The 144,179-nt window shown below is 45.8% G+C and overlaps 1 protein-coding gene across 4 annotated transcripts; it reads left to right on the forward strand.

Moving 5' to 3' along the window:
* The first annotated feature begins 5,312 nt into the window (after window positions 1–5,312).
* Window positions 5,313–74,949, forward strand: KANK4 (KN motif and ankyrin repeat domains 4). 4 transcript variants are annotated; one of them, XM_073789037.1, is made up of 11 exons: window positions 5,313–5,578; window positions 34,632–34,875; window positions 40,345–40,432; window positions 46,689–48,596; window positions 49,905–50,016; window positions 53,000–53,218; window positions 54,692–54,779; window positions 56,868–57,087; window positions 63,817–63,959; window positions 67,418–67,618; window positions 73,059–74,949. In XM_073789037.1, exons 3-11 carry the CDS (start codon window positions 40,417–40,419, stop codon window positions 73,161–73,163), a joined length of 3,012 nt encoding a protein of 1,003 aa, XP_073645138.1. In that variant the 5' UTR covers window positions 5,313–5,578; window positions 34,632–34,875; window positions 40,345–40,416; the 3' UTR covers window positions 73,164–74,949. The 4 variants fall into 4 exon arrangements, with proteins under 4 accessions (XP_073645138.1, XP_019774793.2, XP_073645145.1 ...); XM_019919234.3 differs by having other exon boundaries at window positions 34,632–34,871; XM_073789044.1 differs by lacking the exon at window positions 46,689–48,596 and having other exon boundaries at window positions 5,324–5,578.
* The last annotated feature ends 69,230 nt before the right edge of the window (window positions 74,950–144,179 follow it).

Here is a 144,179-nt window from a genome sequence, read left to right on the forward strand (position 1 = left end):
CACCATTGATTAACCAGTCATGTAGAAGAGCCATCTTGGACGTTCCATCTCAGATGAGCTTTAGATGACGCAACCCCAGCCAGCATCTGCCCAGCTAAGCCAGCCGACCCTCACCTTCATAAGAGGGAAAAAAATGACTGCTGTTTGTGTCAATAAGTTTTTTTTTTTTGGCTGCATCATGAGGCATGTGGGATCTTAGTTCCCCCCCCCAGGGATGGAACCCGTGCCCCCTGCAGTGGAAGCGTGGAGTCCTAACCACTGGACTGCCAGGGAATTCCCATTGTGTCAATAAGTTTTGATGAACAAAAGTTCTTAATTTTAATGCATTCCAAGTTTATCAATACTTTTCTTTAGGTTTAGTGCCTTGTTTAAGACCTATTGGCCTCCTTCTAGGACATGAGTCTTCTCTATGTTATATTCTGGAAGCTTATTGATTATCTTTCACACTTTAATCTACATTAGCTGAATGATTTTTGTGTATGATATAATGTAGTGGGGACATATTCCTTTTGAATTTAATGATAATAGTAACTTTTTTGAATTTAAAATTAAGCGTGGTATAAAACACCAACATAGTAGTAATTTAACCTCACAAGTAAGCAAGAGAAAACTTGACATCTCCATAATTATTTTACCCATCTGCTAACCTATCACTCCCCAAATAGGTCTGAAGACAATGGAGAATTAGTTACTTATTCATTCATAAAACATTTATTGAGAGATTTACATTTATGTGTGCCAGATTCTGAACTAGATGCTGAAAATAGGCCTCTCTTCATGTAATTACAATCTTGTGGGAGAATGGGCAATAACACGTAATTTAGATTATGCTGAGTGTTACGAGAAAAGCAGAGATGCTACTGGAGACCAGGAACTCCTAACTTAGTCCAGGGGGAGGTTGGGGTACATCAGAGAGATTCCTCACAGAAGTGATGCTTGAGATTCATGGGATGAATATTAATTATCTAGACAAAGAATTGGAGGGATGAAAATTCCAGGCAGAAGAAAACACAGCATGTGCAGAGAACTCCAGGTAGGGAATAATCCAGCATGTTAGAGATACTAAAGGAGTCTCACGTGGCTAGAGAAGTGAGGGTGAGGTGGACACAAAATGAAGCTGGAGAGGTAGGAAGGGGCTAGACTTGTAAGCCTTCTTAAAGGAATCCAGGTTTTATCCCAGGAGCAATGGGATGCCTTTCAGAGGGTTTAAGCAGGGGAGGGGCATGATCACATTTGTGTTTTTTGAAGATCACTAAGGCTGCCTTGTAATACAAGGTAGATGTTAGGCTGCAGGCCTGCAAGGTAGCCGTTACTCCACAGACCTGCAAACCTTGTAAGAGTCCAGCTGCGAGGCCGAAGAAAGGGCCTGGAGACAACGACAGAGACATTAAGTATATATTGGATAGTGACTCTTACAAGTCCAAAGCGAAGTCCTGGAGTGACACCTCACCATGTACAGCAGACAGTGGCAGGACCTAGCAGCAGTCTTCTAGAGGGGAGAGGGTGGAATCTACCAGTTATAGGGGGTATTGACGTCAGGTTGGCTCATCAATTACCAGGGAAACCAGCAGCTGGGGTGGAGGCCAAGCGCCATAGGCCGTTACTGATTAAGCCCTATGATTAAGAGGATTGAATAGTCGTGTGAGTAGGGTGTAGGTGAAGCAGGGACTGGACAGCAGGGGATGTACAGAGAGCAAGACAACAGCCATCTTGAGGGCCCTGACCATACAGTAGAACATGAGCAGTGTCTGACACAGGCTTCAAAATGCCACGGTGGTCCCCAGGATGGAGAAATCCCATTGTTGGGGCAACAGGAAGGCCTTTATGGAGAAGGTACAGTTGCATGGCAGAATTATTTGGACATGAGAAGACAGAGTGTGTGTGTGTGTGTGCGTGCGTGTGTGTATGTGTGTGTGTGCGCATGTGCATGTGCGTGTTGGGAGACAGAGGAGAAAGAGTCCAGGTATAGGCAGTGGCCTGCGCTCAGTCATAAGCTAGGTAAGTGTGGGACATGTTTGGAGAATGGTTAAGTGTCCAGTCTGGCTGGAGGATAATGGGGGATAAACCTGGAGGGATAGGTAGCGGATATGAAGGGCCCCAGAAGGCGTACATGGATACCTATATGCACAGCCATTCCTCATAACGTGTGGATTCTGTGTTTGCAAATTCACTTACTTTGCTAAAATTTATCTGTAACCCCAAATCAATACTTGCAGCAAGTTTGTAGTCATTTGTGGATATGTGCAAAATTTTTACCAAAATTTTGAGTCAACTTGTGTGCACCTTCCCAGCTGAGGTTGCAAGGTGACCCTCTGCTTTCGTATTTCAGCCTCTTGCTGTAAACAAACGTCCTTTTTGTGGTCTATTTGGTGGCACTCTTTTGCATGTTCACACTTTTTGCAGGTGATTTCACTGTTTAAGGCAGCCCCAAAGCATACTGCTGAAGTGCTACCAGCGTTCCTAAGCACAAGAAGGCTGTTTTTTGGAGAAAATACGTGTGTTGGATAACCTTTGTTCAGGTGTGAGTTATGGCACGGTTGGCCATTAGTTCAATGTTACTGAAACAATGATACATATTAAAAATATAATGTGTGTGTATATATATATATATTTTTCTTTAAACAAAAACATAAAACAAATCTATGTATTGATCAGTTGATGAAAATGTGCCAAAAGGCTTATAGGAACCTAATCCTGTATTTTCCCTGGGAGCAATGGTTCAATATTAGCAATTTCAGTGTTTGCTGCCGCTTTATAAAACTTCCTGCAATAATGAGCATTGACTGTACCTATGCACACATTTGCCCCCTGGGAGCCAGTTATTAAACACTACCAACACACCATTGACTGGTGTGTCCTTCCTTGAAGCAGGATCTGAGTAACCCATCTCCACATTGGCTGTAATTTCTAGGCCCCCAGTTAGAGAAGATTCAGTCTTTGGAGTCACCAAGACCTGTGTTTGAACCCACCTCCCCAGTTTACTAGCTGTGCACCTGCAGGCAAGTGACACTGTGCCTCCCCATCCTTGAAAGGAGAATAAGAGCCATTTCACAGTTTTTATTGTCCCAATGAGATCATGTATGTAAGATCCTCAACCCAGTGCCTGGCACATACATGGCAGACGGTGAATACCTGTTAATCCTCCTACACTCTCCCCCAAATTCCAGGAAAAGGTGGAGGCAAGGAGGCACTGCGTTCTCTGTCTGCTGCTCAGTTCCTTGATTATGCAGCTCCAGGCTCCAGAAGTGTGATGCAGTCATTCTAAATTGGATTATCAGACTCACTCTGTCTGAAAGGCCCAGGCTGAGTCTTGCAGTGGAGATGCCCAAACCTGAGATTCTAGAAGACCTGCTGTCTGCAAAGGGTTCTCTCTTCTCAGGACCGCCCAAGGGTCCACTTTCCAGTCTAATTCTTGTTGCTTTCCTGTCATGACAGGAAAAATAGGCAATGCTCTAGCCCATGTCTCGGTGTCCATGGATTCTGGTTTTGTGAGGGGCAAGGGGGTGGGTGTATTTGCTTAGTTTGTTTTTCATCCTGTTTCTCAATACACTCATCTGAGATTCAGAAGCCCCGGCTGCCCCAATTCAGACCTTGTTTTCTCTGACTCAGCTTTACCCTCAAGACACAGCTTCACCTCTGAGTCATCAGGCTGAGCTTTCGAGGACAGCAGTCGGGCACTCCCACTCCAGCCTCCCAGGAAAGGTGCTCTGTCTCCACACCCCAGTGCCAGCCCCATGCCTAACTTGGCTCACAATGCCTAGAAACCAAGAAACACAATCTTAATGAGATCAGAGGATGCAGAGAGAAAAGGCTTCAGGATCAGGAATCAGAATGCCTAGCTTTCAGTTCCAGCTCTAGCAATTACCTTGTGCAACGTTGAGCTAGTGAGGGAAACCTCCTGAACAGGGGTGTCCTCTTCCATAAAATGGAAATCGTAATCCATGCTGGGTCCATCCTGTAGGGGCAATGGGAGGCCCAAATGAAATAGTGTGAAGTACCCAAAACTCAAGGGCACAAACCCCTGCTCCATGGGCTGGATCTGTTCCATAAACTAATTTCGTTTGGCTTGAACAATATTGACTTATATATCAAGTGCTTAGCATTTTAAAAATGAGTTGTCAACAAATTGGGAAACTTCACTTGGAGATCTGGATTTACAGCTTCTCTTGAAAACTGGATCGATCTGGTCATATTGTTGCCCTGAATGGCGAAATTTGGCGAGAGCTGGGTAGCAGCAGCCCCTTCACTTGGGCAGGAGCCTGGAGCTGCCCTCAAGTGCACCACAGTCCCCACTGCTCCCTATTATTCCCAATACTGAGGCCAAAACTCTGCGCCATTTATTGTGGCTCTAGGGCCATTGATTTGCTTCTAGTGGTGCCCTAGAGGAAGTAACTCATTATAACAACCATGTTTCCATCAAAATGGGAAAAAGAAAGTCTCCGAAGTGTCCCTTGCCCCAAATTATCTCCCCTCTTCACAGTTTCAGTGTTAAAAATGAAATCCCTTTGGTTAGGTTTTACCTGGCACCAATGGACCCTCTGAAAGGTGCGCATAGTGGGTCAGAGCTGGGGTCTGGAGTCCTGCAGGTTCCATACATTCTACCCCTCCCATGCCTGTTTGTCCCCATCTGTAAAATGGGGCGGTACCAGCTCTTTGCTCCTAAGTTTATTGTGCACTTTATTGTGCACGGTGTGGCACGCAGTGAGCAGGTCATTCAAGGTTAGTGACTGAAATGCAAATATTGTGAACTGATAAAAGGCGTCGTGGGAGATGAAAGTGTGAAGTGACTTAGTGGGGCTAAAGCAATGGTGGGAAGCAAAAAAGCAAAAGGAAAAGGAAATGACTTAGGAGAGAGGAAAAGGTCGGTTACATCCGTCCCTACCCTGCATCCACCTCCGCAATGAAAAAATCCCTGGGGCGATGTACATCCCCTCACTGCACTCGGACTCCGTTACCCAGACTGGGTTCTAGTCCTGGCTTGGGCAAATCATTACCTTGTGTGATGATGTCTTCCCATCCGTAAGAGGATAGAAATGCCTCAACAGTTAGTTACTGTTGTAGTAAGGATGAACTAAAGTAAATGCATATGAAGGCACTTTGGAAATCTGAAAAGCGCTCTACACAGGTTAGGAGTTTGCTTTCTTCAAAAAGTTTTTCCTCCAAACTCCATCCAAAAGCTTTTTGAGTTTATCAAGTCTAAGACCCTCCCCTCGGTTTCGCAATGCCGCCCCTTCCTACACACCAAAGCCCGCGCCGCGTCAGGAGTCTTTTTTTCCCCTGGCGAAGGCGGGGACTCGGGTGGTGTTGGCAGCCGGCGACGCCGGGCGCAGCTTCGGCCGCCCGCGCCTGGCCAGTCCCGCAGCGGCCGCGGTGGGTGTGCCCGGCTGGGTGTGCGCCCCGGGCTCAGGCCGAGCCCGCCGGCGAGAGGGCGCCCGAGGCGGTGCGCGCCCCGGACGACGAGGGTGCGCCAGCCTGGTGGAGCGCGCCTGGGACGGGGACTGTGCTCCCGGAGGCTGCGTGCGCCCTGAAGTCCGAGGCACAGCCGGCGCCTCCCGCCGGCCTCCCGCGGCTCGCCGAGGTAAGGCGCTCCGCCACCCTGGCCCTTCCCGCACCGGCCCGGCGCGACCCGGGTCTTGGCCCCGGCGCTCGGCCCCTTTCCTTGCCTCCGCCACCCGCCTCGCCCCCTCCCCGCGCCGCATCCCCGGCTCCCCTAAAGCAGAGGCTGCGGCAGCCTGGGCCGACTTGGCGCCCCCTGCCCCCCACCGGGGTCCGAGCCCGCGCGGGGAGGGGGCTGCCCAAGGGCGGGCGCCACTCGCCTTCCGCCCCACCCGCTCCCCGCGCCCTAGTGCCGGGGACGGAGGATATTGGGGAGCGGGGAGGCCGCGTTGTCCTTGCGGCTCGGATGGTGCAGCCCCCGCCCAGCGCCTCCGAGCCCAGAGCCTCCGAGCCCGGCGCTGCGGTCCGGGATGCAGCTTTTGGGACTGGGGCACCCACTGAGCCGCCGGCTCCCAGGACTACCAGGAATCGAGCTCCTAGTCTCCCTTCTTCCGCAAAAGCCGGCCCCCGATTCCTACTCGGGTACCCCTCGGCCCCTGGCTGAACTTTCCAGCGCTCCTGTTGGACCACGACCTTGGGTGGAGGCAAGGGGGCCTCTAGGGGGGCCGGATGTGCTGGCCGCCGCCCCTGCCGAGGGCGCTTTTGCTGAGCACGCAGGCCACTGGTGAGATTCCCTCCCTGTCATCTCTCCCTTAAGGTCAAACTTTTGACCCCAAGTACTTTGTCCCTGCAGAGTGGCCAGTTACTTAGCATGGGATTTGGAAAGTCGAGCCCCATGGCCCCTACACCAGGTCTGCATTTGCACTTGCCCTGAGCATCTGCCAGGACTGCAGGAACCAGTGGTTTTGGTTCCCAGGCGCCCTAGGGTTCGGGCTTGGAGGGCCGGGAGGAGGTATTTTCCAGGAGAAGGAGATGGAGGCTCCTCCTCCTTTCTGAGGATGACCCAGTGAAGCCTGGGCAAAGTCCTATTGACCAAGTAGGGTTAGGGGAGGACCAGATGCAGCCGGTGACCCGGTTGAGGCTTGGGGAGAAAGCATCCTGAACACGGTTCCCAAGGACTTGCCTGGGTAAACCAAATGTGGGTTCCCTTAGAGCCTTTCAAAACAGGACACAGGAGAACACAGAGCTACATTTGGAATAAAGGCAGAGTTCACTCTGATATTGCCTTTTCAAGTCCAACCCTCCTGCCCATGTCCAAACCTCCTCCTCACTGGACCGTAATGTGAGTTGAGTTATGGGGAATGTTAATGGGCAGTGAGAATGGGGAATGGCTCAGGGTCCACACCAGACTTTCATTCAATCAACAAATACTTGCTCTGCGCCAGGCACCAGGCAAGGGAGTGGGATACAGATATGAACCAAACTGGCACTGTCTGGCCTCATGGAGCTTGCAGTCTAGTGGCCAAGACCGACTTGAATCAACTCACTCAAATAAATATAGAATTACAAACAGTGCTGAATTGCTTGAAAGGAAAGGATAAGGCACTATGAGAATCTGTGATACATACAGTAGTCGCTTAGTCGGAAGGCTGATAAGAAGTAACTAGTTCAATAGGGCAGAAAGAGTCTTCTTGGCAGAAGGAACGGCATGTGAGAGGGCCCTGAGGCAAGTAGCAGAGTCCTTTGGAGGGACTGAAAGACTGTTTACCAAGTGATGACCAGGGGCCCAAATGGGCATGTGCCTTACTTCTGCATCCCATCACCTGGACCAATCAGTACCTTCCTTTCTCATCCATAATCACGGGCAGTTGGAGTCCCCCTGGCTGGGAGAGAAGAAGGAGAGACTAACATGCCGGTGCGGGACTCACCCGCCCCATGCACGCACTTACTACCGGCAACTTTGCAGACAGCCCATGCCCACTCAGGGTGCTAAGAGGCAGCAGTTCTTTCCTCCAGTTGTTCCCTGTTGCCCACTGTGTTCATGACTGACCAAGGCTTCTGCCAGAAATCAGAAAGATTCATGCTGGGCGTGGTGGTTCACCCTAGGCTTTTAAAACTAGAATGAACTCATTGCCTACAACGGAATATTTTTTAGGGTGGCTTGCATGGCATTTCCTAATCTGGGCCCTGCTTGCCTTTCCAGCCTCATTTCTGGCTTCTTCCCCCCGCTGCCCCCAGTGAGCATCTCCTATATTCTACTCACAATTGCCCTTCAGGAAGTTCCTGGAACACTTGCTGCCTTTGCACATGCTGCCCTTTCTCTAAAATACACTTCCTCCTTGTTCACCCAGTGAATGCGCGCTCAGCTTTCAACATCAACATTTAACGTAAGGTTCCCCCACGACCCCGAAGGCCTTTCCTGACCAGAGAGTCAAATGCTCCCTCTTTGTTTCCGAAGCTCCCCTGACAGGCTTCTATCACAGCGAGCATAAAATGCACCTGAGCTTCGTAAAGGCAGGACTCTCCTATCATGTACCTAACACAGAGAAGGACATAGAAGGTGCTCAGTAAATGCTTACTAGACTAGAAAACCATCTAGTCTACTATTTTTTAACTTTTTTATGGGGGGGGAGTGTTACGTATATCTTTGAGATTCTGATGAAAATTATGGATACTCTCTTCCAAATGCATATAACCTAAAATAGTTTGCATACAATGTCACATGATTCACAGCCCTCCTCTTCCCCCATTGACCCCACTTTCTAGAACTTTGGACTTTAATTTTATAGGAAACAGAGGCCCAGTGAGGTGCAGTAACTGCCCAATAACCCCTGCAACACACAGACACACCCTCTCCCCACCCCAGCTCCTGACTCTCAGGCCAGGGCTCCTTCCAGCTCTCTCTGCTTCTAGTCAAACAGCCTCTTTCTGTCCCTCGCACTTTGTGAAGGCTGCTGCTCGTGGCTGGAAGATGGATATCTTGGTTTTGCTTCAGTTCAGTAGCAGCCTAAGGTGTGACAGGGAGACAAATTTTGTTATGGGCAGAGTTGACAATTAGGAAGACAGATGGGCCATCTCCCTGGCCTGTTCACTGCCCCTTGCCTGCAATGTTATTACATCTGTTTTAGCTGGAGGACGGTCACGTGTGCCTCACAGTTGTCTTGTGGGCCCTGGATTGAGCCATGTGGGCTAGGTTTGGAAACGCTCTGGATGGGACCCTTGAGGTCAGGGGCCTAGCTCTCGGTCTTGTCAAAGTCTTCCTCCCCGTAGAGCAGGCTATGGGAAGGCATGGAGAGAATGGGGTTCTCGCTCGCCGCTCCTGGAGCTCTTGCGTGCCTGCCTCCAGCTTTCTGCAACGAGACGCGTGCTTCAGGCAGCTGGGCCCACGCAGTGCCCAGCTTATCTGCAGATCAGGATCTTCAATGATACAGTAATTCACTCATTCATCAAAACTGCATCGTGTCTCTTCTTTGTGCCAGGCACTCTGCTGATTCCAGTTGATAAGGAAGGGTCGTGGAGTGTGAGCCAGAGATAGACGGTTTTGCTCTGTGGAGCGTGGGGAAAGAGGTAACCTTTACTTCTAAGTCAACCCATTCCTCGGATGGTGTGCTAGGGAGGACAGTTAGGGCAGCTAAGAATGTGCTCAGTTTTAAAACTCTGATCTCACGCAAGTTATGGCATCTTTGCGGGGGACTAAATTTTCCTAACTGTAAAATGGGTTTGATAACCATCTTTTCTTGCTTATCTCTGGGCAGCTGTGCGGATACAGTTATCACATTTCACATGGCAGATCCATTCACTTCAGTATGTGAAGCAGGAGCAGTACAATATAATAACAGGGTCCGTGTGTGTCAAACCCTGGCACATTTCATGCGTGCAGTAATCCTAGAGATAGTTACGATCATAATCTCGGATGTACAGATGACAAAAATGAGGCTCAGAGAGGTTAAGTGATTTGCCTGGGGATATGGAACTAATAAATGATAAAACTGGGATTGACAGAGCTCTCTGTCTCTGGGGGTCAGACAGCTGGCCACTTGGTGCTATTCTGTAGTAGACTATGTGGGAAGAGGCCCGGGCTTGGAAGCCAGGGCATCACGGGATTGGAGCCTAGATCTACTGCTAACTAGCTGTGTGATTAACAGCTGGACTGCTAACCTCTCTGTGCTTCAGAATGCTAATCTTCCAGACCCAGAGTTTAGACTAAGAGGCTTCTAATAGACCTTTCTGTGAAGTTTCCAGTCTACATGGATAATATTTCAAAGTAGGATTAAAGGAAAGAAGAGGGGCCCTTCCAATAAAAATAGGCTTGTCGCAGTTTCCCTGATAAAATAAATGCTGCCCTAAGATCTCAAGTAGATGGTTAATGTGATATGCAGGCAGTTATAGATTGGTGGTGTCTGAAGAAGCTGGCTGAAGTTTCCTTCTCCAAGGGAAAGAAGTCTGTTTTCAAAAGGAACGCTTCACTGTCTTGTCGGGGCTCTGGGGCCTGGGCCTTGCCCCTCACTTAACTTTCTGGGGACACAGGCATTGTGGAAGAAGACACAAACCCTGATTCCCTCCCCCCTTCCGATATTTTCTCCAAAGTAAGTAAAATTTATTGGCTGGAGATGTTTGTTGCTCTGACGGCAAGGGACAGCGGGGAGAGAAATATGGCTTTGGGAAGAATTTGCTCCAGCCTTCGGTGCTGGTTCTCCTCCACAGCCTGGTTTCTGCCCAGAAGCCAGAGATGCTGGCTCTCAGTGAAATCAATTTTGATTTTCATAGCAGGGCACCAGACATCAGGGCTGAGTGTTTCCAAGTGCTGTGTTCATCGGCTGGTCCTTACCACCCCACTCCCATCCGCCTTGAAAAATGTAGCCATCCTACAGTTGGGGAAAGGTTTAAAAGACAAGGAACGTCAAGTTGGGTAGCGGCTGAGTAGAGCCTAGTATGATCATGGTCTACACTTCTTAGGTGCGATACCAAGTGTGTAGCAGGGGGCCACTTCATTAGTAATTGGTTAAGTGTTTTAAGAGATCGTTTCATGTATCATTTGTATGATTTTTTTTTTTTTTTTTCTGGTACGCGGGCCTCTCACTGTTGTGGCCTCTCCCGCTGCAGAGCACAGGCTCCGGACGCGCAGGCTCAGCGGCAATGGCTCATGGGCCCAGCCACTCTGCGGCATGTGGGATCTTCCCAGACCGGGGCACGAACCCGTGTCCCCTGCATCGGCAGGCGGACTCTCAACCACTGCGCCACCAGGGAAGCCCCATTTGTATGATTTTTAAATAAATAAATAATAAAGGCCATCACTCCTCTCTTCCTCAAAGAAGGATTACTAGCCCTGTGGGCCGGGGCAAATGATTCATGTTGACCGAAGAAGTTCAGGTTCCTCACCTGTACATGCTGTTGGTAATACTGACTCAGGGTTCTTCTGATACAGAAAACAGAGACTCCCTTAAGCTGGCTCTAATGAAGCGAGTGAGGAGCTATAAAATGCAGTATTGATATCTAAGCAGAGGCCTGGAAGGAGGCCAGGCGTCCTTGAGGTGTCAGGGAGAGCGTTCTGAGTCCGAGGATATTCCACCGGTGCAAGTGGTCACTGGTCTTCACGCTGAGTACCATTGGCTCAACTCAGCACCTGTGCCCGCGCCCCCCGCCTTCCCCGCCACCTCACTGTACTATCACACTCTCCTTTGTTTCTGAGTTCAAGTTCCAGAGAGGATCCTATTGTCTGAGCTTGGTTCTCTAGAAGCTGAGGTGTTCTCTCCAGGTCAGTCTCTGGTCAGCTTTGGCTAACCAGATAGGAGGGGAGGCCAGAGGAGGGTCATATGTGCAGAACTTGACCTTCTTAGGCAGGAAGGGCTGAGGGTGGAGATTCCTTGAGAAAGAGATGAAAGTGAGCTGGAATTCAGGACTCTGCTCAGTACAGGTGCTTACTGAGTTATGAAGGATCAAACAGAGATTCTTAACTTGGGGGTTAACAGCCCCAGGGGGCTCATAGGTAGAATTCAGAGGAGTCTGTGAACTTGGGTGGGGAAAATAATAACATCTTTATTTAGCATTTTCTTCGATTATGAATGTAGGCAACAAACCACAGTGTATTTGCAGTATCTGTGACATTGTCACCAGTAGAAATCACAGATATTTTCATATCAAATTTCAGTTGCTGCATATATCTGGAACATGATTTATGCCCATCACAGCTTTGAAATTACAGCAGTTAGTATACCTGCTGCTAGAGCTTATTATTTAATGCATTAATAAGGAACATATACTACTATATTACACACTCATTTGAAAAAGTAATAATTATATTTCAATGTAATTGGTTTTCTTTGTAGTCAAGCTATGTATTTTATTTTATATATTTTAAAACGTTCTGAGAAAGGGTCCATAGACTTAATCAGTCTGCTAAAGAGGTCCATGGCACAAAAAGGGTTAAGACCCCCCCCGAAAGTCAGTGAGCTTTAGTTCCCAATTTCCCACCGTCCCTCGCCCTAATCTTTCATATACCCATCTATCTCTGTCCAAGACAGAGATACTGCAAGACATTCCTGAGCAGTAGTAAATTTCATTTAATAGTTTGGCAAATTTGCAAAAGCACATAATTTGTAGTTTGGGTAGAAGGTTTTAATATATATCGAGAAGTAAATTTACAAATTACGGGCACACATGGGCAACTGGTTCGGTAACTCCTATCGGCCTGCAAACCCATCAGCTTCTGCGTTGATTGCCAATCCCATGTGAACCAGTCCATCGAAACAGCCACAGAATAGGCAGTTATGTTCTTGAGAGGTTAAGGAGCTTGTGTAGATTACATGATGAATCACTTGATCAAATGCAAGCTAGAATCCTAGGAGGGAAGAGAACCACAGGGAAAAATAGCTTTGAAGTGGGTTCTGAAATGGTGGGAATGAAAAGGAGGCTGAACGGAGGAGGGAGGGAGTCAGTGAGGATGTGGGGGAACTGGCCAGATGTTGATTTTGAGGAGGATGCCTGGAGAGATGAGAGCCCCCCCGGAGCAGCATTAGAATAGTGGTTGGTTTTTTGCTATCTTTTGTTGAATTCTTACCATGTGCCAGACACTAGGCCAAGCCCTTTAAATATAGCGGTGATATAATCTTTACCGAGTACCCAATGAGGGATAATTGCTATCATTCCCATTGTACTGGTGAGTAAAGTGAGGCTCCAAGAGGTTAAATACTTGCTCTAGGTCACAGAGGTATTAAATGGTGCAGCCAGGGGCTCAGCCCAGACCTGCCTGATCCCAGAACCCCGTGCTCTTAAAAACCACGATAGGCAACCACAGGAGAGTCTGTCTAGAAAAACTATGGCTGCCAATTTGTTTTGGTAAGAAAGTGCTTACTATCCATTCCTGTCTTCCCCACCCTTCTCTCCAGCCTTTCTGCCTGTTCTCACACCTCCTTCCTTCCCCTCTCCACCCTGAATCCACTCATAGGCACACATGCTGCAGGAGTGAGGACAGGATAAAAATTAAGAGCGAAAGCTGTGGGGTCAGGCAGGATGGGGTCCTAACTCCGGCTCTGTCACCTGGCTCTGACCATGCCCATTACCTCCAGAGGTAATGACGCGCCCTTCCTAAATTTGCATGTCCTCTCTCTAGTGCTTTGTTTTGGATAAGTGCCTCCACTCTTTGCTTACAGAGAGTCATCGTCCCCATCTTCTTCACACACATGGGCTGCTCTGGGAGGGCTTCCCTGAACCCCCCGCAAACCTGGCCCGTGGGCAGCAGGCATCACTCCTCTTAGTGGAGGATTCATGAGCGTTACTCTGGAGGCTGTCCTCTCTTGGGTATAAGCTCCCGTCCTTATCCCCCGTGCTTGGGGCAGCATCTGGCGTGGAGTGCTTTTCAGTAGAGCCTTGATAAAAGCCAATGAACAGTGTCCTTTCAGGCCCCCATTGCCCATCCTTGGCACCCATTCTGGGTCCCATCACCTAGAGTTTGTCTCTAGGAAACCTCACTGGTTACCTAGACACGGGCGCCTGCTCCAGTCTCACAGATGAGTATACTGAGGATAGGTGGCAGGTCCTGGTGGCCTGGGAGTAGGTAACTGAGCTGGAACGGGAACCCAGGCCTCTTGCACCAGCACACTGCCTGGTCCTGACACTAATGCTGGGAGTGCCTCTTCCACACTGGTAAGCAGGCTGATACTTTTGCATGAGGGGACATACGTGGAGCACCTGGAATCACGTGCTTCTGCAGTTGCTCGCTTGCTCCACTCTTGTGTCTGCCTCGGGGCTAGCCTTCTGACCCACTCTTCTCTCTCATTTTAACCCCATGCCCTGGGCTTTGCCAGCTGCTGAATGGAGCCCTGTGTTAGCCGGGCCCGTGGGTGGCCACCTTCGGGTGATGCCCGGTGGTGCCAGAGGTTCTTGCCCTAAGAACTCTGCCCACAGGCAGAGCCGAGGCCTGAAATTCCTGGCATTAGAGTCATTTCATTCCTTTGGATTACTTTGTCTTCTCCAGAGAGCTATTGTTAAAATGCAAATATGTTACCCCACACGGTAACCTGTTACCCCAGTACTGTGGCCCCTTGGAAGAGAAGAATGTCTGGGCTTTGGTTAAGTCACACCACCTCCCTGGCCCTCAGTTTCTTATCTGTAAAATGGAGATAATAAGAGACTGCATTATGGGGTTACCCCGAGGACGAAATGAGATAGTGCACATGAAGCGCTGGACACATAATAAGTAGTCAATAAAATTAGCTTTCTTTTTCTTTTTAAAACTGTAGGATTATTTGGTCAGTTCTCTAGCTGAAGTTCTGGGTCTTCTTAGTTTGTTTTTTTAAGTATTTTGTTTTAATGTCGTCTCCTTTTGTTTTAAGACTTTTTTTTCCTTTCTAATTATAAGATGGTTTTGACCTTCATCTTCTTACTTTTGAAATCGGGCAAAAGATCCTACCTTATTGGTTTATTGAGGATTTACTGAGCCTAAAGGGCTGACTGTGGATGCTGGGCCTGCCCAAGGCTCTCACAGAGAGCCTGCTATTCTGAGTTAACCTGGAGGTGGGTATCGAAAGCCCTTGCGGAGTTGGGGGGAGGTTCTGGGTGGGTCCCAGGGAGGAAATAGGGGATGAGGAGGGAGGAGAAAGGGGAAATGAGGGGAACCCTGCTTCCTCTGCCCCAGCTGCTTGGATGTCGAGTCTGGGTGGGAGGGGACCTGGGAATCCTGCCCCAGCCCTGGGAGAGGTTGGACCCTGTGACCCTTCCCCAGATCGTTTGCCTTCTAGGTGAGTTCTCTGAGGTTCTGAATTCCCTGTAGGAATGGTGTCCTTGGCCTCCCTCCCTAGCTTGACTTTGGTCGAGTAGTGGTGAGGAGCCTCTGGGGAAGACTCAGCCCCACCATCACCCATCATAACTGAAGTTATCCTTCCAAAGCAGAGCCTGACTAATGCAGAAAATCACATTCCCTAGAGCTGGAGGCCTGGAACAAAGAGTGGAGGTGAATGCTGGTTCCTGGCACCCCGCAGCCAAGCAGCAACCTGCCACCTGCCTGCCCGACCCTGGGGGTGGAGAAGAAGGGGGTGCAGTGGGAGTCTTCCCAATCGTCTGCTTTGGGGTGGAGCACAAAAGGGCCAGCGTCATTTTCACCCCAGAAGCGGGGCTTGGAGCCCTGCAGTTCATTATACCTCACGTTCGTTGATTGCCTGTGGGCTGTTACTATCCTTTTTTCTCTCTTTCCCTCTTTCCTCCTTCCCTGCATCATTCCTTCCCTCCCTTCCCTCCTGCCATCCAATAAATACTGACTGATCACTTGCTCTGGGCCAGGTACCAGGCTAGATAAGGAGCTTTCAGCTCAACAGAGACAAGAATCAGATAGCTAATGACAGGATAGTTTGATGAGTGTGCTGACAGGTGTCCTTACAGGGTGCTGTGGGAACACAGAATGTGGGGGAGGGAGACCCATCCTGATTGGTGTGTAGAGAAGGGGAAGACACTGGTAGGTAAAGCATCTTGTGGGCTGAGCAGGAGTTACCAGTTGGAGAAGGAAGGAGTAGGATCCTGGGTAGCGGGAGCAGAAGGAAACCCAGAAGATGCACAGCTAGAGGATATACAGAAAACTCAAGAAGATCACTTATTCACTGAGTTTTGGTTATCTCTCCTGTAAAATGAGAATAGGACCAAAGTCATAGCTATCGCACACACACATACACACAATCCTTCCTTCCTTTTTTCCAATGTATTTTATTTTTTACCGGAAAGATTTAACCATGTGGAAATAATGGCAATGAGAGGCAGAACGTGCAAAGTGCTGGAGTCAATGGAAATACGATGGCGGGTTATAGCTTTTTGGAGGATGGGCAATACTAATTGAGATTGATATTGAGAATTAGGAATTGTTGGCACAATTTAAGAAGATTCTGGAAGGGTGGGAAAGACTCTGGTAGAGAAGACAGAAAAGGGCATCTTAAGGGGCTGGTACAGTGAGCAAAGGCAAAGCGAGGTGTGGCTGCATTTGTCAGGGCCAGAGGAGTTGGGGGTGAGGCTGGAAAGGTGGGCTGAGACCACTTCGATGCCTAACTGGTGGGCACACGGGCAACATTTGGTGTGCATGTGGGTTTATTGGACCTGCGCAGTGTTAAAAAAAAAAAAAGAATTAAGTCGACATTAAAAGATCAGATTTTACATAAATCCACATTCCTGGCTTCTTTTGAAAAAAATCAGGTCTGGCAATACTAGCCTTGAATTAATCCCCACATGGCAACAGCTGGCTGGAAGGTGAGTGGTGGACATTCAGGATGTCACTGTAGCCCACAGTCACAGGTTGCATCTCCCACTGGCGAATTAGCTTGACTTCTCCACTGTTCAAATCACTCTCGAGTTAATACAGTTATGTTCAGAAAGCTCTTAATAAAATGCTAATACATTACAAGGAAGCAGAAAGAAAATTCTAAGCCATTAACATTGTAGGTTCCTTTATTAGATTAGGGGATGAATTTTACTACTCCTTGGGTAAATTTTAACTGGGGAGTAGCAGTTAGGGGGAGAAAATGGGATGCTTGATGCATGATGGTTTGAGATGGAAACTCTAAGAAGTGAAGGGTGAGAGTGGACACCTGGAAAGATGAAGATAAGATGGCGGGGCCCTGTGGTGAGTCATTGTGCCCACTCCTCTCAGCCGTGGCGTCTGCCGTCTGCTGGGGAAGGACACCAAAACACCTGTTCTTTTTATTTATTTTATAAATAAAAATATTTATTGCATCGTAAGACATTTGCTACCTATTTTAATGACTTTTAAGCTTAAAAAATTGGACTCTTGGGCTTCCCTGGTGGCGCAGTGGCTGAGAGTCCGCCTGCCGATGCAGGGGACGCGGGTTCGTGCCCTGGTCCGGGAAGATCCCACATGCCGCGGAGCGGCTGGGCCCGTGAGCCATGGCCACTGAGCCTGCGCGTCCGGAGCCTGTGCTCCGCAACGGGAGAGGCCACAACAGTGAGAGGCCCGCGTACTGCAAAAAAAAAAAAAAAAAAAAATTGGACTCTTGAAGGACAAGGTGAAATTTGTGTGGTTTTTTTAATTGATAAGGAAAATAATGGTAAGGAGAAAAGTTCTTCTATTTTTTGAATAATTTTTGGAGTGTGTGTGTATGTGTGAGTGGCTGGTCTTTGTAGTTTGAAAGACTCAATAAACCCGACTGGGAAATTTTAAATTAATTATTTAAAATATTATACCAGTTAGTAGCAAACATTCAGAATAATATAAGAATGTATGAAGGAGTAAACCCCACAAACTGTCAAGAATTGGTGTTTAGGGCATATGGGAGAGTTTGGAGTGTATTGTTCTAGACTTGGCACTATACCTAAGTGAGATATAGCTATATCCTTGCATAGACCTAGGTATACGCTCACATATATATCTGGATAGAAATTTTTTAATAAAAATTAGGTTTTGCATACTGTTCCGCTATGTTTTTCTCCTAATCCTCTATCTTGCACATATTACAGGTCATTACATCACCTCTGGGCCTATGTAAGGAGAGTACAATGAAAAAGACTGCTAGATAGAAAGGGCTAGTTTTGAGCTCTCCCTGCTCTCTTCCTAGCCTCAAGTACTCCCCTCTGTAAAATGGGGATAATTCTTCCTTCGTTAGAATTAGGGTTAAATAGAATGCAAATGTACTCAGCACAGCTTATTGGATATTGGGTGATCAGAGCCCATTATACCATCGAGAAAATGTCTTTCACTCCTTGGATTCTTCATTCTCCACCCTTCATTCCGTTGGGAGAGGAGTGGTGGGGGGTTGGGGGGTGAGGGTGAATCTGGGGCAAATTACAGCTTTTCTCAATGGAGTTTAAAACCCTCTTTTCAGTGCTGAGTATCATTAGAATCTCGAGCAGTTCATTAACAGATGCATTCGGTTTTGTTTAGGACATTTTCTCCGGACCCACGTTTATTTATTCAGCTGCAGGAAAATTCCTGAAGTCAGGTGTGTGAGCAGGAAGGTATGTCTGATAGAAAGGCTGTGACCTGTGCCTGCCCTTCGTAGAGGCGCCCTCTTGCCAGTGGGGAAAGTCTGCCCCTCTTAGTACAAGGGGGGATTCATACCTCATCTTCGCAAATGGCATCCCCTCCTGCTAGGACTTTCCCTTTTCCACTTCTCTCCTTCCCCTTCTGGTGCTAGAGTACCATGTTCTCTTTCATTTGTGTAACACGTCTTTGACAAAGACCTCTTACTCCAGTATCTCATTGAACCCTCCAATAAGTCAATAGATTTAGGTCCGTTATAATACGACAGATGAAGCAGCTGAGGCCCAGAGGAGCTGTGATAGGAGTCAAGCTCACAGCAAAACTCGGACAGATCTGGATTTCTTGGCTCGCAAGCCATGCTAGTCGTGCTGTATCATGTTGCCTCCTTTTCTGATTGTTGGCAGGAAGCTCCTGAAAGGGAGGGCTACAGGAGGGCCCCTCGTTCTGGCCAGTGGGGAAGACTGTTTGGAATGCGTGAGGTTGTAGGGCTTAGGGTGCTGGGAGAGACTGGTGAGAGCAGACGAAGGGGACGGGTTTGGAGGTCACCCCAAGGTCAGTGGAGGGGGCAGCCGGGAGCTGGGGAGGTTGAGAATGGCCTGGTGCAGAGCTTGGACACCAAAAGGGAGGCTGGCCTTTGTGGTCACTGGCAGGTTTGTGGGCTTTTCCAACATTTGGTCTCATTTTGAATGTTCGGCCCTTTTTTTGCCTCAATTAGTAGCATGCTGTAAAATCCTCTCTCATACCCCACAGAGGAACCCTTTCCTAATTCAGGTCACATCTCCCTGGCCCTCTATTTCCACATCCAACAAATCAAAACTTATCAGTTCTGTTTCCCATTCTCTCAGAGAACAGCTGAGAGAGCTATTCAGATAACCTTATTTGCTTTAATGAGCTGCTGGCAGGATACATTTATCTAGCACACGTGTAATATCACAGTAGCCTTACAGACCAGCTCTTCTCAATAGAAACGTAACGCGGGTCACATTTAAAACGTTCTAGCAGCACATTAAATAAAATAAAAAGGAAACGGGTGACATTAATAATATATTTTTATTTAACCCAATTTATCATTATTTTAACATTTTAACAAAAAAATGAATGAGATATTTTTCCATTGGTTTTCTCATCGTAAGTCTTCGAAATCCATCGCACATTTTACACTCACAGCACATTTTAATTCAGACGAGCCGCATTTCAAATGCTCAGTAGCCACATGTGTTGAATAGTTTGTGGCGATGGTTTTGGCCAGTGTAGTTATGAGGCTTCGTTCACTGTTAAACCGAGAAGGCTTATTTGGGGATGGGTAATGGGGTGCTTCTGGGCCCCTTTGTGATCAGGGTGTCTTTGGGCGGGACGGCCCATCAGCAGACCTTGGTTACAGCACATCGTGGCTGCTTGCCCTGTCCTCACCTTTGTGCTTGTTGTCATGGGTGACATGACGCTGAAAATATTCCCCTCGCCCACTGTGCCACCACCCACACTATTTGTGTCCTCCCTTGCCCTCTCCCGTCTTCCCCCTTGACACCTTTGACTTTTGTAAACCCCAATCCTAGATTTAACTCTACTGTGCCCTTTCTCTGATCCTGCCTTGGGACTGCTGGATTCATTTTAAACCCATGCCCTTTGACCTCAGCTGCTACTTGTCACCCTCACGTTTGTCTCAGTTGTCTCTCATCCCCCTCGCGGACTGTTGCAAACCTCACCTGCTCCCTTGAGCTCTCAAATCCATCCACACGTCCTCGTTCTCAGCACGGGGGCAGTTCCTCCCTTACTGAAAAGGTGGAGGTCATGTGGCTTGAGTGCTTTCATCTCCACCTCGCCGTTTCTCTTCATCTGTGCTCTTCTGTCCCTGGCCAGAGCCTTAAAAACCTTCCCTTCCCACCTCCAGAAACACTCTGCTTCAAACTGGCCATGAAGCTCTGGCTTCAGATCCTTCAAATCTCAGGTCTGCCTACTGCTAACCTGGGTAAGTTGTTTAAGTGCTCTGTGCCTGGTTTCTTCATCGCAAAATACGACTAATATGACTCATAAGGTCGCCTAGTGCCTATGGTGGTGGTGAAGGTGAAATTCAGTTTCGTGGCATGTTTTAACACAGAGCCTGGAGTAAATGTTGACTCTTATGTCCCCTTCTCTTTCTGGTGTCTCAGTCCATCCCTCTCCCCTGGCTTCTCCCCTTGGCCTGCAAACACACTCCCTGTCCTAGCAGTTCACCTTATCCCTCCCTTGAGCGGCTGCCCATCTCTCTCCTGAATTCCACTGAAGTATCGAAGAGTAGCCCCACCTGTTGCCTCTACCCTCTTGTCAGCCCCAGGCATCTTCCCCCTGCGCTACTGACACTGTGCTCACTGGTTTTCTCCACTCACCCTCCTTTGGATTTCTGGGCTGCGAGCCACACTGGTTCTTCTTCCCCGCCCCCCGCTCCCCGCTGTGACTTTCCCCACACTCCTCTAATGTCACTCTAGCTTCTCACTGCCCCCCTCACCTCTGCATGACTCTAGATGACTCTAGAATCTACACTCCCGTCTTCAGGCTTCTCCTCTGCCCCAGGCCCACCTTTTCTACTGTCTGCTGGGCCACCCTCACAGGATAAACCCCTCTCTGTGGGTGAACCCCTAGGCAGGCACACTCGTGCCCGAGGACACTAACAGTCCAGTCTCCTACTCTCAGATCTCTTCTCCCTCCTGACCTCCCTACCTCGGCTGTGGTTCCCGCCACTCTCTAGATACCCAGGTCTGAAACCCTGCAGTTTTTGACACTTCCTTCTCCTCCCCAATCCACTGCCTGAACTAAAGTACAGAAAGTCCCCTACACACGAACCTTCAAGTTGTGAACTTTCAAAGGTGCAAACATGCCCCTGGATGCCAGCCGTTGTACTGTACTACTGTACTTTTCAAGGTACTGTACTGTAAAATTAAAAGTGTTTTCTTTTTTGTTTGTTTGTTTGTTTTTTATGTATTTTTTGTGAAAAGTATCATAAACCTATTACAGTACAGTACTATACAGCCAATTGTGTTAGTTGGGTACCTAGGCTAACTTTGTTGGACTTAACGAACAAATTGGACTTCCAAACGTGCTCTTGGAATGGAACTTGTTCGTATGTAGGGGACTTACCGTAAGTGTTTAGTAACCAAAGGTTATAATCAATGAATCCCATTGGCGGCCAAGTCCTGCCCTTTTCTTACTTTCTCTCTAGTTCATCACTTTTCAATTCCCACTATAGGCCCTATGGTAAGCATTTGCTCTACTTCATCCCAATTCATCTGTTCAACCCTGTAAGGAAGAAGTTGTGTTTTTTTCTGTTTTATGTACGTGGACACTGGGGCTGGCAGAGTTTAGGGAATTTGCTAAATATATGCTGGTAAGCGGCAGAGCTGGGATTCGGACTCAAGCCTGCCTTTCTCCAAAGCCCACCTTCCTATTATGCTCTCTTGCCTCTAGCAGTTCCTGTACCAGGCTATGCTCTTTTCAGAATTGAATATGTATTGTGTATGTACATGAACACAACCTTCTGTGCCTGTATTGTTTGCGTGTTGGTGTTCTATATACCCTGCTGTTACCCAGGCTCATCGCTGGTTTATTTCAGAGTCTGTGCCTTGACCCTCAGTGTCAGCACTTGAAAGCCTTCACTGAGCCCAGGTCCCCACCATGAAACGCCAGAGCCTAGAAGTAGGAATGTGAACGCATCTTCCAACAGGACATACGTTTCCCTTTCTCGGGTCTCAGGCTCCCCATCTGTAAAATGAGAGAGTTGCACAAGTTAATTGCAAGAGCCTGTCCTGCTCTTAGGCTCCATGAATCTGTTTTGTGTTTCTGCTTACCTGGGGCCTACTGTATGCTCAGCATGTGATAGATGCTGTGGGCAATGCAGAGAGAGCACAGGAGGCATTGCCCCAGCTGTCAAGGAGCTGACAAAATTATTCCGGAAAACAAGCCAACATTCAGGAAACTACCAGCAGTATAAGACGTTATGTAATTATGCCTGCAATCTCAGATTATTGAACCATTGGTGATGGTTCAATAAAGGAGAAGAAAAACTGCTGTTCTTTTAAAAGAAAAAAAAATACATAAAAGGAGCCGTTAGTGAAAAGCATTGTCTGGCCAGACTTCTCGTCAGATTTGCGACTCTCTCTTCCCTCTCGAAATCAGTCCATAAATACTTACTGTCTACTAATGAGCCAGGCCCTAGGGACACACACACTCCCTCATTGCAGCCAGAGCTGTATCCCAAACCCAGCCTTCATCTGGTTCCTCTCCTGCTGAAGAACCTTTGTGGGTTTCCTACTCTCTATAGAATAAAATGAGCTGACTTCCAGCTCCTGCCGTCTCCCTCCTGGGCCCCCCACCCTGCATGCTAGGCCTGGTGCACTGGTCATTCCTCAAGCCCACTGTACCTGTTTTCATCTCTTGGCTAGAGGACTGCTTTACCCAGCCTGCCTAGTGAACTTCTGTGCATCCTTCAAAGCCCAGCTCAGATACCACACTGTGATGCTTTCGTGGTCTTCTATCATGCCTTTGCCCACCCCTATGACACCATGTGTCCTTGTTTAGGTCTCTACCTCCTGTTTTGAACCATGAGTTCCTTAAAGGGGCTTTATCCCCTGTCTTCATCATCCACGAATCCACAGAACCTAGCCCTGAGCATGAACAATAGTTTCTGATGAATGGCTGATCTTTGAACAGGAAGCTCCCTTGCTTTCTCTCAAGCTGCTGGGCTGTTTAACTCCATGCCTCATGGCCTGCGAAGGAGACTGGATGGTTGAGAAAGCATCACTGTTTCCTCTTTCCACACAGTAGTGGGGACACACCGCCACAAGAGCCTCACTGTAGCCCTGGAGGGGGGACTTTCAAAATCAGCGGCCGCTGACACCATACCTAGCAGGGGCTGTGCTGAAGGAGGCCTTTGTGTTGGGCTTGGCAGGCAGGGGGCTCTGTGTTCCAGAGCACAAGTGTGTAAGTATGTCGGGCAGGCTCCGGGCTGCACACACCCGCCGAGGGCCTGGGCCCCTAACGGCTCCTGCCCTGGGAAGAAAAGGAGGCATTGTGTGCGCTGGCTGCGCTCCAAGGGAAATATTCCTGTTGTTCTTCTGTTTTGAACTGCTCCCTTTTTAAAGGGGAAAAGTCCAGAAGTGCAAATCTCTCTCCCACTCCAACACATCCTGTCCACCAATTCCAAATCAGCTGCTGCCTTCACAATATCAATCAATCTGCAAATCCATCAGTTCATTCGTGTGACTGCTGTGTCTTCAAGGAGCACTGCTAGGGGTCAGCACTGTACTGGGCACGGGGGAGACAGCCCTTGTCCCTTTGAGGCTCAGTTCGGGATTGCTGGGTGTTCAGATCCTTGCGGACCCTGGCCCTGCTCCTTCTCTGGGGCCCGATGTCTCTCTGCAACTCAAGACTCTGCCTTGAGGCCTCTGCCCCTGCCTGTTCTCCACCTCCACGACCTGGCCCTGCATTGTATCACCGCCCAGAGGCAACGTGTTATCAGGCCACCACCCTACCCTCACCCAGGCCTTGCAGGCAGGTGTGGTCAGAACCATGGCCCAGTCTGGACGGTCAGAAACTTAAGCAGGAAGACCTGATTCAACCCTAGCTCTGCCTCTCACTATCTTTGTGACTTGCACCAAGTTACTCAAGCTCTCTGGGCTTCGGCTTCCTAATCTGCAAACCAGAACAAATGATACCTGGCCTCACACACAGAGCCATTGGGAGGAGGAAATGGCACTGTACTGCCTGGCACCAGGCCTCTCCTGCCACACGGCAGCTCCCAATTAGTAATAACCAAACAATGAACAACTATTGAGCACTTACTAGTCTCATCCTTCCCTCAGAAACAACAGCAACCACGGCTTCTGTTTGAGTGTTTTCTACATGCCAAGTTTTGTGTTAAGTCCAGGCATAGCGCCATCAGAACAGCCTCTAAAGTGCTTGGTTCTTTCTTATACCCTTTCGTAGCTGGGGAAACTGGCTCCGAGATAGAGTGACGTGGCCAAGATCACACAGCTTGCAAGCACCGGAATGAGGAATTGTGCCTAGGTCTGTTGGACCCCTTCCCATCCCTTCCCAACCAGACAGATGCCCATCACAGGCCTGGCTTCTTGGTTCTGGGACCTGAAGCATCAGCATCTCCTGATAGCTCATTGGAAATGCAGATTCTCAGGCCCCGCCCCACACCCACTGAATCAGCATCTACGTTTTATCAAGATCTTTGGGCGCTGTGTGTGCATAATACAATTTGAGAAGCACTGAACTGAGTTTCTAAAGTGTTTTTAAAAGTAAGTCAGAAAAGGACTTCTCAAACTATAGAGTGCATAAAAATCTCCGGGAGGGCTCGTTAAAACACTGATTCCTGCCCCGGAGATTCTGATTTTTGTATCCATTGCTCCTTCCATTCTTATCTATTGCCTTCACTTCGTGGGTTCCTCGGTGTAGGTGTAGCGGATGTGAGTAGGATCCAGGCAAACTTCTGGCTCAAGTCTTGGCACAAGGCTGCTCATGGGTTATGTATGCAGAGCCATTAAGGGAAATCTGGGCTGGACTTGGGGCCTGCACTGAGTCACTGGCGGTGGCATCCCTCTGCTTTGGGGAAAACTGCCCCACTGGCAGGGAGGTACATCTCTCTCCTGAGTTATAGAGGAAGGAGCCATGGATTCCTGCGGCAGCCACACCACCCTCCCTGCCCCTTTGAACAACAAAGAAAGGAAATTAACTTGTAACCTAAAAGCCTGAAACATACATCTTTCTAATGGAAAATTTGACAGAGCCATAGATCTGCAAAGAGCATTTTCTCTAAAATTCACATCTCTGTGACTTGACTGCTGCTATCTGGTTAAATAGCAATTAAACAGCTCAAGCAGCCTTGGAACTTTCAAAGATTATTTGAAAAGTAATTGTGTTGTATTGATTAAATAATTTTAAGTTAATCAGAAAGCCACTGCATTCCTTAGTCTATTCCTTTGCAAATAAATTTATCTTATTTATAGTCCTATCGCATGCCTCCCAAATGTTGTTTATATGTTGATAATCATCTGATATTTAACGAGCACGGCTGGTGATGGAATTTAACGGTAAATTAGTTCCTTTGCTAAATCCTGTCTCGTTCCTTCTCTTTCTGTTCTGACTCCACTGGCAACTTACTTCATAGACAGTTGCAGAACTAGAACCTGAGAGACAGAGAACACCGTAGTTAAGAGGTTGGTCTCTGGAGTGAGACACACCTCAATTTGAATTCCAGTCCTGCAGCTGACTAGCCTGTGCCCTGAGCCTATCATCTGTGAAGAGGGTATAATAGTCCCTACCCAGTATGATCATTGTGAAATTAAACGTCATCCCTGTACAATACTGGAGAGTGTCTGGCTAACAATGAAATCATTATTATAACAATATGATATAGTTATATATATCATAACAATATGATATATAACAATATAGTCACTGTTATGATGATGCCACCTCAGTTTTCTAATCTGTAAAATGGGTGTGATGGGGAATAAAAGCATAAACACATGAGTATTCAGAACTTCTCTGCCCGTAGAGCCTTCGAGTAATTCCCTTCTAGGAAAATTTCTGGCATAGCTTGCTTGGCTGTTACCCCTCCACTATTATGCCGACTGGGGTCATCCAGTGATGGGAAAGCTCTGGACAAATGGAGCCAACATTGGGATTGTGACGAGGATAGAGAGAGATGGCAGAGGGTGGGTGCGTAGATGCCAGAGGTGAGGGAGTGAAGATCCAGGCAGAAGGGATTGCATAAGGGATGTTGGGGATCAGAGCACGCTGCTTCTGGAGCAGTTACTTTGCTGGAAATAGATACTGAGAGTAGCAGAGATAGGAAAGGAAAAATTTAAGACTTTTGCTTTGTGCTAAGAATGCACTTCCTCTTTTGTGTTTTCTCTAGAGACTGCAGTGAAGCTTTGGATTGCCTCCAATTCATTTTTTTCTACTTAAATGCTGTTTCTTTGAACACAACCCTGAGCTGTGGCTGGGCCATAAGGTGGCCATCTTTACCTCATTTACAGGGAAATCGTGATAGGACCATCCCAGGGCTGAGTGAGGATGGGTAAAGGACTCAGTACAGAAGACGTGCTTAATTGCCATTGGCAACTATTTCCTTTGCTGTGCATCATACTTTGTCTGTTTCCAGAAGCTGCAAGCAAAGGTCACCATTAGGAGAATGAGCAGTTCTCTGGCTCTCTTTACCAACATCAGGCTATTATCCCACATTTAAACTAGGGACACCAGCCACACTGTTTTCAAAGAAGCCATCAGTTTGGTGCCCTCCAATGCCTACTGCAGACCAGGGCCATCAGCATGCAATTTATAAAGGAAAGCAGGAGTCTAGAAAGCAGAATCTGACCTTGGCCCTGCTGTATGGTATGGGCAACTCATTGAGCTGCAGTTTCCCCATTAGTAAGTGAAGATAAGGTCCAAAGTCCTGTGTTATGTTTCCCTGCTCCCAACTGTAGATAATCAGCAGGACTGATTGAACATTCGCCACCTGCAAGGCCATGGGCTGGTGACCTAAAGGATACCCCAAAGCATGAAACAGGGGCCTCAACTTGAAAAAAAAAAAAGCCCTAAAATCTGGCTGGAAGAAAAGATGTGAGCAGGGAAAAGAATCTGAAAAAGAATACACACACACACACATAACTGAATCATTTTGCTGTACACGTGAAACTAACACAACATTGTTAATCAACTCTACTTAAATAAAAAAATAAAATAAAATATAAAAAAAGAAAGAAAAGATGTGAGCATCTTTATTTTTTTTATTGGAGTTACCTAATGAAAGTCTGCCTGTCCTCTGCTACCAATTCGCAACCACTATGGGGTGATACAAACATGGGATGTCAGTTTTGGAAACATCTTTTCTTAGTGACTTTACTCACATTAAAACAAAACAAGACAAAACCCAAACCACAATAGTGTATGACCTTCCTTTGTATTGCCATGTGGTACACTGACAGCGAACCCTATCTCTAAGGGAATTTGAGGTTGATAGAAGTTTCTAGAGACCTTCTTCTCTCACTGCCTCTCTCCGGTTCATCTCTAAAGATGCCCGACCTTCCCTCAGTCGCATGCTGCTGAGGCTGAGTGTTCACCGTCTTGTCTGACCCACATCACATATGCCCGCTCCTCTCTGGACTGTGCTTGCTAGGTGGGGCCTTGTGAAATTATAATAAAAAGCTTTCCAACTTGCCTGAAAAATCTGGAAACATCACTGGCTTCACCCAGGTGTCTGGAGATGACTTATCAGGTTCGGTTTGGTTTAACTGACTTCCCTGCGCCAAGAAAAATCTTCCTCCCAACCCAGAAGGCAGATGCCACAGCCCACGCAAGCCCTAAAGTGTCTGCACCTGCAACCGTGTTCCAAAGCCAGCCTGATGCCCGTGAAGGCTTCCGCTGGACTCTGACCAGGACCATGATTCTGGGACCGGGGGCTGCCCAAAGAGGGTGGGTGCAGGGGTGCCCCACGGCAGAGAGTGTGTATGTGCTTACCCTTAAGATGCTTTCACTGAACTGACCCAGGAGGGAGGAGGGGAGGCTGAATTCCTTGGTTTACTCCAAGTTGTGGTTCCCAAGCTCTTTGGACTGTGGCCCAGTTCAGCCAAGCAAAAGACCTTGTGGCCCGCCGAGCCCACGGATTCCCACTTTCCGGTGAGAAAGAATTTGGTAATAACAAAGGATAAAGGGGAAGAGAAAAATAATCGAAATGGTCATGCAGCAAATCCTCAGGACACAGCAATCAACAGAAACTCCAGAGAGTAATTCTGCAAGTAATGTAAATTCATGGAATAGAGCAATTAAAAACCAAGCCGACGCTGATGCTGCCGCGTAGCAGTCCAGGGTCACAGTTGCAAACAATAGAACCGATTCTAGCAAGCTTACGTAAAAGGGGAATTTGTCGGAGGATGTCAGGTCACTCCAGCACCCTCCTCAGAATCACTTGCCGGCAGCCCTTTCTTTTCCAGCGCACTTTCTTCCAATCTGAGGTCTGGCCCGGGTGCCTCTGCCTGCTGAGTGCAGGTCCCACGACTGGGTCCTAGCTGTAAAGGAGTCTGGCACTGTAAATTCTGTTTTCAACCTTGAGGAGGTGGAACTCCTAAGGAAGGAAATAACCCAGACATAGGAAGGGTGTTCACATGGCTCTGGGTAGCCCAAAATAGCAGGACAGATGTCTTTTGCAGTAATAACAAAGCACGCTTCCTGAGAATTGTGGGAATTCCTGCCCTAGTTCTGCAGTGTTGTTTACCAGTGGATGGAGGCCACACATTTTTGTAGAACAGAGACTTAATATTCTCAGTAAACTCTAATAAACGAATTTTTGTTTATGAATGCCAAGGTTTATTAATTCTCAGTAACTCATTACGTTCCTAATTCCTTATAAAAATGAAATCCCACGTATGAAGTTTCCTTTGAGGGTGATGAAAATGTTCTAAAATCTGATTGTGGACTTTTCAATAACTGGTTCTGGGAATAGTCACATGCAAAAGAATGGAGCTGGCCTTTATCTTAAACCAAATGACCTCAAAACGGTTCAAAGTCCTAGACTTAAAAGCTAAAACTGTAAAGTTCTTAGAAGAAAACATTGAAGAAAATTTTTTTATGACATTGAATTTGGCAACAATTTCATGGATATGATACCAAAGCACAGGCAACAACAACAAAAATAGATAAATTGGACTTCATCAAATAACCTTTGTGCATCAAAGGACACTGTCAAGAAGGCAAAAAGACATACTACAGAATGGGAGAAAATATTTGCAAATCACATATCTAATAATGGGTTAATATCCACAATATATAAAGAACTCTGACAACTCAACAACAACAAAAACAAACAACCCTATTCAAAAATAGACAAAGAACCGATTTGCAAGGCAGAAATGGAGACACAGATGTTGAGAACAAATGTGTAGACGCCAAGGGGGGAAGCGGGGGCGGGTGTTGCTGGTGGTGGTGGTGGGATGGATTGGGAGATTGGGACTGACATAGATACACTAATATGTATAAAATAGATAACTAATAAGAACCTGCTGTATAAAAAAAAAGTGACGGTGATTTTAGGGAAATTATTTTGTCTCCATTTTCTCATGTATGAAATTAAAACTAGGATCATTTAGATGATCTCATTAGATGGATGATGTTTACAGACAAATATATGATACTTTTTCATCCTAATAAATAAGAACCAAACAAAATTTTTAAAAAAATGGCCAAAGAACTTAGACATTTCTCCAAAGAAGATATACAGATGGTAAATAAGCACGTGAAAAGATGCTCAATAATCATTAGTCACTAGGGAAATACAAAACAAAAACACAATGAGATAATACTACACACCTACTATACTTACTAGGATGTCTATAATGATTTTTTTTTAATGAGAGAATAACAAATGTTGGAGAAGCTATGGAGAAACTGGGATCTTCATGTATTACTGGTGGGAATGTAGAATGGTGCAGCTGTTTTGGAAATAGTTTGGCAGTTCCTCAGAAAGTTAAACGTAGGGGACTTCCCTGGTGGTGCAGTGGTTAAGAATCCGCCTGCCAATGCATGGGACATGGGTTCGAGCCCTGGTCCGGGAAGATCCCACATCCTGCTGAGCAACTAAGCCTGTGCGCCACAACTACTGAGCCTGTGCTCTAGAGCCCGTGAGCCACAACTACTGAGCCCGCATGCCACAACTACTGAAGCCCATGTGCCTAGAGCCCGTGCTCCACAATGAGAGAAGCCACTGCAATGAGAAGCTCACGCACTGCAACGAAGAGTAGCTCCCGCTTGCCGCAACTAGAGAAAGCCCATGCGTAGCAATGAAGACCCAATGCAGCCAAATAAACAAATAAATAAGTAAATAAATTTATATATAAAAAAAGTTGAACATAAAATTACCATATAACCCAGCAATTTCACTCCTAGATATATATCCAAAATAAATGAAAGCAGGAACTCAAACAGGTACTTGCACAGCAATGTTCACAGCAGCATTATTTGCAATGGCCAAAAGATGGAAGCAACCCAAGTGTCAATTGATAGATGAACGAATAAACCAGATGTGATACTTACATATGATGGAATATCACTCAACCATAAAAAGAAATGAAAATTTTGATGTATGCTACAACTTGGATGGACCTTGAAAACATGCTAAGTGAAATAAACCAGACATAGGAGGACCAATATTGCATAATTCCACTTATAGAAGGTACCTAGAATAGGTAAGTTTATAGAGACAGAAAGTAGAATAGATGTTACCAGGGCTGGGAGCAAAGGGGAATGGGGAGCTATTGTTTTATAGGTTACAGAGTTATGTTGGAGATGATGAAAACGTTTGGGGTATAGATGGTAGTGATGGTTACACAGCATTGTGACCACTGAATTCTACACCTACCAGTGGTTAAAATGGTAAATTTTATGTTATGTATATTTTACCACAATTTAAAAAATTAGGTTGTGGCAATGTTTGCACAACTCTGAGTATATTACATCTATTGAATTGTACAATTTGTATGGGTAAATTGTATGGTATATAGATTATATCTAAATAAGGCTGTTAAAAAATCCTTTCCAGCTCTAGCAGTCTCTATGATCTATCTATTAATCCGTTTATTTATTCATTAATTCAACATATTTTTGTTGCATTTCTACCACGCCAACAGTTAGGAATAAGGTGATAAATAAAATAAATGCAATCCCTAGCCTTTCCTTGCTTAAAAAACTGTGGGTTTTAAGAAGTAATCATAGCTAGCATTTACTGAGTGTTCATTACATACTGAGCATTGGCACAAGCACTTACTGTACCTTATCTCGTGCGGTTCTCACAACCGTGTCCTGAGCTGGGCTCTTCTTGAATAAGGAAATTTGCTCAAGGTCACACAGCCAGGATTTGAACCTGGTCTATCTTACCTTGAAATCTTTGCTCATAATCATTCATCGTTATATGTGGTAGCTGGGTTCCAGCGCCTGGAATTGGGGTATTCCCTGGAGACCTGCCCAGAGACCTGTCTGTCAGGCTGGCTGATCGAGTAGCATTACAGGGAGAGTTCAACTTGAGATGAAATGACCTCTACGAGGGATTGGGTTTGGAAAATAAGGCCTAAGTCCATGGAATCTTGCACAGCCATTTATAGTAATCATTATAAAGCAGGTATATTTTCTAAGTGTTATGTGATTAGAATTTTAAATACAAAATTGAATTCAAAGTTGAATTTATATCATTATGTTACGAGCTAATGTATCTATTATTTATTGAACACAGACTGTATACCAGCCTCTGTTCTAAGTTGTTGACATGTATTGTCATCTTATGTAATTCTCCTGACAGATCCATGATGTGTAAGGTGTATTACTATTCCTGTTTTACCAGTGAGGCAGCTAAGCCACAGAGAGGTTAAATCATTTGTCCAAGGTTACAGAGTCACTGGCAGAGCTGGGATTCTAGCCCTGGCTTCTTGACTTGGAGTCCAGACTCTCAGCCACTCTAGATCTTGCTCTTCAATTATGTTAAAATAGGCAAAATAGATGGACGTGACTCTGCTGCGACTTTCTGCGGAGGGCGTGTCCCCTTATCACATTCTTATCAACACTGAGGACCTTTCTTTAAAAAAATCTGTGTTTTCTAACTTGTAAGAGAGTCTGTGTCATACCATGGTTAAGAGGAGCATGTTACCTGGATTCGAATCTTGGCACTGATGGTCTCAGTAACTGGGCAACTGCTCTGAGCCTCGGCTTTGTCCTCAGATAATGGACATAACAATACTCCTTTATAGGGTCATTGTGGGAATTAAATTGGCTGGTTTTGGAATGGACCTATAGTGCCTGGTGCAGTGTAGGGTAAATAACTAGTATGGCATTTCGATGTTTTCTAGCATCTTTTTTATCATTAATTCATGCAGTTGAACTTTTTTTAATATTAACCATTGGTATTTCTTCTTTCCTGAATTGCCTGCTTGTGCCCCTTCATCATTTGTCTACTGGCATCTTTATTTAACAGAGTGTTTGAGTCAAAGACTAAGAGCATTCTGGAAGGGTCTAAGTGAAGGGAGGGATGAGGATTAGAGGTCTTTTCCCCCGTGGGCCTGATGCCTTTCTTTTTCTCCAAGGAGAATTTTTCACTGGTTAGTGCAGGCTCCTCTCTCCCTGCAACTGGCCCTGTTTCGTGCCTGAGAAATTTTCATCTGCCTTAAAGGGTCAATCATTTGAATAGCTCATTCCCACTGGACACCTACACCCACAGATCTCCCATGTGTGGTTTCTTTCTCTGTCCAGTGAAGTTGCATTTGGTCAGAATGGCTGTAACCAGTCTGCTCTGAGAGGCTGTTTCAGCAGCACGTGTCCCTAAGCAGCGCACTGCTCCCCGGCGCTGCGTAATAGCTGACCTCCCTGAGCAAAGTGCAAAAGCCTCAGGGGCCGCTTAGATAAAGGGCACATTCTTCAGATAGTTCCACCTCTTCTCCCTCTTGCCTGGCGCCATCTTGCCTGAATTAGGTGGTCCACCTTTTTCCCATCATGGGCAGAAGGGACCTGGGCCATAAAAGTTGGAGGTTTCTAAATTGCGAAAGGAGTCAAACCTCCCCTCGGCTAAATGATTCCTGCCAAAAAAGTTCTGGTGGATAAGTGTGTTTGGTCCAGGAGAATTTTCTGGGTATATAGGTGGTAACATGAAATTGGCTACTAATATTAAGACATGTGCATGAGTGAGTTGTAAGGGTAGAGACATGCCAGTATCCCCGCATGGCAAGGGCCAGAGGCTCTGGAGGGGATCGCCCCCAAAGAAGCTCAGACTCCCCTAGAGAAAGTTGTTGGTGTTTCTCATGGAGACCTTCCCTAAATGTGAGGTCACCTTCTGCCTGGACAGCACCAGCATTGAAGCTTACGTCCTGGAGTTTGTGTGTCTCCTGCATTCACCTGCATGCCCAGTTCAGGCTGCATGGTTTAGAGGAAAGGGTATTAGACTGGGAGACAGAACATCTGGGTTTGAGTTGAGCCTTTGCCTTTTCTTAGCTTTATACCCTTGGGAACCAACTTTGTTTTTTCATCTGGAAGATGGTGGGTAACATTCTCGGTTCTGCTCACCTCCCTGCTTGACCGTGGAGTTAATTGAGAGTACTGGGTAAGTGCAAAGACAGAAAAGACAGAAGAATCTCTCCTCCTATTAGAGACATAGGCAGTCAGCACAGTGCCTGAACCTTCATCTCACGTGGAGCTCAGAGAACTGAAAATGCTACCCATCTTCAGAAAGAGAGCTGAAGAAGGAGGGTTAGAGGTGTGTGTGTGTGTGTGTGTGTGTGTGTGTGTATGTGTATCTTCTGTCCTGGCATCTGAGCCAAGCTGATCTATGGCACTGCTAGGGGCTAGTATTTCCTTCCCTCATTCTGCTTGCTGTCTTTTTCAATCTGATGAGAGGCCTGGCACCTGTTGGAAAGGAGAGGTGCTTTCTTGGTACCTAAGGGAGTATCTGGAGAGGTCACTTGTGTTTGGAGTCGTCGGTATCGTGGATAAGTTCAGTTTCACAAACTTTACTGAACATCTAGCCTGTGATGCTGGTCAGGGAGACACAGTGGCAGCAATTAGAATTTAGGTGACACCTGCGGCGGTTGAGGGCTGACAGGAGCAGTGTAAGCAGGAAGGCTGGCCACTGCACTTGGAGGGGATGCTGAGTGGAGCTTGGGGGACAGGCGGGAGCTGGCCAGTGTTCCTGGAAGAACGTTGGGTGTTTCAAGAAAGGCTCAGCTCTGCAAGGAAGCCTCTCACCATTTTGTCCTGGATAAGGAAGAACTTATCCTGGGAGAGGAAATGAGAAGGCTTACCTCTATCATATAGATAAAGCAGAGAGGAAAAGTGGGTGGCTAGAAGGTCACGGGACCTGGTGAAATGGAGAGTTCGTTTTCACTCAGCTTCCTGGTGAAATGTCTTATGCTTCTAGCCGTTCTCTAGCCAATTCAGAGGGGATGGTCGATGATCATTTAGAATCTAACAGAAAGACAGTTTGCTCCTCAGTATATTTTAAAATATAACCTCAGAGTTCAAGGTACATTTCTGATTTTTTTTAAAAAATTCTGGTGGTTTGGTCTGTGTACTAATTAAATACTTTTAGCAGTTGAGAAAAGTGAATGTTGGTGTCCATAGTCTCGTCCATCACATCACCCCATGCCTTTCGGTAAATTTGTTAACCTCCGTCTTGAGCAAGATGCTCCGGAGTCTTCCAAGGAAAATAAGAAATTTGATCCAGTGTAGTGGGAAGAACACAGAATTCTACCCCCTGAAATCTTCATTTGAATCCAGATTCACTCCTGGGCGAGCCAAGGGAATTCGCTGAGTCTGTCTCATTTTCTTCACCTGGACAATGGGGATGCTCAGCCCTGCCTGGCTGCCTTAAGCTGGTGTGAGGCCCTGGATGTGAAGTGTTTCCAAGTGTCCCGGGCTGGATGCAGTCAGCACTTCAGGGTGACACTCAGCTCTGGCATCAATTTCAGCGTGGGTTAGACAGGAATCTGCCCTCGCCTCTGAGAGCACATCTCGACAGGCAGTGTCTGTAAAGGTCAGAGCTGCTTCGACATGTCTTGCTGATGGGGCTTCATTTCCTAGGACAGCCTCGTTTGGCTAGAGCCACAGAAGGTCAAGGGGATAAGGTCCTCTCATCCTTTTGCTGAGCCTGCATACAGGAGCCCAGATGCTCTCCTGGCCCCGTTTTGATTGCACCCACCCCCTGTATCTCCTTCAGGTCTAGTAGTGCTGCTGGATCTGCAGAGCCTGGAGCCTCCGTGCCTGCACCTCACACCTGCCTCTGTTCCAAAGAGCTGCAGCTGCAGTGGGCTGGCTGAGACACTTCACGGCGCCTGCCTGGGATACTCTGGGACCGTCCTCCTCCACAGCTGCCTTCTCCCCGGCTCCTGCACCCGCCCTTCGGAAGTCACTGGTCTGCTCTGCAGTTAGAAGCCCTGCCTGGAGCTGGATCCTTACAGTAGGTACTTCCTTGCTTTTCTCTTTCTCCCAGAATTGGGTGCGTTTTGGTGCTGGGGCATCAGATTCACATAGCGGCAGGAAGCAGGAGCTGCCAGTCTGGCCCCGGGAACTCACTGGTCATTGTTTCTTCTAGCTCTGCCCCGACAGACTTGCAGTCACTGATTGATCAGGGCAGCGAGCAGTCTGGGGATCGCTCGAAGCTTTGCTTGGCCGTGGGACCCAGGAGGCAGCCGGGGGAGGACGTTTCTAAGGCAGAGCCTGGAAGAAGGAGATGCACCACTGGAGGGTTTCAGCTCCTTAGGACGCTGAGTTCTCTTTAGGAGCAAATTTATTAATGAGCCACTCAGCTGCAGGGAAGGAGGGGGAAAAGCATAATTAATTATGACCACCCCCACACCCCAGATAAGCGCCTAGCTTTGGGGGAGTGTGCAGAGGAAGGCGTGCACCGTTTCAGCATCTTTAGATGCGTCCCTCTGAACTGGGAGCAGCTCTGGGAACTAACTTTCCGACTGAATGATTTGAGCTTTCTTCCTCTTTCTGCAAGATCCAGTATCAGGTTATTGAGCACTGAATTCCTTCCTGACCCCAGTCCCCTCTTCCCGTGAGTGAAAGGGAAGTCAGTATTTGCTTTTCCAGCAAGGTCACGGATCACCTGACCAAATCTTTAACAGCTGGGGAGCCAGTGCTGCTGTGCTGGACTCACGAGCCATCAGCTCGGGTCTAGCAGCAGAACCCTGCTTTCCGGGAGGAGGTGACTCCCCCAACTCCAGGCTATGGCAGGGGGAGGATGCCAAGGGAAGGTAATGTGGTCCCAGCTTTCCTCTCGACAGTTTTCTCTTCTTCATGAAACTCCAGATTCAGCTGCTGCAGTGCAGGCAAAAATGACAGACACTTGCAGAAAAATGTGGGCACGGAGTTAATGAGATTGTGTTAATGTGTCATTTATCGAGCATGAGTTACCTCTTTGTTTCCTGGGTTGGTGGGAAGTGAGCTGGCTGGAGAACTCGGCTGATGGAATCCTTTCCGGGAGTGCATCTCACTTCCCCAGTGCCTGGACTTCAGCCCTCTTAACGTTAAGCAGTGCCGTCAGATGCCTCTTGCTGTTTAGCACAGGGGACATTCCCACTTGGAGGCAGGGGGCCCTGGAGTGGGGAAACGGGAAGCTCTCATCATCTGGGGAGATCAGTATGAGGTATAAGTAATTTTTTTCCTCTCTTTCCGAAAGAGCGTTTTTGTCTTTGCAAGAGGTCTTGCAGGGATTGACAGTTGGCTTTTTGGTGTGCTACCTGGCTAAATATTTGACTTTGTAAGGTTGAATTCTCCAAGAATTCTCATGGCAATAAGGCTGTGCTTTGAGCCAAGCTTTCTTTTTAAGGAAATCCAAGGTGCTATTTATTTTGGCATGCAGCCTGTTCTGGGATGAAATATGGCATTTTTATTATTGCAGAATAAAGAGAGGTTTGAAGAGGACAAACGTACGGAACTAGGTTTCAGTTTCAGGGCTAAGTAGAGGAAGGTTTCTTTGTATTTGGACTTGAGGTTAAAAGTGAGATTGAAAATGGCATCATAAAAAGAATAACTGGGGAGAGGGAGAGGGTGGGGGTATATATTGCCGGGGTTGGTCTGGCCCAGGGAAATCCACGCTCCTGGGCATGCACCCTGCTGGAACTGTTCCTAACGTGGCCTGGTAGTTACATATGGGCTAACACTGCTGTCTTCCCAGCAACTGCCTCTTTGGTGGATTTGTGCTGGCAGCCTCAGTCCTCACCTCTTCACTGCCCATTGGCTTTGAGAAGCAGTGTGGAGTGATGGAGTCACACAAACTGTCCTGCCCCTAATTAACTGGGTAACTTTAGATTGGCCACATAGCCTCTTTGTGTCTTTGTTCCTCATTTGGAACTTGAAGATGATCTGCCACATGTTAGGATGTAGCTGGGCAGTGGGTGAGGGTGACATGTGGCCACAGAAATGAGTCCTGTAGGAGTTCTGACCTTCGCAAGCTTAATAGGGGAGAAGAACTAGAGAAAGCTCCAGCTATGTATACTCAAAACATCTAGAATATGATGAGCTCACGAGAGAGGTTGGGACCTAATGGGGCATTCTTGATCCTGGGATAGGCCATAAACAAATGAAAAGTTACAGAACACCACCAGGTATTACAATTCTGAACACTGGGGATACAGCTTAACAGAACGAGTCATAAATTGCTTCTAAGTCAAAATTTTAAATGCTCCAGGAGGCTGCAAAATTCCATTTTAAAGGGAAATTGTGTCCAACAAAGCTATTTTTCATATTCTGTTGTATTGCAAACAAAGTAGCATGTGTCAATGTAGCATTTCGTCTTTGATTCCACTCCCCTAAACACATCAAACGTCCACCCACTCGCGCGAAGGACCCCGGGCCAAGGTGGAGAAGGCTGGGGTGCGTGGAGCTGGAAGTGGCATAACTTGGGCATGATAGTCCCCCCTTTCCTGCAGAGCCCTTTACAGTGAAATCTTGCTTGGCCCTCTTCAGAGAGTTGGTGTATCAACTAATTAATTTCTGTAGCCTTGGAAAAATTCATTTTAGAAAAATTCAAGTCTAAGAGAATGATTAGAGGTCTCTATAGAGTTCTTTTTAATGAACTTTGACCCCAAGGGTGCTGCAGAATTATTTGAAGCTCTATGATCTGATATATGAAGGGCTGAACGGTAACTCTAACCAAGGGCAGTGGGTGTGATTGAACTCCCTGAGGTGATGGTGAGTTCGTGCAACCAGGGGTCCATCTGCACCCAGGGGGCCGCCTCCTGCTTAGGAGGAGCTTTCTTGCTTGGTGTCCAGCCTCGGAGAAACAGATCGTACTTTGGTCAGGAGGACTTACTTACAAAAGGAGCGGTTCTCCTTCTGCACGCCCGGAAGATGCATCACATGTACTGGGGGGAAAAGCAGAGAAGCATCGGAGTCAGAAACGTTTCCCCTCACAAAGAGAGCTGGGGATCAGTCACAGCACCAGTCTTGTTTACAGGGGTGGAAAAATGTTTACAGATCAATTCTGTTCCCAGCACAGTCTTGGAGTCAACTAGACTTGAGAGTAAATCCTGCTCTAATACTTGCTTGTTATATGATGTGGGGCAGGCCTTCAAACTCTCTCAGCCTCAGTCTCCCTACCTGGGAAATGGGGACAATAAGAATCCTCTTGGGGTTATGGTGAGGCTTGCGCGTGGTAATTCGAGTGTGTCAAGTGCTCCGAGCTCTGCCTGTTATTCAGTAATGTTTTGAGGGGGGCGGAGGAAGGGAGCAGAAGGAGAGGAGAGGCCGTGATGATGGAGGGGCCGTGTGTAGGGTTTGCATCCTCACCTTTTTCTTCCCCAGTGTTCACCTTGAAGCTGCCGGGCCTCTCCTGCCTGCCAGCACCTGGGAGGCCCCACACCTGGCTGCAGACTGCAGACCTGGGGCACTGAGATCGGCAGCTGTGTCCTCTGCCCAGGAACCCTCTCTTTCTTTTCTTTTTTTTTTCCAATTGAGTTATAATTGACCTATAACATCATGTTAGTTTCAGATGTCCAACGTAATGATTTGATATTTGTATATGTTGTGAAATGACTGCACAACATCCACTGTGTCCCATAGTTACAGGTTTCTTTCTTGTGACGAGAACTTTTAAGATCTACTCTCTTAGCAACTTTCAAAAATATAATACAGTATTGTTAACTATAGTCACCAGGCTGTACATTACATCCCCAGGACTTTTTATCTTAAAATGGGCAGTTTGTACCTTTTGATGCCCTTCACCCATTTTGCCCAGCCGTCACCCCCCAACCCCTGCCTCTGACAGCCACTAATCTGTTCTCTATATCTATGAGTTCTCTTTTGTTTAATAAAGATTTCACATACAGTGTTTGTCTTTGACTTATTTCACTTAGCATAATGCCCTTAGGGTCCGTGCGTGTTATCACGAATGGCAAGATTTCCTTCTTTTTTATGACTGAGTAATATTCCATTATGTATATATACTATGTACCACATCTTCTTTATCCTTTCTTCCGTCAATGGACACTTAGGTTGTTTCAGAACCTCCTCTTTCTAACAAGGGCGACCCACCCTCACCCCTGATTAGAAGCTTCCATGCCTCTCCGCTGTCGGCCTCCTCAGTGGCCGCTTTTAGCCTCCAGGACCATCCACATTCACCCTCCTTCTCCCTAACTTCTTCTCTGCTCCAGCTCCAAACTCAAGTACTTGTTGCCACAAAGGTAAGTGAGGTATTTAGCGTCTGTGATCTTTCTGCAAGGAGTGTCTCTGCCTATAGAAACCCTGCCTGCCCTTCCAGGCTCTGCCACTCCTGCATAGGCAAAGGCCGCTGCGTGGAACGTGGTTATGGGGGAACCGAGACAGGAGCAGGGTGCTAGCTTTGGAGGCGGCAGCAACGCTCCCAGAAAGAGGGTACACCAAACTTGCTGTCGGGCAGACTTCAGACTTCCTCTTATTTGGCAGGCCTGATATTTCCCAGGCCTCTTCCCTAGTTTGCTTGTTTTTTCCCCATTTTCCATCCCAGGTTGCTGGGGGCCACCCCTTGTCCTTCTCTCACTCCCACGTCCTCCCAACCTTTCCCTCATCCCTGGTACGCTTCTCTGATCTGGAGTGCGTGGTCGAGCACATTGGAATTCCTAAAACGACTCCGCTTCCACTGCTGCGGTGTCACAGATGATTTATTATTCTGATGTGTGTGGAGTTAAATCATAAAAACCAATTTCCTGGGTGATTTACTGGACTGGGGGCAGGATCCAGGGTGTTTACCATTTGAAGAAATAGTGCTGGAAAAGGATTGAAACTTTGGGGAGAATTTATGATCAAACCTCAAGGCACCCTAATTCAGAGTCAGGAGAGTACGCTGCTTGCATAGTTACTGACGTCTTCTGGCTCCCAGGTTTGAGCTCCCCCTTGTTCCGCCCCTGGTTAGAAATCACCCCAAACTATGAGCTCCTAGTCAGTCCTTCCAATTAGCTCATCTTTTTCTTGAATCTGATTGGGATGTCACAGATCACTTATAGGTAGTCTGATTCCAGCTTTTCCAAAAACATGAATCATAATTCTTTTACCATGACGGGAAGTGAGTAGATTTCAGCTCTTGATATTTTGGAAAGAGCACCATGCTGCTTGTCGGAGCCCTGGGTCCAGTTCCTTCACGAATGTGCTGAGAGGCCTTGCACAGAACAATTAACTTCTAAGCCTTAGTTTTCTCATCTGTCTAGTTGGACCAGAGGCTTCCTTTGGTGTCAACCACTGCTAACATTCCATGAAGACACACCCAAGATTATACTCTAGGAGTGTGTATAGGCTTTTAATTTCCCTCCTTGGAGAGCTACGACCACATGGGCACCCTGGGAGAAAGGCAAGGAGGGGTGTTACTTTTTTTTTTTTCTTGGTGCTATGTTCCCTCCGTACTTATTCTAATTGTAATGAGACTCTCCACTTTTCCATCCTCTTTCTTTCAGAACACTCCAACAAATTTTACAGGCTTATCGGAAGAAGAGTGCCCAAGAGACTGGCGGTCAGCATTCTCTAAGATGGAGAAGACAGACGGTAGGCAGGATCCCTTGTATTCCCTGTTCTACAGTGAGCACTTGGGTTGGAAAGAAATTATTACCATAAATCCTGGAAATAGCTCAGGGGAGGCCTACGGGAGACCGTCCCCAAATAGGCGGTGCTGGGAAACCCAAACTGTGTGTTTCAGACATGAACAAGAGAAGGTAGTAGGGAATGAAAATGAAGGCTTATGTTTAATTGGAGTTGTGTAATTTTTGTAGTGTTTCTCATCCCTTCCAAGCACCAAGAAGGGAGCAGGATGATCTCACTCATTAAGCTCTTTTTAGAGATGAGGAGCTAGAGGTCTAAAAAAGAGGCACACGGGGCTTCCCTGGTGGCGCAGTGGTTGAGAGTCCGCCTGCTGATGCAGGGGACGCGGGTTCATGCCCCGGTCTGGGAAGATCCCACATGCCACGGAGCGGCTGGGCCTGTGAGCCATGGCTGCTGAGCCTGCACGTCCGGAGCCTGTGCTCCACAACGGGAGAGGCCACAACAGTGAGAGGCCCGCGTACCGCAAAAAAAAGAGGCACAATTTGGTAAAAGAGCCTACATTCATACCTGTGTGATTTTCCAGGCATTTCACTTCTTTGAGCTTCACTTCCCTCCTATATCAGTTAGCTTTGCTGTGTAACAAATCACTCAAAAATGTATTGACTTAAAGATATTTATTATTTCTTAAAAGATTCTGTGGGTTGGCTAAGCCATTATTCTGGGCTGGGCCAGCTTGAGTGATCTCTGCTGGACTTGTTCACATGTCTGTGGTCTTCTGGGTGACTTGTCCTGATGGTTTAGCATGGTTACACTCACATGTCTGGTGGTTGACTCCATGTCACCTAGGGCATCGGTGATGATTTGGCCATGTGTCTTTTGTTGCCCAGCAGGCTAGTTGGGGTTTGTTCACATGATGACAGAAGGGTTCCAAGCACAGCAGGAACAGACAAACTCCAATATGCAAGCAACTTTCAAATCTCTGCATATGTCACATTTGCTGTTGACCAAGTCACAAGGCCAAGCCTAGGGTCAGTGTGGGAGGGAAGTACATAAGGGTGGGTTATAATGGTGGCTATTTTTGCAAACAGTCTGCCACACCTCGTCTATAAGCAGGTATTAATACCTACTTTGCAGGATTGGTAAAGGATTAAATGAGATAATGCATGTAAGCTTGTCGAGTAATAACTATCTAGCCCAACGAATGTCTCGATGACTGTTCCCCTTTCCCTTCCCAGGAAGTTTGCCAAGCATCATTGACTAGACCCCGATCCCCTGACTTCTAATGAAATGCTTTTTCCAGATTTACCAAATGTCAGGAAACAGGAGAGCCTATATGGCCCTTCACTGGGACAGGACTCAAGGACTGGACAGCAGCTCCAGCCCTGCCTTATCCTTCTTTCCAAATGTGGTTACCATATATTTCAAAAGTCTGCCTCTCTCCCCAGGGAGCTGCCTTTTCAGCGCTTCCCTGAAAGTGGTCCCACAGAACACCAGCTAATTCCCTTAATGCCCCGGGGGCCTGTCATTCCTGCTTGCCTCATTTGTCCCCGCTCAGCATCCTTGACACGGCTGCTTTCCACGTGATCACCCACAACTAGCTAAGAAAGGCACCCCTCCCTTCAAGCACACACATCTCACAAAATAAAGGCAGAGGAGGGAAAAGACAGCTTCCACTGTCTTGGCCTTTTGAAGAGATTCATTTAATTCCCCTTCTTTCTGGTTGTAATTTTGGCCACTTTCTCTCTAGTTTCTGTTTTTCCCATTTCCTTCAGAAACTGAGTATAGGCTTTTGGACTTTTTTCCTCATTTTAAATGCCTCTGATGGGTTCCCTTACCTGCTCCCCACTTCACTTTTTCCCTCAGGGTAATGACTGTGGCCCCTTCCTCCTTCCCTTGTCTCCTTCTAATCCCTTTTCTCACGCCTACCTGTAAGTCTTAGGCTCATGACTGTGTTTGCAGGTCCTTTCCAAGGGTCTAGTGATCTGGGGTGCTTTCAGACCGAGACTCTGTAGGGAATTCTAGGTAGCTCTGAGCCTCATATATCCTACTTTTTTCTTCTCCCCTGACTCGTTTTTCCCAGTTTCTCCAGAATTATTTTCTGGGACTCTCACTCCCCCTTGATGCTGTAGTCCTAACACAGAGTTAAATATTCAAGAAAGAGCACATTCTCCGTGAATCTCCCCCTGCCCCGTTCAGAGCTAGCCCATCCTCATCTTTTGGCCCCTTTGTTCAGTACCTATGCCATGTTCTCTACTGCGTCGGTGCTAATAATCACAACTCTGTGAGTTAGGTATTCTTATCACCACGTTACAAATGAAGAGACTGCGGCATAGGGAATTTAAATAATTTGCCCAGAATCACAGAGGCAGGAGGTAACAGAGGCAGGATTCAACTCCAGCCAGTTATGTGTTGGTTTGTCAGATCTGAAGTTCATTTTGAGCAGAGACAGTCCTCCTAATTAATTCTCACCCTGGCCCAATGCCTGGAATTCTGAGCTCCTGCATACCTATCACCAGGTAGAATTAAAAGGAGCAGAGCTTAATGTGAGCATAGATCTCCCAGCATATCAGATCAAGCTCCCTCATTCAAGGTCCAGCATTCCTCCTGCACTGGGAGAAAGAGAAGGAATGCAGAAGGCGGGTGGCAGGCACAGCAGCATAATGTGTGTGTGTGTGTGTGTGTGTGTGTGTGTGTGTGAGAGAGAGAGAGAGAGAGAGAGAGAGAGAGAGACCCCATAGTGTAGCTTAGGAAAGCACCTATTAAACCCATCATCCTGGATAACTGCTCAGTTTCACAGACTTCTTTGATTCACCTCAGTCTCCCTTGTGGAATATTTTCCCTTGGAACCTGCTGTTCCTCATTTGATGCTATTATTGTATTTGTGCTCTGGACCTGCTCTCAGAGGCTGATGGGCAAATCAGTTCATTTCTACCGAATTGAGGCAATAGGCAGATAAATAATGCAGTCTCTCCTTTGGAGTGTTCTTTGCCTTCTGGGTCATAAATCTGCTCCCTATTTAACTTTAGACAAATACCTCCTCTCTGATTTGGCTTGTTCCTATAATCCAGGAGGCTGCTGAACCGGCCAGTAGGCCTAAGAGTATAGCCAAGTGCAGCTGGGAAACTAACAGAGAACAATTGCTGTCATTGAGACTACCAGTGTGCCTCTTTGGGAGAAAGCAGGTTTGTAAAAAATCATGTGGGTGAATGGGAACTTATTGGAGGTTTTTGGGTGCTGGAGGAGTGTTTACGCCTTATCTGCCTGGAGTCCAGGTATCTGCACAGAAGCTCTGGAACCCAACTTGGATCAACCCTGTGGATCTGCACCAATGTCTTGCTGTGTTCCCTGCTGAGGCTGTGACTTAACTCACCCACAGGCCCTGCAACTTTACTTAGCACTGAGGCTGGTAGGGTCGAGTGTGTCAGTGTTCAAGGGTTCAGCCTTTATGTGTCTACTTGGCTTCTTTAGTTCTTTGGAGATAACTGTACTTCCCTAAGCACAGTTCCTGTGCCCCAAGCATGTAGCACTGGCCAGAAGGATAGATCAGACAGGCAAGTGGGAAGAGCTCAGTCCAAATATGTCATCACTCTTAGGGAAAAAGCAGCCCTATATGTGCCCCAGGTAACGCCATCATTTGCACCTCTTCTTGAACCTGCCCCTTCCTTCCATTCCCTTAGCTTCTTTCACCTTGACCATGTCAGCAATCTCCCAACTGGTCTTCAGGCCTCTGGTTTGTTCTTCTTCTAATCCTCTGTAAGAATGCTCACTGTGAAATCACATTTGACCAAGTCACTCCCTTGTTTAAAACCCTTTGATGACTCCCACTGCCTAGAGAGTAAAGTCAAAGCTTGTTGGCATGCATACAAGTGGCTCCCTGATCTGGCTCTTGCTGACCTTTCCAATTTTGTCTTTTTCTACCCCTCACCCTTCTCTTCCACACTTTAAGTTCCAACCGTATCAACTGTGTTTACAGAACCCTGAATTACTGTGGATGGTCACACCTTAATGCATCTGCCCATCCTCTGACATATATCTGATCTGTCCTGGCTGTCTATTGCTGCATAACAAACCACCCCAAAACTTAGTGGCTTAAAACAATCATGCCTTATTAACACAAGTTCAGCTGAGTGGTTCTCATTTGGAGTCCCTCCTGTCATTGAAATCAGATGATGGCTGAGGCTGGAGTCATCTGAAGTTCTTTTATTTATGCCTGGCACCTGGGCTAGGATGTCTGGAACAGCTCAGGCTGGCGAGGCATCTCTCACCGTCTCTTCACATGACCTCTCTCTGGAGCTACTTGGGCTTCCTCACAGTATGGCAGTCTCGGGGAAGTTGGACTCCTCATATGGCATCTGGCTTCCCCCTGAGTGTGCACTCTAAGAGACGCAGGTAGAACTTAGAGGCTTCTTATGACCTAGTCTTGGCATTCTCTCAGTGTCATTTCTGCCATTTTCTTTTGGTCAAAGTAGTCACAGGCCAGCTGAGATTCAAAAGCATAGAGAAATGGACCCCACCTCTCAATATAAGATTCCCTTGCCTGTCTAGAGAAGGTGGGAATTGATAATGGCCATCTTGGAGATAAACAGCTACAATGTCTTTCACCCTCTTGTGTTCTCCTGGCAAACTGCTATTTATTCATTTAACACCCAGTTATATGTCGCTCTTATGAAGTCATCCCTCTCCAACCAAGGCAGAATTAGCCTCTAAGTCTGAGAAAGTTTTTCTGAGAAACTAGGAAAATAAGTCAAGAAGGAACACTGGTCCTTGAGCATGTATCTGTTACCATCCTTGTCACACTGCATTGTACCTGTTGGTGTTTCTCCTACTTGACCATACTTTTTTTTTGAGGGCAGAGCTATACCTGATTCATCTCTGTGTCCTTAAGATCTATCTTAGCAACCAACAGAGGTGCTCAATAAATAGTGGTTGAGGTAAGTGAACTCAATTACTGCTACATTGTCATTTTTCCCCCAGGGCCTATTACTCTTGGAGTCAAGCAATCAGTCAGACACAAAGAATTTGAGGATCCCCTCCTATGTACCCAGCAAGTCAGCTTCCATCAGGGGGCTTCAGTTCTCTGTAATTTGGACTTCCACAGAGATAATAACTATAATATTGAGCGTGTATTGAATGTTCATCATGTGCTAGGCATTGTTCTAAGCACTTCACATGTATTAATCAGTCCTCACCATCTCATCTTACCTGTTATTATTGCTATCTTTCGGATGATGAGACACAGGGAGGCTAAGTAATTTTCCCAAGGTCACAGAGCTGAAATATAGACTGGGCTCCAGGCTCTGTATTCTTGGCCTCTGTGCTCTCCACTAATGTCCTCTCCTGAACTCAACATTTTCAGAGCATGTTTGGCAGAATGTCACAGAGATCATAAAGGGTGTCACATGAGGAACATGAAAACAACAAAGATTATTTAACCTGAGGAAGGTGCTAATTGGAGACAAATAATCAAAGGACTGACTTGTTCTCAGCATCCTCTGCTGGGGTCAAGATCAGTGGTGCCTTGGTGTGATGGAGAACTTTCTCATCGTGACATTCTCCTGATACTTTGGGCTGCTCTGAAAAATCATGAGCCCCACACCTCTTGGAGGAATGTTTGCCAATGTCCCTTTTGACATGGATTGTCCCATTTTCCTCCACCACCTTTTTTTCCAGTTTGTGAAGGAAGTGGTATTTCCTTACCTGGCATGAGTTTTTGAGAGTGAAACTTGTTTGTTAAGCACTACGCAGTTTTCCAGTGGAAAAGAGCATAGGCTGTGCGTGACTATGGCTGCCCGTTCTGAGCTTCACGTACCTAGAGGCTCAGCCGTCAGAGGAAGCTTAAATGATGCAGGAGGCACGGCTCCTTGATATCTCTGGATTTAGCAAGATTTACTAGGACCTATTTCAATAATGCAAGGTCCTTGTTTAATATTGAGACAATCGTGTATCTCATCCTTTGTAAACGTCCATATTCATAATTACCAATTAGTACCCTGATTTGGCAAATTCCTGGCCACAGTGGTAACTGAAATGCCATACTGCAAATTGGAAACTATTCCCTCTACCTATTTCCTTGGAGACATTGGCTAAGTCCACATTGATTTAATAACAGGATTTCTCAGCCCAGCCAAAAGACAGTGAGCATCTCAGCATAATTCAGAGGCTGGAACGTTTAGGAGAACGCTTGTGCGAGAGATATTAGGTCTCACCGCCTGTCTTTCTCATTAACGTTGTGCTTCTTTTTCACATGTCTTATGTCTCCCAGCCAAAGACCAGTCCTCTCAGGGGGATGAAGAGAAAGACCCTCCAAAGAGCCACCCCTACTCCGTGGAGACCCCATATGGCTTCCATTTAGACCTGGACTTCCTCAAGTATGTGGATGACATCGAGAAGGGAAACACCATCAAAAGGATTCCTATCCACAGACGGGCCAAGCAGGCCAAGTTTAGCACTTTGCCCCGAAACTTCAGCCTTCCCGACAGCGGCGCTCGCCCCCACGCTGCTCTTTCCCACCCGAACTGGCCCCCAGTGGTGCCAAGTAAGGTGTCGCTCGGGACAGAGGCGCGAGCCCAGCCACTGCCGCTCGGTGATCACCCCCAAGCCGCTGGCGGGAGCGAGGCGAGCTACCACCGGAAGGCCCTGCTGACGGAGACCGCCAGACAGCTGGAGGCTGAGGTCGCCTCCGGGAGTGGACGGCCCCAGCTCTTGAGAGCATCCAGCATGCCGGCCACGCTGCTGCAGAACAGGGCCTCAGAGGACCCAAGCCTAAACTCAGGGCCCCCTACCCCGCCCGCCCTCCCCCCACTTCAGGGTGAAGGCGGTGTCTGTGATGGCGCCTTTGGTCCTGCGGAAGGATTTGCAGGTTTTTCCAACTCCGCCCAGGGAGCAGCGGCCCAACTAGAAGTCAGAGAGTCTGGAAACCTGGTGCCAGGAATACCGGAGCTGATCCTGAAGGGGCCTGAGCCTCCAGAGGGTGAAGAAGCAGCTGCAAATCACCTCCCTTTCTCAAGTCCTCCTTTCTCATCACTTGTAGTTCTAGAGGATGCAGAAGACCAACAGGAAAGCAGACAAGCCGAGGTGGCGGTTACGACCCCCGGTTCCCCAACACCAAGCCCCCCACCTCTGCCATCACCCGTCCCTGAGAATGAGCTCCCCCTCGAAGAAATCGAGCTCAACATCATCGAGATCCCACCGCCGCCACCTGTAGAAGTAGACGTGAGAAGCATCGGTATCCGGGTCACGGAGGAAAGCCTGGGCCTTACCTCCGTGGATCCTGGCAGCATCTCCAGCCTGAAGCAGCAGCTCTCGGGCCTCGAGGGCGAGTTGTCTGGAAGAACTGAGGAACTAGCCCAAGTCAGAGCTGCCCTCCAGCGGCAGGAGGAGGAAATCAAGGCTAGGGGGCAGAGGATTCGAGAGCTAGAGTGCACTCTAGCTCAACTGACAGGAAAGCTTAGCCACGAGAACACCAAAGATGCTCAGGGCCAGACTGATGCCATGACCAACACTGACCCTCTGCACGGACTCTTGACCAGGGAGTCGTGTGACAAGAGCATTGGGGTCAACCTTATGGGCAGCACAAGATCTGAAAGCTGGGGGGCCTGGGGAAAGGGGAATGGGGTCCTGTGGAGGCAGGAGAGTCACAAATGGGGGGATCGGGGCCCAGCAGAATTTGTGTCACCATCCCAGCTGTCACTGCCACAGGGATCCAAGATGGTCCTCACCCCCTCTCTACATAGCTGCCTCTCCACTGAGCTCAGGATCGAAGAAGGACGCTCTGACCAGGAGGGAGGCCATCAGGTGGGAGCCGAGGGTCCAGTCAGGGGAGCAAGAGGCTCTCCAAGGAGCAGCGAGAGAAAGGCTCCCCCAGCAGGGAGGAAGGAGGCCGGTTCAGAGCTCCCGGGGAAGGAGCGCCCAGGAAGGCCACCGAGCTCGCCCACCACCGATGCCACTATCGGGCAGTACGTTAAGAAGATCCAGGAGCTCCTGCAGGAGCAGTGGAGCTGCCTGGAGCATGGGTACCCGGAGCTGGCCCATGCCATCAAGCAGCCCGCCTCCAAGCTCAGCAGCATTCAGAGCCAGCTGCAGAGCTCCCTCAACCTGCTGCTGTCCGCCTACTCGGCCCACGCTGCACCCCAGAGGGAGCCCCCGGGCCCCTCTTCCTCCCCGCCGACGGGTAAATCCTGGTGCCTGCGACGGGAAACCATTGCTCCTTGACGAGTCAAAGGGGAAAAGGGTTTTAATTGCATGCATATGTTTTTTTAAAAGGTTTAAGCACATCCAGGAACCCGGTGGAATAAAAACTGATCTCTGCGACAGTGGAGGCTTGGAACCTCTGCTCTTGTCCTTGCTCTAACGTTGGGACCGACTGCAGGGCCACCACATACAGCCGTTCACATAGCACAGGGCACAAACATGCCAGAGGGTGAACGGGAGCTGAAACCCAGCCCACACTTGCCAAGCCTGCAGCACTGTGTGTCTGCCCAGAGAGGTGCCTCTTTCTCATTTGCATTGTGCAAAGGCGATGTCTAGGGTGGCTGGCTGTGAGTGCTTTAAACCTCTGCCTCCCTTAATTGTTTCTTGGGCTCTTGCATTCCTGTGGTCCTGCCCAGTTCTTGCACATTAAGAGGTTTTTTTGTAGCCTTGTTTTGGAGGATCATTATATTGAGAGCTGAGATATTTTACTGAATTATTTTCTCTCTCCCTCTCTCTCCCTCTGTGTCTGTGTGTGTGTGTGAGAGAGAGAGAGAGAGAGAGAGAAATTGGGCGATACATGTGGAAGTCGACCCTTTGGCGGAGCGGCTCTTCCTCCTACAACAGATCACACACTCTGGAGTTAAGTGGAACCATATTTTGCTTTGCTCAACGGGCAGCAGCGTGTGAGTCTGCTTCCTGCCGCAGCTCACAAATTGGCTGTTTTCTCGTTATTTCGGTGCTAGTTTTAGTCGTACTCATTGTGAATTGCCTCCTGTAACTTGGAGCCCAGCAAAGCCCAGCAAAAGAAGACTCGTGCTCTCGCTCGTGTGTTTTCCGCGGCTACCCCACATCACAAGTGTCATCTGGCTTGTGAGTCAGGAAGGACCGCTGGGGTGCCCTCGAGCAGAAGTGGGTGCCGGACCAGGGGTCGGGAGGCCCAAGTTCTACTCCTGCTCTGCCATTCCCTGAGCACACCTGAGCCTCAGATTTCCCCAGACTGAGATAGGGACAACAGTGGCACTCACACCACATGGTTCAAGAATGCTCCAATAACTCTACTCTGTAATCCACACGTAGAGGGTTTGTGAACCGGAACAATTTGGCTGGCATTGACCAGAAGGTTGGGGCACCTCAAAGACCCTCAGTATATTTGAGTTAAATTATCTAGTTCCCTTTCTGCCCCTTCACACACCTTCAGCCCGTGTGCCCTCAAAGCAAGAGTCCCAGTTCTGCTGCATTCTGGGGCATCCCCAAGATCATGCTAACCTGTGATGTTGTGTCTGCCTAGAGATCTCCCCGTCGACCAGCCTTAAATCCATAATGAAAAAGAAAGACTATGGCTTCCGTGCAGGAGGTAATGGGACCAAAAAGAACCTTCAGTTTGTTGGGGTTAACGGTGGGTAAGCATCGCTCATGAAGCCCAGCCTACCCTCCACACTACCTCTCCTGCTGTTGTCCCGAGCACTCTCTTTTCCTAGGGGAAGCATCTGGTTTTCATTCTTCTTCAAGGGAATTAATCTCAGCGGCCCTTTAAAACTCCCTCTCGGGTTTGCATGTGTTTGGCTTCTTGCCAGCTGTGGTAGTCTGTTGGATCCTGTGCTTTTAATATGTCTTGGCTTTGGTGTTCCCTGGGGCCAGGATTCTGGTGCCTTCTGCTAGTTTGGGGACACATGAGCCCTTTAAGGAAGGCGTTTAATCTGAACCATAACACTGAACCTAGGACAAATTCTTAATTTGTAGAACTTCAGATTTCATCCTTTTAATTTTTTCCTTCCTTTAACTAACTTTCGGCAAACCAGACCAACTTTTTTAGGATGAAGGAAAACGATCAATGTCTATTGACTCAGAACGTGAACCAGACCTTATATAGTGTAGAGAGTAAATCACTGGATTTAGAATATTTTCTAAGTCAGTCATTCAACAAACATTTATTAAGTACCGATGATGTGTTTGGTGGTAGGGATAAAAAAGTCAAATAAATCATTGTCCCTGCCTTTAACTCACAGTTTGGACATGGGCAGAGATTAGACAGAAGTAAAGGGAGAATGCTGACAGGATGAGATGAACTCTAGTAGAGAAAGAAGTGGAGGATGGTGGGAAAGCCCAAAGCAGGGGCACCAGGCCCAGCCAGGGGTGGGCCCAGGAGGCTGCCCGGAACAGGTCAGAACCCCTGCTAATTTGGGTGAGACCAGAAGGAAGACACCCAATTCAGACAAGGGTGACGTCACTACTGTGGCAGGTTCTGTGAGGGAAACGTCAGACAGATTGAAATGCGATGTTATAGGAGGGTTGCTGTTCTTACGCCTGCTGACGCCAGACACTGTGGCCAGAGGAGAAACCATTTTTTTCTGAGCTTTCCCCAGTTTGTGGACAGAAAGCAGAATCAGACTAACCTCAAAGTCTAAAGCAGGTCCCGTCTCTCCCCTGCTTAAATACTTGCAAAAGTTCCAGGTTTGTTTTTTGTTTTTTTAATATTTATTTATTGGCTGCGTCGGGTCTTAGTTGCGGCACAGGCTCTTCCTTGCGCTATGCAGGCTCCAGGGCGCCTGGGCTGTGTAGTTGCGGCACACGGGCTCAGTTGCCCCATGGCACGTGGATTCTTAGTTCCCCAATGAGGGATCGAACTGGCGTCCCCTGGATTGCAAGATGGATTCTTAACCACTGGACCACCAGGGAAGTCCCCCAAAGTGCCAGCTTTGTACCAAAACCTGGAGGTCCATCTCGTGACTACAGCCGGCCTCATCCCCCATCACTGGCTCTGGGCTTTCTTCCCTTAAACATGCTCAGTCAGGCTATCTTGGGGCCTTTGCATTTGCTGTTTCCTCCACTTAAAGTTCTCTCCCAGAGATCCCTCAGTATCTGTCAGTCTGGTGCAGTGGTTCTCAACCTCGACTGCACCTTGGAAACCCTGGGGGAGCCTTAAAAATACTGACGCCTGGCTCCCCCTCCTGGAGGACTCCGGTTTAATTAGTCTCGGGTGCAGTACAGGTATCGGGAACTTTAAACACCCTCAGGTGATGCTAACATGCAGCCAACGTTAAAAACTTCTGCTCTAATGAAAGTAGCCCCTCCTCGCATCACGCTATCCCATGGCCCGTTATTAGTTTACTCATTGCTCTTATCATTGTCTGAATATATTGTTTACGTCTTTATTTTCTGCCTTTCCCTACTTAGAGTTTAAGCTCAGTTACGATAGGGACTTTGGTTATAACATTTAGAACAGTGCCTGGCACATAGTAGGTATTCAATAAATGTCTGTTGAATGAATGAATGAACTTCCAGGTGGAGCTTTTATGAAGCAATTCTAAGATAAGAACTCTTTGGTAAACTTAATATGTCCCGTTTTCTTAATCACAAAAGCAAAATGTTGTGCCAAGCACAGTAGAGGAAGAAATATCTGGGGTTTGAACAAGACAGAATGTGAGCATTCTGTCCAGGGAGCAGTCTGGGTGTGCAAATCCAGTGAGCACAGGGCCTTTACATAGGGACCACCATTCAGATAAAGGGCATGAGGGGGTTCAGTAGAAGCTGTGGCCACTGGTCTCCCCTGGTCTCTGTGGCAGTGCCAGTAGGCCAAGAACCCGAAATCTTCATCTTAACTGGAGCATCCTCCATCGGAGGTCTCCTGTTGACCATCAGCAGAGGGATCAATACATCTTCCAGAACTTTCCTCTCTGGTCTCTGGTCTGCCACCTCAATAGAGTTGCATATGACTGAACATAAGGATCATTGCTGGGGAGGGAAGGCCATTCAAGTGGCCCACGCCCTCACTTTTGCTGTTTTAAACCGTGGTTGAAACAGCAACTGAGAAAGGCAGGTGCTAGGTTCAAGTATCCCAACTGTTCACGTGTCCCATGGAACCCTGCCAGGAGTGAACACAGATGGTTCCTCCCTTGTCAGCTGTAAGCTGGGATAGAACAGGGCGGCCAAAGGGAGGCTTCACAGTCACCCAGAGATGTGAAGATTTGTTAGGCAATTCAGAGAACTCAGGGTGGGGGACGTTTGCCTAGATCTGGGTCTCTCTCAGGACAGGACATTAGGGTTCCAGAATCAAACTCTTCCATGAGAGCCTTGGATACCTGGATCATCTGAATGCATCGACCAGTTAGGCCATGGGCTGTTTGTGTGTTTGTTGCAAAGAGCTTAGTTAATTACCCTTTTCCCCAAATGGCCTCCAGCGTTAAAGGTACAGAGCTCTTAAAAGCATGTTCCTCTGACAGTAGGTTTCCTGGGAGTCCCCTTGCCCAGCACTGCAAGTGTAGAGAATGGAGGACGAGGTTAGCAAGCACGGAAGTGTCGTTTAAAGCCCACCGAGTTCTCATTAGTGTTGACACGAGCATCAGGCAGGAAGCACGGAACGAGTGACCTTGTCTCCTTTCCCAGCTATGAGACCACCTCGAGTGAGGAGACCAGCAGTGAGGACACCTCCCCAGAAGATTTGTCTGACAGCGAGGCCGAGAAGAAGTGTGATGGCCCAGAATCTAGGCGGGGCAAGGATGCCCACCTCAGCTACAAGGCGGGGCAGGGCATTCCCGAGGGCACTCGTGACACAGACCAGCAAAGCGGGCCTGGGGAAGAGCTTCCCCATCCCAAGGCTGAGAGGTGAGTCAGATGGGGACAGATGGGGCACTTGATCCTCTGAGGAAGAGCAAGGGCATTTATTCACCCTTTCATCTGGTTGTTTGTTAATTCATTTATCTATCCATTCACCAATATTTATTGAGTTTCCAATCTATGCCAGGTACAGTGCATTGGTTAAACTAAACAGATCTAACTTCTGCCTTCATGGGATATACTGTCATAGACAGAGCTCTGCATATGAAGCTAATATGGCCTTAGCATTGAAAATGTGAAGGACTCTACAGGTATTCTCTTGATGTAATCCTTCTAACAATCTGTAAGGTAGAAATTATTATAAGCCCCACTTTACAGATGTGGAAACAGAGGCTTTGAGAAGTTAGTGACGCAGCTAGCAGAGATGGTGTTTCAACGCACGTCTTTTGTGATTCTCCCACCTGTTTTTCTGCCTCTCCCTTTGGCCATACTGACATAACCCTGTTTTTGAAAGTGATGACAGGTCACATGGCATGATGAAGAGAGTACTGACTTTGGGGTTGGACACACTTGGATTCAAATCCTACGTCTGCCACGGTGTGTTTTAGCTGCGTTCGCCTCAGTTTCCTCATCTGTAAAATGCGGATAGTAGCAACCCGATAGATTTGATCTGAGGACTGGATGAGAAAAAGTAGGTCAAAAAGTATGCAAAATGCCTTCTGCGGTGCCTGCCACATAGTAGGTTCTTGATAAATGGGAGAAATGAGAATAACAAGTACCATTCATTATCGTTACCATCATCCCCAGCCTGGTTGCTGAAGGAGTGATGAGCAGTGAATGGCAGCTCATTGTCCAGCAGTGCCGCAGGGCTGCTCCGAAATAGCAGCGCTGTAAGGACGCGATGAGAGCGGAGCTTCTCGGTGACCAATGCCATTGACTCCCAACCTAGGCCTCTCAGTGCTGAGTCTGCCCTTATCCTAGCACAGGAGGAGTGCGTATCATTGAGAGCGCCCCCAGCCTAATCGATTTTCATTTTATTGACTCAATTAGCACTTACTGTATCCTTCATGGAAGAGTAACCGGAAGAAATTTGCTGCTGTGCATTGAGTCCTTTGAATTTGTCAAGTCACTCAGGCAGAAAATGTTGGCTCCAAAGTCGGAAAGATAACTCTCCCTTTCCCAGCGTGTCAGGAATGGCATTTGGGCCCGTGGCCCCCAAAATGCTTTGGTGGTCTGTTCCTGCCCCCCGAAAACAGCAGGATCCAAGGGGCAATGCACTTAACTCACTCTTCAGAAGAGCTCAGAAGCCAAGCCTCCTTGTCAGGAGGCTGTGTTCACCCAGTATTTCTGAGGAATGCCCCTGACCCTGGGAAGTTGCCCAGTTTGGGTGTTTGAGTCGCTGAGAGGTAAAAGATGAGAGTGAAAGTCAAGGTAGGGGACTTTTTTTTTTATCCACATGGAGACTGATATAATATATATATATATATATACACATACATACATATATTTTTTTTTCTTTAGATATAAACCCTCAGAGGAATTCCTTAATGCATGCCGGGCATTGAGCCAACATCTGCCAGAAACCGGGACGACCACTGACCAGCTCTTGGTACTCTGATTTTTCATCATCATATAAAGATTACTATACTGTTTAAGTTTCACCTGGGTGACTTGGGTGCCGTGCCTGAGGCAGCGGTGTGGGTGTGCACGGGTCCCTGTCCGCTGGCTGTTCTCTCATTTGCCTAAACTCTGCTACCCAAGGTGATGGATTTTGCTGAGAAAGCGGAACCCATGCCTGTGCACAGGAACCAGGTCTGCGGCGCAGAGGCACTTACCAAGTGTTATTAGGCGTCCCAACCTGAATGTGTCATAGAACTTTTGTGGCTTAGGCTCAAAATTGCCTTGCAGTTTGAGAGAACCGTGAGTAAAGCGGAAAAGAGCGGGTGGAATGGGAACCGTGGTTCTATTCCCAGGACCGCTAGATAGCGGTGAGATATTGGGTGAGTCAGTTCAACGCTCAGGGCCGTGTTTTCCTCATTAATAAAAGGAAGGTGGTGGACCGCATGTCTCCACTACCCTCAAGCCCTGGCATTTCATTCTGTAGTCTTTACTGTTTTTCTTGAAAGTGAATCTATGGGTCAAGAGATCAAAAGCAAGAAAATACACCTGTTTGTTCCTTAACACCATCATGGACCATGGAGATTTAAACATGTAAGGATTAGTTTCTGCTGGAATCAAGAGGTACTGGCACAGACACATTTTCCCAAGTCGTGAGAGCAACTGATAAGACCCAACGTGTAACAGCTTGTAAGCATTTTTAAAGCCCATTTTGTTCTCCTTTGCGGAAGAGCCTTAGGAGTAAAAACGATTGATTAGCCCATTTTCATGAGTATTTTATCTTCGCTGATTTGGCAAATAACTTGTTCCCAGATTGTTAAAGAACCAAGATGTGAGGTGGATGTTGATTAAAGCTCCTGCTTCTTATTCTTAAATGAATTACAGAGCTAAGTTGTTTCTTAGATCTTCATTTAAAATCTACCACTATGTTCCTTAATATTAGGAACTTTCTCCAGATTCTCCTGAAGACTCCATGGGTAAAGGAGATATTCTGATATATAAGAAGTGTTTCAGCCACAAAAGTTTCCGCTGTTTCTGCCTAGAAGATCGATCGGAGGACATACAAACCTGACATCACACCCACTTTAGGATCAAAGCACAGGACACCCCCTCTCCACCTTAGAGACAAAGCTGGTTGTGCAAGGACCTCACTCTGTAGAGCATGGGAAGTTAGGGACCCAGCCGTTTCTTCACTGCCATTTTATAGACCAGACAGGAAAGATTCAGAAAGGTTATAGGACTTCCAAGGTCGCACAGCTGAGCCAGGACTTATGCCTGGCCCCTAGGGTGTAGTGACTCCTAATTCAGTGCCCTTTCCAGAATGAATATGGAATCATCTCTAATAGTCACAGCCTCATCGTTTCTCCTCCCCTTTAGAAAAATAATCTAGTCAGGTTCCATTTGAAACACTTAGGTCATGTCACATGCAGAGTTGGGATCGTTTGCGTTCATGGTTATAAAGGAGCTGAACACTGCAGACGGTGCGGTCCTGCCACGGGTCGTTACACCATCTTCTCTGAAGGTCCTCGCAAAACTTAAAAGCCAAAAATAATTCAAGCACATCTGTTTGGGTTTTACTTCAAGCATAAATTGGGCATGTTGTTCGTCTTAGCTTTCAGTGTGCATTTTTCCCAGTAGTAAGATGTTGTGACTTTCCAGCTATGCCTGTTAAAAACATGCACATGCCCTGGTGGAGTCTGGGCTAGGGTCACATAGGCTGGTGTAGATGCGTGAAAGAGGGGGTCATGGTTATCCTGTGCATATGGGGGATGTGATCGAAACGTACAGTAGACTCAAACTGTCCCCGAGTAATGTGCTGTGTTACTGGCTACTGTGTTGCTCTCCCAATCCTCCTGTCTACCTCATATGTGGGACCGATCCCACGGGTTCAAAGTGTGCTGCTGCATGGGGACCCCACTAGCTCTGAGCCCTCTAGGAGTTAATCACACGGAGATTTGGAGGGAGCTGAAGGGATAGAAGTGGAAGCATCCTAAGCTGACCTTTCCTAGTGGAAATTAACACCCCAGCTGGAGCACCCAGGTAGGTAACCTCCTGGAACTGGAATCTGTTGATCTTTCAGAAGCAGAGCTTAAATACCATCAGTCAAGAGTGGTTCCGGGTCTCCAGCCGGAAGTCATCCAGCCCTGCTGTGGTGGCCACCTACCTCCGCGGGGTCCAGCCTCACTCCCCACACTTGCTAAAGCTGCTTGTCAACCTGGCTGATGGCAATGGCAACACAGCTCTTCACTACAGCGTATCCCACTCCAGCTTCTCCATCGTGAGGCTGCTGCTGGAAACAGGTCAGAAATGGCTGCATCTGTGCCGCCTGGGTCCCTCTGTGACAGGCACTTCTTGTTCCCACTTCTTTCCAGGAGGGGATTCTTCACTGTTCTGAGTTCGTCCTGTGTTCTAGGAGCTGGGCTAGACCATTTTTTCCTTTATTATGTCATTTATTCTTCACAACACTCTTGTCATGTAGGTATTATTGTTCTCATGTTACAGTTGAGGAAACTGAGGCTGAGAGAGTTATAAAACTTGCTCAGGTCACAATGCTGGGAAGTGGTAGAGTCGCACTTCATGTTCAGTTTGTCCAGCTCCAGGTCTATACCACACTGCCTCTAGGAAGGGTCCCATTTTCCGTCTTCATAAGTACTTTGTAACAAGAGTCACGGCTCCATTTGATCAGTTTGACTCTATTTGATTCATTCACCCTTCATCAGATATTTGTGAACTACGTATGAGGTCCATACTGACTACCACCAGAGATGCAAAGGTGAGCTAGACGTGAGTCCTCCTCCCCAGGAGCTTACAGCCTGACAGTCAGGATGGACGGCATGATGGCTCACCAGAGAGAGGTGCAGAATGGGATTTCAGGGCTCAAAAGAAGTGAGATAATACCGTTTAGAGAGCAGGAAATGTGCACTGCGGCGTGTAGGTTCTGGCAGACAGAGAAAAGTCCCAGGCCATTGAAGAAGAAAATGTCAGGAAGAAAGAAGATTGTCCACTGGGTCAAATACTGTACTGTAGTGTCCCTGAAGGATGATGCCTGGGGTTGGTTGGCAGATTTGGGAAGGGGTCACTGATGACTTCGGAAACAATTGTTTCAGGGGCCTGTTGGGAGGAAACCAGATTTCAGAAGTGAAAGGAGTGACGTTCATGGGCTAGGGAAGGCAGTGATGTAGCACGATAGCTGGAGGAAGCAGGAGAGGATGGGGAGAGTTATTTTTGAGTGAATGGGGATGGAGGAGACCTGAATATGTCTGTTGGCTGAGAAGAAGAATCTGAGAGAGAGAGAGACAGAGAGAGACAGAGAGAGACAGAGACAGAGAAAGGGGCAGACAGAGAAAGGGGCAGACAGAGAGAGACAAAGAGAGAGAGAGAGATTAAAGATACAAAGGAGAGAAGATGCTTGATGGAGCAAGGTTTTCGAGAAGCTGGAAAAACCTGGAATCCACAGCAGAGGCAGACGAGGTCAGCATAGGCAAGCTGCTGGGATATTTATTCCTCCGAGATGGAAGCAAAAGGAAGGGAGAGTGGGTGAAGGTCCAGAGGGATTTGAGGAGGAGAGAAGGGAAGTGAGCATTAGGTTCTTAGTTGTTGGAAGTCTGGAGGAAGGGAAGACTCTTCCCTCTGGTGGAGAATCATTGCAAATGGTCTTGCTCGTCTTAGGGGCTGGAAAGGGTGGTTAATAGTCAAACAAAGAACTCTATGTCTGCTGAGACCACCTCACAGGGCTTAGAGTGGACTTTCTGCAGAGCGTGTGACAACACCAAGCAGCCTAGGAGTGCCAGTGTGGACAGGCGGGGGATGGGACCGACTGAAGGTGTGTGGGTCCCAGTCGAATGTCATCAGTGAGCTTAGGAGGGCTGTATGAGGGATATCTAGGAGGGTACCTACAAGAGGTATAAAACCGCAAATGATCTACACGGATTAGGTCCTCTGCTAAGCACCTGACACCTGAGATGTCATTTAATCGTCATAACGATCCTGTTATTAGGAAGATTATTCCTGTTTTACAGGTGATGAAAGTGACACTCCGAAAAGTCAACATACTTGCTCTAGATCACGCAACGACTAAGTGTGTTGCTGGGATTTGAAGTCGATACTGTGGCAACCAGGAATTAGAGCGCATGCTAGAACAGTACACCCTTACTTAGGAAGCTGGAGGGGGAGTTTAAACAGGCATCAGGAAGTCTGAAGTTTGGATCCAACAGCTTTCCCCCAACCTGTATCTTGTCCTCCCCCCCCCACCGACCCCGCTTAAATCCCTCCCACGGCTTCCCCTTGCTCTTGGCCTTCAGGAATCCCAGATGGCCTGGGCCTGCCTGCCTTTGCTCTCTCTGCCACCACCATGCACCCTCCTTCCCTCCACTCCAGCCACGTGTGGGCCTCAAACTCACCACACTCATTCCCTCCTTAGGACGTTTGCATTTTCTTTCCATCTGGATCCTTTTCCCTGAAACTATTCTCATAACTGGCTTCTTCTCATCATTCAAGTCACAGCTCAGACGGCACCGCAGAAGGCTTCTTGGTGATCCGTCTGAAGTGGCTGTCGCATCTCCCTCTAGCAGTACACCAAGTTCTTCTTCAGGTGACCTTTGCTTGTCACTTCTCTCTGAGTCTAACAGAACGCAGTTAACCTGAGGGAGGCTCTTGTCTGTCCCCTTCCTTTCAGTATCCCCAGCACCTAGACCAGTTCCTGGCTCATGGTGGGTGTCGAGTGAAAATATCTGTTAGGTGAACGAGTGGACGGATGATTCCTGGGAGCTAGGTTAAATTCCATTAAACTTTCATTCTCCAAAATTCCATTAAGCAGCCTTGAGACTCCTTACCTGCATGGAAAGGTGATGTACATAATGACAGCCTGAAGTTCTTTCTGCATCATCAGAGGAAGACGAAGTTACAATTCTAACATTCTTCAGGGATTCATGGATACCCTAAAAATGGTAGCTCTGTTGAGAAAGGCACATCATTAAAGGAGCATGCCTCTGGGTTGCATTTACTGTGTTCAGTGTTAGGGCCTTTCATTATAGAAGGTGAATAACAACACCACCTACTGTTTGTTGAGTGCCTTCCCCAGCCCAGACACAGTGCAATACGGCCATATGCAGTCCTTGCGGGGATTGTGAAGCAGATATTTAATGCATTTTCCAAGTGAGACAACTGAGGCTCAGAGAGGTCAAGTTCTGTGGTCAAGGTCACAGAGCCAGTAGGTAACTAAGCCAGAATTCTAACCATGATCTGTCACCCTCCCAACCTGGGCATTTTTCTACTACCCGAAGCTAGGTTCCAGGGGCACTGTGAGACCTTAGGCGCACCTATTATGTGCACAAAAACTCTAAAGAACCATAATGTAGCACCTTCTTCTCTAAGTAGCGCACAGGCTTGCAGCCTGTTAGAAGTCCTCTGGCTGAGCCAGGCCAGGCTGGAGAACAGACAACCTTTGATTTGTTTGTTATAAATTTCTGCTGATGTTGTCTGAGGTCCAGTCAATACTCATCAACCCTAAAGTGGTTTGGAAGCTTTCCCCTTTAACATGCTGAAATAGCACAACAGCCGCAAGCATAAAGAATGAAGGGGGCTGGGGAGACGGTCTGAAAGCGCCATTCCTTTCCCTCACTGTAGTCGGGGTGTTGAGGAGGGCAGATCTGTCCCACTCCAAACTGGGCTCCCTTCCCAGCCATTTGTGAAGCATCTGGAAAGCACATTACAAACTGTAAAGGGCTGCACAGAAGTGACTCATCATTATTGAGAAGAGAGCCATGGGTGCACCTCCACCCCTTTAGTCCGTTGTGATCCGTCCTCTATTTCGCCAGGACGCCTCTGCAGAAGAGGAAGCTGGCCGAGTTGGAGGATGTTCAGTCAAGAGCCTTCTCCTCGCCTCCGGGGAGGTTGGTTTGCTCCCTGGAGCTGCTCAGAAACATCCGCTGTGAAAGCCAGGGGTCCTCAGCCCCTTTTCAGAGCCCCTGGGTAGGAGTTAGTTCTCACTCTACTGAGTTATAGGTCACGTTTCTGAAGAGAGTATAGAGAATCGTAACCTGAGGCTCATTTATGCATCTTAAAAGCAAACATAAAATAGTCACGGGGTAAAAATTTTAAAGTCATTAAGGTGGCAATGCAGATATTCCCGTCTTTATCAGAACAGAGTTGTGAGGCGATGCATGGAGTTATTATTAGGCTTTCATAGCCCAGCTTGTCATGACAGTGGTCAGAGAGGCTTCAGGCGAGGAAATTGCTGATACCTGAGCCCAACTGTATCCATTGGCATTCTGGTTCACTATGACACATTTCTGAAAAATTGTTTGGGATGGAGTGGAGGGAATGTCAAACAAATATTGTTGGGGTTTTTTTCCCTTGCACAGAACTTTTTTTTTTTTTTTACATCTTTATTGGAGTATAATTGCTTTACAATGGTGTGTTAGTTTCTGCTTTATAACAAAGTGAATCAGTTATACATATACATATGTTCCCATATCTCTTCCCTCTTGCGTCTCCCTCCCTCCCACCCTCCGTATCCCACCCCTCTAGGTGGTCACAAAGCACCGAGCTGATCTCCCTGTGCTATGTGGCTGCTTCCCACTAGCTATCTATTTTACGTTTGGTAGTGTATATATGTCCATGCCACTCTCTCATTTTGTCACAGCTTACCCTTCCCCTTCCCCATATCCTCAAGTCCATTCTCTAGTAGGTCTGTGTCTTTATTCCTGTCTTACCCCTAGGTTCTTCATGACATTTTTCTTTTTTCTTAAATTCCATATATATATGTGTTAGCATACGGTATTTGTCTTTCTCTTTCTGACTTACTTCACTCTGTATGACAGACTCTAGGTCCATCCACCTCATTACAAATAGCTCAATTTCATTTCTTTTTATGGCTGAGTAATACTCCATTGTATATATGTGCCACATCTTCTTTATCCATTCATCCGATGATGGGCACTTAGGTTGTTTCCATCTCCTGGCTATTGTAAATAGAGCTGCAATGAACATTTTGGTACATGACTCTTTTTGAATTATGGTTTACTCAGGGTATATGCCCGGTAGTGGGATTGCTGGGTCATATGGTAGTTCTATTTGTAGTTTTTTAAGGAACCTCCATACCGTTCTCCATAGTGGCTGTACCAATTCACATTCCCATCAGCAGTGCAAGAGTGTTCCTTTTCTCCACACCCTCTCCAGCATTTATTGTTTCTAGATTTTTTGATGATGGCCATTCTGACTGGTGTGAGATGATATCTCATTGTAGTTTTGATTTGCATTTCTCTAATGACGAGTGATGTTGAGTATCCTTTCATGTGTTTGTTGGCAATCTGTATATCTTCTTTGGAGAAATGTCTGTTTAGGTCTTCTGCCCATTTTTGGATTGGGTTGTTTGTTTTTTTGTTATTGAGCTGCATGAGCTGCTTATAAATTTTGAAGATTAATCCTTTGTCAGTTGCTTCATTTGCAAATATTTTCTCCCATTCTGAGGGTTGTCTTTTGGTCTCGTTTATGGTTTCCTTTGCTGTGCAAAAGCTTTGAAGTTTCATTAGGTCCCATTTGTTTATTTTTGTTTTTATTTCCATTACTCTAGAAGGTGGGTCAGAAAGGATCTTGCTGTGATTTATATCATAGAGTGCTCTGCCTATGTTTTCCTCTAAGAGTTTGATAGTTTCTGGCCTTACATTTAGGTCTTTAATCCATTTTGAGCTTATTTTTGTGTATGGTGTTAGGGAGTGATCTAATCTCATACTTTTGTATGTACCTGTCCAGTTTTCCCAGCACCACTTATTGAAGAGGCTGTCCTTTCTCCACTGTACATTCCTACCTCCTTTATCAAAGATAAGGCCTTGCACAGAACTTATAAGTAATCCTGACATTTTGTCGTAAACCAGATTTGTTACAATGAAGCTCTAAGTCTTCAAGAGCAAGTAGCAAGGATATAAAGACAAGAATAACCTTCTGGACAATAATAGTAATAACAGCTAACACTTATTGAGTGTTTATTATGTGCTAGGCACTGTTCTAAGTGCTTTTAATACATTAACTCATTAACTTTCACAGTAACCTTATAGGTCCTGTTATTATCCCCATTTTACAGAAGAAATGCTAAGAAAATCTCAGACTTGTCTTACTGAGATTGTTTTATTATTGTCCCAAAGAGACACGTAGATTTTTTGCATGAGCAACAGTACAGGGAAGATTTGGTTTTCCACACTGTACCACCCTTATGAAGTGGGAGCCTTCAGACAACAGATAACAGGCTGAAGACCTCCTATGTCTCCTTTGGTGGGAAGGGATATGAATGCATATCCCCAGGGTTACAAAGCAGAAATTTCTTTTGAGTTCTCATTTAATACTTCATCTTAAAAATATGCCAGTTTTTCATTCTATTATGAAATGTATATTCTTAATTGCTTTAATATAAAAATTTGTGGAGTGTTTTATTTTCCACTCTGCTTTTCAAATGAAAATGGTTATTCCCGGAAGATTTCCCATGTTTATCCTGGGGTGTTTTTCATGTCCCCTGGTCCATTGCACAAGATATCACTAGCCTTTGAAAAGACCTACAACCATAGACAGCTGCTTAAGAGTTACACATAGACATAGAACCAGACCTGAAATACACACCTGTGGGTGACGTGAGGCCATGTGAGTGATGGGCTCTAGCGCCGGATAGACCTGAGTCCTGGTCTCACTTCTCCTTCACTTGGGCAGTTGATATTACTTCACTGACTTTCAGGGTCCTCATCTGTAAAATAGGAATAATGTTTGTCCTCCACTTTAGGAAATAAAGTCAAGGTCATTGGCCCCCTTGGCCACCTCTGACTCTCCTGTGGACCTTTCTTGCTGGGTATCCTCAGAAAACTTGTAAAGAAAAGTGGCCACTGTTAAAGGCTGTTAAAAAATGTAGAACATAGATTCCACCACTGGGAAAGGATTGCTCTATCCTGTGGCCCTTCAACCAGCTGGCAGCATCCTGTTGAACAGGCTAAAGCCTGGCTTCCAGCCTCTCGGGAGCTGTTCCAGCTTCGGTGTTTCTCTTGCAGGCGTCTGCAACGTGGACCATCAGAACAAAGCTGGCTACACCGCCGTGATGATCACTCCCCTGGCTTCTGCAGAGACCGATGAAGACATGGCTGTTGTCTGGAAACTCTTACGAGAAGGAGATGTGAACATCCAAGCTACTCAGGTAGGAGATGTGAACATGATCTCCTCTTTAATGAACACGGGCACCTCCCAGTTTTATTCTGCCACTGGGGTGAGAAACTCCATGAAGATCCATGTAGAGTTTTTAACCCGAGAAGTCTGGGCCCTCCAAATGGCATCTGTCCAAAGACTGGACATTCAGTTTCCTCAGAGCCTCCTGAGACCCAGACAGGCTGGGACAGAGGTCATGAGCTTGTAATCTATGTCCCCGTCTGAAACTGGGCAAATTCCATCTGGGTCTGACTCCTCAAACCGAATGTTCCGCAGTTAGCACCTTGAGAAGGCGTTTGCTAGTTGTGCTCTAGAAAGCCCCTGCAGGAGATCCACCTCGATCATAAATTACAAAGCAGTCCAGAGGGTTGGGATGTCTCTGTTCACCTTCTGGGCCCTTCTACTTGAGAACACAGAGTAGGGGTGTGGCCCTTAGCCAGTAGACAAAGCTCCATATGGAACAGTGGGCATTCCTCGAAAGGCCACTTACCCATCTTTGACCAATAGAAGAACAAGCAGAGTGCATTCCACTCTCCATTTCCCCCCAGAGTGATCATCAGTGTAGCCTAACTCTCAAGAAGTGTAAAGGGGGCTTCCCTGGTGGCGCAGTGGTTGAGAGTTCGCCTGCCAATGCAGGGGACACGGGTTCGTGCCCCGGTCCGGGAGGATCCCACATGGCTGTGGAGTGGCTGGGCCCGTGAGCCATGGCCACCGCTGAGCGGCACGTCCGGAGTCTGTGATCTGCAACGGGAGAGGCCACAACAGTGAGAGGCCCGCGTACGGCAAAAAAAAAAAAAAAAAGAAGTGTAAAGGGTCTGAGATTTTACTCTACCTTAAAGCTAACATGTGTCGTGGATGCTGGCAGATGACCCAGGACTCTTGTGCAAGAGACAAAGGACAGTGTGTTACTCACAGCAGTAACAGTAGTCAGAGCATTGGTATTTATACCAGTTCCCCAAGTCCCAATTCCCACTTCGCACAGGGCGGTGTGAGGAGGGCCGGATCCCTGCACACAGAGTAGATTGTGTTACTGGGGAAGAACCCTGAGCTTAGGGAACCTGAATCTTTCATACTGGATAGTAAGCGTGTCTGCCCTCTGTTCTGGAGGGGACAATGTCTCTAAGTTCCAACGCTGTTCATTGTACATTCACCCTTAAAAAGATAGTCTAGAACAAAAGGTCACATATTGCCTGAATCACTAAATATGCAGAAAGCCAAGAGACCCATAGAAAATAGAAAATTGTCTCCCAACCACCTGTTTAACTCTGCTCACCACCCCGACCCCAAAGTGATTGCAGACAGTAGCCTAACCTGATGGCAAAGTCTCTTTGCACATGTCACATACTAGCAATTCTATTGGTGGCAAGAAACAGACATTTGTAGCTTACTCTCTAGTTTTCAAAGTATCTTCACCCACCTACTCCATAGGACTCAGTAAAGCTGTTTTCATTTTAAATAATATGTTTTCCAGCAACATATCAAATCTTTTTTTTCTAAATTGGTCCTCTTGAAGGGGGAGTGCTCACTAATGATCAAAATCCATGCCCTTCTTATACAGGAGAAACCAATGCTCTAGGAGAGTAAGGGACCCATCCCAGGTCACCAAGGGAGGGATGGGAATTCATAGTGCAGCTGCACCCTTCAGCACCCTCTGGGGCTTTACGTATGAGGGGAGCTGCAGGTACCAGGTTAAATAGGAGTGAGCTGGGAGGCCAGGAGTCTCCCGGGCTAAACTACTTATTTCTCTCTGTATCTCCAGGGTCAGCGCTGCACCGGGCCATAGCAGTGATCTGTAAATGGTGGTTGAATTAAATTGTATGGAGCCAGACCAGGAGGGAGGGGGCCCCAAGTCAGGCAGGAGGCAGACAGGAAGACATCTGCATATGTCATCTGGCTTTAATACCACTCAAAGAGAGGGGTCTGGAGGGAAACCTATGGTCTGGTTAGTGCAGTAAACAAGCATTACCTCAGGGCTGAGCATAAGCAAACCAAAGAGCAAAGAAGCTTCTCTGGAAAGATCTGTCTGGGTTCCAGAGAAATGGGGAACCAGGACACCTAACGATGCATTCACACGTCCCAGGCGATGGTCAGACCTCATCTCTAATGCTCCTAAATGCAATAATAGCTGACATGTACACAGCATCTGTGCCGCGCTCAGGCCTCACACCAGCCCCAGAAGGGAGGTAATGTCGTTAAGCATTCCTGCTTTACCAGATCAGGAAGAGTCACCGAGAGGTGAACTCGTCCAGATTCACATAAGTACAGAATGCGGCAAAGCCAGGATTTTTCTGATTGCAACCCCCTTTCTTTTCTCTAAGCCCCAGCCTTCCGGGCAGGGAAGCATAATCCATCAGTGACTGCAGATCGGAGCTTTAATCAGTGAACTCATCAGCCAACATATTTTACGTGTAAGACACTGTGTTCAGAGCCACAGGGGATCTGAGAGGAAAGAAACCAGTCCTTACCTCTTCTCACATCCCTACAAAGCCTGACAGTCAGAGAGACATGCCTGAGCTGCCTGGAACCCAGGAGAGAACCACGAGGGCAAAATATATAATCAAGTCGCATAAGAGGACTATGTATATACAGGAAAATCCAGGAAAAATGATGATCAATTTGTAATCAGAAAAGTTACTGCCACACATTTTTATATTTATACCCTTTATCTCATTTGATTTTCACAAAAGCCCTGTGAGGTATACAGGATGGATCATAATTATATTAATTTTTAAGAAAGAAAGACCAAGGTTCAGGGACACGAAGGGACGTGGCCAGGGTCACGCAGTAGGAAACAGCAGAACCAGATCTTGGTCTTACTTTCTGACTCTAATCCGTTGCCATGTGCATTGATGATTACAGGGTTGTGAAAGATTGTTGTCAATGGCTGTGAATTAGAAATGACCACAGGACCATGTAAACAGAGAGCTTCTTGAGAAAAGAGGCTTCTGGGTATCATTCAACTGAAAATACCAGAGGTGTTCAGAGCAGCCCAAGACTTCCTGTAGGAAGTTAGGCTGGGGCGGGGAGTCAGAAGCCATGGTCCTGAAGTATTCAACCCTTCAGTTATTCCATCATTCAGCACTTATCAGCATGTACTTGGTGCTAGGCACTGGAGAGACAGAGATGAAAAAGACTTAGCTCCTGCCATCAAAGATGTCACAGTCTATGAGAAAGAGACAGGTTGACCGGTTGAAATGCCAAGTGGTAAATGCTGTGTTATGAACCCTGTGCCTGGGGTGTTAGTAGAGGGCTTTAGAGAGGATGCAGCATTTGACTCGTGTCTTGGAAGAGGAGTAGAAATTTACCAGGCCAAGGACGACGTGTCCCTTACCACAGAGATTCAGGTCAACTGTCATTTTCCAGAGAAGTCTCTCCTGACTACACCCAGGCTGCGGAGGGGGTCCTTCCCATCAACCCCAGCCTCACCACGCCCCTGCTCTCTGTGTGCAGGGAGGCCAGACTGCGCTGATGCTGGGAGTCAGCCACGACCGGGAGGACATGGTCCAAGCGCTACTGAGCTGCCAGGCAGATGTCAACCTCCAGGACCATGATGGATCGTCAGCCCTTATGCTGGCCTGTCGCCATGGCAACGTCGACATGGTCCGGCTGCTCCTGGCACACCCGGCCTGTGACAGCAGCCTGACTGACAAGGTGAGACTTATAGGCAATTAACAAGTGGGTGTTCCACTTCCCTTCCTGAAAAGTACCTTGCCAGCCGGCGAAATTCAAGGGACCATATGGCACTAGGAACAGAATTGACTTCATAAGGCCGTTGTTGGATTTAAATGAGATGACCCATGTAAATGCTGGGAGACTTGGAGCTGAGAAACCCCAAACCCTAGCCTTTCACACCATGCTGAGGGATTGCGCTCAGGCCTGGTCTTGACCCTGAACCGCATCTGGTCATGGCAGCATGTGGGCTTTTGAGGCGGCAGCTTGAGTAGGGAGGCTATGCTGTCCATGGGGCTCCCAAAGGCGGGATGAAGGAACCAAGTACAAATTGTGTCCACTCTTGGACAGTGACCTACCTTACAGAGTGGCCCATTTCATCAAGCCACCCTGCTTGAAGTTGCATTGCCAGATACATGCTTCTTGTGAGGCGACGGCGTTGATGATGATGATGGTGATGATGGTGGTGGTCGTGGTGGTGACAGTGATGAGATAACAATAGTTATAAAAGCTAACCTGTATCACATGCTGGCTTGGTGCCAGGTACTGTACCAAGCAGTTACCACGGACTCTCTAGTTTAAATCCCGCAACAATCCTATTAGATTGACTCTGTTGCTCATGGGGGAACGGAGGCCCTGAGTGGTTAAGTAACATACCCAAGATCACACAGCTAGTGGAACCAGCTCCATCAAACTCCTAAGAACACTCACAGGAACTAACTCTTTCCATGCATTACCTCACGAATCCTCTCAGTAATCCAGGGAGGTAGATACTGCCGTCCCCGTTTTGTATTGATAAGGAAGCAGAGGCCTAGAGCGTTTATACAGCCGTCATAAGGTCACAAGCTGCTGATTCTTGAAGCAAGAATTCGAGCCCAGGTCTGACTTAATGCTGACACTGTAATTTAAAGCTTCAAACAGACTTCTCTGTACTTTCTTAACATCCACATTTCAAAAGGAACAAAGGCCTGAGGGGGAAAGAGGGGCCCCTCCCCGCCCAGGGACAGCCCCTCTTACCAAGCCACATCTGAAAACGCCCTGCCACTGTCCCATCACTGATTGAAGCTGCTGGGTCCCTTGTACCGCACCCAGGCAGCCGGCACCCAGGCCCAGTATCTTCAGGTCCCACGAACTCCAGCTCTGCCCAAAGCCATTTCCGTGATCATTAGAGAGCACAGACCCTCTTGAAATGCTTGTGGGAACAGTGGTGGGCTCCGGAAGTAAGAGCCTCCTTTTCCAAATGTGATACAGTCATATAAAGGCTCTATGTTAATGCGCTCCCTGCAGGGTCACCCTGGGGCAGAAGGAGGTGGCCCCTTAATCTGGGACAGACCCAGGGCCCTCTTAGGAGTGAGCAGTGCAATTGGCCAGGGGAGGCCTGAGAGGACAGGCCTGTGGGATGGGGGCAGGAGCTTTGGAAGTCCCTGGTTAGTGGGGGTCATCAGGCAGTGAGACTGAGTCTCCCGCCACAGATTAGAGAGCTCAGTAGCTGCTTTCAGTAGGTGGAGGTAGGGCTCTGTTGAACTTTGGACAGATCAAGTGATTGTTAGAAGCATGGACTTTATTTTTTTTTTAACTTTTTATTTTATTTTATTTTTTAATCAGTTATACATATACATATGTTCCCATATCTCTTCTCTCTTGCGTCTAGAAGCATGGACTTTAGAATGAAACACTCATGAGTTTGAAACAGCGTTCTGTGACTGTGTGCCTTTGGGCAGGTCACTTAACCATTCTGAGCCTCTGCATGCTCGTCTGTAAATGAGGATAGTAATAGACCAGACCTCAATACGGTACATTTGTAAAGCCCCTGCGTGACATCTAGGAGATACTCAGTTGATGGCAACTGTTATTGTTGGGAATAGGTGAACCACAACAGCAAATACGAGGCAGCCACCACGTGAATGAGTAGGGACCTGGGCATTTGCAGGCAGTGTCTGGAGGGAGTAGGGAGGATGAAGGTCTGGAGTTAGAGGAGCCATTCAGAGGAGGCTGGAGCCCAAAGGGAGAAGTACTCCCATCTGGGAGTGATTGCGCCCTCTAGGGGAGATTCAGCAGTGTCTGGAGACATCTTTATCTGTCATAAGTATGTGTGTGGGGCAGTCCTGGCATCTAGTGGGTAGAGGCCGGGGTAGCTGCTAAACATCCTACAGAGTACAGGAACAGTGAAGAATTACAGATTATCTGGCCCAACATGGCAGTAGTGCCTCCGCTGAGAAACCCTGGTATAGGTGAGTGCTGAAATCCAGGTGGGATGAAATGCTGTCCCAGTGAAGTGCTGGAGGTTGAGGACAGGCTGGTTGCAGTTTGGGGCAGCCTGAGAAGAAGGTACTAGGCAGCTAAACCGGAGATGGTAGCGGAAGCCTGTCTTAGGGGAAGGTGGAGAGCGTTAGGGGATGCCCAGTGAGCACAGGGGTGCCCAAGCGATACAGGTGGCAGGCCCACAGAAGTTTCTAGACCTTGCTCACGGCCCAATCACCTGCTGCCTGCTGGGGACAGGGTTGACTCAGGAGTCACACCCAAATTTCCCAAAGTGACTTGGGTGAAAAGTTTCAGTGGGAGATGGGGACCGATGACTGGGTCTTGGCAAGCACCCAGCCCTGTGCCTCCAGCTTTGCATTGAAGGGTGGAGTCCAGCCCTTACCATGACCACCGTCTCGTTTCAGCGTTCACTTTCCTCTGGAGACTTAGGTGCTCCCTTGGAAAACCGAAAGAGAAGTCATGTCCTGAAATTGGTTTCTCTCATCCTACCAACATGTAAAGGTTGCTATAAATGCAGAACCCCCAGAGCAGCCCGCAAGGCACCTTCCCCAGGTTGAGAAGGTAATTCGGGAAATTGGTCACCCAGCCTATTGGGACCCCCAGAGTGACGGGAACGAGGAGGTGGTGGTGAGACCTGATCCCTGGCCCCCAAGGCTTACCCTCTGAAGGACTTGTTTGGGCAGTGACTCCAAAGCATGCGTCAAAGCGAAAGCTTCTTGAAGGCATAGACTATGCCTTGCGCATCTTTGCCTGATATGTAGTGGCTTCTTGGTGAGTTTTTGTCATATTGAGAGATAACCCCCTACCACACACACACACACACCCTCACACACAAGGTGTGCTGGCTGCCTGACCCCTTCGGGCTCTCTGGGCCTGCAGTGCTGCCGAGCAGGGACTTGCCGTGCTTGGCTTCCACCGGAGCCGCGGGCCGAGGGCTTGTTCCCAGGGCTCGGGCAGAGGCATCTCGGGGGCACACCCTCCCTAGGTGGTCTCTCTGGCCACACTTTCTGAAATGAATGGGGCCCCCCGCTTTCCACGTGTGTAGTTGAAGAGCCCACAGATGCAGGCTGTCATCTCCAGGTGGGCCCTGTTCAAGGGTGCACATGTCCCCTGGGACTGGCCCTGTGGCTCTTTCCCATAATAACGTTAATCACGCTGTCTCCTTGTTTACGTGGAGCATCAGGGTTGACAAAGTGCAGCAGGGGACAGGCCTAAATAAACCCAGGCCCCTCCGGTGGGGCTTTCACAAGAATCTTCTGTGGAAAATCTTTGCTTTCCTCCAGACTTGGCCAATCTGAGAACATACTCATTAAGATTTAGGGGGTTCAGGTTCTTCATCAACTTGAAATGAATACTCTGTTATCATCCAGCATTCCCTCTTTCAACAGTGCTTATTGAGGGCTGACCAGACTACAGGCACGGAGCCAGGGGCTAGGCCAGCAGAACAGGCCAGATCCAGTGTCTGACCTTGTGGACACTGAGATTCATCAAATAACCCCACAAATACCAACTTACAAAGACGGGTAAAAGGCGGGTACAGGGAATCATGAGGCCTTTTCAGGGCAAGAACTTCATCTGTTTTGTGAAGCCTGTCTGCTGAAATGCCACTTCCTTCTTCTCCCCACCCCCTGCCCTCCCCCCATATACACAGGGTGGTCATCCCGTCCCTTGAGCTCACTCTGTTCCTTTGCTGGCTTGTTTGGCCTTTGGCCATACATTATAGTTATTTACATGTGTGTGGAGCCCCGATGGCAGCTGGACTCCATCCTGGAGCACAGAGAAGAGACTGAAGGGTTTTTAGCTGAGCGTGAACACTTCCCACCTGCTTCTTTGGAGTTTCCACATTTTAGAAAGTAATTTTCCCCATCTGCAGTAGAGCGGAGAACACTCTAGCGGGGTCTTGGGTGGCCCCCATGTGTCAAACCCATTCATGTTTATACAGCAAAATGTAAAAGTATTGATACTTAAATGAGCTAAGTAAGGACCAAGATAACCTCACGTTTTGCCTCAAAATGAGTTGCCAAAAAAGTGGTTTTCAGAGCTGTTTAGATGTCAGAATTCTGGGTTCGGGATTGAGCCCTCGGAGCTCAGCGTCCACTGCATCATGGCGGTCCTTCCCCTCATCTCTGGGTAGAGAATGGTTGGTGCTTCCTCTGAGAGCTGCTGTGTTTGCAGCTTCTTTAGAGAGCAGAATGGGAAGCTTCTTGCACAGCAGCCATGGTGAGAAAAGCAGCATGGTATCACGCATCGGGAAGTAAAAATGAGTGTGTCCTTCTGGGCTACAAGCCCACTTCAAAGAATTTGTCCTTAGGAAATAGTTAGGAATGGGAGGATGCTTTCTGCACTAAGTTTATCATGGTGAAGACTTGGAAACAACCTAAATCTCCAATAAAAGGAAAATAGTTCAGTAAATAATGGAATATTATACAGCCAGTAAGAAAAACCTTTATGTCCTGATGACTATGTAAGAGCAGGGAAAGTCTTAGAGCATATCATGGTGAGTTAAAAATAAAAGTACATTCAGAATTGATATACATTATCATTCCTCTATTTAAAAACCAACAACAGGGCTTCCCTGGTGGCGCAGTGGTTGAGAGTCCGCCTGCCGATGCAGGGGACACGGGTTCATGCCCCGGTCCGGGAAGATCCCACATGCCGCGGAGTGGCTGGGCCCGTGAGCCATGGCCGCTGAGCCTGCGCTTCTGGAGCCTGTGCTCCGCAACGGGAGAGGCCACAGCAGTGAGAGGCCTGCGTACCACAAAAAAAAAAAAAAAAAAAAACCAACAACACATTTGCACAGGAGAAAAGACTGGAGGGAAACTTACCGAAATCCTAACTCTCATTTAGGTCTGTGTAATGGAATAATGGAAGAGTTGTTTTCATTCCTCTGTTTTCCAATTTTTTAAAAAATGTATTAAAAACCAAGCAACACTTCTTTATTTTCATTGGCACAGATTTCCCAGGAGTGAATGATGTTTCCGTGGAAGGGGGCCCATTTCTCTGATCCTCATGCCATTTGAGTTTCCTCCTCTCCTCTGTGAATGCTTGGAATAGACTTCTATGTCCCATGCGTACCCCTTTCTCCCAACTCACCCTTCCTTTCTGCGGTGGGAGGCAAATGGGATAAAAATTTGTTTTTCCTTTTCTTTCTCCCCTGTAGGCTGGCCGAACGGCTTTGTCCATCGTTCTGAAATCGCCCGCCCATGTGGAAATTGCAGGGCTGCTACGGGCCCACGCGAAGCAGGGCAGGTCCCTGGGACCGTAGGGGCTGCAGAAGAGCTGGCAGCAGGGAACAGAAGGGGCCTTCTCTGGACTCCTCCCTCGCCCTCGGAGAGGGCACGGGTCATAGCCAGGGGGCCGCCCCGCAAGAGAAGAAACTATGTCAAATAGGCACATACATTCCTCTTGTATAATCCTGCTCATTAGGATGCTTTGTAGTTTTTGCCTTAGGCCAAGCCCCGAAACTGCGGGCTGCAGAGGGGTGCAAGGTACGAAGTGCATTGGTGTTGGCTAAAAAATCCCGGCTATCTTCAGCCTCGAGTTCCTTGTGACTCCACCCTTTGTAGCACCGTGCAGAGACCAGGCAGGCAGGAGCACAGTAGCCAAGCAATACTTTTCACGTGGAATTTTAAAGTGCGCCATCTTTCTGTTTTATAATCAATTATATATGAAGCTATCCCATTGAATATGCATGTCTAGAGAGGAGGGGGTGGGGAAGGGGTGGGATTTAAGCAGCTTCCCTGGCAGTCATTCTCTGTAGGACCCTAGGAGAATCACCACGCAGGCAGGTGAAACTGGACAAACCCCTCTGGGGCCTTTGTTTAATTGGCGTTGACAGAGAAATCTGAAACTCAGACGAGGTAGGAAGAAGCACATTGGCATCAATGCCAGATATACAGTCTTGACCATTTCCGAGTCACCAAGTGGCTCTGCTTTGCTCTAGGAAATTGGAATTAATCAGGAAGTTATCCAATCCAGTGAAGCACACCACATGTATGTAGGCAGAGTTCAGTTACGTCAGCTCTTCTGAATCTGTGAAAGAAACAAATGAATCAGAGTGAGCATACTTCTTGGGATGGGTTTTTATCATCCAGAAGCCACCACTGTTCCTTTGTAGCAGTACCCGTGGACTCGCGGTAATCCTGGCTCCTTTCCCCTCCACCCTTATGAGCAGACTATGAGCCCTCATGTGGCTCTGCGGTTTCCGAGGCTCCTAGCTGCAGAGCTTGTCAGCCTGCAGCAGGAATGTGGAAGCTGGGCTGAGCAGGGCCCGCTCTGCACTGACATATCTGTCTACTGGAAAGTTAGTTCTTAAACTTCCACAATCCCAGGGGCCCACATGTGCATGGCTTTGTCTATGAATTTGTTCTTTCTTAAAAATCTCTTATGCAAAAAAGTCTCTCTTGTATAAAAAGGAAAGACATCAAAGCTGGGTGAGCCTCACCCTGGTAACTCAAAAGCTTGAGTTCTCATTTGACTCAGATATCAATTTGCTTGGTGCCCCTTGGGTGAGTCATGGAACCTCTCTGCGCCCCATTTCATCATCTCTAAAAATGGAGATCATCATACAACCTTTGTCCTGGGGGTGCTGGGCAAGGAACAGCTGACGGAAGTTTTGGAATCCAATTTGTAATCCATAAAGACGGTCTGCCGAAATGGCACAGCAAACTTCAGTACAACTTTGTGATTCATGAGAGAGGCTCTAAGTCCCAGAGCAGGACAGTGATGTGTGATGGTGTTGCTCAGAGAGAATGCAGCAAATAATGATCTAAAATGCTTTAAATGGGTTTATTTTGACCTCACAGCACATTTTAAGAGCAGAACCCCACATTAATAAACGTTCTAGCCGGGTGCTTCTCAGACTTTGATGTGCATACAAATCACCTGGAGAGCTTGTTGGGACGCAGTCAGTCTGCGAGGGAAGGGGGCTGGAGAGTCTACATTTCTAACCAGTTCCCAGGGGATGCTGATGCTGCAGGGCCACACCACACGTGCAGTAGCAAGACTCTGGCCCATCCTGATCATTTATATATTAAAATGCTGCCTCTCAATATTCTGTCTCAAAGTTTCTTTGCATTTCTCTGCTCTCAGATCTTGGGAATTTGCAATGTGGGTCTTATTTTCTATTGTGTTTCTGCAGAGAGCAGTAAGGGGGTCCGTGTCCTGTGTTGCCAATTTAGGGTCTGTTTCTGCATCTCATATTGGGGTGGCAACTTTTATTTGGTCGTATTTCTTATAATTATCTCATTCGAATCCAGCTATAAAAAAATTGCTTATTGACCAGAGAAGGCAAACTGGTTTTCCTAGAGTTTGAAGCCATTGAGTCATTATGAGAAAGACTTTTCCACCCTTTCTGAGATTTTAAATATTTCTTTTCATGTTGAGTTTGGAACGTGAATACATGATCTCATCACTTAACCATTCCATTCCATTGGAATGTCTGAGCCCAGAGCATGGTGAGATGAACAAGCACAACCTGCCTCCCTGTCACTGTCACTGCTCTAGAATTCATTCCACAAAAATCTGCTGAAACCGGCCCTGTGCCTGACACTGTTCCCAGCGCTGGCTTTTGGAAAGCAGCTGTGGTTTCCTCTAGAAAACCAGTGTCTAAGGTTACCATGATCCCAATCCCAGGCTTTCCAGGACTTGAAGCCAAGGTTCAAGTGTCTGATACATTTATCAAGTGTCTGACAGCACAGCCTCCAAGCAACATAAGTCAGGCTCACTGGAGACAGGAATTAAGCTCAGGCCTGGGGGGAGACCCACAGGTATTTTAGCTTCCTTCACTGCCTGCATGGGAGCTTGCAATCTGCTTTGGAAGACAGGACACATGTGCTAATAGTGAAGAATAAAACCAGACAACATAGTTTATTCCACAAATATTTCTGGAGTACCCACTGTGTGCAAGTGCTGGGCTTGAATTAGAGACATCATAGTGACACAGTTCAGACGGCCACTTCATCTACTTGGGGAAACAGAATGTGAGAAGGAAGCCTAGAACACTACAGGGGTACCAATAAAGGGCACTAGAGCGGGCCTTAGGAAGTCAAGGGAGGCTTCTAGAGAAAGAGGGGTCTAATTGAAAATGTAAAGATTAGTGGATGTTAGCCAGAAAAGGAAGAGTACTGAGAGGTGAGGAGAGGACAGAGTGTGTCAGGCAGAGAGACCAGTGTTGCCAAGGCTGAAAGATTTGAGGGCTGGCATTTGGGGACCTTCATTCAGTTGGATAGAACTGCCATGTAGAGTTTGAGAGGGATGCTGAGATCAAAGGGTGGATTTGGAAGAGATGAGACTGAAAATACCTGAGGACCAGATCAAAAAGGGCCTGAAATCTGTGATAACTCTTTGTTCTAAAGGCAATGAAAGTCTACTGGTTTATGACTGAGAAATTCATTCACCTAACCTTCATTTAACACAGATTTGTAGGGACTTACTCCTTTCCAAGTCCTGTGTTTGGGGATGGGGACATGCTGGTAGACAAGTTAGGCAAGGAACTCACAGTTTAGCAGGGAAGAAAGACAAACAAGTCCTCTTGGCCCAGAATGATGCACATTGCAACTGGGAAAGTACAAGGTGTGATGGGGACACATAGGTGGGACCCTCAGCCTAGTTGGAAGGTGGGGAGGGAGTCGAGGAAGGCTTCCCAAGGAATGTTGAAGCTCTCTGAAGGATGACTAGGCAGTAGCCAGGCAAAGAGGAGCTGAGGAAGCATGCATAGAGCCTCAAGACAAGGGAGAACACTGACTTGGAGCATTAGAAGAACTCCAGTGTTCCTGGAATAGAAAAAAGGAAGGATGGCAAGATGAGGCCAGAGAGAAAGCCACTGTAACAAGACTTGAAGGAGATAGGAATATAGTAAGCGATGCTCAGATTTACATTTCAGAAATAACACTAGAGTTTTGGGGGGCATGAGTGACATTTATGCAACAAACATCTGTGGACTATCTATTCTGGGTCCTAGGTTCCAGAGTTCATGGTTTGGTGGAGGAGACAGGCATAGGCTGACAGCAGCTATGTGATAGGATGAATGATGGAAGTCTGAGTCGTGCTGCAGAGACTGACTCCGCCAGAGGGAGTCAGGGAAGCCTCCAGAGGAGGTGGCTTTTGAGCTAAGCCGGCGGGATGCATAGGAGTTTGCCCAGGCATTCCAGATAGAACAGCAGGTGTAAAGATGTGGAGTGTGAAAGAGCACGGCCTGCTCTTTCAGAGTCATTTCACGATGACTTGGGTTTAGGGTGCACAGGGGAATGACTGGAGGAGAGATTTGAGAAGAAGGTCGGTAGACACATCTCACTTGTTGACATGTATGTTGACATTACGGATTTGAACTTGAGCCTGTAACTTGAGGGGAAATCACAGAGTCCTTGGACACTCTGAAGCTCTCTTTGGAAAAATGCACATATGTGCCAAATATGCATGTAATTTCAGGGATTCAGAAATCTGCAGTTAAGATCTCACTGCTCTGGGCAGCGGGGAGCCACTGAGGAATTTCTAAACCGTGGAGCCACGTGATCAGATCTGCACTTGAGAATGATCACGGGGGAGGGTGGAAAGAGACAATGTGGAGGCAAAAGGTGTGCTAAACGTTCTCATAAGACACGAGGTATAAAGCTGTAAGGGTCGTTTGTCCTGGTGTCAGTAGGGATAAAGAATAGGGCCCTATGGGAAAGGCATCAGGGGTGGGCGTGGGCCAGGATGTGATGACAAACTGGATGGTGGAGAAGGGTCTAAAATGAGTGACAGGAAAATGATGGTGTCGCTGTCCCTAATATCTGTTCTTCCCATCATCCTTAGTAATAGAATCGCCAACTTTTAGCTGGACACATCACTACCCAGAGTAGAGACTCCATCTCCCAGCCTCCCTTACAGCTTGATGTGGCCACGTAACTAAGTTCTGGCTACTGAGACGTGAGTGAAGCGATGTGTGCAAACTCTGGCTCCTGCATTTAAATGCATTTCTCCCTTCCCACTGGCTGGAAAGTGGTAGCGATAAATCTTGATCAATGAAGATGAGGCCAGCTCTCTAGGGATCATAGAATAAGAAGTCAGAAAGAGCTTAGGCCCCCAACACTGTAAAGCCATCGAATCTGCCCCTGGTTGTTTATTCCTCATTTTTATGTGAACAAGAAATAATTCTTTAGCTTGTTTACACCATTGCACATTTGGGATCTCTGTTGCAGGAGGAGCTGGACAAATGCACTCAGCATCCCATGGCAGTCTCAAGGGTCGAAAGCTGAGGTTATAAGTGCTGGGAGAAAATATTTGCAAATGATATGACCCACAAGGGCTTAATTTCCAAAATATACAAATAGCTCATACAACTCAATAACAAAAAACAGAAAAAACAATTGAAAAATGGGCAGAAGACCTAAATAGACTTTTCTCCAAAGAAGACATACAGATGGCCAATACGGACATGTTAAGATGCTCATCATTGCTAATTATTAGAGAAATGCAAATCAAAACTACAGTGAGGTACCACCTCACACCGGTCAGAATTGCCATCATTAAAAAGTCTACGAATAACAAATGCTGGAGAGGGTGTGGAGAAAAGGGAACCCTCCTACACTGTGGGTGGGAATGTAAATTGGTGTAGCCACTGTGGAGAACAGTATGCAGGTTCCTCAAAAATCTAAAACTAGAGTTGCCATATGATCCAGCAATCCCAATCCTGGGCATATATCCAAACAAAACTATAATTCAAAAAGATGCCTGAACCCTTATGTTCATAGCAGCATTATTTACAATAGGCAAGACATGGAAACAACCTAAATGTACATTGATAGGTGAATGGATAAAGAAGATGTGGTATATACGTATAGGTGTGTGTGTGTGTGTGTATATATATATATTTATATACACACACACACACACACACACACACACACACACACACACAATGGAATACTACTCAGGCATAGAAAAGAATGAAATAATGCCATATGCAGCAACATGGATGGACCTAGAGATTATCATACTAAGTGAAGTAAGCCAGACAGAGAAAGACAAATATCATATAATATGATATCAGTTATATGTGGAATCTAAAATATGACACAAATGAAACTATCTAAGAAACAGAAACAGACTCACACACATAGAGAACAGATTTGTGGTTGCCAAGGGGGAGGGGGTGGGGGAGGGAAGGATTGAGAGTGTGGGATTAGCAGGTGCAAACTATTACATATAGGATGCATAAACAACAAGATCCTACTGTATAGCCCAAGGAACTACATTCAATATCTTGCGATAAACCATAATGGAAAAGAATATGAAAAAGAATACATATATGTAAAACTGAATCACTTTGCTGTACAGCAGAAATTAACACAACATTGTAAAGCAACTATGCTTCAATAAAATTTAAAAATACGAATCAATAAAGCTGAGGTTAGTGGATTTCAGGGGGAAAAGCTCAGGAAGGCCTTCAGAACGAGCATCCTCTCAATGGCTAAGTATAATGGATATGTCCTCAAGATACAGGCCCCTGTTCCATGCCCACAGTAAAAACACCCCACCCACAGTCTTGCAGGCGAGGCCTCGTATCACTATAGCAGATTCCTAAACACAGGCTCTGGGCCACAGGGCAGCCAGTCCTTAAGCAAGACAGTGCCTTAAGCAAGGCTGGCCTGGTGTGGAAATATAGGCAAGACCACTGAATTATCTGAGAAATTTGAATGAAGAAACATGTAGAGTTTTATCTACGAGTAGAAGGTCATGTTGGGGAGTGAGAAGAGAGAGAAGCTATGAAGTGGAGTGAGGTGTGAGGACAGGCAGAATTTGCACGCACAGAGGTCAAGCCAGGCAACAAGTATGAGCAACAGGGAGCTACGAGTAGAGAAGAGTTGGAGAGCAAAGTCTATCGAGTAGACATTTATGCATTGTCTGCCAGGTCCTCCTGTCCTAGGAACCTCCCCTTCCCAGCCCCATCCAGCATCCACATGACTGTAGCAGGAGCAGCCATGTTCCTACAGGAAATCTTGGCCCCTGGCCACTGAAGGGTGGACAGTGGAACTGACTGGGCCAATCAGGCCTCCTCCAGGGAATTTTGGAGCTGGGATTTAGGAGAGAGATTCAGTCTCCTTCTGGGTGTCTGGGTTATAACATGTTGATCTCAGAAGCTGCTGGTGGCCAGGGTCAGCCTTGTGCACTGAGGAGAAAAAGTGACTCTTCAGCCAGAAAGACTGAAACAGACTTCCTGGCTTCACCAGAGCAGCGCTTGTTCCTTCCGAAGACCCCAGTAGATAACTACCCTACTTGCTTTCTTTCCCAGTCTCCCCTCGGGGCTGTGGAGCATGGTGGGAGGCTAGCCAGACCATGGTGTCTCGAATTGGCTGTCTCTGGTGATGAAGCCCAGCTAGACCACTTGGCCACTCAGGCTCCTGATCTGTGAACTGGGGGATGATAGTTCCCCCTCTGTTCTCGTAAGAGGTTAATTAGATTAGGCATCCTCTTGACGCTTGGCCCCAGTGACAGAACTCAATATACAGAAGAGTACTTCCCCTTTCCACTGGCCATTTGATCTTTTCCTCTAGACCTGGCCCCATAAACATAGAAGCTTGCCTTCACTGACTACTTAGAAATACCCAGGCATCAGTCTTAAGGGTGTTGTATGAAATCATTTACTCTCACAATAACCCTTTGAGGTTGGCATTAATATTATCCTTGCTGAATATATGAAGAAACTAAAGCACAGAGAGGTTAAGTAACTCATCCAAGGCCACATAGCTACTAAATGGCAGATCTGGGATTTCAAGCAGTGGATTTGGCTCTGTGACTCCACTCCATCACCTGCCATATATCTGGAGCTCTCCTTGTTCCCTTGCCAGTGACCCAGGCTGGGGACGAGTGCCCAGCAGCAGTCAGTGGCTGACCTGCAGGTCCTGCTAGGTGGTCCCAAGACAGAGGAGACAAACAGGCAGAGTGTTTGGGACTGGAACAGCTGAGGGGTCAGGACCCCCAGGCACTCAGCATTCCTGGGGAAGAAAGCAGCCTTCTGTGCAGGGTACAGATAGTCTGAACTCACATTGCCTCAATTGCCCCCTCAGTAGGGAACTCCCTATGATTCCAAATCAGTTCCTTCACCCCCTGTCCCATCCCAGAGAGGGATGGTCCTGGAACAGAGGAGCCCAGCCGGTGATGGAGGGGGTCCCACCTGCCTTCCTCTCCACCTCAACTCCACATCCAGACGCAGTGAAGCAAACAGAGCCACCCTACTGCTGAGTAGGGAGCGGGGAAATATTCTTCAATCCTCATTTGCCTTAGAAGTGAGGAAATTTCCACTCTTCTCCCCAGAAGGGAAAACTATGAGAAGAAACTAGATACCCTCCTCCAGTGTCATTGCAGTCAGATGCGGAGCAGGATGGGAGCAAAGCCCAGGCCCTGTCTGTGCTCTGCCTGCCCACAGAGAGAATGCACGCAGGGCTGCTTTCCACCCCCCTGTTGGCTCAGCAGGACAGGCCTGGCCATGCCTCATTAGGGGACTGAGATTCTGATCACCAATTCCAGTGTGGGCGGTTTTCCCCTCATCTAAGCCATTCTTGCATACCAGCTGGGCGTCCTACCTTTCAACTTAATTCCAACGTTATGTACCTGGAAACAGCATCAGATTCCACAAGTTAAGGGCTCAGTCCCACAATACTGCCCTGCACTTCAGTTGCCAATCACAAGCCCAAGTTGGCACCTGTGCTTTTGATGGACAGGCTATAGATTAGAGTTTCCCATGACCTCCTCCTTGGGTTTGATTAATTTTCTAGAGCAGCTCACAGAACTCAGGGAAACACTTACTTACTAGGTCATGGGTTTATCATAAAAGCATATAACTCAGGAACAACCAGATGGAAGAGATGCATAGGGTAAGGTGTGGGAAAAGGGGGCAGAGCTTCCTCATCCTCCCAGAGCATGCAACTCTATGCATTTCCACGTGTTCACCAACAGGAAAGCTCTCCGAACCCTGGTCCTTGGGTTTTTATGGAGGCTTCACTACACAGCCATGACTGATTAAATCACTGGCCACTGGTGATTGAGCTCAATCTCCAGGCCCTCTCGCCTCCTTGGAGGTCAGAGGAGTAAGACTGAAAGTTCCAACCCTTTAATCCCATGGTCGGTTCTTCTGGTAATCAGTCCCCAACCTTAGGTGCTGTCCCAGGTCAGTCATCAACAAAACAAAAGACACCTTTATGGCTCTCATCTCTTAGGTGATTCCAAGGGTTTTAGGAGCTCTATGCCAGAAACAGGACAAAATTCAAATATATATTTATTATTAATCACAATATCACAGGGACACTGCAGGGGGCACTGTGGCTCTGCCTGTGACCAGAGTGAACCTGTGATTCTGGGCTCAGGTGTGAGATACTCGCTGTGTACATTTAAGCCACGTCCTTCTTTCCAGCTGTGATCAGTAATAAAGTTGACATCTCTGGTGTCTCATCTCGCAGTGGTTTCCCAGCTTTGGAAATGAGAAAAGTAACGGTGTTTATTGTCCCCGAACTCCTCCCCCAGGTCCCCCACACTCCCTGGTCAGCACATTGATCCTGTGGATGAGGCCCAGCCTGGTCTTATTGGTGAAGTGGGGTGGAAAAGGGGGAGGGGGGGCGGACACAGGCAGACGAAGGGATCTTGCCTGAAGGGGGCACTGCCAGACCCAAAGTCTGTCTGAGCCTGCAGTGATACTAGTCGCTTCACTTGCACAACTCCAGGGGGCGCCATCTCACTGCATTCTCATGAATATCACCTTCTGCTGTTGTGTCCAGGAGCTGCCATTCACAGATGGCACAATGGTGCCCCTGATAGGGCTGGAACAGGGTGCCCTGGGTCAGGGTGAGGTAAGACAGGACCTCACTGGGGGGAAATCTGGGGCATCCAGGTCTCACGGTTCAGAGGTCTGGTCAGGCAGGCAGGTGGACGGACATGCAAGTAAATAAGACCGTACCAAGGGGCAAGGTGTGCACACCAGGAGCCCATCCAGGAATCAGGAGGAGGGAGTCAGTGGTCCAAGGAGGGGCCCAGCCAGGGAGGATGGAGCGTGACAATTCAGGATGGCACAATTATAAAGCCACCCGAGTGCCACCCCCAATCGACACGATCTAGGCTTAAAAGCACTCACAGCCCAGCAGGGAGCAGACATGGGGCCTGAGGGATCAGCTCAGCTGGGGCCTCTCTGCATCTCCTGGTGGCCCCAGGCACTTCTTGGCCTGTGGCAGCATAACTGCAGTCGCTGCCTCCACCTTCGCGTGGCCGCCTTCTCCCTGTGTGTGTCTTCACATCGTCTTCCTTCTGTGCATGTCTATCTCTGCGTCCAGATATCTTCTTTTAGGACTTCCCTGGTGGCACAGTGGTTAAGAATCTGCCTGCCAATGCAGGGGACACGGGTTCAAGCCCTGATCCGCGAACATCCCACATGCCACAGAGTTACTAAGCCCATGCGCCACAACTACTGAGCCTGTGTGCCACAACTACTGAAGCTCACGTGCCTAGAGCCTGTGCTATGGAACAAGAGAAGCCACTGCAATGAGAAGCCTGCACACAGCAACGAAGAGTAGCCCCCACTCGCCGCAACTAGGGAAAGCCCAAACCAGCAACAAAGACCCAATGCAGCCAAAAATAAACAAATAAAATAAATTTATAAACAAAACACAACAAATTTTTTCTTTCATAAGGATGCCAGTCATGTTGGATTAGGGGCCCCCCTAAGTACCTTATTTTAACTGGATTACCTCTGTAAAGACTATTTCCAAATAAGGTCACATTCTGAAGTACTAGGGGTTAGGACTTCAATATATCTTTACTGGGGGAAAGGGGGACACGATTCAACACATATCACGTGCTTTTGTTCCTCTCTTCTTAAGATGCTCTTCCCTCTAGCTCTCACCCTTCCTCACAGCTAATGCCTAGCTTTTCTTAAAGTTGCAACCCAGTGTAAACTTCTCTGGGAAGCCTTCTGTGACCTCTACCCCCAGCACCACTACAGATACCCACACAGCTGGAGGGATGGTGTGCAGCCCTGGTACACTCCACGTCAGTGCCACTCAAAGTGTGGCTAGGAACTTTACAGTAGTTTGACATTTTGCAATCAGTGGGCTTCTATTGTGTTTAATTTCATTTTCCAACTTATTCATTTTTATGGATGTTGTGGGTTGAATGGTGGTCCTCAAAGAGATGTCCTTGTCCTATTCCCTTGAAACCTATGAATGTGATCTTATTTGGAAAAAGAGTCTTTGCAGATGTAATTAAATTAGGATGGCAAGATGAGACCATCCTGGATTATCCAGGTGAACCCTAAATCCAATGTTGAGAGTCCTTAAAAGAGTCACACAGAGATGGAGGCAGAGATTAAAATGATGCGACCACAAGCCAAGGAGCACCTGGAGCCACAAGAAGCTGGAAGGAGCAAGAACTATCTTCCCCTAAAGCTCCCAAAGGAGTATATCCCTGCCAACATCTTGGTTTCAGACTTCTGGTCTCCAGAACTGCAAGAGAATACATTTCTGTTGATTTAAGCAACTCAATTTGCGCTAATTTGTTGCAGCAGCCAAAGAACCTGAATACAATGGCATTTTACAAATGAATTGATCTACAGTAGATTTGGTAGGAAAAATCGATTCTTAACCACATATTGTTTAAGAAGCACTATTCTGCATAATATCATTGCACACGATACAATGTACTTTATCTGTTTAAATGTCTCTCTCCCGACTAAGCTGTAGACTGAAGGCAGACAGGGTGACTCCATATTTCTTCAGCTTTTAATTCCCATCGCCTAGCTTCTGAACTCACAAATAGACAATAATACATTGAATTTACATGTAGGCCCAGGCAGATCACCTAGGGCCATGTGTGTTGAACATAAGACTAGGGCCTTTGTCCTACTGGACCAGAGTCCCTCTAACCCATAACCTCTTTGTCTGAAGTCCGAATGGGTTCCAGAACTCGGGGAAGGCTGAGATGACAGATGAAATTGTCGTTGAATGCTGCCTTCCCCCCAAATAGCACCAGGACAACCTGTTGTTAAGACAAGACTGTGTTCATTCTTCTCGCAGTAAGATGGAGTCTTAGTAGTGTCTTGGAGAGGGGAAGGCAAAGTTGGGAGACCTACAAGACAAGGACCTACAAGACAAGACAAGGGAGTCTGGTTTCAGAAGCTCTTTCCATGAGGGGCTTGATTAGGATTGGGTAAGGATCATGAAATAAGAGTTTGAGATTGATGGCCACTAAGGGAAGCAGCAAGGGTTCAAAGAATCTTGGGGAGTAAATTGTCAGTTGATGTTTTCTGTTGAAGAGTTAAACAACTGAATGATCATTTCAATAGTTTCTTGGAAACTTCCAGGAATAAACAATAGTTACTTCAACTTTCATCCTCTGGGCAAGAGTTTCCTGAAATAGTCAACTTATGTTGAAGCAGAGAGTGGAATAGGAAAGTCAGGTTAATATAAATAGTTACTTTGTGGGTGTAGATGGTTTCACTTCTCTTGAGTCAGGTGGCCCAACTGATGGACGAGAGCTCAGGGGATGCTCAGACCTGGTGGGCACAGACACATATCAATTGCTTATCAGGATGCTAAAAAATAATCTTGCAATGAGAAACTCCTGTCCCTCATAACCACATAGCAAAAAAACATCATTTGTATGCACGCTCACTGTTCTCTTGGCATTGACTTTTCGTCATTAACCCCAGGGGAAGCCCTTTGGTCTTTCTCCTCCACCTTCCCTCTCCTTCTGGCCCTGGCATAGCCTTGACTCAATCATGGGGCTAAACTAGGTGCCGAAAATCTGGTTAGGCTCCCCTTTTCTCCCAGAGCCCACCATGGCCAGTGTGAGCACTTGCTGGTAGGCCAGTCACATATGACTGCATGGGTGACCTTTTCCACACCCCTCTGGAAGCAGGAGACCTGCCCAGCAGCTTCCAAAGTGATTATCCTATTGCAGACACCCGGAAAAATGAGCAGGCCTAGTGCGAGTGAATGCTGATGCATGTCGGAAAGGTCAAGCAATGCTGGCGGGCACACAGTCTCTGGTTGGGAAAGACAGGCACGGCTGGCCCCAGACAAGAAGATCTAATTTCTAAGCAGGAAGAACATAGCTCCCTGTGACGGAACACCAGGCCTGATTTGCCTAGAAATGTATTGGGAGTGGGAGGTGGGGAATGATAACTAACATTTATTGAGGGCCTGCAAGGCATTTTTTACACATCACTTCATGGGAAATGTCAGCATATCCTCAATCTTAGCAAATTGAATATTTTCAGTACTCTAAGAGAGACCTCTCTTTAAAAGAAGTTTGTAGCAAATCTTCTCTAAAATGAAGGCTACATCCCCTGTTTTTGTTTTGTCCTCTAGTGGACTTCTCTTGGACAAAAGCTGTTATCTGAAAAAAGGCACCAGTTAATATTTTCCGCTGAATACATGCTACCCAGATAGCTAAGGTTAAATTTGACCTCCCGGTCCCAACAACAGAAACCACAATTGTCTAATATTTCGTTTGTCAATTGTGAATAACATGAAAAGATCTGAAGGGTGAAGAGCCCATTCTCTCCAGAACCTACGTCCCATCAGCGCTTCCATTCTGCTCTGTAACGCTCACTAGTTTAGTATTAGCAATGAGGGCGCCCTCTAGATCGAGGAGTCTTCACCGAGGTTCGCCCCTCCTCCACCTGCTGGCAGCTTTTCGCCCTCGTGATTCCCTGTAGCTCAGCGTGGCTCTGCCCCTTGGCTCATATGACTGCTCTCCCTGGTTCTCCTCTCCAGATCCCCATGCCGGGCTCTGCTCTTTAAATCCCTTTATATAAAGATTCATCCGCGACTCTTCCTCTCTTCCCCCCTCTCCCTTAGAACCCTCAGGACTTCTATGATTACTTCCATGCAAACCACTTCCATCCTGCATGTCTGCCCTGACCCCTTCGAGCTCCATTCATCCCACCTGACTTGAGTTCTGATCATGCAGATGGGCCTGGTATCCTGCCCTGTTCACTGTGTCTGACACCCTGGTCCTGGCATCTGCCAGAACCCCTTCTGAGCTCATGGCATTCTACCCTAAAAGAGCCCATCAAGGGCTCCCCAGAGCCTATAGAAGTTCTCTAAACTTCAGCCTTGGATTCAAGAACCAGTGTTTTCTGGCTTCCAAAAGTCTACCACCACCCTATTTGTCATACCCTCCAGCTAGAAAATACCCCTATTCTTTCCCTACATCTGAGAACTACTTACAATTTTTCCTCAGCTATTACAATCTTTTCATGCCCAATTTCTACATATTCAGATCTCACCTAGGGTTCTTATCTAGTCCTTTGGGTTTAAGGTTCCAAAATATCTTGGAAAGTATATACATCCCAAAAGGCCATCCCTAGTGGGTGTAATATCCTGGAAGGTCGATAGATGGCGCATGTCAGCTACCTCAGAGGAAAATCCAGGTACATTAACCGCCATTACAGAAAAAATACCTGAGGAGTCACCTCAATATCTCAAGAAGTTAGAAAAACAGTAAAATAAACCCAAAGAAAGTAGAATAAGGAAGCAATAAAGTTAAAATCAGAAAATAATGATTAAGAAAAAAAAGAAACGGATTTGTAAGTCTAAAAGCTGGATTACTGAACAATAAGGGTGTCCGTAGCTAGCTTTAAAGAAGAAACAGAAGGAGAAGAAAGCACAAAAAACACAAAATTAGGATAAAGGGAAACTTGCCCTATATACAGAGGAAATATAGATAGGTTTGAGACTATTGTATACTATTATAATTAATATATTTGAAAACCCAAATAAAATTGATGCTCTTTTATAAAAATACATATTACCAAAATCAGATTGGAAAGAGATGGAAAACCTAAAGAAGTTAATAACATGGAAGACATTAAGAAAATTCTTCTCAAAAACTCTAGTCCCAGATCATTTCACATGTGAATCTTTCAAATATTGAACAGATATTTCTGTTGCTGTCTAAACTATTCAAGAGCAGAGACACATAGGAAACAATCTTAATTCATTTTTTAAAAGTAGATTAATAGTAGAAAAGTGGATTAATCTAGTAGCCTAATAAAGACAAAGCTACAAACTAATTTTACTTGTGATTAGAAATTAAAACTTTTTAAAAAAGTGTTAAAAAATGTATATCTCCACATATAAATTATATGTATCAAATCAAACCTGAAATACATTAAAAGAATAACACACGAAGACCAAGTGAGGTTCATTTCAGGAATCAAGAAATTAACGATGGTTACATATTAGGAAATTTAATTATATAAATTAATTTTAAATAAGTAAAAAGAGCAAAACCATTATGAATGAACCTTTATGAATATTAAAAATGCATTTAGTAAAATTCCTACACCTATTTCTTATAAACCTCTTAATAAAATGAAAATGTAGAGGTATTTTCTTATCTTAAGGAAAACATTTCTCAAAGCCAGGATGTGTGTTTTTTTTTTTTTTTTTTGCGGTACGCAGGCCTCTCACTGCTGTGGACTCTCCCGTTGCGGAGCACAGGCTCCGGACGTGCAGGCTCAGCAGCCATGGCTCACAGGCCCAGCTGCTCCGTGGCATGTGGGATCTTCCCGGACCGGGGCACGAACCCATGTCCCCTGCATCGGCAGGCAGACTATCAACCACTGCGCCACCAGGGAAGCCCCAGGATGTGTTTAATGCTAAAACACTATAAGTATTTCTAATAAAGTCAGACACAAGAGGGGACCTGATAGTACCACCATTATTGGATATTATTCTAGAAGTTCCTGCTAATGCAACTGGACTGAATTAAAATGTAATTGCAAAGGACTGATGTAAAGTATGTAATTAATAGAAAGGAGGTTGAAAAACTGTCATTATTTACAGATCATATGACTGTACATCTAAAAAAAAAAAGAGAACCCCAGAAACAGCTTAAATCTGCTACAAAAATAAAAGAGGTGAGTAAAGAGATTATTTACAAAATTAAAATTAAAAAATATTTTACTAAAAATAACTTCTATTAAAATTTTAGGTCAAGATGGTAGATTGGGCACATTCTAAAACACTCACTTCCTTGCCTAAAACATAGAAATGCTTTACAAAATATTATTTAAAATATTTGAATATTAAAATAGTTTAAGAATACATGTCTCAAAGGCAAGAAAAGGGGATTTCCTAGGTGCTGGATATATAGAGCAGTAGCTGAGGGTGTACAGCCCTCAAAAGCACCAGGGACAGAGACAGGCTGTAGGAGCTGGGATTAAAATGCCCACAGGCCTGGCATTTAATAAGGACCTGGAGCTGGAGCCAGGACCAAGCTGCCTATCCACAAACGGGAATCTGAATGTCCTTCCACTCACCCAAGTTCTCAGCAAGAAGATAGAGTTAGTCCTACCAGACTGGAATCATGAAATTGGAATAGTCGGTCTGCACCACATACATGTGGGACTTGCATTCTCACAGTAGCAAAATCCAAGCCAATCCACTAACATAAAAAATTATCTAGAGTCAGGGAACCCAGAATAGGACCCAAGCAGAGGCAACCAAATGGAGCTGCCCCAAATGGAGACCCCCACAAGACAAGTCACATGAGTAGAAATCTCTTGGGCAAGAATTATACATGGGAGGAAGCCCAATGCCATTTAAGGACAATCTACACATTCCTGAAGAAGTAAAGCTACTAGAACAATCTAAAAGAGAAATTAAAATAAGTGCACTTGAGATGTGTGGATAAAGAAAGAACAGCACTGTTAAGCATAAATAGGAGGTGACGCTCTACCAGCATGACTCAAGCCAATAAGGCTTCCAGCCTTAGTCACTTGCTCTGCCAGAATCTGTTCTCTCCGACAATCTCCTAGACGAGATCCCCGTGGACCCACCTCCACGGCCCCACCTCCCCCTGCCCATTTGATGTGATTTCCCCCTTGGGATACCTGGATGTCAAGGTGCCATCATGCACTCCAACAGCACTTCCTAAATATGAGTTTCTAATAGAAGGGGTTGTGGAGGGACCTCAATCCATTTCTACCTAGAAGACGGTTGTTTCCTTAGGCCATGTTGGCCCCTCCATCCAGAGCTCAGCAGATGAAGGGATAGCTGGAAGGGGTCGCGGCCTTCATGGAAGCACAGAAAAAGTTCTATTACGCCCTTCCCTCAAGGCTGCCCAGGGCCTTTTCCATGGTGACTTGCTTCCAGATTTGTCTGTTGTTTTAAAATTCCAACTCAACTGCCTCTTTTACATTTTGTTTATAAATCCAAACATAATTCAGTATGCAGAATAATTTGCATATATGAGCTTATTTAATTTGGGTGCACCTTTCTGCATACCAGGAACTGGGAAGACAAACTTATTTTAATTTTCTAGAAAAATATACAGTAGTAAACCTAGTGCCTAAAACCTAAGCGTCTGCCTTGCAAAATCAAGAATGGCGTGGTATTATCCACTGACCTGGGGGAGCCCAGTTCTGCTCCCAGCACTGGCACAAGGATCCAGCTACGCAGGCTGGGCTCAGACCCACTGTGCCCAAGCACTTTCCAATTCCTGGGAACCCACAGCCAGGCAAAGCCTGCCTCACTCCAACTTTACTGAATTGGGGGCTTTCTGCTGGAAAATTGTCTCGTTGCTTTCATTCAAGCCCAGGATGTCCAGCGCCCCCGATGTCATGTGTGTGCTGCTGGGTCAGCTTGACCTTTCCAGCATTCATTAGCGTTCACCCCAGCCAGGCCTGCTGGTTTCCCTGACAAGCAGCAGGTTTGGAAAAGGTCACCAGTTTTCCCGCCTACAACTGCCTCATCGGGCACACAGAGTACACAGATTCTGCTGTGACACTTTACTCTGAGTGAATCTGATTTTAGTTTCTTGCTCTGGCTCCGTGAGATGAAATTAAGGCTAAGCCGGGAGGTGGGGAAAGGGGCAAAGACACAGAAGCTGTGAGGGGACTACACAGTCTCACGAGTCAGGGACAAAGTCATTGCTCAAGAAAACTGAGCACTCCCTGGACCTCCCAGGTGGTCCAGGGGTTAAGACTCTGTATTCCAGTGCAGGAGGCATGGGTTCGATCCCTGGGCAGGGAGCTAAAACACCACATGCCTCACAGCCCCAAACACATAAAACAGAAGCAATATTGTAACAAATTCAAAAAAAACCTTTAAAAATAGTCCACATCAAAAAAAATTTTTGTTTTAAATTGAGCACTCCCTAAAACACCTCAGAATTTTGATTTTCTCATGGAATATGGAGAAATCAGATTGGGAGTGTGGGTGAGAGTACGGACTTTCCATTTTCAGAATCTACATTTTTAAGTGCTTCTCTAGGAAATTGATAGCTTGTCACTACCAAACCGCACTTGGCTGGCAGGCTTTTGGTTGGGCCAACTGACTCTCACCTGCCATCTCAGCAACTTGCCAGGTTGAGGCCAATCCTGACCTCAGGCAGCATTAAGAAGCTCCAACCAAGTATTCTGTTGTCTAAAAGGGACTGTCAATCTTTCATGGCTTGGCAACGTGGCCCTTCCATTACTGATGCCAGGGAAGGGGAAATTTTCCCTTCTACTCTTCCTGGGTTCTTACAGCTGGGCGATTAATAAAATTGACACAAGACAGATTCACAGGAGAAAAAGAAACAAATTTTATTTCATGCACATGGAAGTCTCACAGAAAAAGGACCTAAGAAGTGGCCAAAGTAGGCAGCTTTCAGACTTTTCAGACAGAGAAACAATAAATTTGTGAGGAATTGACAGGACAAAGAAACAGGCCTTGGATGCTTAATTAGTGAAGAATCTGAACAGAGTTTGGGCTTCGGATAGTAAATTAAAAGAGGTAACAAGGTGTGTTTATACAAGCTTCTCAGCTACGAATTCCCTATCTCTGATGATAAGGGTGTCCTCTTACCTCCAGATGCAGGGAGTGCACCTTTCCCATGGGAGATTTATCTCTTGCTTTTCAGGGAGACAGAGAAGGGTCAGAGATTCCTTCTTGCATCGGCTGCTTCTCAAGCAACTCCAAATCAGAATAATCAATATGCCATTGTAGCAGATTTTGGGGTGGCCCACACCGAGCCCCAAGCCTGAGTATTTGCTTCCAACCTGGGGCTTAAAGAGAATGAAAGGGCCGTACGGTCTCAGGCCTTCGGCTCCAGGTACAGCTTCCTGGAGGGGGCAAAGCTGACTGCTAAGTGGGACATGACAACAAGGAGAATACTTTTGCGGGAGTGGGAATTGCAGATGGATAGGCAGAGGAAAAGAGAACACAGCACATACAGAGAACTGGTGGTCCCGAGAGGTTGTGAGACAGAAAGGGGGCAGGGCACAACCTTTAAAAGAATGACATAGCCGTTGAAGACCAACATAAACTGGTTAGAACCAACTAGGTCCAAGATGGCAGACAAGTCAGCTTCCAGTAGACCTTGAGCCTCAGTATACGCTCACTGTAACACATCGGCATGCTAAATGACACACCCACAGGCACCATGACAGTTCCAAGGCTGACCATAAAAGGTCAAAAAGTGGGCGACGGCCCAAATCCTGGAAATCCCTGCCCTTTCCCCCAAATAACTGGAATACTCCTCCCACTCATTAGCCTATGAAATTACCCACCCCTATAAAAACTGACCACCCCGAACCCTGGCACCTCTTCCCTTCTGAGGTGGCCCACACTCTGCCTATGGAGCGTGGATCTCCCTGAATAAAACTCCTTTCGCTTTTCTATGGCTCATTCTTGAATTTCTTCCTGCGTGAAGCCAAGAACCCACAATTGGCGGGAATCCCAGGGATTTGCCTGAGACCTGGGATGTGACCATCCTCTCACGCCTGACTTTCGTTCCTGTAACAGCTGGATGGAGAAGTGCAGGAAGGGAACGGGTAATCTCTTTACAATCTATGCTGTCTTAATTTTTAAACTTCCTTTGGCTGTCTCTTGAGCACATATAATTTTTTAAATTAAAATTTCCCTAATCAGAACGTAATTTCTTGGATGGCAGAGAGTTTGACATATACCTTTCTTCCCAGAAGAGCCCTATCCTAGTCTGAAGAGACCTATTGCCAGGCAGCCATGCCCAAATTTGGAGTCATCAGAAGGATGAACACATAATGATAAAAGTCCTAAAGACCTGTAAGCTTTCTGTCCCTGGTGTACATGGGCTTGGTTTGGAACACAGAGGCTTCTGCTTCTAAGCCTCTGGTAGAGGTGAGAGGGGCTCTGGGGCTGGAGGGGGGAGAGCCCCAAACCCCTCACTCTGGGTGACACAGCAAGGATATTGCTTTTGAGAGGATCACTTCCTGTGTCAGAAGTTGCTGTGTTAATTTTTTGAAAATTTGGCAGCAGAGTTCAGAATTTTTCAAACAATGTGTTTGGAGAAATCCATGTGGTCTCAGGAACAATTTGATTCTCTGTTTTAATTTGGAGAGGATAAGAACAAAGCTTGCTCTAAGCATCTTCTGGGTCTTTGCCTCACAGTGTCAGAGCTGCTTCTGCCTTGGCACCTGTGAGAAAGAAGGGACTCCAGCTGGTCTGAAGAGAGAAATGTCCTGTGAGGATTGTCTCCACAGAACAGGTAGATTCAAGAGAGCCTGTTCTGCAGAGGGCGGGACCATCATCGTGCTGTGAGCAATTACTCTATTCCAGAAAAACAACACCGTGGATAGGGTTATATTAATGTTTTGAATTTCATTGGCTTTGCAGCTCTATTTGTAATTCAGATGTAAGTCTGTTTCCATTTTATACTTGTATAGGAGCTATAAGCCCAAGGGGTTTAAATATGCACAAAGCTCGGCATAGGTAACTTTATAACAGGAAATTTTATAAAAAGCTTTTTCTTGAAAAGAAGTCAGGCGTGTGAGGCCTTTGGCTTTGAGGAGGTGGGGGCTGCTGATCAGACCTCATGACATGCTGTTGGTTTTGGGGGCCTGAGTCTAGGTGGCCACCTGGCCTTACCTTGCATGCCCACGTTACCTCAACCTCACCTTTTCCAAGGCCCAAATACGACAACCATCTCTAGAGGCTGATAGGGAAGTGTGTGTCCATGCAGGTCCCCTCCAAGAGAGGCCTCGGTGGGGATCCTGGGGTGCATGGCCCGAGACTCATGGTCTCCTTGTAGCCAGAACCCTGGAGAAGCAGAATCTGGCCCCAAACTCTGGGCTGCCCACACATTGCACCTTTCAAATTCCATTGTGGTTTTTTTTTGGTGAAATAGCTGATAATGGCTTAGTTACAAGCAGCCTGATTTTGAGCAGTGATGGATCACAAAGGCTGGGCCCAATCTTCCAGGATCTGGCTGTGAAAGAAAAGCCATTTTCTGCGGAAAGCCATTTCCACTGAGAAATGGACCAGCGCCTCTCCAAAGTTGTCTACATTTTTTCCTGGTGTCTTAAGTGTTCTTCTTCATCCCCCATCTGCCCCTCAGCAATATTTTAGTATAAAAGCTCCATAGGTTCAAACTTAGCTCCGTCCAACCATCAATCGAATGCGGGCCTCCGGGCACAGTTATGGGACTGGGGGTGGGGCGTGGGGGGCCGGCCGGCTGGCAAGGAAGCATGCCGGGTCTTCCAGGAGCAGCTCGCACCCAACGCACTGTTACAAGTAATAAGCTAGCTCTTTATCCCCCCACAAGGATACACCAATAATAATCTCGTTTTTGTTCTTTCTGTTTTTGTTTTTCCTGTGATATCCAAGGCCTTTCTCTTTTCAAAAGCAGCGTATCTGTACTTACATTGTTACCAACCCTCCTGAGTAGGCCCTCAATAAAGGTCCTTCTGCCTGGTGTCCCTCCCGCCAATAGAATGGTTCGGTTCAGAAGCAAAGGAAAGTTTTATTCTTCCATCAAAGAACAGAGAGGTGCGAGCTCAAGCTGTAGAGAACACCCTCTCCCTGAGGCTGTGGGCGGGGCTGCTTTATAGAGATCTGGTTGGGGCAGGGGGAAGAGCTCTCGAGGGGCGGGTGCGGCATCCCTGCACACGGCCCATCATCACCATCTTGATATGAGGTGTCATGGGCGTCACTTCCACACACGCACACGGCCTGCAGAGCTGAGGTCTCTGTGCAGGTGTTTTGCACCAGGAACTCTGGTCTGAAGTGCTGGGTGCAAAGCCTCTGATCGTGGCCCCCCATGAGCAAGTGACACCAGATGAAGCATAGAGAAAAAGCTTAGACCTTATTTTATTACCAGATTCTATTTTTATTTCCCGGGAATTGTTAATAGACTTTGTTGGTGACAGCATCATTGACAAGATGAACTCAAAATCTCACTAGCATGTAAAACTTACTAGCAATATCTACCCTCCCCAATGTTACATACTAAGACCATGAGTTTTATATCAGCCTAAATCCTGTTAGGTCAGGTCACACAGTGCCTCAGGGAAAAGCTGGGTAGCTGGTGGATTGAACTCCAGGAAATGAGGGTACTTCACAGCGCATTACCTTGATGCATTCCGCTATTTCTAACTCTATTTCAGTTGAACTTTGTCCTTTTTAAAAATTATTTATTTATTTTTATAATTTTCAGGACAAAACGTCTTACTGAGATATAATGACATATAACTGTGTATAAGTTTAAGGTATACATCAGTTTGTCCTCTTAATGTCTAAACTTCTACCTTTGTTTTCTCATTCTCTTTCTACCTCTAACTAAAGGTAAAAATAATTTGTATTTTAATTTAACTAAAGGTAAAGAGACTTTGTATCTTTTTTATGGAGTCTGCTTCCCCTAAGATTTAACCACCTCCTTCTTCATCCTGCCTGATATCTCACATTTGATCCCTTTTTTTTTTTTTTTTTTTTTTTTTTTTTTTGGGGTTGGCGGGCCTCTCACTGCTGCGGCCTCTCCCGTTGCGGAGCACAGGCTCCGGACGCGCAGGCTCAGCGGCCATGGCTCACGGGCCCAGCCGCTCCGTGGCATGTGGGATCTTCCCGGACCGGGTCACGAACCCGTGTCCCCTGCATCAGCAGGCGGACTCCCAACCACTGTGCCACCAGGGAAGCCCTGATCCCATTTAAAAAAAAAAAAAAAAATTACCACCTAAATCTTCGAGCATAGCTTTGATCATAACATCCCCCTGAAATAACCCCTCAAAATCTCCAGTTTCCAGAATGGCTCACCCCTAACTCTGGAGCAAGCGTAAAAATGAAGGCCCACTATCCTACTTATACATCTAAAAATTATAAAGCTAACAAACTACTACAAGAAATATGCCTTCATGAAGTCATAGAATGCCGAGTTCAAATTCAGAGTTCTCAGACGCCTCACAGTTCCATATTAGAATCTGGAGACAGGGAGAGGGTCATCTCTGGCCCGCAGCCCATCTCTTTCTCTTCCTACCCCATGTTCATTCTTCAATTTGGAGGATGCTCATAATACACTGGTGGACATCCAGACTCATCCACACGTCTCCCCAAGCAGCTCCACTCAAAAAGTCAGCCCTCGACCAACTTTAGGGCCCAGGGATGCTCACACCGGCTGTCTATGCTCCGGAGGTTAGGTGTGTAAGTGATTCTGGAAAGCCCTAACAGGGGGGTCTAAGCTCCTTGGCCCGGAAATTCTTAGAGCTTGGCTACACAGTGGGGGGAGGGGCAGACTCTCTATGTGGGCCTCTCCCTCAGCTCCTTGGACTCCTCCTGTGGGTGGGAGGAGGGTCCAAGGGGTGCGTGGCTCTGGATAATCCAGAGGGACAAGGATTTAGATTAGAGGGAATTTAAGGGCAGTGCTGGCCTCCAAGTTTGCTTGTGAACACACTGGGTCCTCTCTATACTTCTTCCTTGGGGAACTGTTTCCCTAGCCCTTGCTCTAAACACAAACTAAAATGAAACACAGGAGAGCAAGGGAACAAACACATAATCAAATACAACTCTAAAGTGAAGTAGAGAATGAGGGTAAAAGGAAAGAAGTGACTTAAAAGTACATTAAGAATAAGAAAAAGGTAAATATTGGTAAAAGAAACAAAATTCAAAAATTAGCACTGGAAACCCCGAGGAGATATGATAAAGGATATTTAACATAAGTGATTCAAAGGCTAAAAGCAATACAAGAGTTAAAAATACAAAACTACAGGGATAAAAGGTTTAGTGGGTAGCAAGTTGAGCCCACAGCCCCTCTCTTTAGTCCTGCAGGAGAAATGAGATAAAGAGCACTTAAAGGTATAAAAGTAAAAGCACAGTCTACAAGTAGATAAATGGGTGCAGTGCCTGAACATAATACCCAGTGAAATAATGCCAACAGTGTTGTGATCTCAGACTTCCCTGCTGGTGCGGTGGTTAAGAATCCTCCTGCCAATGCAGGGGACATGAATTCGATCCCTCGTCCGAGAAGACCTCACATGCCGCGGAGCAACTAAGCCTGTGCGCCACAACTACTGAAGCCCATGCACCCTAGATCCCGTGAGCCGCAACTACTGAACCTGCATGATGCAACTACTGAAGACCACACGCCTAGAGCCCACACACTGTAACAAGAGAAGCAACCGCAATGAGAAGCCTGCACACCGCAACGAAGAGTAGCCCCACTTGCTGCAACTAGAGAAAGCTGGCACGCAGCAACAAAGACCCAACTACCCCAAAGTAAAAGAAAATAAATAAATTAAAAAAAAATTTTTTCATTAAAAAATTTAAAAAAGAAGTGTGATTTCAATAGATGTCAACATTGAAAATTACGTTACAAGGTACCACGATTTTCTTATAAAAATATGTTTTTACTTACAATAGTCCCCCCTGAATCCACGGTTTCACATTCCACAGTTAGTTACCCATGGTCACATGGTCAACCACAATCCAAAAACATTAAAGGAAAGATTCCAGAAATTAAACAATTCATAAGTTTTAAACTGCACGCTGTTCTGAGTCGTGATGAAATGTTGCACGTCCTGCTCTGTCATGCCCGGCACATGAAGCATCCCTTTGTCAAGCGTCTCCCATCTGTTAGCCACTTAGAAGCTGTCTAGGTGATCAGATAGCTGGCCGCAGTATTGCAGTGCTTGGGTTCAAATGACCCTATTTTATGTAATAATGGCTCCAAATTTAGAGTAGTCTTGCTGGCCATTTGGATATGCCAAAGAGAAGCCATAAAGTGTGTCCTTTAAGTGAAAAGGTGAAAGTTCCTGACTTAATAAGGAAAGGAATAAAATCCGTATGCTGAAGTTCCTAACATCCACAAAGAACGAATCTTCTATCCGTATAATTGGAAAGAAGGAAAGAGAAATTTCTGCTAGTTTTGCTGTTGCACCTCAAATTACAAAAGTTATAGCCACAGTGGTAAGCGTGTGGTAAGCGTGTGGTAAGTGCTTAGTTAAGACGGAAAGGCACTAAATTTGTACAATAAAATATTTCCAGAGAGAAAAAAACACAATCATATAACTTTTATTACAGTATATTCTTACAATTGTTCTATTTTATTATTTCTTACTCTTGTTAATCTCTTACTGTGCCTAAATTATAGCTGACCTGAGGGTGGCGTTTTCTATTCTTTGGACAGCTGCACAGGCCCAGTTTTAGGGATAGTGGTCCCAACCAGCCCCAGCTGGCTCAAACTGGGCAGGAATTGACTCCAGGTCCCTGTAAAACAACTGAGCTGCATGAATCTGGGAAGGCAATTTACAAGCAAAGGAGTTTTAACAAGCTGTTCCCTTATATAATTGTTCTGGAAGACAAGTTCAGGAATTCCTATTAGTTATCAGCTTCTGTTAACTCTACGGGGCACACTTTCACTATCTGCAGTTTCAGGCACCCACTGGGGGACTTGGAACGTATTGCGCATGGATGAGGGGGACTACTGTACACCTTTGTTGGCAGGCAGAGGCCAGAAACTGGCCCTCTCAGTCAAGGCAATCTAAATCATTAACAGTTATTGAAAGTTATGTGAGTAATATTTAGCAAAAGCCATAACATGACCATGATTTTTGATCCATTCATTTCATTCCTGCTAGACTGTCCTATGGTAGGAGTTCTCTGGCGAAGGGGCTAAGGCTGAACAAAGGACACGTACCTATTGATGGGGAGGAAGAAATTTCCTCTACCCTTCTAGGTTTTTCTGGCTCTTCTAAGAATTAAATTGACATGAGACAGATTAACAGGAGAAAATGAAACAAAAGTGTAATGATACGTATATGTGAGAGAAACCCAGAAAAACGGAATAACTTGCCAAAGAGCCAAAACCCTCACCAAAGACAAAGGACGATGTTCGGAGGATTGGATTGGGATTTCAAAGAGGAGGAAGGCAATTTACATGGAGAAGGAAAAGCAAATATTTGGTAAACAAATGTTTGCTGGGCTCTGTGGAGACAGTGGGACACAGAGAGATTTAACAGACTTTACTAGGTTCCTCCCTGTCTACACACTTATTTCACATTATAGTTTTATCTATGGTGACAACTCCCTTCCTGAAAAAAGGTCTTCTATCTACATTCTTTAAGGCAGTCAGGGGGAAAGTCAAAGTGAGACAGGAGGGGGGCAAGGCACAACCTTTAAAGGAATGACATGACCATTGAGGGCACAACATAAACTGGTGAGAACCAACTAGGTCCAAGATGGTGGACGTGTCAACTTCCATTAGACCTTGAACGTCAGTATACGCTCATTGTAATACATCAGCTGCTAAATGACACAACTTAAGGCGCCATGACTATTCCGAGGCCAACCATAAAAGGCCAAAAAGTGGGTGGTGACCCAATTCCTGACGATCTCCACCCCTTCTCCAAAATAGTTGGAATAATCATCCCACTCATTAGCCTATAAATGTACCCAGCCTGTAAAAACTAACCACCCCGTATTTCGGGGCCTCTCGCCTTCTGAGATAGCCCACACTCTGTCTGTGGAGTGTGTTTTTCCTAAGGCTGCTCTCACCCTCTGAGACCAACCGCATTCTGTCTATGGAACGTGTATCTCTGTAAATAAACCTGCTTTCACTTTACTATGGCCCACCCTTGAATTCTCTCCTGCCTGAAGCCAAGGACCCATCCTTGGCAGCCCATCCCAGGGATTTGCCTGAGAGCTGTGTTATGACCATCTTATCTTGCCCCACTTTTTCCTGGAACAAAAGGTTCTTCCTGGTCTTTGGGGCCTTAAAAATAATCAGCCTAAATTAATCCTCATGCCCAAAAGACACATGTTGGGGTGGTACATTTTGCTCCCCTATACTATCATAAAGTTTTCTGTCTTTGTATTTATGCTGATTAGAAGCTTAAAACAATCAAATGTCTGGCGATAGGGGAAAGATTTAACAAATTATGGTGCATTTATTTGAGGAATTATGCAGCAATTGAACTGATGGTTATAAAGCCTTTTAATGAAAAGGTACCATTTATTAAGGGACATATGTAGAAAATAAAATTCACTGTGCTCTAAAATTATACAAGGTATATAAGGCAAATCATTTTTTTAAATTAATGTTCTAATAACAGCTGTGACGTTTCAGTGGTAAATTAGGGGTTATTCCCCCTTCCCTTTGTTACCCCTAAAACTGGGGTAACATGCTGCAACTAATAGCACACCACAACTAAGGAGCCAGTGAGCCAGTTTGCCTCTTGGTGGATTTCGAGCAAAAAGACACAACAAAACAGAAGTCAGGAGAAGGAAGGATTTGTTACTTGCAGCAAATAAGGAGAACACCATGGATCTTTCCCAAAGCAGTGTCTCCAGGAAAAGCAAAATTCGGGAAGGTTTAAGTAAGGGTACATGCATATTCATGAAGGGGATTGGACAGAGGAGAATTCAGCATAGAATTGGGACAAAGGTTGACAGAGTCCCAGGCTTTAGCTGATTGAAGTCACAAAGGTCAGGAAAGGTCAACATCATCATCCCTTATGTTCCTATGGATCTAGTGGTTGACCGCTGGAGGGGGGTTAAAATTCTGCAACAAAGCTCAGGAAAGAGCTTCAGGCTAATCTTTACCATTGAAACACAACTGGGAGTCTTTAAAACTAACTTCTTGTCTTTGCTATTGTTACTTTTCTTGCCTGGTAATAGTATTTTGTTTTGTTCCTTTAAGATCGTTGTTACTGAGACCTGTTCAAGGGCAAGCATTGTGGCCAGGCTTAAACCACAAAATGGCTTAAGGCCTTAAAATGGCTTCTCTTATGTCAGAAAGATTTACCACGTTCTTTTCCTCTGGTGACCCCCTACTTTATCTGTTTCCATTTCCTCAGATAAACCTTCTGAGCCTCCTCTCTCCCCTTTCTACAGGTTCCCAGAGCACACAGTATTTCCCTTTATATAACTCGCAATTCCTTTTTTTTTTTTTTGCGGTACGCGGGCCTCTCACTGTTGTGGCCTCTCCCGTTGCAGAGCACAGGCTCCGGACGCGCAGGCTCAGCGGCCTTGGCTCACGGGCCCAGCCGCTCTGCGGCCTGTGGGATCCTCCCAGACCGGGGCGCGAACCCGTGTCCCCTGCATCGGCAGGCGGACTCTCAACCACTGCACCACCAGGGAAGCCCCCGCAATTCCTTTTTTAATGCCTGGCTTTCCCACTAAGACCGTAAACTCTATGAGGTCAAGGAGTGCCTCTTAGAGTAAAGAAGATGTTCAGACCCTTGGTATTCAGTTAGCATCTTCTGTTGTTGCAATGAAAAGAAAGATGGACATGATGGTCTCTAACAGGCTGGCCTTTGCTGCCTGCCTGGAGTGATTACCACATAAAAAGTTTAAATGTCTGCACACTGCCAAAGAAAAACTAACAATTAAACAGAAAGTCAAAAATGCAGATTTTTATAAGATCTCTAAGCCCCAGCTATACCGAAGGGACAGGAATTCTCTGCATGAGTCCATTCCTCTCTTCCCTGGGTTTTTCCAGGCTGGGCTATCTACCTGAAAGCCCTCCTTCCTGTCTTGCCCCAGCTAACTCTTAGGACCTTTCACGGTTTAGTGTGGCTATCACGTCCTTTAAGTCTTCTTTGACTCCCGAGACTGTGCAAATTTGCGGGGAACAATGAATTTCTGAGAATGGATACAAACCATTCAATGATGCTCAGACCCACAGGTACCTTCTAACTTTCTTCATAAGCTTGTAAAGTCCTTGTAAAGACAACGACACCTTGTGTGTGGGGATTTAGTCCCTAGGGTGTTCATACTCCTTTAAAAATCTGGAGGTTGTTGGGAATGTAAAATGGTACACCTGCTATGTAAAACAGTACCAAGCTTCCTGAAGAAAAATTTTAATACAATTGCTATATCATCCAGCAATCTCAGTTTTAGGTAGATATCCAAAAAAAATTCATAGCAGTATCTCTAAGAGATATTTACACAATAATGTTAATTGCAACATTATTCACAATAGCCATGAGATATAAAAAATGTAAATGTCTGTTGACAGAGGATTAAAGGATATTTGATATATACATTCAATGGAATATTATGAGGCCTTGAAAAGGGAAATCCTGTCATATGCTACAATACGGATGAACTTCAAGGATACTATACTAAGTGAAGTAAGCCAGTTACAAAAGGGTATATACTGATGATGTCACTCATATGAGGGATCTAAAGTAGTCCATTCATAGTGACAGGAAGCACAAAGGTAGAGGGGGAAAGGGAATTAATGGTCATTGAGTTTCAGTTTTGCAAGATGAAAAGTTCTAGAGATCGATTGGGAAACAGTATGAATATACTTAACACTACCTAACTGTACACTTTAAAACATTTAAGATGGTAAATTTAATGTTATGCAATTTCATCTGCAATTAAAAATAAAACAAAATAACATTTTAAACCCTGGAGGCAATGTGCTAAAATACAAAAAGTGTAATTTTGAAAAATATATATAGGTACTTCCCTCGTGGCACAGAGGTTAAAACTCCGTGATCCCAATGCAAGGGGCCCATGTTCAATCCCTGGTCAGGGAACTGGATCCCACATGGATGCTGCAACTAATAGCACACCACAACTAAGGAGCCAGTGAGCCATAACGAAGGATCCCACCTGCTTGCTGCAAATAAGACCTGGTGCAACCAAATAAATAAATTTTAAAAAAAGAATATATATTTAGATGACCATTGAGAATTTCACATTATTCATATTACTACCTACTTCTGTAACTGTGAAGAATTAGATAATCTGCATGATTTTTCATTTTGTTGTCTGTAAAATGGGGTATAATAGCACAGAAGATTTTAGTGATGATAAAGGAGACTATGTGTGTATGAAAAGCACCCTGATGTCTAACACAGAGCAGAGGTTCAGCTGTCATCACTCTTCCCCTCCCTGGTCCTCACCAGGCTGCCCACGTGCTCAGCTGACTCCAAAGAAGAAACAACCCAAATGTCCAATAATGGCAGATTGGTTTCACAAATAATATGACATAAAATAGCATTAAAGTCATGCTTTTTATTTTAAAAGCCCAGTAAAAGAGTTTATGGATGGAGAAAGGAATATTCTCCTTTTAACAAATCTACAACAATGGAGGCATTTGTGTTTGTGTGTCTGTGTGTATATATATATATATATATATATATATATATATATATATAGTGTGTGTATTTTTTTTAAGAAGAGCATTGTTGTATTTAAGCTAACAACCTTCTAGGTCATAAATGTAACCATTAATAAGAGTCTACACATACTTCACTGCACACAAAAACAGAGAAATTGAGGGACCTGCAGTTTCCCTGAATGGCTCAAGCTTGTGGAAATGGAGAGGAGCTTGGTGGTGGGCGACTTGGACCTGGCAGAGGCAAACCTCTCCCCAAGATGGCACAACTAGAAGTTATTTGGGTGGTTCTTCATTTTCACAATACTAGAACCACTCTGAACAAACTGGCAATACTCGGCAGAATTAAACATAAGCTTACTTTAGGAGCCAATAGAGGGACTCTCACCCAGGTCCCTAAAGGGACAGGGGTGAGAATGGTCATCGGCAGCATTGTTTGTAGTGGTGGGAAGTTGGAGGCAGCTTGGTGTTCATCACTAGAGAAACTGATAAATAAAATATGGTGGGTGCATACAGTGAAATTCACGTTGGAAACAATGAATTCTACGTGCATGACAACCAGCACAGATCTTTTAATAAAGGATGTCGAGTATAAATTGTAGAAAATAAATGAGGTCTAAAGCATAAGTCTATGCACATAAACTAAGGACACAATCATCCACAAATTGATATATTTTAGAAGGAGCACATACATCCAAGGACTTACATGGCACACATTAGAGTGGGTGAATACTGGGGGATGTGAAGTACAAGTGAGGACAGAGGATAAAAGGGAAAATGGAGAGGGAACTTGTGTACACTTGATGATAAAGTAGCAGAGACTAAAGGATACTATCAACTGTTTACTTTTTACAATAGAGATTCTTACTTCTCCCCCAGCCTTGGAAAAAACCAACTTAATTACTATCCCGAAGTAAATTCCACAGGACAGGAAGGCTTGAGTTTGTGTGTCTATGTCAGTGTAAGCATCCCTGTTGCAGGGTGCTACAGGCTTGTCTCTCAATCTGGTCAATAAAAATAAATGTGTGAGCAGACTCTTGTGGCTTGACCTCCTCCAATCCTTCACCTCTCATATTTAGGCAGGAATGGGTTATTAGTCTAAGGGACAGCACTAGCTTGGGGGCTGAGGTGGGTTCATGACCACTGTATTAAGTTTCCTAGGGCTGCCATAACAAAGTACCACAAACTAGGTGGCTTAAACCAAAAAGATATTCTCTCACAACTCTGCAAGGTAGAAGTCTGACATCAAGGATCATGATCCGTCCAAAGGATCTAGGGGAGAATCCTTCCTTGTCTCCTCTAGCTTCTGGTGGTTGCCAGGAATACATGGTCTTTCTTGGCATGTAGATTCATCACTCCAACCTCTGCCTTGTCTTCACGAGGCCTCCCCGCTGTGTGTGTGCCTATGTCTTCTGTTTTCTTTTCTTCTAAAGACACCAGTCATTGGATTAGAGGCCATTTCATACAAGACAAACTACATTACATGGAGGAAAGTGAAATGCACATTACTAAGTGAAAGAAGCGAATCTGAAAAGGCTACACGCTGTGTGATTCCAACTATATGACATTATGGAAAAGGCAAATCTGTGGAGACAGTAAAAAGATCAGTCCTTCACAGGAACTGGAGGGAGAGGAATGAATAGGCAGAGCACAGAGGATTTTTAGGACAGTGAAACGATTCTGTATGGTACAATGGTGGATACATGTCACACATTTGTCAAAACTCTGAATGTACATCATGAAGAGTGAGCCCTAGTGTAATCTATAGACTTTGGGTGATAAGATGTATCATGCAGGGGCTTCCCTGGTGGCGCAGTGGTTGAGAGTCCGCCTGCCGATGCAGGGGACACGGATTCGTGCCCCGGTCCGGGAAGATCCCACATGCCGCGGAGCGGCTGGGCCCGTGAGCCATGGCCGCTGAGCCTGCGCCTCCGGAGCCTGTGCTCCGCAACAGGAGAGACCACAACAGTGAGAGGCCCAAGTACCAAAAAAAAAAAGATGTATCATGCAAGTTCACTGATTGTAACAAATGTGACTCTGGTGTGGGATGATGATGAGGGAAACTGTGCTTGTGTATGTGCTTGGAGTATGTGGGAGTTCTCTGTACTTTTCACTCAATTTGCTGTAAACCTAAGCTGTTCTAAAAAATTAACTTTATTGATTTTTTAAGAATCAGCATAAGACTACTTACTGCAATGCTGAAGCCTAAAAAGTGGAACTTTAGAGACTACAGTGAGCCCCCTACGTACGAAGCTTCAAGTTGAGAACTTTCAAAGATATGAACGTGCATTCACATGTCCAGTTCAGGTGTCTGGTGTACATTGTCAAGTGCCTGCATCCTCTACAAGTTGTACTTTTGTGTACTTTTCTGTACAGTACTGTGTAGAGTACAGTAGCACAGTTTCTTTATTTCAAGCTAGATCTGCAAGAGGACTTCATTGAACTCCTTGCTGTTCAACACAAGGGGCTTACAAATGAAGACCTGATAGAACTGGAGGCCCAGAGAAAGGAGGAAGAGAGACAAGAGGAAGAATAAGTAACCGAAGAACCGTAGAGATCCATGACACAAGAAAAGGCAAGGGGATTTTCTTTCTTTGAGGAGGCACTGTTAGTTTTTGAGGCACAGGACCCAAACAGAATGGTACACAATGGTTGCAGCAGCCATTCAGAAGGCAAGCCAGCGCTACTGTGTCATCCGTGATGAGAAAAAACAGAGCTACTACTCATACATCATGAGATCACTTTTTCAAGCGGGTAGATAGAATCAAATCCATCAAGGAGGGCTTCCCTGGTGGCGCAGTGGTTGAGAGTCTGCCTGCCGATGCAGGGGACACGGGTTCGTGCCCCGGTCCGGGAAGATCCCACATGCCACAGGGCGGCTGGGCCCGTGAGCCATGGCCGCTGAGCCTGCGCATCCGGAGCCTGTGTTCTGCAACGGGAGAGGCCACAGCAGTGACAGGCCCACATACCGCAAAAAAAAAAAAAAAAAAAAAAAAAAAATCCAGCAAGGAACCAGACCTGTGCCATCAGTGTCAGGCATGAGTGAAATTGCAGCTTGTCCTCCATCTACTATTGCTGATGATCCTTCAGCTCTACCACCCCCGACCTCCTCTCCTTCCTGCAGTCAGTAACGCTTCTTACCTGTTCACTCGATGCCAGCCCCTGTATGCCAGCTGTTGTACTATACTACTGTACATTTCCAGGTACTGTACTGTAAGATTAAAAATGTTTTCTTTATTTTTTGTTTGTTTGTTTTTTATGTATTATTTGTTTGAAAAGTATTGTAAACCTATTATGGTACAGTACTATATAGCTGATTGTGTTAGTTGGGTACCTAGGCTAACTTGTTTGGACTTACGAACAAATTGGACTTACCAACACACTCTCAGAATGGAACTCGTTCATATGTAGGGGACTTACTGTATTACAAAAAGACTGCAATATAATACTCATATGAGCAGCTAACACAACATTAATGTCAGGGCAAAGGAAAGATGTATACTTACAACCAAGAAGTTCAAAAATTTCTCATTATATAAAAACTGAACCAGGAAAAATTAAGAAAGCATAAAATTAAAAGATAAAGATTTCTATGTTTGGCATTTGAATACTAAAAGACACAGCTATTTAAATTCTACAATGACTCATCAGCCAAAAATAAGGGAAATTTGAAAATATTGGATATCAATCATAATAACTACTTGTGGTAAAAGTGATGAATTGAGGGAAATTTACTGGCTTAAAATATTAGAAAAGTAGAATAGGTGAAAACTGAGTTAAATTGTGAGAGAAGCAAACAAACAAAATGGACCCAGAAAGTTGAAAACATTGAACCTCTGGGTGGCATTGACCTAGCTAGAAAAAAAGGTACAAATAAATAACACTATGAACAATAAGGAGATACAACCACAGGTAAACAAAACAGCAATATTATCAAACTTTCACAATTAAAATTGAAAATTAGAGACACAACATTTATCTTAGTAGTATCCAGATTCTTCTAGAGAATGGCAAAAGGAGTATTTCAATATGCTCCAGGAGGCTAGAAAACATCAATAACAAACTAGAGGACAATGCAAAACAAAATTATTATCCTCAAACTCATAAATATATATAGATGCTAAAACCTTAAAGAAAATAGTAACAAATCAAATTCAGCAATTATTTAAAAGGATACAACAAGACCAAGTTGGTTTATTCAAGAGTGCAAGGGGATTCACTATGGAAAATAAGGGGGTTGCTCAAAAAATTAACTATAGAATTGTCATATGTTCCAGCAATTCCACTTCTGGGTATATACCCCCAAAGAACTGAAAACAGGGACTAAGTTATTTATTTGTACACCCATGTTCACAGCAGCATCACAGTAGCCAAAAGCTGGAAGCAACCCAAGTGTCCTTCACAGGATGAATGGATAAGCAAAACGTGGTATAAATGTACAAACAATTATTCACCCTTAAAAAGGAAGGAAAATATGACATATGCTGCCACATGGATGAAACTTGAAGGCATTATGCTAAGTGAAATAAGCCAGTCACAAAAGGACCAGTAGTGTGTGAGTCCACTTATATGACATACCTAAAATAGTCAACTTCAAGAGAAAGAAAGTAGAATGGTATTGCCAGGGGCTGGCGGGAGGAGAGAAATAGGGAGATAGTGTTTAATGGGTAATTTTCAGTTTGGAAAGATGAAAAACTTGTGAGATGGGTGGTGGTGAGGGTTGCATGACAATGTGAATATATTTACTGTCTCTGAAATTTACATTTAAAAATAGTTGTGGTAGGGCTTCCCTCATGGCGCAGTGGTTGAGAGTCCGCCTGCCGATGCAGGGGACACGGGTTCGTGCCCCGGTCCGGGAAGATCCCACATGCCGCGGAGCGGCTGGGCCCGTGAGCCATAGCTGCTGAGCCTGCGCGTCCGGAGCCTGTGCTCCGCAGCGGGAGAGGCCACAGCAGTGAGAGGCCCGCGTACCGCAAAAAAAAAAAAAAAAAAAAAAGTTGTGGTAAACTTTGTGTTATGTACACTTTACCGCATTAAAAATGCAAGAAGAGTTTAAAAGCAAACAACTTATAAATATAATTAACTACATTAACCACATAAAACCCACAGTGGTTATTAAAAAGCCTTAACTTTAGCATTCATTTATGATAAAAATAACTCAAATTATGAGTGACAGGAAGTGAAGAATCAATGTACATGAAAGATCTGAAGTAAGAGAAAATGTCAAAAGAGAAAACATAAAAATGACTACGAATAAAAAACTGATCAATATTAATTACACACATGTTTTATTCATCTTAGTGCAACAAACTATTTAATAACTAGGGTAGTACCTGAAGCTATCAAGGTGACTATGATGAAGCAACCAAACAAGTCCACCAGACAGGACCTTCAACAGGGCTTCAATACTTTAATGGCTTGGGGAATGAGGTGCTGTTCTAGTTTAGCAGATGGAGAGAATTGTGTGCCCCTTACTTAGATCCTGGCTTCAATAAATCAATTGTAGAAGAGCAGTAAATTTTGAATATGTACAGAGTATTAAATATTAGGGAATATGAAATTTATTAGCTGAGACAATAATATTGTGTTATATAAGAAAACACCCTTCTGTTTTAAGAGAGAGATACTGAAATTTTAAGGGTGAAACAGAATGATGTCTGGGATTTACTTTAAAATATCACAGCAAAAAAAAAAAAATAGATAAGGCAAATGAGGAAGAAGCTTGTTCATGAATCTGGGTGATGGCTGTGAGAGTTTATTCTTTTGTGTGTTTGAAAGTGCTTCTAATATTCAAAAAACTGAAAAGTCATTAAGGAAAACCACTGATCTCTCCCAACCAAAACACAGCTTGTTACTGAATCAAACTTGTGTTTGCTCACCCAATGCACAGGAAAGTCAGTCTACTGACACAGTGTTGTGGTGAAGGAAAGTTCAGCATTTATTTTCAGGGTACCAAGCAAGAAGAATGGGCAGCTAATGCTTAAAGGACCTGAACTCCCCAACGGCTTTCAGGCAAGCATTTTTAAAGATTAAAATTAAGGGTAAGGGTCTGAAACATGTGATTAGCTCATGGATTCTTCTGATTGGATGGGTGTTAAGCAACAAAGTGATATCTGGCATGCTGGTCATCACTTGTCTGGCTCCAACTTCTCTGAGTCTCCTTGGCTGTGGTCAGCAGGTTTCATCACAGGGTCCTGGTTTCTGTAAAACAACTCAAGGATATGTTGCATCAGATTGTTATTTATATCCCTTGAGGAGGACCTATGAGTCCTGTGACTCTGTTTTATGGCTGAACTTTTCTTGCTTGGTTGCTTTTCCTTTGTTTCTGCATTTCCTCACTTCTGTAATCATTAACTGCTTGAGTCTGCTCTTTAGAACTCTGGGAAGGCCTCAAAAACTCAAGCTTTTTCTACAAACAAGAAGTGGGGACAAGAGGGAATTATATCCAGGAAGGCCCTGCAGGATCCTGCTCCGTTTCAGTTCCCTCTTCTCTTCGATACTCCTCAATCCTGAGGGGCATGGGGCGACGACCGCTCTGGCTACTTCCTGCTAACAGGGGCGATGTCAATTCTTCAGGATTAGAGGAGAGAAAGTCTTGGACCTTCTTTTCTAAGAATTCTCAAGTTCCAGGCCTAGCATCAGTATTTTGCATTATGAAACATTCTCTCTCTCTTTGATCACTTTGTCATAGTATCTGGACAAATATGTGAAAATTAATGAACACATTACAAAGAGGATGATGGTCAGATGGAGCCTTGTAACAGTACTCAGAAGAGTCCCCCTATTCCAGATCGCTACCACAAAAATAAGTCCTGGTATGTGTCCTCTTTACAAACATCCTGTAACCAGGTAATCTTTTCAATTACTCTGTTTACTTGCGTTTCAACTTCTCCAGAGGTATTGACATATGTACAGCACGTGGGATGAGCCACTGCACATAATCTTTGTTTTGCCAATAAGAAATCAAGGGCTATTCTGTTATCCAGGACCACTCAAGCCAATGAGTTCAAAGATGTTTGTTGGGCTGCAATACTTTTAGCTATGTCCAGCAATTTGCCCAATTGTGGCAGATAGGTTATGAATCATATCTCTCTTGACATAAACTCTGGCAGTTGGTGTGAGTTTGGCAAAAATACTTTGTCCTATATTGTCCTCCTACCCTGCCAATATCTCTCTTTTAAGACGGGTGCTTGATTTAGAGAGAGAAGTCATGCTCCCCAAGCTATGCACATTAAAAGGGATCCTAAAATATCCCAAAAGGCATGACCCTTCAATTTCCCAGCTGTCTAAGCAGCGATGTGCCCATCCTCGTGTTGGTGAGTCACTCCCTATGCCACAGACAAAGACATATCCTGGAGGGGAGCAAGTTATACCTCCCAGGGTCATGTCATTGATTTTTTCATTTTTGGGGAGTTCAGAGATTACATTATCAAGCCAGGGGTGAGAGCCACTGCAAGCCTTCCATAGTCCATTTACATGATATCCAACTTGTCTGGCTATCTGGCATAAATTTGTGTCATTTTTAGTCATTACACATTTGTCAAGTGTATATTTCAGGGGATTTTGGGCATCACATTTCTTCAGGAGAAATTTGAGGGACCGCGGGGGACCGGTAGTAACTTTTCCTCCAATGGAAATTACTTCAGACAGGTTGAAGCAAGGGATTGGGATATTCTGAGATCCCTTGGTTATCTGAACTTGGAATGTGAAGCTTGAAGGAGGAAGATTATAGAAGGTTAAGGGGTCTGGCACAGTATCCAAATTAGTTATAGGGACCACCGATAGGATATACTGTTCACGAATAGTTTGAGATTTCAAATGACATATCCAACAATTACTTAAATTCCCACCTCTGGGTGTACTCTGAGACAACCTAATGAGAGTATTTTCCTCCCAGGAAGCAGCAGACACCAGTGAGATGAGACAGTAAAGAAAAGCAAGAGGCATTATTACAGTTGGGGCCAACAGCTCATATGGGCAAATAGCACTGACCCTAAACTTTGGTACAAACTCTATTATCACAAGGGTTAAATTAAAATAGAGCAAGGATGAAGTATCTCCTATTGTCAATATCACAACAAATTACAGGTTTGATTGACTGCAATATAATCACAGGTAAAATGATTACATGAATCAAGAAGCAAGCAAAGGGATCTAAGCAAATAATAAATCAGAAAAATGCTCCAGCCAATTACAAATGTTATTATGAATGGCCACAAGTCATTCACTACTTATCTAAGATACCTCCTTTAATTTTAACCGAAGCCCCGGTCCAGACTTGCAGGAAGGAGCACTGGCTTTCAGTCAGCATTGTGGTTGTCTTTTCTGAAACTGCCGAGGACCATGGACTTGTAGTTGAATCAGAAGCCAGCCTCAACCGTGTGTAGCAGATCTACGGCTTGACTCCTGTCAATTTAACAGAAAAGCAAGTTACTAGCAGAACCTGGTAAGGCCCCACTGACTGTGGCTAGAGTTGGTTCTTTGGGTGTACATTTTTCCATGTTACGAGGAACACCCAGTCTCCAGGTCTAAAACACCAGAGGGGGACATTTGAGGGAAACATCATTTTTTTAGTAACAAATTTAGGAGTAGCATTGAAAACTAACCCCAGTGTTTGCACATATCTTACAGAGTCTACTTCTTTTACCTTTTGGTCAGATGTCTGACCACCAAACTGCTCAGAATAGAGGAAGGGTCTCCCATAAAATATTTCATAAGGACAGAGCTGGAGTCTACTTCTAGGACCCACTCTAATTCTAAGCAGTGCAACCAGCAACACTCTGTCCCAGGTTTAGTTAGTTTCTTGACAGATTTTAGCTATCATCCTTTTTAAGGTGTGGTTCTTGTCGATCAAGGCCTCCAAGATGCATGCAAATTCCAATTTATTGCGCATGCTTCAGCTACCTCTTGAATCACATTAGCAATAAAGGCTCCTCCATTCTCACTCTGAACTGAGCTGGGTAGCCCAAAACTAGGAATTATCTCCTGGAGCAAGACCTTTACTACCTCTGGAGCTTTTTCAATCCAGCAAGGGAATGCTTCTACCCAGCCTGTAAAGGTGTCTGCCATCACTAGTACATAGTGAAAGTTTCCTTTAACTTTGGGCATGACTGTAAAGCCTACTTACCAAACTTCTCTCAGGCCCTCGCCTCTAGCTTGGACTCCATGCAGGGTGGGGTAGTCCCCAGTCTTGGAATTATTTTTAGCCCAAATCATACATTTTCATAATACTCTTTGTATTGTCCTTTGCATATTTGGTCTTTAATGTAGTCCTGTACACACTGGATACCCATAATTGGTGCTCAGGTATATTGATCCAATTGCTTCCTCCATTAGATATTCAGGAATTGAAAACACTCCTTGGTCATTTACCATTTGTTCCTAGATGGTCACATTTTCGTGACCTTTTGAGGTTCTCAGGTGAGTATGTCGGGCTAAATTGAGTCAGGTGTATACTTAGGAACAGAGCTATAACCGAAGGTGTTTTGGTCCTGGCTGTCCTGGGCAATGCACCACTGCCACCTATTTGGCTTGAGCACTGTGTCTAGCAGTTTCAAAACTTCTTGGGAGCATGTTTGATTTCTTTTCCCTCAGAAGTGAGCAATCTCTCTTTCCAAATTGCCCCATGTTCATTCACAACTAAAAAGGCATATTGTGAGTCAGTATAGATGTTAACTTTCATACCTTCACTGAGATGTAAAGGTCAAGTAAGGGCAATAATTTTAGCCTATTGGGCCAAGGTACCTGATGACAAAACTTCTGCTGCTAGGATCTCCTGTAGGGTTACCTATGAGTATCTGGTCTTTTAGTGTTGGTGGTCCATGAAACTACTTCCATCTGTGATCACTTCCTCTGTGAACACCTCCAAGTCTGGATCTCGCCAACATTAATCAAGTCTGAGCAGCTGCTCAATGACCTGCATAAATCGTACATGGGCCTGCAAGCATGGGCCACCCAAAGGGGTGGGGAGCAGTGTGGCTGGGTTCAAGGAAGACACAGCCTTTTGAATCACATTAGGATTATCAAGTAAAATGGCCTGATATCCTCCCAGGTGGCCTGATGTGAGCCAATATCCATCCTTTTGTTCCAACGGTGGCAGCACATAGTGGGACATAGGCACCCTGCTTGGCTGTTCTAGAGTGAAATCCTCTGCGTCTTGCAACAAACCTCGAGGAGCAGCTATGACACTCAAATATGTTGACCATCCCTGGATTATAATGTCCAAAGTCTTTGAGAAATAGGATACTGGGCATTTTGTGTTTCTTAGATTCTGGGTCAATACCTCCAGTCTCACTACTTGTCTTTCATGTTCAAAAAGATCAAACGGCATGTACAAAAAGCTGTGTTTTAAGTTAGTACCTCAATCTGACAGTCGAGAGGTTGCACAAGCAGTTTTTGGAGAGGCTTCCTGGACACTCCTCTCGCCATTGCGCTCTTTTGGGTTAACTAGTTAATCGAGTGTCCAAAGCAGAGCAAGTGGCTCCAGTATCAATCAGAAAGTCAATTTGTTAGTTTCCCACAAATGGGTTACCAGAGGCTCCTCTTGGGAAGTGAGATGGAGCCTGTTTCCCCAAGCAGACTCCCTGCCAGGCCTTCCTCACTCTGTCACTTTCGTTTATCCACAGCATGAACAATGCTTTTTCCTCCTCCTCCAGTTTCTTTTTTGAGCTGGGGCAAATTTCCTTCTTGGCTTACAATAGGCACTGCTGGGGACCCACTTGAACATGTCCCCTTTTGGGGTCTCCTTTCTGGGGGTCACCCTTCACTCTCCTGGGATCTTACCCTCTGCTCAGATGTCTTGTTCTCCCTTTCTCCCATGAGTGTCACCTCCAAAAGGGCCATCTGCTGCTTCATTTAACGGGTCTCTTTTTGGTCTGTATTTCCTCCCGACTGTGAAAAACTGAAAGCAATTTCTACCAGATGAGATATGGGCCAGCCCAAAAGCCCCTCTATCTTCTGCAGCTGCGGCAGTCTGAGCCGTAAGGTCTGATTAACCAACGTGAAATTCTCTGCATTATCGGCATCCACATCTATACTTCGGCAATACGCCCTATACATTCTCTCCAAAGACTCAGGGGTTCTCCTGTGGCAGTTGGCACACTCCTTGCACCTTATGAAACCTCCTGTGTTGGCTCTCCATTTTAGAGCCCTGCTAAGTTGCACTCCCTGCCATGCTCAATTCGAGCTTCATCTCCTAGGTCATTCTCAATCCCTTCCTGGACCTGTGGTGGGAATTGCATTTGCTGCTGGTGCTTGGATGGGTTTGTTAGGGGCAGAAGCATGCATTCTATCTGCCTCTTCTCTAGCCTTTTCTATCACCATCCTCCTCTCTTCCTCAGCCAACAGGAGAGTTAGCAAACTCTGAACATCAGCCCAATTTGGGCTGTGGGTGGCAAAGATGGAGAAGAATAGATTTTCCATCCTGGTAGTGTCTTCCCAATAGGTTGGTATATTATTTTTCCAATTAAACAAGTCTGAGGATGAAAAGTGAGAGTGTATCCACACGAAACCTGCTGGCCGATCTTGGGCATTTATTCCTCCAAATGGGAATCTACCTCAGTGGGAAATGCTTTGCCTGAACAATAGTAGTTCCCTGGCCAAAATTGGTTTCCTGTCAGGTAACAATAAGGACACCAGTGTGCTTCCCTCAGCTCCTGCCAGAGCAGGTGGGGGTGAGTTGGCTCCTGTGGGATATAGGACCCTGGTGATTGCTTCCGCATTCTGCCCACCATACAGGGGCAGAGGTGGCAGAACTGTAGGAGCATTTATTTGTTGAATTAATCCCTCATTTCTTCATTCCGGAGAATCGGGTAAAGCTTTTAATATCTCCTTATTGGAGGAAATTTCTTTGTGTATCATAAGTCTATGCATGTTACATTTTTCTCTGAATAAGTGTCACTTTGATACAATAACATAAAAGGCTATCCATAAGAAACGTCATCCCATTTTCCTCCCCTTTCACAGAATAGTTCTAGTTGAAAGATAGTTTTATAATTTAGAGAGCTATTAGGGGCTAGTGTTCCCCAGATCCTAAAGAATGAGACCAAGTAGTGTTACAATAGAACCCCATTTTTTTTTCTCTTTTCAGAGGTGCATAACTAAAAATTTCTCTATTCTGCTGAATATACCCTCATGGGCTACAAGTTGGAACAGAGCTCTGATTATCCATCTTTAGTTGTTCATAGCTGGTGCTGTCAAATATCAAGGAGATCAGCCAGTAAACACAAGGCATCTCTCAGTTTTTCAGATTCCTTAGTCCAATGCAGAAAATCCCCAAAATTAATGCCCCACCACTGACAGAGTCAAGTGGCTAAAAGAAAAATTACCCTGGTCACATCACACATGAACTCTGCTATTTAGCAGAGACATCTCAAGCAAGTGCCTTGTTTCCTTCACCATGAAATCTCTGAGGGTCACTGACACCCAGTTGGTGGCAGATGCTCAGGGCTGTCCCTGAGACAAAGGTGCTCAGGAAGCTGTTGGACAGAATCTTATAGCCACCTCCTGTCAGGGGCCAATATGCCACAAGTAAGACACCCACTTGGGACGGTGGTCCCTTCATGGTCACCAAAATTGTTACAAAATCAAACTCAGGTTCACTTGCAACAAAGTCAATCTATTGACACCAGGCGGTGGTGAAGGAAAAGTAAAGTGTTTATTTGCAGGGTGCCAAGCAAGGAATTCAGGTCCTTTGAGCACTAGCTGCCTATTTTTCTTGATTGGTGCCCTGCAAATACATGCTGTACGTTCCTTCACTACAACCCAGTGTCAGTAGATTGACTCCTTTGTGTTAGGTGAGTGAACCCAAGTTCAGTTCAGTAACAAGACTGCTCTATATGTCCTACAAATCCTCTTAAAGCAAAACACCAGTGAAAACTGAAAATAAGGGCAAAGTTGTACGGATAAATGCTGACAAAATTAAAGCACAAAGAAGGTAGTACTGACCACTAAAGCATAATTCAGGTCAAAAGTATGAAATGAAGCAAAGAAAAATTTTCAGTTATGATAATCCAAAAATATAAATATCTTTGTGCCTCAAACAACATGGTTAAGTTAAACCAAGGAAAGAAAAGACAAAAGCCTCAAATAAAAGTAGAAATTTAAAAGAAAACTGTAAACAATAAAATCAAAAGCCAAGTAAGAATTTTCCTTAAACAGAAAAAAATTACAATGTGCAAAGTTAAGTGTGGAAAAGGACCTAGTATGAGGATTTTAAAAGATAAATTTGCAAATGTACGGTAATTAAGAAAACTCTAGATTAAATTAATGCTATCCTAGCAAAACTTTAAAATAATCAAATATTGATCCAAAAGTAAAAACAAACGTAAAATCTTCATTAGATGAGTACAAAGAAAAATCCATAAAATGTTCAACATTTTAAAAAAGTTTCCATGTCCAGAACTTTCCATTTAATCATATAGAACAGACAATTTTCATTAAAGAGTTCTGAACTGCAAGAAAGGTGAAACAGGGAAGTATTTCACAGAAGAGAGAATAACAAATTCTAAACCACCACAAAAATCATTAATGTTTCTTATATTAAAAGTTCATGTAAAATGATAAACTAAAATTTTAAAAAGAGGGAATTGGAAAGCAATGAACACTAAGCATGAAAAGTTGCCCAAGCCCAGATTTTGTGGTTGTAATAGAAAAAATTAGGATCACTTTTATCTATCTGGAGTGGGAATAGTTATAACTTTTCAGGAACTTGGAACACCTATTAAAATCAGAAATAATACATATACTCTCCCCTCGAGAATCTACACCAGGTGTAAAATCACCTGGACTTAACAATACACGAACAAAAGGTTTAGCACTGAGCTTTTTGTGACAAAAACTCAGAAAACAATACCCTTTAATAAGAGAAGGATTGAACCAAAGAAGCCCTATGCCCACTGAGGAGTCAGAGGTAGGTGACTATTAGTGACTATATCAGAGACACAATGCACTGGTTAGGGATGTCCTGGATATAGCAGAGGAAAAACAAGCTGCAGAGAATGCAGATAGGACAGTCCCGTTTTTGTAAATAGACACAAAACCACAGAAATGAGAATGGGCAGTAAACAGATAAAAACATGCTCAGTTTTAGCAGTCAAGGGAATGCTAACAAAACTGGTTCCAGTGTTGGAGAAAGTTGATGATGGCCAGTTCTGGGCCAAATATCCCCCCTGTCCACCTTGAGAGGGGCAGCAGGAACTGTTAGACCTTTTGGGTAATTAAAATGTGAAAAGTATACAGTAATGTCAAACACTGGGTGGTCACAGAGAGTGGGGTGGGAAGATGAACTGTTCTTTCTCTCGAGAAAAGGGAGTCCACAAAACCGCCAGCAAATTCAGAGAAACAAACAAAAAAGCACACTAAGAACAGGCTGCCTATTCTGAAAAGTTAATTCAGTAAAGAGGAAATGCAAGTACATAATAAATATATGAAATGATAGCAGTCACAAACCAAGAAAATGCAAATCAAAACAAGCTGTTTTTCATCCCAGATTAAGAGGAAATTGGTTTAAAGTGGCCTAGCCTTGCAGGAAGGCCAGGTGAGTCCCGGAATTGGAGACTACGAAACAAACCAAAGTTCAATTTATGATTCTCTCCACATATTGCACACAATCACACATGCATCATAAGTTAGTTAAGCCCTGGCGGGTGGCTCTTATCTATATCAGTGGCTCCTGTTCCAGTGATGTCTCTCCTTGGACCTTACCAAACAGATTCCGTACCCACAGTAACACTCCTAAAATGTCACACTTAAACAATCACAGTCTAACATCGACTGTTTAAGAATAATCATCATGGAGGCGCCCATTGATCACTGTGACTCCATTTCAAACTACTTCACACAGCCTAAAGTCGTACAAGATGAGTAAGAATCACACGATTAAAAGGCACATCAAAACATTTACCACCCGCCAACCCTCTCCACCCGCAGTGCCTTGGGTGTGTGAATTGCTCAGCGTTTCTCACCCTTCCTGATTCCTGCCTCCAAATTTCACCCTCCTGCTGTATTTTGTTAGAGCAAGTTCCTCAGAACATAAAGCCGCACTCATCACCGCACTGATTAAAAGCCCGTGGAGTCCTCCTGTGCCAAACCCTTTTTGATGGCCCCCCAAGCCTGACCTGAAACTTAACAAGTTTGCTCCAGCCTCAGTGTTTAAATCTTGTTTTCCACCCTGATTTAGGGATTCTGAACCCAGAGTTCAGGATAGAATTTCAGGGTGTCTAGCATCTTGGGCAGGAAAGAGACCACATTTGTTTTCTTTCCTATCTGAATGGAAGTTAGCATGACACAGTTATCAAACAATAATTTGAGATATAGAATATGTGAGCTTCTTAACCTATTATTTAACAAGATCGAGCAGCAGATCTAACCTATTTTTGAATTTTGACTCAAAGTGTAAAACTGTGTTCCATGATACCTGCAAAACTGTAACATGAAATGAAAATACCTGTGATTTCTAGTGTTGACAAAGTCATGGATTCTGCTAATAATATCAGACTACCAAAGCTCCAGGTTAAGGGTGCCCACCCTAGAATCATTCCTCATGTGTTCAGAAGGTCAATTCCCCTGGATCACTCTAAAATATGTGTGTTCCCACACCCCTCTCCACTTCTCCAGTTACCAAGCCACTCAACTACCAAGTCTTAGCTGCTGCTAAAGAAAAAACCACAGGCCCCAAATGGCGTCACTTATGCTAAAGCCCAGAACACCAAACCTAGACTTAATACTTGACTTACTTGCAGTTTCCACCTTCCCCAGAAATGCAATCTTAGCCAACCAGTTTGGAATTTTCTGACTGGCATCAAGGAGGTCGTCTGTCATGTGGGTCCTCTCCATACCCTACCCCCAGAGGAAGAAGCAGTCTGCATGATAAAACTGACATTGCCTTCCCCTAAAAGATGTTCTGACCTAAAAGTAATATTTTCTTTCTTTTGTTTTTATTAACTTTTATTGGAGTATGGTTGCTTTACAATGTTGTGTTAGCCTCCACTGCACAACAAAATGAATCAGCTATATGCATACAGATATCCCCTCCCTTTTGGACTTCCCACCCATCTAGGTTAACACAGTGCATTAGGTAGAGTTCCCTGAAAAAGTAATCTTTTCTTCCCCTAATGACTCCCTTGCCCCCGCTTCTTCTTATTAAAAACCTTCCATTTTGTGTAATTGCTAGGAGCACACTTCTAGCTGCTAGAATGGATGCTGCCCAATTCGACTTTCAAATTGGTTGAATTTTGTTTTTTACCACTGTTCACCCACTGAGGGTCCTCGTCCTAGAAGGAGGATGAGTTCTCTGCAGAGCAGGACTTGGTCTCCCGTGCAGCTGTGTTCAGGGTCTAGAAATCAAGCAAAGCCCATGATACAGAATTCAAAATTTAAGATTTGGTATGTAGAAAAGTACCCCATCTTGTACTCACACACACACACACAAAGATGCTTTTCTAGTTATGTGTTTGCTTATATTTATATGATTATAACAGTAAACATGTTATTCCTTTTGTTGTTTGAAAAAAGAATTCAATCAATTGTTCTAACAATGAAGGAAATGCAGAAATACTCTTAAGAAATACTTTGGAGATAAAGTTCAAGACCTCACATCTAGGGAATGGAGGAGAAGGTCCCCTAAGACCTAAAGCTCTCACTTATACCATTACTTCCGAAAGACACTGTCAATTTCACCTCCCGACTCTGTTTTGAAAGTTAGTACCTAAGTCCTTCCTCATTTCCTCCTGGTCTTCATTTTCTTCTCATGGCACTATTATTTTAATGTCCCCAGTTTCAGGGTAAGGGATGCCTAGGAAGGTGCCTCTCTCACGGGCCAGTGAGGGACAGAGCAGGTTGTAAAGCTAGCTAGGGGGCCCCAGGACAGCGCCCACCCCGTGCCCCACGCTTCTGCCAGCCTTACCTGGAGAGGGGCTCCAGCCTGAGATGCAGCCCTGAGCAAAGTGAGGAAGGAGGCTGGAGGACTGACCCAATCTTTTGCTGGCTCCTCCCTCCCCTTGCAGAGTTTGCAAATTCCTAGGCCCAATCCCTTTTCAATCTGCACCCCTTCACTGCCTCTCTGAACATCTCATGCAGGCCTGAAGCCACTGCTGACTTCCGATCCAGTAACCTCCTGAACTCCACCTCCAGCTCCGATTCTCAGGCGCCTCCGGCTGAGCGTGTCTGACGCCCACCCCACCGCCACGACTCCAGGCTCTCGAGGCAATAAAGGCACCACTAATTGCCCTGTTATTCAGACATAACCCCAGGTGTCAACCTTGATTTCTCTCCTTCCTTCAATCCCCACATTTAATCATTCCCAAACCCTTGGATTTGTCCACTTCTTTCTCTCTCCGTGGCTCTGTAACCATGCTGGACTCTGTGCGGCCTTCCAGAACAGAACCCTCCCAACTTGTCCTCTGCTTTTGTTCCTCTCTGAAGTACCTAGATAACAGTATTTGATGCACTTTTTCCGAGCTGTTTTACAGATACTAAACCCCCGCCAAATGGAAGAAAAAGTCCTGATGACCATGAACACATAGCCCCCTGGTACCTGAGGATTGATAAAGTGACACTGTCCTGTACCTCACCACTAACCAATCAGAGAATTGTGCACGAGCTGATCATATACCCTGTGACTCCACTCCCTCACCTGCATTTAAAAATGCTTTTCTAAAAAAAAGCACTTTCCTGAAAGCCATTGGGAGTTCGGGTGTTCTGAGCACTGGCTGCCCTGGACTCCCTGCTTGGCGCCCTGCACTTTGCTTCACCACAACCCGGTGTCAGTGGATTGGCTTTACTGCATGCAGACGAGTCGACATAGGTAATGTCTTTATAGTTATAATAGACAGGTAATGCATCTGCCCAGTATTTTTGAGGCCGAGAGTTTAAGCCTAAGAAGTTTAGCCGGCATTCAGGAATAAAAGCCTACACGACATACAGTATGATGCCAAATTGGAGGGTTAAAAAAAGAACAGAGCATTTATGAATTGCTCTTCCCAGTAACAGCCATGGTGAAGTTTCTACCATTTTCCCCGTGGCTTTGCACATTCTCAGTGTTGTGTCTGTGCAAGAGGGTGAGAGAGGAAAAACCCGAGGGAAAGACCATGGAGCCACAGACCCCCACCCACATGCTGTGGCTGCCGAAGAGTTTTAAGAGACTTGGTTTCCAGGGTCTCAGCTTCCATGTGTATCTGAAGCTGATCTCCTTGAGAAGGTGGCTGAGGTATGACCTTCCCCTCTCTCTTTCTCAATCTTTCTTTTCTCTCTTTGCAAAATGATTACTAGATTCATTATGGCGGCATTTCTGCCTGGCATAAAAATCTGGTTGAGGGTGCCAGCTTCTAAGTAGAAATCCCTAAGTCCAACCTGGAGGCTTCCATGAGAAATATTGAAAGGGGAGGTACTTCATCTCATCCAGGCAACAAGGGTTTCCATCCAACCATTGATCCATCCATCCACTCATCCATCCATTCCTTTCATCTATCCACCCACCCTTCCCTCCGTCTCTCTCTCCCTCCCTCCGACACACCCTGTCTCTACTGGACTGAGAATCAGAAGTGAGATACATGTCTCCAGGATATACGTTAACACCATTATTTGAACTGAAATGTGAACTCCAATGTTTCCTGATAGAAATTATGATTTGTCTCATGGGACTGGCTTTGCCAGTTAGGTTGTAAGGAGAACACTTTCCATAAACTGGAAGAACTAAATCTGTTTTTGACAGAAAATACACCTAAGGTATGTTCAGAATACAAAAACACTAGAAAATATAACTTTATTTATTTTTTTTTTGCTGTACACGGGCCTCTCACTGCTGTGGCCTCTCCCGTTGCGGAGCACAGGCTCCGGACGTGCAGGCCCAGCGGGCATGGCTCACGGGCCCAGCCGCTCCACGGCATGTGGGATCCCCCCTGACCGGGGCACAAACCCGTGTCCCCTGCATCGGCAGGCAGACTCTCAACCACTGCGCCACCAGGGAAGCCCGAAAATATAACCTTTGAAACTATCAATATTTAAATTTATGATTGAAAAATTTTAGGTGTCAACCTAAAAATGTGTTTTGTGAGGAATATGAGCAAAAAGTCCTAGAAAGCCACTGCCCCTTAAGCCCCTACCTGGTCCAGAATGACCCTAGGGAATCACTTTGGAAGTAGAGGATGAGCTTCCCAAGGGGTTTGAGCAAACAGGCTGAGCCTGGCACTGGGCTTCTTGTTTGGCGCCGGTTCATCTTTGAGTCTGACCAGCTCTTCGGCCTTGTCTGGACTGTCAGAAATGAAGATTTTGTCTGGTTCCAACTTGATTATCAAGTTGACACCCCTGGCACCTGCCAGGACACCCTAGACCTGAAAAGGAGAGTCATTTATGGACTTGCAGCACCAGAATGTTGAAGAAACCCAGCTTGGAGCTGGAGTTAAGACTTATTCTTCCTGGGATGCCCTTCCTCACCCTAATTCTACTCACTTTGCTAGGTTAATCAACTCATTTGTCAAACATTTAGTGTGTACATACTATGGGCCAAGCACTGTTCTTTCTAAGTTCTGCTTTGATGACCCTCTGCTTCTCTAAGAGGAAGCCTTGCTTGGTGCTCTACCCTGAATTAGGAACTCTTCTGAGTCCCAGAGTCCTGGGACTTCTGCTATTAAGGCACTCATCCCTCCAGATTCATGCTGTTGGGTTGAGACCACCACTTTACCGGCTGTGTGACCTAGAGTAAGTTAGCAAACTCCTCTGTGCTTGCATTTCTAAAATTTATAAAGTGTGCAAAATAGTATCTACCTCATGGTGTTGGGAGAACTTGAGATCATTCAGTTGAAGTGCCTTTCACAATGCTTAGAATTCAGTAATACATGCATATTGCAACAAGTTTGTTAAATACGTGAAAGTGTAAAGAATCAAAGAGACCTCCAACATTTGATGCACAATCTTTCAGATTTTTTTTCTAGGATTTATGTACTTACATAAAATATGAACCTCTTACAGCAGTGAACTTTCATTCTTTAGGGATTTTGATGAGATTTGAGTTAAAAATAAAAACAATTGGGGAAGAATCATGTATTATTCAAGCTTTCCAGCCGTGAAGATGAAATCTCATCAGGCAAGTTTCTTAACCTCTTTGTATCTCCATTTCCTGCAAAACGAGTGCTACCTACCTCATAGATTGTTGATTAAATGGAGTAAAATATGCAAAAATGCTTAGAATAGTGCTATGGTAAGACTCCTATAAACGTTTGCTCTTAATATTGTTATTATCATTTGTTTAAACTTTTGGCATTTTTTTTTCTCTCAAATAGGTCTTACACATTTTCTTTTTCCTTTTTTTTTTCTTCCTTTGGTTAATATTATTCCTGGGTAATAATTATTTTCACCACCAATGTGAATGATATTTTCCCCCCAGTCTATGGCTGGTATGGAGGAAAGCAGTAGCTGATAGCCTATGGCTTGTAGCTCATAGTCTAGCATCTCCTGGGAAAGACAGATCTTGTAAACAGATTAATTTTAACATAACATGTTATTGAAAAGGTAAAGGCAAACATGGGTTCTAGGAATGACAGAGAAGGCTGTCAGCCACACTTGCAGGGAAGGTCTGGGCAAGGTTTCTTGGAAGCTGTCATAGGGAGCCGGGTGTTGAAAGACAAGGCATTTTGCACCTGTAGTTGGTGCTCCCATCACTGCTTCAATGGAGGTGCCAAGGTGGTGGGCTCTCCCGCTGATGCCAGGACTCAAAGTGGAGGCAAAAGAAGAGAAGAGGCTGGGGAGTCTGTTGCATCCATCTCTACCTGCCCTGGAATTAGAGACCCTCTCCCTTTGCTTTTCACTCCTGTTTTTCCTAAATTCCACAGAGACCCGCCCTAACTTAACCCAGCCTGACTTTGCAGCCAGGATAAAACAAGGGGTTGGGTAGAGCTTTCTTTTGGGGTGTAATACTGTTCTAGCCCAGAGGACATATCCTAACCTACTCATCCTTCTCTAGAAGACAGTGGTTTCTATGAAGAAAGGATGCCTAATCCCATCCCATAGTAAAGATTCTAGTTTCTCATTTCAGGGTGAGGACACTCTCCTGGATTTACTTAATGAGATCAAGCAATTTCTTTTGAACAAGATTTCATTCTGATGACATGGATCAGGTAAATGGAAAACCTGCACCATCTTCTGGCCATGTGTTTGAGTAGCTTTCTTGAGACATTGTTCTTGTAAAAACATTTTTATTGAAGTATAGTTGATGTACAATATTCTGTAAGTTACAAGCATACAGTATAGTGATTCACAATTTTAAAGGTTATACTCCATTTATAATTCTTTAATATTAAACACAGGTTTTTCTCCTCTTCCCTAGTTGCTAAATCTGAAGTTTTGCCAACGTTAGCATGTATTCAATGAAGACTCACCTGAGCAGTTAGGTGAAAACGCAGATTCTGATACCTAAGTGTGCACCTGCCTGCACCAGGATCCTGATGTAAACTGTTCATGGCCCACACTCTTGAGAAACAGTAAAAATAATGGGATGAATGCCAAAATATAAAATGGATAATGGGTTTTTAAAATTATTTTATGATTTAAAAAGAAATCACTTTTTGGGAATTCCCGGGAAATGCAGTGGCTAGGACTCGGCGCTTTCACTGCTGTGGGCCTGGGACTGGTCCCTGGTCGGGGAACTAAGATCCCGCAAGCTACAAGGCATGGCCAAAAAAAAAAAAAAAAAGAAAACAAAACCATGTTTCCGTTAAAGTGTAAAAGTTTGGAAAGTACACAAATATTAGAGATGAAAATTAAAATCATATATAATCCCATGTAAAGCACCATTTTATAATCGAATTTTTGTGCCTTTCAATTTTGTGTCTCCAACAAAAATTTCTTTGAAAATATGGTTTGAACTAGCTGCATCATTTTCGACTGGGTGGCTCTGTGCCATGTCATGTTTAACTGTTCCCACATCGGTTATGGAAGACCTTTAGGCTGTTTACACTATGATAAATCATAGTATGGCACTGGTATGACCATCCATTTACATTCATCTTTGTGTACAACTTTGATTATTTCTTTCGGGTATACTAGGAATGACTGTGGTACAGATTGATTCTTGATAATATTGCCGGCTCATTGTTTCCTGACTTAATATGTTAGGTAGAATGTCCAAAGCATGGATTGCAGAGATGAAAGAAGTCAGTTCCTCTACAAACATGACGGCCTCTAAGTAGAGTCACAAAACCTCTCCTTCCAAACGGTTTCCGGATTTTGCAACCCAAGAGATATTTCCTCTCCAGGTATATGTTTTACTTCTGTTCTTTGTTTTCCTTTTCCTTTTCCCCAAGCTAAAGAAAATCTTCAATTTCAATGATTTGTTATTCATTATTAGCCTTTTTTTTTTTTTTTTTTTTGCGGTGTGCGGGCCTCCCACTGCTGTGGCCTCTCCCGCTGCGGAGAACAGGCTCCGGACGCGCAGGCTCAGCGGCCATGGCTCACGGGCCCAGCCGTTCCGCGGCACGTGAGATCCTCCCGGACCGGGGCACGAACCCGCATCCCCTGCATTGGCAGGCGGACTCCCAACCATTGCGCCACCAGGGAAGCCCATTATTAGCCTAATTTTAATGAAGAGATACAATAATAGGAGAGTGTGGTGAGAAAAAGAAATAATATACATTTTCATAATTGAATGTTATGTAATATACCAAGTTAAGTTCAACATTATTGAGTGTTGACTTGACCAGGCACTGTGTTAAGACCTCATGAGTGTGAAGTAAGCAACGATCTAATTCATGACCTAGAGAGTGACATAGGTATGAAAATAATTACAAAAAGGAGTGATGCATGCACTAATAAAGCAATGCACAAGATACAGTTATAGTAATAATAGTTAATTTTACTATGTGCCAAGCACTGCTGTTTTACATCTATGTCAATTCATTTAATCATCCTATGTTATGTTAGCCTATAAAGTAGGTATTATTCTTATCATCATCTTCCCTACTTTACAGATGGGGATACTAAGGCAGAGTAACTTGCCCAAAGTTCGAAGAGCCTGCATTTGAATCTAGGTGATCGTGCTCCAAAGTCCATGCATGTAACCGCTAAACAATAACGTCTATCTGTAATAGCAAGGAGGGAAGGATTATAACTCTGGAGGATCAAGAACAATTAAAAAAATTAATACTTTCAACCAATGTTAATTGAGCAACTACTACATGTCAAGCAATGTGCAAAGAGCTGGATGGACATACAATGCTGAAAAAGATAGTCATGGTCCCTGTCTTCTTGAAGCTTGTGCCAATATAAAGAAAGACACACAACATAAGAGTTGCAAGGTTCAGTTTTATTCTGGGACCTTACTGAGGACTATAGCCTGAGAAAAGTTCCTCAAATAGCTCTGAGGAACTGCTCCAAAGAGGAAGGGGAAGAGGCCAGTATAAATATGATTTTGGCTGGGGAACATGTGCAGTCAACCATACGTCTCAACAAAAGGTTACTGCCAGTCATGAGGGACAGCATCTTAGTTAATGATTTTAGTGCTTTTGTATGTTTGGGAAGATGCAAGAGTTCATAAAAAATTTTATAAAAATATTAAAAATATATATATATAATTTTCTAAGGGTTTATTTCCAAAGCACAGAGTGCCACATCCTGTTCTTCGTCCTGAATTCCTCTCAGGGTGCACTGTTGGTCAGTGACTGCAGTGGCTAATGATTTGATGATCCTTGTAGAACTGGAGAGTGGGCAACATTCTTTGTTTTACACTTGCAATTTAGAGGGGCAGCCATAGAGTAAACAAACAAAAACACAAATGAATACACAATTGCCTACGTGTCATGAAGGCAAAGCACCAAGTAATAATACAAAAATACTAACACCAGGATGAGCAGGGAGTACTCTGTTATGATGGTGTCATGAATGACCTCTCTGAGGAAACACAAAGTCTGGGGCTGAAGGAAAAAGAGGAGTTAGGCACAAAAGTGGGAAGAGGGCTTCCCTGGTGGTGCAGTGGTTGGGAGTCTGCCTGCTGGTGCAGGGGACACGGGTTCGAGCCCTGGTCTGGGAAGATCCTGCATGCCACGGGGCAACTGGACCCGTGAGCCATGGCCGCTGAGCCTGCGCATCCGGAGCCTGTGCTCCGCAGCGTGAGAGGCCACAGCAGTGAGAGGCCCGCGTACCGCAAAAAAAAAAAAATCCCTCTTGTATAAACAGGAAAGACGTCAAAGTTGGGTGAGCCTCACATTGACAGCTCAAAAGCTTGAGTTCTCAATTGTCTCAGATACCAATTTGCTTGTTGCCCCGTGGGTGAGTCATGGAACCTCCCCGGGCTCCAGTTTCATCACCTCTAAAAGAGGAAATCATCACACAACCTACCTCCTGGGGGTGCTGAGCAAGGAACAGTTGATGGAAGTTTTGGAATCCAATTTGTAATCCATAAAGACTGTCTGCTGAAATGGCACAACAAACTTCAGTACAACGTTGTAATTTAAAAGAGAGGCTCAGAGTCCTAGAGCAGGATATCGAAGTGGGACTGTGTTGCTCAGAGAGAATGGAGCAAATAATGATCTAAAATGCTTTAAATGGGTTTATTTTGACCTCACAGCACATTTTAAGAGCAGAACCCCACATTAATAAATGTTCTAGCCGGGTGCTTCTCAAACTTTGATGTGCATACAAACCACCTGGAGAGCTTGTTGGAACGCAGTCAGTCTGCGAGGGAAGGGGGCTGGAGAGTCTACATTTCTAACCAGTTCCCAGGGGATGCTGACGCTGCAGGGCCACACCACACGTGCAGTAGCAAGACTCTGGCCCATCCTGATCATTTATATATTAAAATGCTGCCTCTCGATATTCTGTCTCAAAGTTTCTTTGCATTTCTCTGCTCTCAGCTCTGGTGAATTTGCAATCATTGCAAATTATTTTCTATTATGGTTCTGCAGAGAGCATTAAGGGGGTCCATGTCCTGTGTTGCCAATTTAGGGTCTATCTCTGCATCTCATGTTAGGGTGGCAGATTTTATTTGGTCATATTTCTTATAATTATCTCATTCGAATCCAGCTATTAAGAACTGCTTATTGGGGGCTTCCCTGGTGGCGCAGTGGTTGAGAATCCGCCTGCCGATGCAGGGGACACGGGTTCGTGCGCCGGTCTGGGAAGATCCCACATGCCGCGGAGCGGCTGGGCCCGTGAGCCATGGCTGCTGAGCCTGCGCGTCCGGAGCCTGTGGTCCGCAACGGGAGAGGCCACAACAGTGAGAGGCCCGCGTACCGCAAAAACAAAAACAAACAAACAAAAAAACTGCTTATTGACCAGAGAAGGCAAACTGGTTTTCCTAGAGTTTGAAGCCACTGAGTCATTATCAGAAAGACTTTTCCACCCTTTCTGAGATTTTAAATATTTCTTTTCATGTTGAGTTTGGAACGTGAATACATGATCTCATCACTTAACCATTCCATTCCATTGGAATGTCTGAGCCCAGAGCATGGTGAGATGAACAAGCACAGCCTGCCTCCCTGTCATTGTCACTGCTCTAGAATTCGTTCCACAAGAATCTGCTGAAACCGGCCCGGTGCCTGACACTGTTCCCAGCACTGGCTTTTGGAAAGCAGCTGTGGTCCCCTCTAGAAAACCAGTGTCTAAGGTTACCATGATCCCAATCCCAGGCTTTCCAGGACTTGAAGCCAAGGTTCCACTGATTAATACATTTATCAAGTGTCTGACAGCACAGCTGCCAAGGAACATAAATCAAGCTCACTGGAGACAGGAATTAAGCTCAGGCCTGGGGAGAGACCCACAGGTATTTCAACTTCCTTCACTGCCTGCATGGGAGCTTGCAATCGGCTTTAGGAAGACAAGACACACTTTCTAACAGTAAAGAATAAGACCAGATAACACAGTTCATTCCACAGATATTTCTGGAGTACCCACTGTGTGCAGGTGCTGGGCTTGAATTAGAAACATCACAGTGACACAGTTCAGACAGCCACTTCATCTACTTGCGGAAACAGAATGGTAAGAAGGAAGCCTAGAATACTACAGGCGTACCAACAAAGTGCACCAGAGATGGTCTTAGGAAGTCAAGGGAGGCTACTAGAGAAAGAGGGGTCTAATTGAAAATGTAAAGGGACTTCCCTGGTGGCCCAGTGGTTAAGAATCCGCCTGCCAATGCAAGGGACATGGTTCGATCCCTCGTCCGGGAAGATCCCACATGCTGCAGAGCAACTAAGCCCGTGCACCACAACTACTGAGCCTGTGCTCTAGAGTCCACAAGCCACAGCTACTGAAGCCCACGCACCTAGAGCCTGTGCTCCACAACAAAAGAAGCCACCGCAATGAGAAGCTTGCGCACCGCAAGTAGGAGTGACTCCCGCTCGCCGCAACTAGAGAAAGCCCGCGCATAACAACGAAGACCCAACAAAGGCAAAAAATAAATAAATAAACTAAATTTATAAACAAAAAAAAGAAAACATAAAGATTAGTGGATGTTAGCCAGAAAAGGAAGAATACTGAGAGGTGAGGAGAAAACAGAGTGTGTCAGGCAGAGAGACCAGTGTTGCAAAGGCTGAAAGATTTGAGAGCCGGCATTTGGGGGCCTTCATTCAATTAGATAGAACTGGCATGTAGAGTTTGAGAGAGATGCTGTTTGGGTTTGGAAGAGATGAGACTGAAATTATATGGGGACCAGATCATAAAGGGCCCTAAAGCTGTGACAAGTCTTTGCTCTAAAGGCAATGAAAAGCTATTGATTTATGGTTGAAAAATTCATTTAACTAACTTTCATTTAACACAGATTTGTCAGGTACTTACTCCCTTCCAAGTCCTGTGTTTGGGGATGGGGACATGCTGGTAGACAAGTTAGGCAAGGAACTCACAGTTTAGCAGGGAAGAAAGACAAACAAGTCCTCTTGGCCCAGAATGATGCACATTGCAACTGGGAAAGTACAAGGTGTGATGGGGACACATAGGTGGGACCCTCAGCCTAGTTGGAAGGTGGGGAGGGAGTCGAGGAAGGCTTCCCAAGGAATGTTGAAGCTCTCTGAAGGATGACTAGGCAGTAGCCAGGCAAAGAGGAGCTGAGGAAGCATGCATAGAGCCTCAAGACAAGGGAGAACACGGACTTGGAGCATTAGAAGAACTCCAGTGTTCCTGGAATAGAAAAAAGGAAGGATGGCAAGATGAGACCAGAGAGAAAGCCACTGTAACAAGACTTGAAGGAAATAGGAATATAGTAAGCGATGCTCAGATTTACATTTCAGAAATAACACTAGAGTTCTGGGGGGCATGAGTGACATTTATTCAACAAACGTCTGTGGACTATCTATTCTGGGTCCTAGGTTCCAGAGTTCATGGTTTGGTGGAGGAGACAGACAAAGGCTGACAGCAGCTATGCGATAGGATGAATAATGGAAGTCTGAGTCATGCTGAAGAGACTGACTCAGCCAGGGAAGCCTCCAGAGGAGGTGGCTTTTGAGCTAAGCCGGCGGGATGCATAGGAGTTTGCCCAGGCATTCCAGATAGAACAGCAGGTGTAAAGATGTGGAGTGTGAAAGAGCACGGCCTGCTCTTTCAGAGTCATTTCACGATGACTTGGGTTTAGGGTGCACAGGGGAATGACTGGAGAGGAGATTTGAGAAGAAGGTCGGTAGACACATCTCACTTGTTGACATGTATGTTGACATTACGGATTTGAACTTGAGCCTGTAACTTGAGGGGAAATCACAGAGTCCTTGGACACTCTGAAGCTCTCTTTGGGAAAATGCACATATGTGCCAAATATGCATGTAATTTCAGGGATTCAGAAATCTGCAGTTAAGATCTCACTGCTCTGGGCAGCGGGGAGCCACTGAGGAATTTCTAAACCGTGGAGCCACGTGATCAGATCTGCACTTGAGAATGATCACGGGGGAGGGTGGAAAGAGACAATGTGGAGGCAAAAGGTGTGCTAAACGTTCTCATAAGACACGAGGTATAAAGCTGTAAGGGTCGTTTGTCCTGGTGTCAGTAGGGATAAAGAATAGGGCCCTATGGGAAAGGCATCAGGGGTGGGCGTGGGCCAGGATGTGATGACAAACTGGATGGTGGAGAAGGGTCTAAAATGAGTGACAGGAAAATGATGGTGTCGCTGTCCCTAATATCTGTTCTTCCCATCATCCTTAGTAATAGAATCGCCAACTTTTAGCTGGACACATCACTACCCAGAGTAGAGACTCCATCTCCCAGCCTCCCTTACAGCTTGATGTGGCCACGTAACTAAGTTCTGGCTACTGAGACGTGAGTGAAGCGATGTGTGCAAACTCTGGCTCCTGCATTTAAATGCATTTCTCCCTTCCCACTGGCTGGAAAGTGGTAGCGATACATCTTGATCAATGAAGATGAGGCCAGCTCTCTAGGGATCATAGAATAAGAAGTCAGAAAGAGCTTAGGCCCCCAACACTGTAAAGCCATCAAATGTGCCCCTGACTGTTTATTCCCCATTTGATATGTGAGCAAGAAATCATTCTCTAACTTGTTTGCACCATTGCACATTTGGGATCTCTGTTGCAGGAGGAGCTGGACAAATGCACTCAGCGTCCCATGACAGTCTCAGGTGTCTAAAGCTGAGGTTATAAGTGCTGGGAGAAAATATTTGCAAATGACGTGACCCACAAGGGCTTAATTTCCAAAATATACAAATAGCACATACAACTCAATAACAAAAAAGCAAAAATCCCAATTGAAAAATGAGCAGAAGGCCTAAAGGCACATTTCTCCAAAGAAGACATACAGATGGCCAATAGGCACATGAAAAAATGCTCATCATCACTAATTATTAGAAAGATGCAAATCAAAACTACAGTGAGGTACCACCTCACACTGGTCAGAATGGCCATCATTAAAAAGTCTATGAATAACAAATGTTGGCCAGGGTGTGGAGAAAACGGAACCCTCTTACACTGTGGTTGGGAATATAAACTGGTGCAGTCACTATGGAGAACAGTATGGAGGTTCCTCAAAAAACTAAAAATAGAGTTGCCATATGATCCAGCAATCCCACTCCTGGGCATATAGCCAGACAAAACTATAATTCGAAAAGATATGTGCACCCTTTTGATCATAGCAGCACTATTTACAATAACCAAGACATGGACCAAACTAAATGTACATCAACAGATGAATGGCTAAAGAAAATGTGGTATATTTATATATACACACACACACACAATGGAATACTACTCAGCCATAAAAATGAATGAAATAATGTCATATGCAGCAACATGGCTGCCTAGAAATTATCATATTAAGCAAAGTAAGTCAGAAAGAGGAAGACAAATACTATATGATATCACTCATATGTAGAATCTAAAATATGACACAAATGAAAGTATCTAAGAAACAGAAACAGACTCACACTCATAGAGAACAGATTTGTGGTTGCCAAGGGGGAGAGGGTGGGGGAGGGAAGGATTGGGAGTTTTGGATTAGTAGGTGCAAACTATTATATATAGGATGGATAAAAAACAAGGTTCTACTGTATAGCACAGGGAACTATAGATCTGGAGCAGGATGGGAGCAAAGCCCAGGCCCCGTCTGTGCTCTGCCTGCCCACAGAGAGAATGCACGCAGGTCTGCTTTCCATTCCCCTGCTGGCTCAGCAGGACTGGCCTGGCCATGCCTCATTAGGCGATTGAGATTCTGATCACCAAGTCCAGTGTGTGGGGTTTTACCCACATCCAAGTCATTCTTGGATACCAGCTGGGCGTCCTACCTTTCAACTTAATTCTGACATTATGTACCTGGAAAGAGCGTCAGATTCCACAAGTTAAGGGCTCAGTCCCACAAGACTTCCATGCACTTCAGTTGCCAAGCACAAGCTCAGGTTGTCACCTGTGTTTTTGATGGACAGGCTATAGATTAGAAGTTCCCATGACCTCCTCCTTTGGTTCGATTAATTTGCTAGAGCAGCTCCAGAACTCAGAGAAATATTTACTTACTAGATCACAAGTTTATCAACAAAGGACATAACTCAGGAACAGCTAGATGGAAGAGATGCATAGGGTAAGGTGTGGGAAAAGGGGGCAGAGCTTCCTCATCCTCCCAGAGCATGCAACTCTCTGCATTTCCACGTGTTCACCAACAGGAAAGCTCTCTGAACCCTGATCCTTGGGTTTTTATGGAGGCTTCACTACACAGCCATGACTGATTAAATCACTGGCCACTGGTGATTGATCTCAATCTCCAGGCCCTCTCGCCTCCTTGGAGGTCAGAGGAGTGAGACTGAAAGTTCCAACCCTTTAATCCCATGGTCGGTTCTTCTGGCAATCAGTCCCCAACCTTAGGTGCTGTCCCAGGTCAGTCATCAACATAACAAAAGACACCTTTATGGCTCTCATCGCTTAGGAGATTCCAAGGGTTTTAGGAGCTCTGTGCCAGAAATGGGACAAAGTCCAGATATATATTTTTTATTATTAATCACAATATCACAGGGACACTGCAGGGGGCACTATGGCTCTGCCTGTGACCAGAGTGAACCTGTGATTCTGGGCTCAGGTGTGAGATACTCGCTGTGTACATTTAAGCCACGTCCTTCTTTCCAGCTGTGATCAGTAATAAAGTTGACATCTCTGGTGTCTCATCTCTCAGTGGTTTCCCAGCTTTGGAAATGAGAAAAGTAACGGTATTTATTGTCCCCGAACTCCTCCCCCAGGTCCCCCACACTCCCTGGTCAGCACATTGATCCTGTGGATGAGGCCCAGCCTGGTCTTATTGGTGAAGTGGGGTGGAAAAGGGGGGGGGGGGCAGACACAGGCAGACGAAGGGATCTTGCCTGAAGGGGGCACTGCCAGACCCAAAGTCTGTCTGAGCCTGCAGTGATACCAGTCGCTTCACTCGCACAACTCCAGGGGGCGCCATCTCACTGCATTCTCGTGAATATCACCTTCTGCTGTTGTGTCCAGGAGCTGCCATTCACAGATGGCACAATGGTGCCCCTGATAGGGCTGGAACAGGGTGTCCTGGGTCAGGGTGAGGTAGGACAGGGCCTCATTTAGGGGGAATTTGGGGCATCCAGGTCTCACGGTTCAGAGGTCTGGTCAGGCAGGCAGGTGGACGGACATGCAAGTAAATAAGACTTGGCAAGGGGCAAGGTGTGCACACCAGGAGCCCATCCAGGAATCAGGAGGAGGGAGTCAGTGGTCCAAGGAGGCGCCCAGCCAGGGAGGATGGAGCGTGACAATTCAGGATGGCACAATTATAAAGCCTCCCGAGTGCCACCCCCAATCGACACGATCTAGGCTTAAAAGCACTCACAGCCCAGCAGGGAGCAGACATGGGGCCTGAGGGATCAGCTCAGCTGGGGCCTCTCTGCATCTCCTGGTGGCCCCAGGCACTTCTTGGTCTGTGGCAGCATAACTGCAGTCGCTGCCTCCACCTTCGCGTGGCCGCCTTCTCCCTGTGTGTGTCTTCACATCGTCTTCCTTCTTGTATAAGGATGCCAGTCACACTGGATTAGGGCCCCCTAAATACCTTATTTTAACTGGATTCCCTCTGTAAAGACTCTGTTTCCAAATAAGATCACATTCTCAAATACTAGGGGTTAGGACTTCAATATATCTTTTGGGGGGGGGGGGCGGGAGGGGGACACATTTCAACCCATAACACATGCTTTTGTTCCTCTCTTCTTAAGATGCTCTTCCCGCTACCTCTCACCCTTCCTGACAGCTAATGCCTACCTTTCCTTTAAGTTGCAACTCATCGTAACCTCCTCTGGGAAGCATTCTGTGACCTCTGCCCCCAGCACCACTACAGATACCCACACAGCTGGAGGGATGATGTGAAGCCCTGGTACACTCCATGTCAGTGTCACTCAACCTGTGGCTAGAAACTTTACAGTAATTTGACATTTTGCCATCAAAGGGCTTCTACTGTGTGTGTTTTTAATTTCATTGTCCTACTTATTCATTTTTATGGATGCTGTGGGTTGAATGGTGGTCCCCAAAAAGATGTCCTTCTCCTATTCTCTTGGAACCTGTGAATCTGACCTTATTTGGAAAAAGAGTCTCTGCAGATGTGATTAAATTAGGATGGCAAGAGACTTCCCTGGTGGTCCAGTGATAAAGAATCCACTTCCATTGCAGGGGACGCGGGTTCGATCCCTGGTCGGGGAACTAAGATCCCATATGCCGCGGGACAACTAAGCCCACGAGCCACAACTACTGAGCTCCCTCTAACCCATATCCCTTTTGTCTGAAGTCTGAATGGATTCCAGAACTCGGGGAAGGTTGAGATGACAAATAAGATTTTCATTGAATGCTGCCTTTCCCCCAAATAGCACCAGGACAACCTGTTGTTAAGACAACACTGAGTTCATTCTTTCTCAGTAAGACGGATTCTTAGCAGTGTCTTGCAGAGAGGAAGGCAAAATTGGGAGACCTACAAGGTTTTGGAGTCTGGTTTCAGAAGCTCTTTCCATGAGGGGCTTGATTAGGATTGGGTAAGGATCATGAATTACGAGTTTGAGATTGATAGCCACTAAGGGAAGCAGCAAGGGTTCAGAGAATCTTGGGGAGTAAATTGTCAGTTGATGTTTTCTGTTGAAGAGCTGAACAATTGAATGATCATTTCAATAGTTTTTTGGAAACTTCCAGGAGTAAGCAATAGTTACTTCAACTTTCATCTTCTGGGCAAGACTTTCGTGAAATAGTCAAGTTACAGTGATGCAGAGACTGGAATCGGAAAGTCATGTGAATGTACACATTCAATGTGTCGGTGGAGATGGTTTAAGTTCTCACAAGTCAGGCAGCCCAACTGAGGGAGGAGAGAGTGGAGGATGCTCAGAGCTGGTGGACCCAGACACCTATCAATTGCTTATCAGGATGCTAAAAAATAATTCTGCAAGGAGAAACTCCTGTCCCTCATAACCACATAACACAATAATGTTATTTGAATGCACGCTCACTGTTCTCTTGGCATTGACTTTTCGTCATTGACCCCAGGGGAAGCCCTTTGGTCTTTCTCCTCCACCTTCCCTCTCCTTCTGGCCCTGGCATAGCCTTGACTCAACCATGGGGCTAGACCAGGTGCCGAAAATCTGGTTAGGCTCCCCTTTTCTCCCAGAGCCCACCATGGCCAGTGTGAGCACTTGCTGGTAGGCCAGTCACATATGACTGCATGGGTGGCTTTTTCCACACCCCTCTGGAAGCAGGAGACCTGCCCAGCAGCTTCCAAAGTGATTATCCTATTGCAGACACCCGGAAAAATGAGCAGGCCTAGTGCGAGTGAATGCTGATGCATGTCGGAAAGGTCAAGCAATGCTGGCGGGCACACAGTCTCTGGTTGGGAAAGACAGGCATGGCTGGCCTCAGACAAGACCTGATCTAACTTCTAAGCTGGAAGAACATAGCTCCCTGTGACGGAACACCAGGCCTGATTTGCCTAGAAATGTATTGGGAGTGGGAGGTGGGGAATGATAACTAACATTTATTGAGGGCCTGCAAGGCATTTTTTACACATCATTTCATGGGAAAACTCAGTATATCCTCAATCTTAGTAAATTTAATAATATTTTCAGTACTCTAAGACAGACCTCTCTTTAAAAGAAGTTTGTAGCAAATCTTCTCTTAAATGAAGGCTACATCCCCTGTTTTTGTTTTGTCCTCTAGTGGACTTCTCTTGGACAAAAGCTGTTATCTGAAAAAAAGCACCAGTTAATATTTTCCACTGAATACATGCTACCCAGATAGCTAAGGTTAAATTTGACCTCCCGGTCCCAACAACAGAAACCACAATTGTCTAATATTTCGTTTGTTAATTGTGAATAACATGAAAAGATCTGAAGGGTGAAGAGCCCATTCTCTCCAGAACCTACGTCCCATCAGCGCTTGCATTCTGCTCTGTAACACTCACTAGTTTAGTATTAGCAATGAGGGCGCCCTCTAGATCGAGGAGTCTTCACCGAGGTTCGCCCCTCCTCCACCTGCTGGCAGCTTTTCGCCCTCGTGATTCCCTGTAGCTCAGCGTGGCTCTGCCCCTTGGCTCATATGACTGCTCTCCCTGGTTCTCCTCTCCAGATGCCCATGCCAGGCTCCGCTCTTTAAATCCCTTTATATAAAGATTCATCCGCGACTCTTCCTCTCTTCCCCCCTCTCCCTTAGAACACTCAGGACTTCTATGATTACTTCCATGCAAACCACTTCCATCCTGCATGTCTGCCCTGACCCCTTCGAGCTCCATTCATCCCACCTGACTTGAGTTCTGATCATGCAGATGGGCCTGGTATCCTGCCCTGTTCACTGTGTCTGACACCCTGGTCCTGGCATCTGCCAGAACCCCTCTGAGCTCATGGCATTCTACCCTAAAAGAGCCCATCAAGGGCTCCCCAGAGCCTATAGAAATTCTCTAATTTAGCCTTGTATTCAAGATTCAAGATTCAATGTGGTCTGGCTTCCAAAGGTCTACCCTATCTGTCATACCCTCCAGCTAGACAACACCTCTATTCTCTCCCTACCTCTGAGAACTTCTTAAAGTGTTTCCTCAGCTATTACAACCTCTTCACGACCAATTTCTACATATTCAGTCCTCACCCAGGGTTCTTATCTAGTCCTTTGGGTTTAAGGCAGGGGTCCCCAATCCCCAGGCTGCGGACCGGTACCGGTTCTCAGCCTGTTAGGAACAAGGCCACACTGCAGGAGGTGAGCGGCGGCCAGTGATCGAAGCTTCATCTGCTGCTCCCCATTGCTCTCATTACTGTCTGAACCAGCTCCCCCGGCCCCCCTCACCCCCATTCCCCTACCTCCCCCCAGCCCCACCCCCCTCACCCTCGTTCCCGCAGCTCCCCCCAGCTCCCCCGGCCCTCCCATCCCCCCCAGCCCCCCGGACCCCAAGCCCCCCCAGCCCCCCCAGAACCCCCACCCCCAGCCCCCCCACCTCCAGCCCCCCGGCCCCCCACCCCCAGCCCAGTATTACCACCTAAACCACCTCCTCCCCCTCCACTGAAAAATTGTCTTCCTTGAAACCGGTCCCTGGTGACAAAAAGGTTGGGGACTGCTGGTTTAAGGTACCGGAATCTCTTGGAAAGTACAGAAATCCCAGAAGGCCATCTCCAGTGTGTGCAGTATCCTGGAAGGTCAACAGATGACACATATTCACTACTTCAGAGGAAAGCCCAGTTATACTAACTGCCATTACAGAAAAAAATACATGAGGGGAACTTCCCTGGTGGTCCAGTGGTTAAGACTCCATGCTCCCATTGCATGGGGCATGGTTTGATCCCTGGCTGGGGAACTAAGATCCTGCATGCCACACGGTGCGACCAAAAATAAAAAATAAAAATAAAGAAAAAATACATGAGGACTCACCTATTTCAAGAAGTTAGAAAAGCAGTAAAATAAACCCAAAGAAAGTAGAATAAGGAGCCAGTAAGGTAAAATCAGAAATTAATGATTAAGGAAACAACCAAAAAAATAGATGTGTAACTCTAACAGCTGGATTGCCAAAAAATATGGGTGTCTCTGTAGCTAGGTTTAAAGAAGAAACAGAAAGAAGAAAAAGCACAAAACCACAAAATTATGATAAAGAGAGACTTGCCCCCATATACAGAGGAAATATAGATAGGTGTAAGACTATCATATACTATTATAATTAGTCTATTTGAAAACACAAATAAAATTGATGCTCCTCTATGAAAATACATATTACCAAAATTGGATTGGAAAGAGATGGAAAACCTAAAGAAGTTAATAACATGGAAGACATTAAGAAAATTCTTAGAAACTCTAGTCCCAGATCATTTCACATGTGACTCTTTCAACTATTAAACAAACAGATGTTTCTGATGCTGTTTAAACTATTCAAGAGCACAGAGAAATATAGGTAATATCTTAATACATTTTTAAAAAATTAACAAATCATTAATCTACTAACCTAATGAAAACAAAGCTACAAAATAATTTTACTTGTGAATAGAAATGAAAAAGGAAAAAAAGCCTAAAAATATATAGCTCCACCTATAAATCATATATATCAAATCAAACCAGAAATACATTAAAAGAGTAATACACCAATTCCAAGTGAGGTTCATCTCAGGAATCAAGAAATTAAGCATGGTTGCATATTAAGAAATTTAATAACATAAATTAATTTTAAATAAGTCAAAAGAGAAAAACCATAGGAATGCCTTCATAAATGTTGAAAATGCAGGTAATGAAATTCCTACACCCATTTCTTATAAACCTCTTAATAAAATGAAAATGTAGGGGTATTCCCTTATCTTAAGGAAAACATTTCTCAAAACCAAAGCCAGGATGTGTTTAATATTAAAACACTAGAAGCATTTCTAATAAACTCAGATACAAGAGGGGGCCTGATAGTACCATCATTATTGGATATTGTTCTAGAAGTTCCTGCCAGTGCAACTAGACAACGTTGGGATTTAAGTGTGTAATTAATAAAAAAGAGGTTACAAACTGTCATTATTTAGAGATCATATGATTGTACATAAAAAGAAAAAAAACCTGCTAGAAAAATAAGAGGTGAGTAAAGACATTATTTACAAATTTAATATTAAAAGGCAATATTTTACTAAAAATAGCTTCTATTAAAATTTTAGGTCAAGATGGTAGATTGGACACATTCTAAAACACTCCCTTCTATACCTAAAACCTAGAAATGCTAGACAGAATATTATTTAAAATATTTGAATATTAAAATAATTTAAGATACATGTCTCAAAGGCAAGAAAAGGGGATTCCCTAGGTGTCGGATATATATACAGCAGTAGCTGAGGGTGTATAGCTCTCAGAAAGACCAGGGACAGAGAGACAGGCTGTAGGAGCTGGGGTTAAAATGCCCACAGGCCTGGCATTTAATGAGGACTTGAAGCTGGAGCCAGGACCACGCTGCCCATCCACAAACAGGAATCTGAATGTCCTTCCACTCACCCAAGTTCTCAGCAAGAAGATAGAGTTAGTCTTCTGAGACTGGAATCATGAAATTGGAAACTTGGGTCTGCGCCATATAAATGAAGGACCTGTATTCTCAAAGTAGCAAAATCGAAGCCAATCCACTAACATAAAAAAAAAGAAAATTATCTAGGGTCAGGCGATCCAGAATAGGACGTGAACAAGGGCAACCAAATGGAGTTGCCCCAAATGGAGACCCCCACAAGACAAGTCACATGAGTAGAAATCTCTTGGGCAAGAATTATACATGTGAGGAAGCCCAAGGCCATTTAAGTACAATCTACATACTCCCGAAGAAGTAAAGCTACTAGAACAGTCTAAAAGAGAAATTAAAATACACTTGAGATGTGTGGATAAAGAAAGAACAGCACTGTTAAGCATAAATAGGAGGTGACGCTCTACCAGCATGACTCAAGCCAGTAAGGCTTCCAGCCTTAGTCACTTGCTCTGCCAGAATCTGTTCTCTCCGACAATCTCCTAGACGAGATCCCCGTGGACCCACCTCCACGGCCCCACCTCCCCCTGCCCATTTGATGCGATTTCCCCCTTGGGATGCCTGGATGTCAAGGTGCCATCATGCACTCCAACAGCACTTCCTAAATATGAGTTTCTAATAGAAGGGGTTGTGGAGGGACCTCAATCCATTTCTACCTAGAAGACGGTTGTTTCCTTGGGCCATGCTGGTCCCTCCATCCAGAGCTCAGCAGACGAAGGGATAGCTGAAAGGGGCAACGACCTTAATGCAAACACAGAAAAAGTTCTATTACGCCCTTCCTTCAAGGCTGCCCAGGGCCTTTTCCATGGTGAATTGCTTCCGGATTTGTCTGCTGTTGTTTTTAAAATTCCAACTCAACAGCCATCCTTTACATTTTGTTTATAAATTCAAACCCAATTCAGTATGCAGAATAATTAGCATATATGAGCTTATTTAATTTGGGTGCACCTTTCTGCATACCAGGAACTGGGAAGACAAACTTATTTTAATTTTCTAGAAAAATATACAGTAGTAAACCTAGTGCCTAAAACCTAAGCATCTGCCTTGCAAAATCAAGAATGGCGTGGTATTATCCACTGACCTGGGGGAGCCACAGTTCTGCTCCCAGCACTGGCACAAGGATCCAGCTACGCAGGCTGGGCTCAGACCCACTGTGCCCAAGCACCTTCCAACTCCTGGGAACCCACAGCCAGGCAAAGCCTGCCTCACTCCAACTTTACTGAATTGGGGGCTTTCTGCTGGAAAATTGTCTCGTTGTTTTCATTCAAGCCCAGGATGTCCAGCGCCCCCGATGTCATGTGTGTGCTGCTGGGTCAGCTTGACCTTTCCAGCATTCATTAGCGTTCACCCCAGCCAGGCCTGCTGGTTTTCCTGACAAGCAGCAGGTTTGGAAAAGGTCACCAGTGTCCCTGCCTACAACTGCCTCATCGGGCACACAGAGTACACAGATTCTGCTGTGACACTTTACTCTGAGTGAATCTGATTTTAGTTTCTTGCTCTGGCTCCGTGAGATGGAATTAAGGCTAAGCCGGGAGGTGGGGAGAGGGGCAAAGACACAGAAGCTGTGAGGGGACTACACAGTCTCACGAGTCAGGGACAAAGTCATTGCTCAAGAAAACTGAGCACTCCCCAGGACTTCCCTGGTGGTCCAGGGGCTACGACTCTGTGTTTCCAATGCAGGGGACACAGGTCAGTCCCTGGTCTGGGGAACTAAGATCCAGCAGCAAAAGGCAAACAAACCAAAAAAACCACAAAAAAACAGTGACATTTTAAAGGACTTCCCAGGCAGTCCAGTGATTAAGACTTTGCCTTCCAATGCAGGGGGTGCGGGTTTGATCCCTGGTCAGGGAGCTAAAATTCCACATGCTTCTTGGCCAAAAAAACAAAAAACGTAACACAGACGCAATATTGTACCAAATTCAATACAAACTTTAAAAATTGTCCTTGTCCCTCAAAAATATTTTTTAACTTTGAATACTCCCTAAAACACTAAGGACTTTTTGAGTTTGTTCTTTTTTCCGGTGGAATTTGGAGAAATCAGGTTGGAAGTGTGGGTGAGAGTACGGACTTTCCATTTTCAGAATCTACATTTTTAAGTGCTTCTCTAGGAAATTGATAGCTTGTCACTACCAAACCGCACTTGGCTGGCAGGCTTTTGGTTGGGCCAACTGACTCTCACCTGCCATCTCAGCCATTGCCAGGTTGAGGCCAATCCTGACCTCAGGCAGCATTAAGAAGCTCCAGGCAAGTACCCTGCTGTCTACAATGGACCGTCAATCTTTCATGGCTTGCCAACGTGGCCCTTCCATTACTGATGCCAGGGAAGGGGAAATTTCCCCTTCCACTCTTCTTGAGTTCTTATAGCTGGGCGATTAATAAAATTGACACAAGACAGATTCACAGGAGAAAAAGAAACAAATTTTATTTCATGCACATGGAAGTCTCACAGAAAAGGGACCTAAGAAGTGGCCAAAGTAGGTAGCTTTCAGACTTTTCAGACAGAGAAACAATAAATTTGTGAGGAATTGACAGGACAAAGAAACAGGCCTTGGGTGCTTAATTAGTGAAGAATCTGAACAGAGTTTGGGCTTGGGATAGTAAATTAAAAGAGGTAACAAGGTGTGTTTATACAAGCTTCTCAGCTACGAATTCCCTATCTCTGATGATAAGGGTGTCCTCTTACCTCCAGATGCAGGGAGTACACCTTTCCCATGGGAGGTTTATCTCTTGCTTTTCAGGGAGACAGAGCAGGGTCAGAGATTCCTTCTTGCATCGGCTGCTTCTCAAGCAACTCCAATTCAAAATAATCAATATGCCATTGTGGCAGATTTTGGGGTGGCCCACGCTGAGCCCCAACACTAAGTATTTGCTTCCAACCTGGGGCTTAAAGAGAATGAAAGGGCCGTATGGTCTCAGGCCTTCGGCTACAGGTACAGTTTCCTGGAGGGGGCAAAGCGGACTGCTAAGTGGGACATGACAACAAGGAGAATACTTTTGCGGGAGTGGGGACAGCAGATGGATAGGCAGAGGAAAAGAGAACACAGCACATACAGAGAACTGCTGGTCCCGAGAGGTTGTGAGACAGAAAGGGGGCAGGGCACAACCTTTAAAAGAATGACATAGGGCTTCCCTGGTGGCACAGTGGTTGAGAGTCCGCCTGCCGATGCAGGGGACGCGGGTTCGTGCCCCCGTCCGGGAAGATCCCACCTGCCGCGGAGCGGCTGGGCCCGTGAGCCATGGCCACTGAGCCTGCGCATCCGGAGCCTGTGCTCCGCAACGGGAGAGGCCACAGTGGTGCGAGGCCTGCGTACCGAAAAAAAAAAAAAAGAATGACATAGCCGTTGAAGACCAACATAAACTGGTTAGAACCAACTAGGTCCAAGATGGCAGACAAGTCAGCTTCCACTAGACCTTGAGCCTCAACATAGGCTCACTGTAACACATCGGCATGCTAAGTGACACACCCACAGGCACCATGACAGTTCCAAGACCCACCATAAAAGGTCAAAAAGTGGGCGATGGCCCAAATCCTGGAAATCCCTGCCCTTTCCCCCAAATAAATGGCCCAAATCCTGGAAATCCCTGCCCTTTCCCCACTCATTAGCCGATGAAATTACCCACCGCTATAAAAACTGACAACCCCGAACCCTGGCGCCTCTTCCCTTCTGAGATGGCCCACACTCTGCCTATGGAGCGTGGATCTCCCTGAATAGAACTTCTTTCGCTTTACTATGGCTCATTCTTGAATTCTTTCCTGCGTGAAGCCAAGAACCCACAACTGGCGGGAATCCCAGGGACTCGCCTGAGACCTGGGATGTGACCATCCTCTCACGTCCGACTTTCTTTCCTGTAACAGCTGGATGGAGAAGTGCAGGGAGGCAATGGAGAGACCGGGTAGTCTCTTTAAATCTCTGTTGTCTTAATTTTTAAACTTCCTTTGGCTGTCTCTTGAGCACATATAATTTTTTAAATTAAAATTTCCCTAATTAGAGTATAAATTCTTGGATGGCAGAGAGTTTGACATATACCTTTCTTCCCAGAAGAGCCCTATCCTAGTCTGAAGAGACCT

The sequence above is a fragment of the Tursiops truncatus genome, chromosome 1 (assembly GCF_011762595.2).
Source record: "Tursiops truncatus isolate mTurTru1 chromosome 1, mTurTru1.mat.Y, whole genome shotgun sequence".
Classification (NCBI taxonomy): Eukaryota; Metazoa; Chordata; class Mammalia; order Artiodactyla; family Delphinidae; genus Tursiops; species Tursiops truncatus.

Coding starts and splice junctions, on each gene's coding strand:
- KANK4 (XM_073789037.1), top strand. Junction 63,960..67,417: donor TGAACATCCAAGCTACTCAG/GTAGGAGATGTG, acceptor CTCTGTGTGCAG/GGAGGCCAGACTGCGCTGAT. Junction 67,619..73,058: donor ACAGCAGCCTGACTGACAAG/GTGAGACTTATA, acceptor TCTCCCCTGTAG/GCTGGCCGAACGGCTTTGTC.